Raw genomic sequence first — 144,179 nt, forward strand, 5'->3', positions numbered from 1 at the left:
AAAAGTTGGGTCCTGTATTTGCTCTGTAGAGTGCTGGCTCCTCTCTGCCTCCTCCTTGGTTTCATTATACTGCATTAAATAAAACGAAAGCTACAAGGAATTCTCTCCTGGATGTTATTTTCCAGGTTAGCCTGTGTATACATTATGTGTAAATACAGACTCTTTCAATAAACCCCTTTCATGTCTGGCCCAAATTCAGCCACGGTGCAACTGGATGCAACTCTACCTGCTTACCATCTGGTCTGAATTTGGCCCTTTTTCTTTTTAAGTGTAGCTACTATGATGTGTGTATCTCGAACAATACAACCATGGTACTTTGCATTTACAACGCTCTTTGCATCTTCCAGACACTGCCCAAACAATAGCCAGTTAATGTTCCACTAGTTGTTGGGGCTCCCAGTGTTATTCTGCCAGGTTCTGCAGTCTACCTAGGCAGCAGCTTGGTGATTTTTAAATCAACATGGGGATTTTTTCATGAAGTACCCAATGGCCTGCAAAATCTGCATGTATTGAGCTTAGATTCTCTGTTGAGAATTTTATTTGATGCATTGTATCTTAAATTTAAAGTCAAAACATTCTTAAAAGCCAATAGAGCCTGTTCCTGATACTTTGGAAAGTCATTAAATCAACCCAGCATTATTTAACTTGCTGTGGAACTGTACAGATCATTCTGTCACTAATTTATATATTAGCCCATATTATACTTTACAAAGGTGCATTCTCTCTCTACCTTGGGTGGGATTTTTAATGGACAAATACCATAAATGAAAGGGACAACCCCCCCCCCTTCAATGAACAGCTCAATATGCTACTCCGAAAAGTCTCCCTTTAGTTTGCCTGTGGTATTCTACATAAAACAGGCAGCTAGAGAGCAGAGTTGGCATAACCCCAGAATGAAAAGCTCTGTGCAGTGGTGGGGGCTGCAGTGGCAGTGGAAAAACAGTCTCATCAAGTTACAAATTCCAAATAGTCCAAGAAAATCAGGGAGACAAATATTCATAAAGTTTATACTCAAAGTGTTTTAAAAACTGTAGTATGAAGTCACCTACAGTTGCATTTCATTCTTCATCAAAGATCTTTTGTCAATGAGCAAATTTGTTTACACAGAGTCTATATTGTAATGAACGTTTCTCACATGGCAATAGGCCAATCTTCATTTTTATTAACCATATATTCTAAATTAATATGGATCTTTTCAGAAGTGATGTATTTAATAATGAAGACAGTTATCTACTGTTAACAATATGTACTACAGTCTGCAAGTCACAATCTGTGCACATTAAATGGAATATATTATTGCTTGTTAGCTTATTTAGACTCTCTTTATAAAAAGATTTTTATACAGAATACAGGGTTATGACAAAACTAGCCAAGTAGTTTTCATCTTGAAAATACTACATCAATTTAGTCAACAAAGGCTTGGATAGCAGCTAAGACTTTATGAACAGTAACAAATATTTCTAACAATTTAATGATCAGTTTACAGAACATTCTATAGGACTCTTTCCTGGTAATTATTTACATATGGAACATATGACTCAAAAGAATGAGTAAACTTCATACCAAGATCATAAAACATTTTTGAAAATGCTAAATTATGTCGGTTAAAAATCATACATCATTTTGTCTTTAAAGAAAAATATTTCTCCTGTTGTAAAATATTAATAACAGTGTGTAATAAACTAACTTAAAATGAATTTCATAAAAAGTTGTCTTGCTGTTCACACATTACCAAACATGCTTTGGTCGAGATTCTGCTAACTGCTTCAACGTTATAAATAGTTCCTTTATACGAACTTGTGACATTCTGACTCCAGAAAACCTACAATTTTTAAACAGTACCTTGATAAAGGATCCAGTAATTAAGAACATTAAATATATATAGTCACTCGAAGAATTCAGTGATTTTCCTTCAAAAATCCTTTGCCAAGAAGTTGGGATGCATAGGTTGGGCAGGCAGCCCAAAGTTTGCTTAGCCCTGATCCTGCAACTAGATCCACATAGACAAACCCTTATGCTTGGATCCGTGGAGGTGCTAGAAACTGGATCAATGGATTCAACTACATGATCAGCACCTTATTTTGTCTCTATATCATGCCAGCTGGGTCAGGGCAAGGAGAAAGCAATGCCAGGAGATTGGAAAAAAAATCACACTTTGGCCTGAAGAAGCCAGGACTGATCACATAGTCACAACTAGTGTGTTCACACTACAAACAAGGGAAATCTGTACAATGGGTCTCAGTTCCAATATTCTGCTCTCCTTGTTCATGAAATTCCCAACGGGAAAGGTCATTTTGCCCTTAGGGGATAGAACCATCATCACTTCCTTAAAGCAAAGGGATAGATAGCAAAGAAGGTAACATCCAGGGATTGATCCCCCATTCCTTTTGCAATTGAACCTCCCATGAACGTTAAGGGCAGCTTTAGGTAGGGAAGAAATGGAGAATTAGCCCTGGGCTGAGCACACAATAATCTGTTCCCATACCCACCCCTTATCTTTACTCATATCAAAAACATTATCAATTCCTTTGCTTAAAAACAAAACATAACTAACACCTAGATTTAAGACACAAAACAACTGTTTTGTTTTTCACAAGTGGACCGTTGTTCAGGTTTCAGATGCTAGCCGCTCTAGTCAACCGCTACTTTAACAAACTCAAAGTGACCAGGGCAAAAGTTAGAGCTACCGTATCACATTATCTTAGAGACACACTGTCAGGTCAAATCTAACCAAAAAGTTTGGTTTTGCAAAAATCAACTTTTCCAAGCGTAAGACCCTGTTGAACTCTCCATCACTTGGAGTCCTTAAATCAAGACAGGATAGCTAGTTACAAGATTTTCTCTATAACTACATGTTATTGAGCTCAATGCAGGAAGGACTGAGTGAAACTGTCCCACTTAAGGCATGCAGGAGGTTTTGCTAGAAAGCTAGAGATGATCATAATAGTTCCCCCTGGCCTTAAGCTCTTTGATTGTGAACTATTAGAAGGGTTTCTGTGATTTGTTTTGTTTTAATCCTAGTGAAAAACATTTTTATTTGCTGTAAATACAATCCTTGAGTGTTTGAAACTCAGACACTGTAGCATTCCCCTTGTGCATGAGAAACAATGAACCTGACTAGTCTATTATCACTATCCAAACTGTGAGAAATGCAGAAGATAAGCAAAACAGCATAAAATAGATGGTTAACACGGCTTTCAATTGTAATAATTTCTGGTGTTAATAAAATAACACAGAAGAGAAAATATATATTTTTAAAAATAGGGGTTTTAACCTGACAGTGACCTTTTAATGTGGTTAAACACACACAAACAAGACAGTCTATAGAGTTGAATAGTCCTATATTTAACTAAACTAATCACATTTGAGCTTGCAGAGTTTTTGGAGGAGGTGGGATCCCAAAATCTGGAATTTGCTATTCACGGAGGAATTGAGCTTTCCAACTGCTAGTCCCAAAAGGAGATTTCTTGAGATGCTTTTTGGCATATTTATTCCTCCCACTCCCAATTAAAAAAATTTGGGGAAAACGTTGCATGCCTCTTACAGGACACAGGTAAAATGTTACTAACTAGTTATACAGGTAGATAGTATCCAAACAAAATACCCATATAAAATTTTCAAAGCAACTGAAGATAAAACCCCTGTCATTCAGTTATCAGGTTTGGAATGTATTTATATTTTCCCATAGTCTTTTTAAAGACATAGTTATTAAAAGATCCAGTGCTACAAACCACTAAATCTACCTAATCTAATCTAGTTCATACACATATTGTACAATATTGCCTAGTACTTACTACATACCAAGAGGAAAAGGTGTTGACTTGAATTACGGTAAATGTGCTTTTTTTTAAAAAAGCATGCAACAAACTTTCTTTAGCTAATATATAGAAATTGCCTAATACAGTTAGAAAAAATAATTAGACTGAGGCTAGAGACATATTTGTCAAAGGAAATTAAGAAATGTTGGAGCTTTTGTCACTTTAAGACTCTTAAAATTCTCAAGTTTATGTACTCTCCCTCCCCCAAACATTACATCAATTTTTATAAAGCATATTGTTGGGTCCATTATTTTTGCTACTATTCTATAATTATTTCAGAATCATTTTAAATCCCTCAGATAAGATATAACCATAAGCAGCTACATTCTCCATCTTATACAACTTCATGCTTTATCTTACTTATTTGTGGTCTGCATGGAGAAACTGTCAGTGTGTTGCAGTGACAAGTCAGGAATCCGTTGGCTCCTAAACATTACAGGGGACCTCAGGTTCTTAAATCACAGAACAAAATACTCCCTTGCACCTAAAATAGCAAACCACTTTGAGACAGCGGTCAAGTCTTCATTAAAAATTATGAGAAAAACCCCTAGTAGAAAAAGCTTAACTGCCACAAACTCTTTGAGATACTCCAGACTCCTAAAAATGCTCCACAGTTTTGGGGAATGGGTGTCTCCAAGCATAAGATTTTGAATCACCTGAATGATCTAATATATCTAGAGAAATACTCCACTAATCGAGCACATGTGACTGTTTGAGAAAGCTGCTCTCTGCTTAGCAGCTGATAGAATGTACAGTACTTCTCTTTACTGCATTAACCTACAGGATTTGCTCTACAATTAACATCTGATGCGCCTTTTTGCTGTTCTTAATCAACAAAATATACACGCTGTGACTACTATGTCTGTTAAATTTCCCCAACTGTTCTCCTGTGCCTGTACTTTGGGGAAGGCATCCTTCTCTTGTGGTTCACTTGACAATGCCTGTGTGTTAATGGGATTGTCTTAAGCAACACAAGTTTTTTTTTTTTTTTTTTTTTTTTTTTAAAAGAGAGGAGAGGCATGTGCTCATTAGCACCCCTTCTTGGGTGGCAAACTGAGGTTTCTCTTTGCTACACCCTCCTTCCCTGTAGTAGAATAAAATGGTATTATTTCAGGTCAGTTCACAGCATGGCGTGTTAGCAGAGGAAGGTGGCACTTCACAAGATATGTACCCAGAAAGAAGGAACAGAATGCAGAAGCTAGAAACCACCATGATGGAGGAATGAGCAGCAAAAACTAAGGGAGTTTGTAAATCGTGAAACGTCGTATCTGACAATGTGCTAGTAAATCACATCTCAAACTGCAAGTCTGATGTTTGACTCACATTTCCAGTGACCAGAATTGTAGCTAATTAGTTAGCTCGCCTCCTCCATTAGAACTGTCCGGTCTAACCAAAGCGTACTCCACTTGTATTCCCATCGAACATGCTTCAGCAGCAGTGTTAGCCAGTACTGTATTAAAGACACTTGCTGGTAATTTGGCACAGTTTAAAACCATGGCAACAATCGTTTTATAGCTAACACGATTCTTTGATGTGGAATTTTTTCTAAAGACACAGTTGTAGTTCCTTTTTTTTATAATTTGTAAGGAGACAGATCTTATAAAAAACAAAAATCCCGTGAAATGGTCCATTCCTGCTCTTTTCAGATCAGATGTTTGCTTTCCAAACTTTCAGGCATTGTCAAAAAAAATTCTGTATTTTATGAATTTCTAAAACAAACAAAGTTAAGAAAAATATCTTCCCTGCTCAAAAAAAAAAAAAAAAAAAAATGCTGCAATTTTTTAGGGTTAATACTGATCTGAAACAAGGGTGCATGAATGACAGCCAGAGAAGTGAAACAAGAGGTGTATGTATAATTTCACAACTAGGACTCATGCCCCATGGCACCTGCTACTTGGATGGAGAGGGCATACGGCCCTCCCCCTTGTCTTCTGTCTAAGGTCACTCTTCCAGCTCCTCAAGAACTGATTGAACATGCAATGCACTTGAGGTCAGAGTTCCAGCAAACAAAACCTTGACAGCATATTTAAAAAACAGAAGCAGTTGCCCCCTTCCTGGCTCATTAAGACCTGTCACAGCAGGGTCCCACTGTGCTCTCCAAGGAAAGCTGCGAAGACTGGCGCAGAAGCGGACCTGTAGTGGGATCTACCATCGAGGAGGTAGGGAAAAGCTTGTACCAGCCAATTGCTAAAGTTGACAAATCCAGTTCTTCCAAGAGAACCCTGGCAACTCCCATGAAGTGTTTGCGCTCCATGCGTCCATAGATCCCCCAGACTATCACCTTGGAAATGAGAGGGGGAGGGGGTCACAGTTAGTTCTCAAGTAAAGAGCAGCAGAAGAGTCAAACTTTCGTTTTTGAAAAAAATAAAGATTCACACTGAGCCAGATCCAAAGCTCATTCGAGTAAATGCAAAGACTCCCCTGGACTTTTATGGGCTATGGATCAGACATCCAGTTTTTACATCATGGAAAATACAGTCCTAAATCTCCACACCCCATTCAAAATAATAAGTATCAGAGGGGTAGCCGTGTTAGTCTGAATCTGTAAAAAGCAACAGATGCAAGAAGTGAGGTTCTTACCCACGAAAGCTTATGCTCCCAATACTTCTGTTAGTCTTAAAGGTGCCACAGGACCCTCAAATAATAAGAGACTTTAGAAAAAGTGTTGTTGGACTTGTGCTACAAAATCCCTGACTGCTTCTATTAGGCCCCAAGCTTATTTTCTGATATGGTTTTGCAAAGCTTAATATTATTAAAAAAAAAATCCCAGAAAAAAAAAAAAGTGTGCGCACACAAGTTTGTGTGCATTTTGTCTTGGGTTTAAATATTCTGCAGAGTTTGCAACAAACCCTGCAACACTGGACAGGGATATTAAGTCTCTCTGTGCCTCATTTTCCCATCTGTAAAATGAGGATACCAGAACTTCCTTTCTCCAACCCTTGTCTGGTTAGCCCCTGATCCTGCCAGCTGATCTGCACAATCCCTGTTAACAAGAATCTCAGCGAAAAATAATTTTTTAAAAATCTTGAATTCATTCTCAGAGCTGAATCTTTCAGCCAGAGCTCAATTAACTCCCCTTAGTAACAGTGAGACGGGACAGGAGGTCTGCAAATCAAGCGTGGATCTAGAGGAACAATCTGGCCTCATATATTCAATTTTTCTTTTAGCTTTGCATTAGCCTGAAGCTTGACATACGAATGAGACCAGATGCTCATTTCTCCTTCAAACTGTTTGAGTCATTTAAGCCTTTTTTAGGAGTGGAAGAATCAGGGGGGAAGTCTAGTATTTTAGACATGTTTGGATCTGCTAAAATAAGGGCTAGATTCTGATACACTTACTCACATTGAGCAGTACCAGGACTACTCCGATAGGACTCAGTGGAATGACTCCTGGAGTAAGATACTATACAATGCAAGGAAGGGTGACAGATAAAGTAATAAGTGACCGGTTTAAAAGTACAAATATTCTAGGCACTTAGTAAGCTCCCTGAGAAGTCTCTCCTGTGCAAGCATCCTGGACGTGAATCGGATGTTCATGCAAGTTTCATCACATTGTAATTCAGGGGGCAGTATACTTGTTTATATCAATATTTAAGTATTTTAAGTTCTCTTTTGTGCAAGCATTACAATGGAAATTGAATAGACAATGTCACAGAAGAGGCCTGCTGAGAGAGAGGGCAGAAATGGGTCCACTGAACTGGAAAACCATGGTTAGACACTAGCTGTCAGAGGACTAAGTAGCAGCACCAAGAGCAAGCTCCATATTTGCTTTTGCATCCAGGTCTTGTGAAACTTAACATATGGTGATGACACATGGTTACTCACCCGGAGAACAGGCCAGAAGCTACAGATTAGCAAGCTAGCTCTGCAATACAAGATGCATGCTTGGAGTTACATGGAGAGAAAGGGGAATAGACAGGGGAAGAAAGTCTCCAAGACTACAAGGGAGATCTAATGAAAAAGGGCTGACAAAGACACAGGCAGCGGTGAAAGCAGAATCACACTTATGACGCAATGGATGGTACAACAGGTGCAGTAAGGGCCATCAGCAGTGAAACAAGCAAGCTTGTGCACAATCAAAATGGTCCCATTTGGTTCAAGACCGAGGTGATCAGAGACCTCAGAATGAGGCCTCGGTTCTGCAGAGGAGAGGATGAGCATGATGATGATGATGACGACGACTGAAGATGAATTGTGCCATCTGGCTAATCCCTAGCAGCTTCCAGCTTCCTCCCATAGTCTCAGTATTAGCAGAATATTGCAGCTTTCTCAGGGCAGAGCTGCTGCCTCACCTGTAAGGTATCAGTAATGGGGAGGGGGGAAGATACATGCCAAATTATTATTCAGAGAGCTAGAATTCAGGGGAGCTAGACACTGAAATTAGTGGCTTGGCTGGGGTATAAATTAGCATAGAATTCAGCCCCTATTTTTATTCTCTTTGAATAAGCTACAATGAGACATTAAGTGGCCTTTTTTTTTTAAGTTACATAATTCAAGTGGAGTGGATTGGGAATAGTGGAACCACTGAGTTATGTCCAAGGATCCCACCCTGCTAGCTCTGCGTATGTCATTCCCTGAGTACTGCTCTCCTGCTAAGAGCCAGCTATCTGGGTTATTCCCCAACTAACAGTGCTGAAAGTGAAACATCTCAGAGGGCATCATTCTGTTGCCTTTGTTTAGTTACGTTTTGCTTGCAAATAGTTTTCACTGCCCCAGTCAGCACTGATAGTTGTAGCTGGGCTTGTAGCTGTAGCTAAGGTTACTAAATGACATGTGCCATGGGGTGTCCTGCACAGCCGTCGATCATCAAAAATTACTGACTGGCAAGGTGACAGCTAAGGCCAACATCCATCTTGTCAGACACATGGGGTGTGTGGAGTTTAAATCAGCATATAGAATGTTGGATACTTCCTGAATGTTTTCCATAGAAGCAGCTGGTTCTCTATGGTTATGAATCTCTTATGTGCGTGGGTTGGTTTTTTTTTTTTTTTTTTAAAACACTAAAAATTTTAAAAGGAGGTTGAGGACATGCAGCCTACGATAATCAGGATCCTGCACTGCGTTGGGTTATGCTGGACTCATCACTTCTCATGGCGACAGTGACATGGACACCCTCCCACTGTCCTGGAGAATGTGCCCTTTCTTCTCAGACGAGGACTTAGCCCCTGTGATTCAGGGTAAGTTGTTTCAGCTCACTCCACTTGGGGGTGAATGTGAAAGCCGCACAGCGGCTGTACCTTGTAGAGCATGCAACAATGCATCTCCGAAGAACAAAACCTGATGGTAGCATATCCCACAGGTTTGCCTTGTACTCCACTGGCTTCCCCTCCTTTCTGGATGGAGTTAAAATTCCTTATAATTTACAAAAAACTCCTCCTGGGCTTGGATCTGGCTACCTGAATGACTGTCTGTTTATACCCCAGCCATGCTGATGGCTCAGGGCTGCTGCATGCCAGAGGAGCAATGTGGATGGGGTGCAATTCCGGTGCCCTGGCGGCAGTGTGTTCTCGGCAGCAGGATCCCCGCTGTGGACCTCCTTACTAGAGGAAAACAGGCTGAGCCAGACCCAGTCATATTCCTAGCAAACTGCAAAAACGTGGGGCTTGCTAACACATTTCCCCAGAAACGACACATTGTACCCATGGGAGTTCGATGGCTGGGATGATGCGAAATAAGAGCAAGAAAATGAGAGAACAAGGGAGAAAGAGAGATAAGGAGTGGAGAGAGAATAGGAAGCAGGGAAATCTAGCACTGTGGGGAGGCAGAGAGAGACCACCTCCCTTGGATACAGGTAGTGCTAAATAAATTTGCTTGGCACTTAGATACCAGGGTGATAAATACAATGGACAGGCAGACAAAATGAGAGGTCCAGAAGAAACCTGACCTAGAATGAGCCAGTTAAAAAGCAGATAGCTGCATATGCAATCTAATTGGCTGCAACAGGAGTTCAGAGGAAGCTCCTACTGACTGATAGGGAGCTAATCAGGATGAATGAATATGCATGAATGTTGTGATTGGTAACCAATGTTTAGGACCCTACCAAAATTCACAACTGTGAAAAACGCATCACGGACTGTGAAATCTGGTCTTTTGTGTACTTTTACTCTATACTATAGAGATTTCACAGGGGAGACCAGCGTTTCTCAAATTAGGGTCCTGCCCCAAAAGAGGGTGTGGGTGGGGTGTCACAAAGTTATCGTAGGGGGTCACCCTTACTTCTACGCTGTCTTCAGAGTTGAGAGACTGGAGAGCAGCAGCTGCTGGCCAGGTGCCCAGCTCTGAAGGCATCGCCCCGCCAGCAGCAGCACAGAAGTAAGGGTGGCAATACCACGATTCCATGCCACCCTTACTTCTGTGCAACTGCCTTCAGAGTTGGGTCAGTTACAACACCGATTTCAGATTTAAATATCTAAAATAATGAAATTTACGATTTTTAAAATCCTACAACTGTGAAATTTACGATTTTTAAAATCCTACAACTGTGAAATTGACAAAAATGGACTGTGAATTTGGTAGGGCCCTACCAATGTTCCACATTTCAGTGGAGATAAACAGTAGAAACTTGAAAACTAATTACTCCAATGTTGCCAGCCAATCAACAGCCAGGATTTTATGTGTGTAATACATTTGGATGTGAATTAACAATACAAACTTTTTCTACCCCCTAAAACTACGGAGAAAAGGTTGGAAGTGTCCATAACGGGGCAGTAAATGTCTCACAGTCAAAGAACAAAGGCAGATGCAGACAAGACATTTGAGCAGGAGCTGGATCTAGAAGATTACTCTTAGTCTAGATAACAAAAACAAGCTGCATTCCATGATTCTTTAGCTATCGCAGGTACTTTGTACCTGGTAATGGAGAAAAATGGGCATTTTATCAGTACAGCCACATGCCAATGGTAACCCAAAAGGGTTTTAAATCAGAACCCATTTGAATAGGAGGACAACATTTTTCCTCTATGTTTGTCAAATCCAGATTGAGTGCATTTGGTACAATAAGTAATGGGACATATTTATGAATCAATAATTGTTAATTAGTCTGATTTCTTAACAAACTCTGTATATTTCGGTGGAGGCTGAGTGCAGAGAGGGGAAGACGTCTCATTTCTTCTCAGAGGTGCTCTTACCTGTAATACTTTGCCTTGTGGGCTCTCCGCAAACAGTAACACCTGGTTGTACAGGGGGTCTAATGATTTTCGAGCCACTTTTGTCTTCTTTTTTGCAATGCACACTCCATTTTCTAGTAGATATGCCTTGATGTAAGCCGCTGAAAGAAAAATGTAGGGTCAAAGCTAGAATCATAATGGTTCATGTTAGAAATGGCAGGATAAAACTTCTCAAATATTATTACGAAAGAGGTGTTTTCAGCTAAGGACTTTCTATCCAACTGTATTTTCAAGCAAGCACATACAGTATGTGCTCCCAGCTGGGCCAGGAGGCTGAGTCAATATTCTACCTGTCCTCAAGTGCTCCAGGAGGAAGGGATGTAGTGGGCTCTGAGTCACTTCAAACAGGCTGAAACACACTACCTGGAAGGGTTTTGGAGCCGGGTTTGGGGGTCAGTCCTCGTGCCTGAATGATATCCACTTCTAGCTGTCCATTCCGCTCCTGTAAACCAATTTCCACGTCTCCTACATAACAAACCGGAAATGATTGAAGAGAATCAGAGAGCAAGAAGGCTTTTACATAACAAGTCTGATTGTTAACAAACGGTTTCAAAAAATCCTCATGTCATGCACTGGTGACAACTGCAAAAAAATGTTGGTCCAAAGTGCCTGTTTCCCTCCTGCATTACTCCAGCACCATGTTAGAGGGGGGTAACTCCGAGGCAATTCAAGCCCACATTTCCAAAAGTGATCTCTTATTGTCTCCTAACCCCGGCTGTGGAGACTCAGGCTAGTGCCATCTAGTCTCTAATCTCCCCAGAATTAGAGGCCACTTTGGAAAATGCAGTTGGGATGCACCACAAGAAAATCCTTAGAGTGTTTGTATGCTTCAGCGCATCGGAGAAATGTGAAGCTGCCCAAGATGCATTTAGAGAATGCCCATTTTGGCTTGACTTTGCCTTTCGTATTTGAAGTATGTCAGAGGGACAGGTAATGCTGCAGATTACATAGCATTAACTAGAACAGGATGACACAAATCAAGAAAATCTAACAGCCAAGCACGTTATATCGAACTGAGAACAGGGTTTGGGGCATAGGAAGAGAGGTGCTGGGCAGGTTAGTGGGTGGCTCGTGGGAGTGGTACATACAATACTCATTTAAAACTGATCTCTGCCTTTCTGTTCCTTACCCATGGAGGTGGTGGCCAAGGTCTGACGACCAACAAATTGTGCAGGACCCATGCTCCCCAGGAAGTCACTAAACTGCCCAGCAGATGCCAGATGGACTCCACTGAAATTCAAGCTGCAAAATAAATTGATTTTGGCAAATCATTATTTCAGTACTTGAAAGCAACCTGCTGATTTAATTTATGCCCGAAATGAACAGCTATCTTACGCAGACCTCTTCCTTTCAGAACTCGTTGATTTCCATGCAGTCTGGTTACCCATGATGCATTTAAAGTCCCCTTCTCCCCATCTAATAGTGCTGGAGTAGTTAGCTGTGATTACAATATTTCTTTATCTAGAAATTAATCACCTAGGATAAAAAAAAATCAACTCTCCTGTCCCTGGTTCAGGTGCTTCCCATCACCCCTTCCCTGCAGGATTAAAGCTGAACAATGTCTGGGGTGGCCTGTAATTAAGTGCCTGGTAGTTGGTTCCTCCTTCCCCCTTTTTAAAAAAAAACAACAAGGACAATAGTGCTTTGGGGTGGGAGGGGTTTCAAAGTGATTGAGCTCAGGCGAGGGATGCCAAACAGAGCCCCCCCCCCCGCCCCAATCCCAGAATATGCATCTTTCCTGACCCACAGGGACCCCATGTAAGGGTGGTACATTTTGCATTCTGAATCAAATGCTTTTGCAGCCTGGCAGCATCCAGCATGTTCCCCAGATAGTTTTCATTCAGCAAAAAGTCTGAAATTATCATGAAGACTAATCCTGCTGCATCCCATGATGAATATCCAGGACTTACAGACTGTACCTTCAAACCATGGTGGAGGAATACAGTACTGCAGCAAAAAAAATATGGAGCTGTGAGGGATGCAGGCTTGTGATATGAACCCATTTGCAAGGCATCTATGGCCTTGTCTGCTTTGGGGTTTTAGCCACTGGTATAGCTACATGGGTGCAAACCTACAGTGTAGATGTGGGGCACACAAGTGTAAGCTGCACCAGTGCAAGTCACAGTTTACACTGGTGCGCTGCATTTACATTAGGGGTTTGTGCCAGTGCAGCTACACAACTGCCTAAAAAGCCCTTGTGGACAAGGCTTGAATTGTCCCCCACGGGTTCCTACTCTGTTCATACATATGACTGGCCCTGCTTTTGACCCATCTTCCCCATGGAAGCTGCTACACATGAATCCTAAGTGTAATTATCAGTCCTCTGTAGTCACGTCCCCACAGGGGGAGACACGCCTGCTTAGTGACACACTTCACAGCTTCTTAAAATTGGGTCCTTAAAACAAATCTGTAATAAGGGTCAAATGTTCACTAACGCTCAGTCTCCAATCAGTACAAATCAAATTTTGCAAAACGGTAGCTAACTGACACTAACACAGGGGTTGGCGAGGGGCTCTGGTTGGCCGTGGGGCGGGGGGAGAGACATTAGACCCAAGTATATACTATTTAGTCAGCTGCAACTACTCTTATTAGCTATCCAACAGCCCAGCATCAGCCCACTGCGCATAATTACTTCCCCGTACGAGTAGCAAACCTGCCCAAAGAAATCAGAGAGCTGGCAGGATAGCCCAGCCTGACCCCCACACAAGTAGCTGAAAGAGCATCGCACACTTACACATTAAGGGCCAGATTTTCAAAAACGTCTCAGCAAGCTGGGTGCTGGGTTCTGTGGAAAATCTGGCTAGAAGCGTCATAGTGGGAGCTGCTGGGTGCTGAAAATCCAGCCCTGAGCACTTTCAAAATTCAGCCCAGTGCAAAACGCCCACAGATCTGCATTAAGTGGAGCGCAAGCTTGGGGGAAACCCTCTGCACAGGGGTCAATTTCCCCCCAAGTCTCCTTGAATTAAGAGTTTTCACCCTGTGTCTCTGGGTTGTGCAATAGTTCCAGGTGGTATTTCCAGACAAGCCTCACATGGCATGAGCTATAATCAGCACTAATTGCAGACAATGCTGATGCTTTTGCTTTATTTTGGATTCAGCTGTTGAAGTCTGCATCACTGATTCTTCAACTGAGAGAGGCACCTCCCCACTGAAGCATGCTATCCTCTGGGGGAAGGTGTAACTCCTGGCTGCAGTCTGCTTCCAATCAATGCTATAGTCCCACTTCTCTTCCTGGCTTTCTTCTCCCCGCTCTGCTGGAGAATGGAGTCTGTCTGCTCTGCTCAGAGGCAGCACTTTCCCAAGTTAGTGCTGCTGGGAGCAGAGGAACAGGACAGATATACTGAATGTGAGATGGAGCCCTGGAGAAGGGACCTTTGAGTCCAGTCCTGCACAGAGACAGTGCTTACTACTGGGAGTAGTGAGTGGCTGGCGGGGGTGGGAGGGCCAAAACTGAGCAAGTAGCATTGTGACCCAGTGCACGTGGGTCACAGCACCACTCAGGTCATGATGGAGGTGCCGTGAGCCAAAGCTATGGGGCTCTGTGACCCCCATGCACCAGGTCACAATGCCACTCAGTCACGTTTGGCCCTGTCATCCCGTCATGACAGAGGGCTGCAGGGCCAAACCTCAAAGGACAGTAGGGTGGCCAGTGCGGTTTCTCCTTGCCACTACCGGAGAACCAGCTCCTGTGCTAGCTCTCCCCACCAAGGGCCTGTCTGGCCTAACCCCACTTCCAGCAGCCAGTATCCCCTCTGCTCTGCCCCCAGAGCTTGCATAGTGACAGCTTCAAGCCCTGCTACAAGTGCAGGGAGCTGCAGGGAGTGCCCGCACGGGGGAGCTGGCCAGGAAAAGGGCAGCAGGGTGCCACAGGGAGGCAGACATGAGAGGGTTTTGTCTAGGGCTGAGGCTCCGTGGGCGATTCCATTTTGTTTCCTTGCACTGAGCTAGAGTTTTGTTGAAGAAACTTAGCGCCAGAATCCCTTGAGGCACAATACATCGGGCGCCCCATGCAAAAAAATTGCTGAGGGTGCCCCTGTGAGCAGCCCTGTGATTGTAAAACCTGCAGTGCAGAGATCTCCCCTCTCCGGATGAGACACGTGGGTTGGGGGGCGGGATCAGTGTCTCAGCCTGTCTTGCTTTAGCTACGTTCCCACCACGGGTGTTCCTCCAGGATCACCCAGCAACTGTGTCCTGCATGCTGCCATCTCTCCCGCAGCTGGAATCCACACAGTCACTGCCTGTTCCCGCTGTGGTCTTCCCTGGCCACTGTCCCCTCCCACTCCATGCAATCTGGGACTGCTTCAGGTCCATGCAGCCCTAGCCTATGCCTATGTGGATGGTGCTGCACCTGGGTATCAGCCACCCCCTCTTGCCTTGTCAAAAGGCAACTGCCACTGGAGGTGGGGAATGGGGAACGTAGTAACTACATGGGTGCACATGAGACCCCAGCATGCTCGAGCTGCCGGTGGTACATCCCACGGAAGCCAGCGTGGCTACCCACAGTAGTGAGGCACCATGCTTGGGGTACGTCTTCACTACCTGCCAGATTGGCGGGTAGTAATCGATCTATCGGGGATCAATTTATCGCATCTCGTCTAGACGTGATAAATCGATCCCCGAACGCGCTCCCCATCGACTCCGGAACTCCACCAGAGCGAGAGGCGGAAGCGGAGTCGACAGAGGAGCTGTGGCCATTGATCCTGCGCCGTGAGGACGCGAGGTAAATCGATCTAAGATATGTCGACTTCAGCTACGCTATTCTCGTAGCTGAAGTTGAGCATCGTAGATCGATTCCCCCCGCCCCCCCAGTGTAGACCAGCCCTTGGTGTTCACACTCAAGCTAGTTGGTGAGAACTTCGTAAGATCACTTCTGTCCCCATGGGCGTTGGCAATAATCCTGGGACAAAACAATAGTTCCTGCCTAGAAAAGTACTATGCAGCCTCAAGCAAAGCCACAGCTTCTGCCTGGGGACAGGACAGGAGGGGAGAGGAAAATAAAGCTGTCTAGAAAGTTAGCAAGTCTGAGAAGAAAGATCTGCAGCAAGGACTGAGCTAGATCCGCTAAAATAAGGACCTTCTAAGTCAGCTTGATGTGTTGTATGTGCTCCAGTGCTTATACAGCAGCTTGGGACGCTGCACTGGCATCTGGAAGGAAAGCACTGGGCTCTTCTGGCAGAAAGGTAGGTGGAGTAAGTGAGAACAAATGGTTTCCTTTGCCATAGTTCAGATCAAATGACAGCTCTTGGGAAGACATGCAACAGATGCCAAACTTAGCAAGGGATGCACAGTCCCGCTGCTCTCAGGGGAGAAGCATCACTTGGAGCTGTCAAACTCAGGCTTGTGAAGCACCTATGGACACAGTTTAGCAGAAGACCTACCCCTGGCAGGGGGTTGGCCGCCGCCTGGGTGATCTATTCTAGGTTCCAAACTCAGGGACTGTGGCAGACTTTGAGATGTATCCGTTTCCTGGGTCAGTACAAGTTTCTCTTTGGAACTTGCAGTGTGGCTCTGAAACCTGCAGGACTGAACCAAAGCACTTCTGAAAGCTCCCTCATTTCCTCCTCCTGAAACGGACAGCAGCCCCAGAACAGCTCAAGTGTGACTATTCACTCATGGCTCTGCTCTTTCAAACTCTGGCTGGCTGTTCCTGAGAGTTCTCCCCCTGCTGTTTGCTGTTTCACAGTACACAGGGCACTCAGCAGCTGACTTTCCTGCCAGTCCTTTGAAGAAAATCATCTGTTTCTCTCCAACTGCCCTTGATTCAGCAATAATCTTTCCAATTGAATTCTCAGGTTGGGAGCATTGGCAGAGAGACACCGTTTACAAGTAGGCCAGCCTCACACACAAAAGAGGCAGCTCCAGCTTGGGTTCCAGCCAGCAGATGGTTTTCAAACACACTGGAGTGAATCTGAAAGGGCTTTATTATCCCATCACTGAGTATGCCTCAGCTCTGGCCTCATTTCCTTTCCTCTCAAATCAAGCACAGCGGATATGGAGAAGAGTCATTTTCCTTCCGAAACCCTCTACCTACGGTTACAATCTCTCCTTCCCTCAGTCTGTGACATATAAGCAGAATGGGGTTTGTTGAATTAATCCTAACTTTTTCTTTTTTTGGCGTGTCAACTTCAGCATATTTTCCATACAGTTTAGAAAATGAACTCATGGGGTTCTTTTGTTTCCATTCAATATTCAAATTCAGATGCTATTTGACAAAAGCCCCTCCACCTTAGATAGAGGAAAAGGCCACAAATCGGCTCTGACCACATAATGTGCTGATTTTTCTTCTTCAACCCCAACAAAAAGCTGCTAAAAATAGCTGCCAGAAATAAGGAGGTAGCGTTTCTCATTGGACTTGCAAAGTGACTGCTATAACTAGTGAAGCCATGGGACCAGCCATGGGACCAGGCAGAGCAGGGTTGTTGCTGCAGTACTAGCTCATGCTGCAAAATAACACATGCAAAGATTGTCAGGTGACATTTGTCAGCATTTTCACACGACTGGCAGAGAGTCTGTACTCTGTACCCTTTAGACAGGCAAGTGCAGGAGCTGAAGCCATGGCTGGCCTGAACATGGCTGCATCCCAGCTAGCTGAATAGAAAAGGGAATCCATTTCTCTTCCACGGTCCTCTGCTCCCATTTACACTGACTAGAACCCTTTTGTCATGGTGGCATTTTAATGAAATTAGGGCGGATGGATTTTTCACATGGAACTTGACTCCTTCACTGACCTACAGGTATGTACAGCACCAGGGAGAGCAGCGGTGCCTGCTGGGCACATGGAGGACCTATTCAGTATGATCAGGGGAGATCAAAGGGCAGCCCTGCTCAGTTTGACCCATGGCTGCAGTAATCTTCAATAGAGAGGTGTAGACCAGAGAGACAAGCAGAACAAACCATGGCCATGCATATGAAGAGACCATGGCTGTTGAGTACTGATCCTGGAACATTCAACACCACGAGCACAAGCCCCTACCACTTGGGCTAATGGAGTAGACCAGTGGTTTTCAACCTTTTTTCATTTGTGGACGCCTAAAATATTAGAATGGAAGTGTGGACCCCTTTGGAAATCTTAGGCATAGTCTGCGGACCACAGGTTGAAAACCACTGGCATAGACGGTATCAGAGGGGTAGCCATGTTAGTCTGTAGCCACAAAAACAATGGAGGAGTCCGGTGGCACCGTTAAGACTAACAGATTTATTTGGGCATAAGCTTTTGTGGGTAAAAAAAACCCACTTGTCATTTTTTTGGAGTAGACAGCTAAGCAGGATTTATTGTTAAGTTGCAAACGGCAGGCTATTACAGTTGCTGCTACTACCCACTAGAGGGAAACAAGATCACAGACACAGGCTTAGTTTTCTAATGCAATGCACCATGTTAATCCAAACAGCCATGCAGCGTTAGTACTCTGGCAGACAGATTTGCAAAGATGTTAGCTATGCAATGTACTGGCAAAATGTGTATTTAATTACCCTTGTTGGGTTTGCAAATGGAGTAATTACATGTGCAAGTGATGTACTTCTGGAGGTACATTTGTAAGAACGTAGATGTGCAAAATTACATGATTTGTGCACACAATCCTAATAATTGTGAGAGCAAATGAAGCCTGTATTCGCATAGTTAGTTATACACCTTATGACTTTAGAAATCTGCCTGGTGCTCTCTGCAGGCTGCATGCCTATCCTGAAGATTGGCGCATCTGAAATCTGTCCTACTTAGTGCAGTGGAAGTATGGCTTAAAAGGCCCCAGGCCAATTGTTGATGCAGCGCCGGTGGCCCACCACCTGCCCCTGTGTTCACTTGATGTTGTGCACAGCCCAGCAAATGCCATTGCTAGTTTTATGCCCTTCACTGCCAAAAGAGACAATTCCTTCTTTGTTGGACCATCTCCCTTTAAATATATTCAAATTCCCGAGCTGCTTTTTCAAAGCCTGTTTGGCAACAGAGAGTGGTTTGAACAGTTAGGTGGACAATGCCAATGTCAATAATGAATGGTTCGAAGAAAATCCAGAGCACCAGAGCTTATTGCCTCTGTCCCGCGTACAGCCACGCTCTTCCTCTCCTCAGCCCAGTGCATGAAGTGTGCAGAGCTCCTCCCAGCACAGCCAGCTTTGGAAAGACACATCATTAATTTCTTTTCGTGTCCCTGTGGAGTTTGTGACCTCTTTTCACATCTATTTTTAAATCACTTCTGGGATCTTGTGCACCAGGTGCTGTCATTAAGTTATAAAAAAGCTGGCACTTGCACTCTTACAGTTCACATACCCTGGGCTCTTTCTTTCCAACTTCCACCCCATTTGGTGAGTCCTGACTCCGAGTATCAGTGTCCATTGGAATATACCATTCTCCTCTCTAACTCTCTCTTTTTAGGAGCTTGCTTTGCCTTTGGTGCAACTCCGAACAACCTGGCAGGTGCTCTAAATCAGTGGTTCTCAACCAGGGATACGTGTACCCCTGGGGGTGCGCAGAGGTCTTCCAGGGGATACATCAGCTCATCTCGATATTTACCTAGTTTTACGACAGGCTACATAAAAAGCACTAGTGAAGTCAGCACAAACTAAAATTTCATACAATGTCTTATTTATACTGCTCTATATAGTGTACACTGTAATGTAAGTATCATATTTATATTCCAATTGATTTATTTTCTAAGCATATGGTAAAAATGAGAAAGTCAGCAATTTTTCAGCAATCGTGTGCTGTGACGCTTTTGTATTTTTATGTCTGATTTTGTAAGCAAGTAGTTTTTGAGTGAGGAGAAACTTGGGGTACGCAAGACAAATCAGACTCCTGAAAGGGGAAAGGTTGAGAGAAACTGCTCTAAATTATGCCAGCTTGCAATGACCTAGTAATGGCAGGCACTCACCACTGGAGGACCCTGTTGCAGCCTGGTGCAGAACTTGAGTTGTGTCTCTGTCTCAGTTTCCTCTTATGGACTATCAATGACTTCAACGAGGTTTATAGATAGTGAACCGTGCCCCTTCAGGGTCTTGCTTATTTAATCAACAGCCAAACATGGTATGCAAACAAACCTTCAATCCAGCATCCTAGCTGGTATTCTTAGTCAGCCAGCCCCCAACTGAGTCCTCCTTTCTACTCCCTCCAGGATTTCACATGTAAGATCCTCGCAACCCAGGACCCTCTTCTGGAGTCAGGAAGGGTTCCTTCCCTGGACTCTGCAGCTGTGCAGCTCTTCCCTGGAGCAGTGCTTAGTTCCCGAACAACCTGACCCTCATGCCTTTGTCGGTAAAGTCCTTTTGCTGGGGCTGAGCCTCCCGCAAGGGTTTTGCCCCTCGTAGCTCTCTTGGGACCAGGGGCATGTTTCCTAGATCCCCTTTTCTAGTGAGCTCTCGAAACAGCTCCCCTGAGAAGTCCCTCTCCTCCAGAGCTTTCTCTGCATTCTGGGGCCTCCTGACTGAGCCCTCCTGAGTCTTTTATTAGGCTCAGCTGCTCCTTGTCTAATTAAGTGCCTCCCGGCCACTCAGGCAATTAACGATCCACAGGTGGGTCTGGGCTGGCTCATTCTCCTTAGCTGAGCCTGTCACAGGTAGGGCGGGTGTCTGACCCCTTCAGTGGGCCCTGTGTTACCCTGTGACACGGCCCTACATCGGCAGTTATGCCAGCACAAAAGAGCTGCAGCAAGTCTCCTCCTGCCCTCTGTAGGGCCCTGGTGTAGGGCCATTGTGCCTGAGAGCCCCAGTAGCGTAGCTAGCGAGGCGCAGGGGAAGCAGCCGCTTCCCCTCAGCAAATTTGCCAAAAGCAGCGCCTTTCCAAAGGCAGCCGGAAGAGCAAGGGAGGGGGCAGGCTGACTGCCCACAGCGCGGCCAGCAGCCATGGGGGTGGCAGGCGCGCAGCCGGAGGAGCGGGGGGCAGGGGCGCGACATGCGGCACGCAGCCGCCACAGCTGGAGGAGCGAGGGGGGGGTGCAGGCTGGCCGGCCGCAGCACGGCCAGCAGCCATGGGGGGGCGGCAGGCACACAGCCGGAGGAGCGGCGGGGAGGGGCGCAGCTTAACATAACCATCAAACTGCCAAGTTGACCTGGGGGGAAATTCTGTTCTGACCCCAGATCTTGGGATTATATGGACTCTGAGCATGTGCACAAGCCTCACCAGCCAGGCATCTGTACTAGCTACTGATGAGACCCTTGCACTGTTCTGCTGCCCACACCACAAAGCCAACGGTTGCTCCAGCCTGGAGCGCACCATGCGGCTGGCTGCCGTGGCCGGAGGAGGGGGGCGGGGGGCGCAGGCTGACTGCCAGCAGCTGCGGGGCGACAGTGGGCACGTCCGGAGGAGTGGGGAGGAGGCGCAGCATGGCGGCCGGAGGAGCCATGGGGGGGAGGCGCAGAGCGGCCGGAGGAGGAGCCAAGGGGGGCGTGGCCAAAGGAGGAGTGAAGGGGGGGGCGCCTTTTTTATGTTTGCTCCCCCTCCTCTTAGGAGCTGGCTATGCCACTGGAGAGCCCCCCAATGATGGGGGTATTCTGTAACAGCTTGCAGCCCCACGCCAGTGGGTCCGTGCCAGGCTCCACCCACTGGTGTAAAAGGGGCGGTATCATGCTGCACAATCAGGGCTTCCACCCTCCAGCACACGAGGTCTGTCCCAACTCTTTCAACCATGTAAATGAAATGACTCCGTGAGCTCTGCAGAATCAGAATATCTGGCCTGAATTTAAACCCAACAGAGAGGAAGTAATTCCCCATTACCTTACACCTGGGTCACACTGGTGGCACTGGGTTAACTTCAGTGAAGTTACACAGCCACAGCATAGTCAGACAAAGGCGATTTTCTTTTCACTTCCTTCTATAATTTTCATGGATTCATTAACACACTACAAGCAACAGGCTACTTGTGATCAACTCAAACTTGTCAACTGTCTGGAATGGGCCACTCTCATTACCACTTCAAAAGTTATTTTTCTTCCCTTGGTATCCTGCTGTTAATTGAATTGTCTCGTTAGACTGACCTCACACTTGGTAAGGCAACTCCCATCCTTTCATGTATTTATACCTGCTCCTGTATTTTCCACTCCATGCATCTGATGAAGTGGGTTCTAGCCCATGAAAGCTGATGCCCAAATAAATTTGTTAGTCTCTAAGGTGCCACAAGGACTCCTCATTGTTTAAACATGAAAACATTACTCAGAGATACTACAGTCAGCGCTTTCCACTAGGGGGTTAGGATTCCAATATTTCTCACGGCCTAAAAGGGAATGTCTCATAAACCAGACATTTTGAAAGGCTCCTCCATTGTTTTGTAGGCAGTATGAAATATAAAATAGAGAACTCCTTCTGAAATGGCATGTGTTCAGAGACAGGATGCTGCAAGGATCAGAAATTATTATTTCCTAAAGAAACATTCCCGCCCCCCACACACTGTGTAAATTGTCAGTAATAAGTGAGTTGCCTGAATGTGACCACATTGCAGCAGATAACTCAACTCTAAAAAGTTAAGACTTTCTTTCATAGCTTCAATTATGACACAGGTCAGCCCTCTGTTTCTGTCTTCATACACTAGAAGAAGCATGTCTAGCTGTCTTTCTCAGGGAAAGGAGATAAGTTTCCTATAAGACTGAGAATGCTGCTACTTCATCACTTCATTGGAAGTGTGGAAGATTTCAGAGGGTCCACCCAGCCTCCCAGTTTCCATGAAACAGAAATGTTCTGTGTAATAATTGGGCATCCCAGCTGTTCATAGGCATAGTTTGATTTCTATATTTGAGGGGGCAGCTCCAGTCAGGCCAATGGGGCTATGTGTTGGGGAGGCAAATTCCACGCCTGCCCAAGGCTTGCAGGTTTTTTGGAGGGGGCAACACCCCGCCTGCTCCCACCAAACTACGCCCATGGTTCTGTGTAATAATCTAGCTCATTTTTAAGGCATCCCAGCATTCAGATTTTATAATCTCTATCTAATTTAGTGGCCAGCTGAATATTTGTCAGCTCAGCAGGATGCAGAATTTCTTTGTTTAGGTTGTAGTATTTAACCCAAACTCTCTCATTTTAAATGTTGACAGTACACAGTGGACATTATTAGTCAATTGCCTGCCTGACTTGCTACAAGAGAATAGTACCTTGGAACATGTCCAATTAGGCAGCATGAATCCGGTTTCTTCCCTGGGAACCTTCACTTCATCTATCTGTCTTAAGGTTTTCTATAAAACCCATCACCATACTGTCTTGACGTAATGACACAGCTCTGTTTAGGCATCTCTATTTAGCTATGCAACATTCTTTGCTATCTGAGCCCTACGCCAGCTCTTCCACAAGCTCTGCTCACACATATCTAGCTCTGGTCCATAGCCCCCTCCCCATCAACTACCCTAGTACTTTCTGCAGCAAAGCTTTCTAGCAGCATGGTGTACCAGCTAGTTTTCTGTAACAGTGTTCTCCATTGGTACTGCAAGTTCCTTCTGTTCTATTATTTTTGGCCATGTTAACAATATTATCAAAAGTTCTTCAGTGAAATCTGCACAAGAGACCTCTCCCACCCCTACCTTATTAGGCAAGCTCCTAGTATCCCACCACAACGTATCCTCAAACATACTGGATTCAAATCTACTCTTGACTACATTACAAAATTACATCTATTAAGCAACTGAAATTTTCCAGTTCCTTGAGTGGTTGCTTGGGATGGGTTTCCCTGTAATTATACATCTGGATATATAGCTTTCAGAGATATGTTCTCTCAATGCCACATTTGTCAAAACTTTAAAGAGAAGACATGGCAAATGACAAGGTGTCCTTGCTGGACAGGCTTGCTAATTTCCTCACATATTAAACAATCACTCTTCTGCACCTTCACTAGTCACCACCTGCTGAGCTCTTCTGAGCAGAGCAAATCACCTTTGCTTCCTGCAACCTAATCATCCCAGCAGTAGTTAGCAAAAACAAGAAGGCCTACAAGCACCACACATTATAGCCTCTGGCCAGCGGCAATCTTCTGTTCGAGGGCTGTGTGTCCTCACACAGCATTTAAAAAATAAATGGCTGGCAGGAAGTTATGTAACAGTCCCTGCAGGGGCGCTGGAACCATTTGTATTGTAAACCCTGTCTATAATGGAATCCACTTCAAGGTAGGGAGTGATGCAGCACCCCCTCCCCCTCGAGTTCCAGCACCTATGAGTCCCTGTTTCCCTCCTGAATGTCGTGTAACATCATTTGGTTCACAGGGAGCAAAACCCCGGTATAACAGAGCTTGAGCAGAGAATAAGGCATGGTGGGACCAGGCTCAAATCTGAATTTCTTTGCTCCTTGTTAAACTATCAGATGTTTATTTGTAAGTTCCACACACAAGCCAAATTCTGATCCATTTGCTCATGGCACTGTATTCTGGGCGCGTACTGAAACAGATAACTCTCCTCCTTTCAGACATTTTCAAATACCTATTTTTGAAAATTTCTCTTGAAAATTATTTCAAAAGTACTTATTGGTAACAGCACAACTACCGTGCTGCAAAAAGATTAAATACGTGAGTTTTTTCGTATAACAAAGATTAAAGAGCGCCATTATAAAGGCTCTGGTAAGCACCTCTTTTTTAGACCCAACAGTGCTTTAAGGTAACCATATTCTTATATAACACAACTTTAAATGAAATCATCTGGATTTCACACACAATGATAGTCACCTTAATCCCCACTATAAACTAGGTCATTTAGAATGTTACACAAAGGAAAATTCTACCATTGTAATTCTATTGGATCTGAAATGAGAGGAGTACAACTCTTGCTAGCCACATGCCCAATTAATTAAATATATGTGAAACGAGCCATCAATCTATTTGTTAAAAGCATGTATAACTCCAAATTACTGGGAGCAGAGATTCTGTTCCCTCCTTCAGGAAAAAGAAAACTCCAGAGCTTCACCTGCAGACTGAAAGGTACTGAGGATTAATGGGCTGTCGTTAAGAGATCTTCCAGGTACTCCTCTACTCGTGGAGGATTATAGAAAATACACTCCGAGTTTCCAAAGCAAGCACTTTTGGAGAATGGGCCTAGAACCTCCTGGAAAGAATTTGCATACTGATGTATGGCTTGAAATATTGGCGCAATCTTATCTTGTTAAAGATCGGTTTGTTAAAGGCCTTAAGCTAAGACGGTCTCTGTCCTCATTATGTCTGTAGCAGTAAGAAACCAAGCACTAAAAAGAAAACCCTGCCAGAGCTAATGTGGTCACATGAATCTCCTTTTCTCCTGCTGTAATTGTGTTCTGCGGGCTGCGAGAGAGGCAAAAATGGATTTGGTTTAAATTTCTGGTTCTCAAAACTCCTCCCCAAATGCTTCCCTTCTTTGTTAAGAACAAGAACGCTAAAAATAATCCAAAATCCCAACATGTTTCTAGCACATAAGCCCTATGGGCTCTTCGTGCTCTGAAACCTGTTTGCTAGTCACTTGTGCTTCTGACAGATAATTCCAGATACCTGAGGGGATTCTAAAGGAGTTCAATTAACTGAGCTGAGAAAAAAAAGCACACAACAAACATTTATCGCCCTTTCCAGAGAAGTATGGGGAGGGCTATCCCATGCCTGGCAGAGCCCTCTAGAATATTCTGACTTCTTATTTGAGAAAAAATGGTTATAACAGGAATTTTATAGCAGCTTTAACAAATACGTGGGGGTTGCAAGAGAGGATTTATTTTCCTATACCAAGCTTATAGTTTTTTTAATTAATGGAGATATCCTATCTCCTAGAACTGGAAGGGACCTTGAAAGGTCATTGAATCCAACCCCCTGCCTTCACTAGCAGGACCAAGTACTGATTTTGCCCTAGATCCTTAAGTGGCCCCCTCAAGGATTGAACTCACAACCCTGGGTTTAGCAGGCCAATGCTCAAACCACTGAGCTATCCCTCCCCCCATTAAAAAGAACAGGAGTACTTGTGGCACCTTAGAGACTAACAAATTTATTAGAGCATAAGCTTTCGTGGACTACAGCCCACTTCTTCAGATGCATATCCCTCCCCCCATTGTGTGTTATTTACCTTTGCAAGTGCAGCACACCACAGCACAATGGCATTTACCGAGGTGCAATATTTTCGTTGGAAGAGGCTTCTATTTTTCTACCAATGCCTGGCCATGGCTGCGTGGCTATGCAGTAATACTGCACCGATGTCCCAAAGGACTGTACAGCCTTTTTGAGAGGCCAAACTGCATCAATGTAAAGGAAAGAATCCTGCCCTGCAGGGAAAGCAGATTCTCAGACTGCATTGCCAAGGGACAGGGCTTAATCTCTAATCCTCCGAGTCTGGAGTGAAGGTAGAACTCAGAGTGGCAGGACTGTGGGAGTATGGCAGGATATTTCCCTGGAGGGAGGTCCTCCCAGAGGAGATAAGCTACACCACAGCTTTGGAGTAACAGGATTTCTGCCTCAGAGACAGCTCCTAATTATCATTTCTGCCCTGGATGCAGGGCTGTGTAATGTTTCCACTGTTATCCTTGTTGATATATCAAAGGAAAGTTTGGTTTTCCCTTAAAATAGTTACTTTTCTCATCACACAGTTTTAATTAACATTTATTTTAGAGAGCCTTTGGTCTACACGGGCACATAGATAGTTCAGTGATGGGTTCATTAGGAATGCCAGGAATGAATGGACAGATAGGACGGACAGACAAGCCACAGTTGGTAGTTAATACTTGATCCCAAGTCAGACTTCAGTAGCACATATAATCAGAACATAAACTGCGTTTAGTTACACGCTGTGAACTTTTGAAGTCAGTTACTGCTCTTGCAGCCACGTGCACAGAATCTGCTGTAACAAGGCCCCCTTCTTACTGCAGAAGAGTTTTCCCAAAAAGATTCCCTCGGAAGGCCCCTGGATAAAAAGTGATCATCTCCACACATTGCCTCAACCATGCAAAAACAAAATCAGAATTTCAAGCAACTCGGATCCCCAAAATTTTGGCCTGTGTTTTCTATGCTTCAAGATTTGTACTGTCACAAAGCTGCAAGACCCAAATCCAGCATATCATGGTATCGCTGTTCTGCAGGCCCGGAAAGCTTTCTAAATAGATCACCCGAAGACGATAACTCAGAAGTTTTAAACTTTTGGTGTCTAAGAGTATAACATGTATTTAATTATTTACTAGAGATTATCTTGCTAGATATTTCCTCCACCCCCCCCCCATGAGTTTGTGGGAGAAGATAGACAACAGAAATGTAACACATTTACCATAACCACCCCAGAGAGTTTTCTTTTAAAGGCAAGTCTGTAATGAGTGATGGGTATCCTCTTCAGTTCAGACTCATGAGCACGCTAAAAGAAGCGTATAAGCAGCAAAACTACTTGCAAACCTTTCAGGGAAAGAACTGCTCTGTTCTGACTCTTAGAGTAACTGAATTCCCTGCCAATGCACCTACAGCATGTATAAGTCAGACAAATGTATCATCGATCATGCAAAAAGAAATAGGTTTAGGGGGAATGGAGCATTCCAGAAGTGATTATCCAACTGGCTCCTGCTGACTTACTTTCCTTCAGATCCATAGCTGTTCATACTGTCTTCAATGGATTCATGGCTGGCTTGACGGACCGTCCGGCTTGGCATTTCGACAGCCAGACCAGTTTCTGTGCTCCGCTGGATAGCACCTTTGAGTCTCCGCCCATCCCCGTCTAAAAACAAGAGAGAGACAGCACAGGCAGTTAGCTATTGATCTGAACACGTATGGTAACACTGCAGAACAACAATCAAAAGGGAAGGCCTTTCAGGGAATTACTCCTGGAATCCAGAAACCACCCTGCACTTCCTTCTTTTCATATTTTGTGGCACTCAAGCCTGTAGCTCTCACCTTTGTTCGTAATGGGCCTGATGTTCAAACAAGCTTGATACCCAGTTGGGCATTCAAAATGCAAATGTAATTGCTAGCCTACTTTGAGCATGCAAATCAGAGAATGGAATGTGTGCATGCGCACACGCAGATGTACACACACACAGCCAAACGGTGTGTGGACTTGCCCAATTAGTATGCACACTGTACAATTATGAGCAGAGATTAGGTACTAAATTGTGGATCTAATGTGTTTGAAAATCTGTCCCACTGTTTCAAGTTGTGAGGAATGCTGAGGAATCAGAGTGCCAGGACAGTAACAGAAGGATCAGAGGGGAGAGAAGGGGCTGTACAGGACTAGGAACACTCTGAATGAAAGAGCAATTGAGGCACAAGCAATAAGGGACCATAAAGGCATCTCCAAAATGGTTTCCCAATGCAGGCCACTCAGAGGGGCTTTAAACAGCAGAAAAGCCCACAGCAAGGGCTACTACGTTCACACATGCCCTCAGCTCGAGTCGGGTGGGAATCCGAATTTGGTGTCACAGATTAGCTTTTCCTCTTGGGGTTAATCTTCAAAGACTCTGAAATTAACAGCTGCTATTTGCATCCTTCTCTTTAGCAGTCTGCGTTTCTCAGAATGAATTATGTTATATAAGGACTATATAATGAATACCATTAACATTAATTGCTTTTGCTGCTGTTAGGTAGCTAACAAGTTTCAGCCTACATACAATGCTTATCCTGAAATATCGATGTCTGCTGCAAGTTCTCTGAATGAGTTGTAATGTGGGAATCTTTTTAAAGGTGCCCACCCATAAACCTGTATAAGAATGTTCTGGATGTTAACACTCAGGTGGTAGATGTGACCCACCGGACCGCTTTGGTATTCCTATTGAATATTGAACGATGGCAGAGTCCAATGTCCTCTACCTGCTCTGGACCCCATTTTCCTAGGTGCAACCAAAATGCTTGCAAGTATTCAAAACAGTCAACTTACCCTGAGAGAACTGAACATTGTTAAGTGGCATCACTTCCAGAAGCACCCCAACTTTATGAAGAGTGTTTCTGTATGTGAAATGAACCAGTTCAAGACAACATCAGCCCTGGAAGTACCAGTTTTAGGGTACTGAGAGTTCTCAAAACATGGAAGAGGATGGGGCCCTCACAGCCACTTCAGAAGTTCTGAGAGCTCAGTCTGTACACATGGAAAGTATTGTGTTATTCTTTCCTATGTGTATAGCAAGCTGCTTGGCCTGGGAATGGTTTTCTCCAGTTCTCTGTGTGAATGGGCATTTCCCAGAAATTGCTGGCCTATTAGCAGGGCCCCGCCCTACGCTTCGTTTGAAATTAACACTGGTAGGTGAACAATAGGGCAGAGCATCTTCCATTAACTTAGCTAAAAAGCATCAGACAGTTTGCATGTTTTGGTTAACATTAAATACAGTTTGTATTGTTTGTGTGCCCAGAGCAATGGGAGAGGCACATCATATGAATCAGAAAGTCAAACAAACAAACAAACACAAACATAAAAACCACTTCTATCCAAGTCAAAAGCGTTAAACAAAACAAATGTTCAGACTTCAGTGAAGGAAAAGCCCAATGAGATGGCCTAATCTAGTCCCAGCTACTGCAGGACTATTCCCAATGGTGTATTTTCTAGTGTTTTGTCCAGCCTTGTTCTAAATGTCCACAGCCTAGAACTCCCCTCCTTCACTGTAATGTTATCTGTCCCGATAGTCTAATTTCCTCCTTAATGTCATTTTGTTCCCCCTAGTTATACCCTTTCTACCATCCTCAACAATTCCCCTCCCCATCCTTGTTATGCACACACCCTCACAATACTCAGATCCTTCCTCTGTTGTTTAGTTGCATATTCGGTTCTTTCCTCTTAAAATCAACCTGAGTCAATAATAATAAACCAGCACTGAAAAATGTTTAAGTGCCTAACCATGAAACATCTGCGCTCAAGATCATTTGATTTTTCCACGGTAACTGGAGATGGCCATGGAATGAAATTCTCAAATTACCATATACCTGCGGTTAACAACAAACTAATAGAGGCTTGTGGTGTGGGCAGGCATTTAGCATCCCAAGGCACCTGCCTGGCACAGTGCACTGCCTTGTCTGACAGATTTTTCAGGCCCAACACAAAGGTTTGCCATACAGCAAGAGAGAGCAAAATACAGGGAATGCAGGACACACTCCAGCACTGTATTGGAGATTGTCTCTCACGTCCAGCTGGCGCTGGATATGTTCTGCTGCAGCAGAACACACAGCTGAACATCTGCTGGCGTCCTGAGGTGCCTGCTGCATCTCCTTGGCTGTCCAGTTAAATGTGTGATTCAGGAGCAGGGGAAGAGATGAGGAGAACAAAGGCAGTTTGCAGAGGACTGTGAGTGTCTGCAGTTCCTGAATCCAGGCCCGCGGACCATTGCTGCATCCACACCACCACCACCACCTGGGAGCCCTGAGGCCTTATGCTCCACTAAAGGTACCGCCCACAGGGACTTAACTAGAGGAGCTTCAGTGTCCCTGATTGGGCCAGGTGCATTATTTAAACCAGAAAGACACAAGAAGTTGTCTGTGCAGCAAGGTGGATGCTGGCTTGCTGCTGCTACAGACCCTGCCATCTGCTACCTGACTCCCTACTGCGTCCCCGGTTCCTGACTTCGACCCTGACCCTGCTCCCGATTCCTGCCCTTAGACTTGTTCCAGTCCCTGAGCCCTGTTGCCTTGGCTTCCAACTGCTCCGACCCCAAGCTACGGCTCTTTGGCTTCTGACTCCGCACTGACCCTTGGCTTCGGCTCCCGTTTCCTGTCTGACCCCAGCTCCAACTTTTGGCTCTGACACCTGGCTCTTCACTTCAGATATGCCCATTGCATCTGGCTCCTGAATAAAACGCTGACCACCGAACCAGACCACCCACATCCTGGTCACCGATACCCCTCTTCCACAGACCAGACAATTTGCACAACCCCTCCCACCATCCCCGGGTCCAAGCAGGAGTAGGAATGGATCAATTGGACCGATCTCTGTCCCATGGGGTGCTGGAATCTCAACAGTGAGTTACTAGGATGACCAGATGTCCCTATTTTATAGGGACAGTCCCGGTATTTGGGGCTTTTTCTTATATAGGCACCTATTACCCCCCACCCCATCCCGATTTTTCACATTTGCTATCTGGTCACCCTACGGGTTACCCACCTCCAGGCAGATCACCAGGAACTGTGGGCCCAAGTGGCACAGCTGGCAGCCAAGAACCTGTCGCTACAGACAGGAGCGGACAAGCTCCTTGCTCAGAATGCTGTGCCTCAGGTGCGGCATTCAGCATCACACCCTGAACTGTGCTGACTTCTGTTCCTGCTTTGCCTGTGAGCGTACTTCTCCCTGGGCCTCATCATCAGTCTGTTGTCACGGGAAACGTTAGCCAGGGCGTGCAATGGAGTGCAACAGCCCGATACTAACTGACTGGGATGCCTTCCTACAGGTGTTCTCCATGATATTTGATACCTGCTCAAGAGAACTTGCCCTGTGAAAAAACAACAGAAATGTAGGGCTGGAAGGGACCTCAAGAGGTCATCTAATCCAGCCCTCTGTGCCGAGGAAGGATTAACCATGCATTCCATCCTTTACCAACCCTGATCAGTGTTTATCTAACCCATTTTGAAAAATCGCCAAGGCTGGGGCTTCTACAACCTCCTCAGGTAAATTGTTCTAGTGCTTAACTACCCATATAAGTTAGAAAGTTTCTCCTAATATCCAACCGAAATCTCCCTTGCTACATACTAAGCCAATTATTTTTTGTCCTCCCTTGGTGTACAGGAGGAACAACTGATCACGGTCCTCTTTATAAGAAGTATCACAGAAGCATCATGGAGAAACAGCACATTCTGCGTGAGAAGGTGGAAGAGAAATAATAATAATAATAAAAAATATTTAGCACTTATGTTTCATCTTTACATGTTCAAAGCTCTTCTCAGTCACCCAGCAGCGACCCCCACTGACCAATAAAGGAACAGCACGGATGGGGTCTGAAAGGACTCTCAGCCAGTCCTCCCTGAGCCCAAGTACTGTATCCGAAAGGTAGGAGTGATAAAAGCTCCTTGGGAAGACCTGTAAAATGAAGAGTGTAATGGTACCACTTGGATGGGGATGTTGCCTGGCAAAATAATTTGTCTTAATTTATTTGTATATGCTCTCTGGAATGAGTACAGTGAGCTTTGATCTTTCCTGCCATGTCTGTGGAAGATTTACTCTCTGCACCTTTTCCAATTAAGCAATAAAGTTGTCAGTGCAACATGGTGCAAAAAACAGATTCTGGGTTGGAAAGATGAACTGTGTTGCCTGGGCACAGCATTCCTCCTCATCAGCTGGTAAATATCTTGTGCACAGAGCACTGTATCTGCCAGACAGTCCAGCAGTGGACTAGAGGGAGTGAAAGTGGCCGCCTGGATAAAGCAGCGCACAGATCATCGGACACTTCTAAGCATTCTCTCTCTTCAATGTATTTGCAGCAGTCAACTCCAATAAAAGCTAGCTCTTCTCAAGAATGGTGTAACAAGATTGGCAGTGCTGACTACCTTTAGGAATTGCTTTTGTCTCAATATTGGTAAGAAAAATGGTGGCGCTTCTCTCACTTTCTCCTCCATCTCCCCTGCCACCTAGGGTTATCATATTTAACAAATAAAAAAAAAAAAAAGAGAGGACCCTCCTGGCCCTGCCCATTTCCCACCCCAGCCCCGCCCCAACCCCGCCCCTCCTCCCTCCCACTCCCAGCCACGCGAAAAGAGCTGCCCGAGTGCTACCGGCTTCACGGTTTGCCGGGCAGCCCCCAGACCCTGCACCCCCGGGCGGTGCTTCCCCAGCACAGCTGGAGCCCGGGAGGGGAAGCACCCAGCCGGGGGCGCAGGGTCTGGAGGCTGCCCGGCAAACCGTGAAGCCAGTAGCGCTTGGGCTTCGGGCAGCCCCTTTGCCTCCGGACCCTGTGCCCCCGGCCGGGCACTTCCCCTCCCGGGCTCCGGCGGCGCAGGGTCCGGAGGCATGGGGGCTGCCCAAAGCCCGTAGTGCTCGGCTCTTAAACAGAGTCGAAGAGTCAGGGGAGGAGCAGAGCCGCTGCGGCCGGAGGCTCTGCTCCTCCCCTGACTCTTCGGCTCTGTTTAAAAGCCGAGCTGCCCGAGCGCTACCGGCTTCGGGCAGCCCCCATGCCTCCGGACCCTGCGCCGCCGGAGCCCGGGAGGGGAAGTGTTCGGCCGGAGGCTGGGGTCCGGAGGCAAGGGGGCTGCCTGAAGCCCATAGCGCTCGGGCAGCTCGGCTCTTAAACAGAGCCGAAGAGTCAGGGGAGGAGCACAGCAGCCGTGGGAGGGGAAGTGTCCGGCCGGCATTTTCCCAGACATGTTCGGCTTTTTGGCAATTCCCCCGGATGGGGGTTTGATTGCCGAAAAGCCGGACATGTCCGGGAAAAACCGGACATATGGTAACCCTACTGCCACCCCCCACTGGCCCAGCAAGCAGGCCCTGTCTTGCCTGGCTCACATTATCTTGTGTCAGTGCAAAGCTCCTGTCTCGATGCAACTGACAGGTTTCTCTGTGCACAGAGGACACAAAGTCCTAAAAATCCACTGAGAATTGTACAGCAACTCATGCAAGGACAGAATTATGCTATTATTGCTATTGGGCACAATTACACTCCAAGAGATGATGGCTTCTCCATTTATTCAGCTGATCTTCCTGAGACTTTCAGTCTTCCTGTTTTCTTTTTATCCCCGTCACCTCTTCTCTTCTTACTTCTCCTCCCCTCCCACAGTTACCATCCTTCTCTCTTCCCGTTTCTCACTTTAAAAATTATCCCCTATATTCATCACTCAATTTCTCTCATGCTTGGTCCATTTGGCTTGAACTCTCCTGGCACAGGAGGAAACTAACGCAGTGTGGGTAGACGTGTCTGAGTGGTGCCGTCCATGCCTTTTAAATTAATTGACATTGATTCAAGGTTGGGAGTAGAAATCGACTGAATTTAAAACTGAATAGCTTTGCTTCTAAGTTAATCTATTGCTTCAAAGCAGTGTGTGTGTAAATATGCACAGTTTACGCACAGGCAGAACCAAACCACTACCCCACTGCACAATCGAGCCCCCTGTGGAACACATTAATTAGCCTTTTATCTCTCGAGATCAGTGTTCACATTTTGGCTTTGGTTGCAAGTGAAAATCAGCTTTAGCCTTGCTCCTAAGTCCCATTTGTTCCCACTGCAAAATTACTTGACAAACAAACGTTTTACATACTCTGACTAAGGCTAGGTCTATACTACCCGCCTGAATCGGCGGGTAGAAATCGACCTCTCGGGGATCGATTTATCGCGTCCCGTTGGGACGCGACAATCGATCCCCGAATCGGCGCTCTAACTCCACCAGCGGAGGTAGTAGTAAGCGCCACTGACAGAAAGCCGCAGAAGTCGATTTTGCCGCCGTCCTCACAACGGGGTAAGTCGGCTGCGATACGTCGAATTCAGCTACGCTATTCACGTAGCTGAATTTGCGTATCTTAAATCGACATCCCTCTGTAGTGTAGATGTACCCTCAGTGAGGTCCGAGGCTTGGAGAGGGTGCTCCAGATCGAGACTGAGGTGCACCAGCACAGCTGAATCAAACAGCTTGTCTCCACTTACTGGGGGATCGACGCATGGCGATCGATCCACCGGGGGTCGATTTAGCAGGTCTTCACCTGCTAAATCAAGTGCCAATCACTGTCCCAGCAACTCTGGTACTCCACCGTAATGAGAAGCGTAAAGATAAGTTGATGGGAGAGTTTCTCCCATCAACCCAGTGCAGTGTAGACACGGCAATCAGTTGACCTAAGGTACGTCGACTCCAGCTACGTTATTCACGTAGTTGGAGTTGTGTAACTTCGGTCTACTTAGCCCCATAGTGTAGACCTGCCCTATGACAGGAGAAGGTGTTGCAGGTCAGCACTCAGGGACATCAAGAGAACAAGACTGGGCTGGCAGGTCAAGACTAAGGTGCATTGGCAGAACTGCAGGCAGGAGTTTGCACAGAACCTGCCTGCACTATTCATAACTCAAACAAGGCGCAGTAAATCTCCCTTTATTGCCACAGGCACTAAAGTCATTCAAATTTTTTTTTTTAAAGAAACAAAAATATTGATGAATTTTTGCTCACTTCTGCATTTAGCTGGTTTGCTTTGAGTTAGTAAGAGTCAGGGATTTGGGGCAGCCTTGTGGGTGAAAATAGGCAAGGAGGGAGCATTCTTCAGCCAGTGAACATCTCACAAAGGAACCAAATCCTGGGGCAGACAGCGGGTAGAAGTGAAGGCTCCTTGGGCACTACCGTTGGCCTTTAGTGACTAGACTGACAAGTGCACAATGGAGCAGATACTGCGAATCTCAGCTCAGAAGCGAACAAGTGATTAAGCTGAACTGCCGGCCACCTCTCGCTACTCTGCCAAATAAAAGTCTTATTTTCAAAGGCTTCACTGAGAAGAGAACTTGAATGCCAGCTTCTCCGTTTATAAACGCTGTTGTTTAAATGGTTTTATTTTCTGCTTATTCAGATGCTGAGCTGAATCCCCAGCAGACTATTTGCCAGGAGGCATTTCATTATGAATCCATTCTAAGATTAACAAAACAATCCCTTTGTTCAAATCCAAGAGCGGGGGGGGGGGGGGGGGGGAAGGGGGAAATCTCTACAGAGTGGCATGAATAGCCAACACTTGTGACAGCCTGCCATCCACACGGAATGCACAAGTCAATTTGTCTGTACGAGGCATACCAAACAGTCCTTTTTAGAGAATTTGGAATATTTATTTGTGTTTGCAGCAAGTAATGTTCTGTTCGGAAGTGAATGCTGCTACTTAACAAAAATATTGTTGTTTCTGATTGCAGTTAAACTAGCTGGCTCCCCCGCCCCCATCTCCCCACAATTGGGAGAGCCGACACTAATGACAAGCATTTCACATATCTACATCCTAATGGACTGTGAGTTACATCACCTGAAGAGAGGGGGCATTTTGCACTGTGCCCAGAAGCAAGTGGGACAAGATTGATTATCATCTCCGCGTACTTAATCCCCTGGAAGCAACAGAAAATGGCAGGGGATATACAGGAGCACTACTCATCAGCTAGTTCACTTCAGTGTCCTGATTTCAGCCTCAAACCCCCATCTAAGGACACACTTTCTTTTAAACTTTAAATGAAATCTTGGCATAGGACAGAAGAAATATTTTGAGTCATTCTTTAAATCTCCTTAAATTAAATGTATCGGCACTGCAGAGAACAGTCTGTATAATATTTCTTGTGGGGGCTAAAACTAATTAAAGAAGCAATTTTCAAATTGCAAACCTTAAATTGGCCATAAATCACTCTGTTAGACCATAGCTATGTTTGCAGTTATCAGTAAGTGTTGAAGGAGGGATTCCACCCCATGTTCTACTCATTACAAGCTACCTACAGGAACTGCAAGCAGCCTGTGGGGAAATTCCCCGGCAGTCTCTACATTGGCCCCCTGCAGAAGACAGACTGAAGCTGGATTGGAGTACAGAGGGCTACAGCCATTCAAGCCATCCGCAGAGCTAGGGAGGCTACCTACCCTAACTTAGAGTAGTCCTCCTGCAGGGCTGTCCTGGCTTCCCCAACAGCCTGAAACAGGGATGGCTTAAGTCATCTCTGCCCCCTCCTAGAGATGCAGCTCAGGAAGAGACCCAAACTCTCTAATTTCACAGAGCTCAGAACATTCCCCCCCCCCCTAAAAAAATAAAACAAAACAAAAAATTGTGCAGATAACTTTTTTAAGTCACTGGTGGAAGGTGCCAGCTGGCTGAGGGCCCTGGAGACTGAAGTTCTTTTGTTATCTACTGAACGTGAGCAGCATAAAGAGCAATGTCCTCATTCTGGCTCACAGAAGCAGGGCTGCTGCTGCTCATTGTGCAGGCAGGCAAGTCACTGGGGGTTTGTAAAACAACCTCTCTATTTTAGTCTCACTGAAGCTAAACCAAACTCAACCCTCTTTCCCCCCTTCCTCCCCTATAGGCAGTGGGAAGTGGGACACTGTTCTATCAATCTCTTCTACTGAACCTGCCTTAGAGCCCCACCTCTACTCTGCTGAGCTACCCACTCTAAAATGGGAGCAGCTGGCCTTTTATAACTTCACTCCAGAAGCAGGTATGTTCTGGGAGAAGCAATAGCTCTAGCTCTTCCTCAGACACTATATAAGTAGGAAGACCACAAGCACCAGCTTTTAGGGGAAATGCCTAGGTATGCGGTGTTCCAAACACGGGTCCTTTTTCCCCACTAGCATTATTAGCGCAGGAGGAATTTTCCTCTCTGAGGAGATGTGAGCTGCAGTTTGTTATTAAATCAAGCTGTAACCACACTATACAGGCCTCTACCCTATCACCCTTCTTAATGCATCTTGCCTTCCTAGCTTTGAAGGAACTACTTTAGGGGGATGAGAGGAGTGGATTCTCTGTAGCCATGTAATACTTGATCTTATTGCTGAAAATGTTAATGAGGGTGCCAGTTGTAGGTATCATCTGCGATAAGGAAAACCATCTGCTGCAAACTAGGCTAAGACAAACTCACTTCAAACACTCCACTAATGAATCATTGGAGAATAATTTCTGAGTAGGGTTGGATTTGAACCAGTGATCTAAAGGGGAAATACTGTAGTACAGGGGTCGGCAACCTTTCAGAAGTGGTGTGCCGAGTCTTCATTTATTCACTCTAATTTAAGGTTTCGCGTGCCAGTAATACATTTTAACATTTTTAGAAGGTCTCTTTCTATAAGTCTATAATATATAACTAAACTATTGTTGTATGTAAAGTAAATAAGGTTATTAAAATGTTTAGGAAACTTCATTTAAAATTAAATTAAAATGCAGAGCCCCCCGGACTGGTGGCCAGGACCCAGGCAGTGCGAGTGCCACTGAAAATCAGCTTGTGTGCCGCCTTTGGCACTTGTGCCATAGGTTGCCTACCCCTGCTGTAGTATAACAGTGAAACAAATATGAGCAGGTGGGAAATCAAACACCCATTTTACTACAGAGGGTGTTAAAGACACTCCTCTTTCTGGTTTGTGAAGGAGAGGATGACCACTGAACATGAAACCAAAAAAACACTTAGGATTATTTAAGACACTTTCTATTCCTTAGATGGTCAACACCAATGGAGTTGGGATTTCTGAGCAATGGAGCCTACCAACAGGCTATTCCTACTGGACTGCAAATTAGGCTTGGAATCAATAAACCATCTAGCTGTTTTTTTTTCTTTCTATTATAAAACCTGAAAAAGGAACTTGACCATTTTTGAGGCTTTTTGAGTAAATAACTCCTGTGACATCATAAGCCTTTTTAAAAAGCTACTTGGAAAATTTTCCAGTAACCTTTCTAGATGGAAAATGCCTTTTCAACCAAATTGATCTTTTTGTGTGTGTGTGCAAAAAACTTCATTGGGATTGGAATTTTTCCATTTTTCAGTGAAAATTTTCAAAATGAAAACTTTAGAAATTTTACAAAAATTCATTTTGGCAGGAAAAGCCACTCTCTGACTCTTACTTTCTTTCACAGGAAAAAGGTAGGGAAAGTTTAAAGAAGTGGGTGTCCCCCAAAATGAATTTTTTTTTCATAAGTTTTCAAAAGGCTTTTTAAAAAACCCTCGTTTGAGAGTTTTCATCACAAAATTTAAAAAACTGACAAATTCTTGAAAAAAATGACAAATTTTATTTCTAAATATTTAACGGAAATTATTTATTAACCAGATTTATGCTCGCCAGAATTCTTTCCAACTTTCCATGTAACTTGTTTGTGACAGCACCAAACAGCTTAGTATGGAGGCTGGTGCTGATTTTTTTTAAATGGAACAAAATAATTGATTTTTGTCTCAAAGCTGACACCCCTTGTAGAGAAGAGTCTTGATTCAATAAAATGACCATGTAGAGAAGGAACAGCACTGCTATAATTACAGTGCTGAACAGTATAGAGAGGTACAAATGTGTGTGTTTTCTTTTTAAATTAGTTCAGTGATCCCTTTGGGACAGAGGGGAAAAATTAAATGCTTCACAGCTGCCACAGAAGCCCTGCAAGGCCAGTAGCTTCTTCAGTTTAAGTGATGGTCCAAATGTCTTAATTCATATAAAACAGTAAATTGCACCTTTCCAGAACCTTGGGTGTTGTTGCCACATAATAAAATGAACAAGCCAAGTAATGCACAAAACTGCACAGAGCAGCCTCTTCACAAACTACACCTCAGCCACAGATCCCAAACCTTAGTGCACAAGCCCAACTCTCAGCACAGCCTTCTCCAAAGCCTGAGGAACAAAGTAGGATTTGCAGTGTGCCCTAAAGGCCAGCAGATTTGGCCGATTTTGTATTGTGTGTGTGAGCACACATGCACCTGGAGGAGTGGAATTAATTCAGGGCCGCTCAGAGAGAACACACTGCAGGCAGCCCCCTCTCTTTTAAAATAAGGGGCTGCGGCGCTTCTGTTGATCTCAGCTGCAGCAAGGTGGTACGGGGAGAGATGCATCTCTCATACAGTCAGGCCTCAGGCCATTTGAACAACACCTTAACTCTGCTCTGAAACTGACAGCCAGCCAATGCAAGATCATGGCGTACCTGACCCTTGGGGAATGCACAGCAGCAGTCTAATTGCGAGGTGACAATGGATCGGTTCACAGTAGCATGACCTGCATCTGAATGAAATTGTCATAATCTCTTGGCCAGAAATAAGCAGAGACAAAAAACTGTCCTGGTCAACATGGTTTTAGGATTAGCTAACACATACATCTTGGAAAAGAGACGACTAAGGGGGGGGGGGGAGATGATAGAGAGCAAATCACTTCCTGTCTCTGTGGTGGTTTCCTCTCTCACCCTTTGTCTGTCTTGTCTCTTTTCATAGTAAGCTCCTATAGCACAATGGGGCGCTGATCTTATTCAGAGCCTATACAAAAAATAATTACCCCCAAATTTATAAGCCATTGTGTTGTAATACTTATTTCCCATAACGAGGGGGAAATGCCTAACCTGACACTAATACATGAAGATGTATGGATTCATACCTGCAGCCATATTGCCCAATCCAACAATCTGAAAGTTCTTAGTTTGTGAAGTCCCTGGAATCATGAAATAAACTGAAATGCAGACAGGCAGCTACTTTACATTCCAGCTCCTTCCTTGGGCTCTCTTGTTGTCACTCCAAGACCCCTCCAGTCCCCCATTTCAGGATAAGGACTTTCTGGACCCAGGATCACCAATGCTAAGAGGTAAAAGCGATCCATGTCATTGGGTTAAATGTCCTCTTCCCTGCCAAACATGACACATTATAAACGTTTGCTCCGGAGCCCTACCTAATTACAGGAGAGTTGAAGAACCAGAGCGCTCTATCCTACTTCCCCCATCTATCTTACACTATTTTTAACTGTGAGGATGTTGTCTCAGCCTAGGATCTGAAATATGAATGAACCAGAGCTGCAGTAAACCTCCAGAGACAGAAGAGAAGAAAGAAAAGGTGTGACAATTCCAGAGAGTTAGGTGATTATAAAGTGTCATTCTAAACAAGTGTCACTCACACCAACTATACCTTTCTCCAGAAGAAAGAGGCAATAGTGTCCAAAACAGACAAATGACAGAAATTGCTTTTTGTTTTTTAAGTGGATTTTGAGATCATGTAGTTTATGAAAGAGAGAACAGAGGAAATAAAAGATACTGAACATGTAACTGCCTCACTTGAGTTCCTAGGGAGAGCTGGGGATGCTTAGCTACAAATAAGGCAAAGCTAGGTTTGGGGAAAAGCAATTAATTTGTCCAAACTTGTAACATCACCATCTTCGCTTCCTTCCCTTAGGCCAAGTGAGGCGCAGGACCCGCTCTTAAAAGGAACGTGCTTACCGTTTGTCAAGTTCATCTCGTCTATATGTAGCGCCACTGCCTTTTGATAATTTGTTATCAATACAATTAAAAGATACAAAGCCAAGTTTTCTGTACCACACATGAAGCTCTGTGAATTTCAGTAGGGTTGCAAACATGAAATGGAATGCAAAAAATCAGGCTTTTAATTTCCTTTAGCATGATTTATGTTCAGCTTGAATCTATGACCGTTTAAATATATCTTCCTTAAGGAAATGAATCATCAAGTACATAGGAAGTCATCCCAAATTAGACATATTGTTTTATAACTTGTGTCCATTTCAGACTGGTTATTTGATCTACTGTAGGTGTAACTGAATCACAAAAGTAAAGTCACATTTAACTTCCGACATTAAACTTCAGATCACACCATATTGTTAAATTTTACTATAGAACCTGTCAGTTTAGTATCTACGGCAAACAAGAACCTGGGCATATGTTTCAATTAACTCTGTGTATCACTAAGAAGAGGACATGCAGAAACTTCCTAGATAGAGAGTTACATTTACTTGCAAATGAAAAATCCACACTGATCTACAGTTGCATGTGCCAGAGCTACAGGTCACCTGAAGCGCTGTATAAGCTTGAAAGCTTGTCTCTTTCACCAACAGAAGTTGGTCCAATGAAAGATATCACCACACCCACCTTGCCTCTCTTGTACAACAAAGAGCGGAGTCCCTTTTTTAAACATTACAAAGAACGGCACTCAGACATCCACTTCTAACCTTTCCACACTGCAAAATCAGCGTGTGAGGAGGATTGTTGTGTTTCGCAAAAGCTTGGAGAACAGTCCAATGTATTTTTCACAGGCCGTTTGTGTTATTGACACAGTGGGACCCAGGCTCACTAATGCTCTTCTTATTTGCAAACAAGAGCCCTGCTCCTGCAAATGGATCCATGTATTCTTAAGGGCCCATCCTTGAAAGACTTTGCAGAATCAAGGGTTAATTTAAAAGCCCCACTCTGCCTGGGGAGAGTTAAGGCAAAGCATCCTGTGAAGCAAGTACAGAGCCAAAAAGATAATCTAGGGCCAGCATAATAATTTGGAAGGTTGCAAGCAACAGCAGAATCCCAGACTGCCTGGGGAGAAGGTTGGTCTCCAACTCAGGCTGTGCTAGAAGCAGAGACAAAACAACCCTTGAGTTGTAGGTTGCATGAGACCATGTGATCCAATGCAACCACTTTGAGATCAGCTCTGTCAGGACACCCACGTCACAAGTGGGAAACAGACATATATCAAATCTACTGTTTTGCACTTGGGAAGAGTCTATGGAAGTCCATCAGTGCACATGAATCAGTAGGGAGCATGAACAGTACCCAAATTGTTCAGAGGCTCAGTTACTTCTTGCATGTTCCACCAACACCCTGGCAAAAAATAACGTAGAACCAAATTTTCAGGGGACCCTAAATCCGAGGTCTAAACTTTCACATCCACAGATCTGGCAAACTGATAACATGTTGGCTACATCTGGGATTAGCATGCCAAAACAAACAAACAAACAAAAAAAACGCTCAGATATGAAAATCTTCCCCAGTGAGTTAAAGTGGTTTTGGAAATTTGGCCCAGAGTTCAAGCAGAGTACAGTGTTGTCAATAGAAGAATCATTTAAAACTTGGCCAGGGTAGGAAAAGAGACACAATTTCTTCATCCTCAGTGAAGAATATAGGAGGATGCAGGAACCCATCCAAAATATCATGCTTGTTTAAAGATTACTGAGTATTAGGGAAAAAATCCAACAATCCAACAGTAGAATATACTTGAGGAACAACAGCAAGATCTAGTTTTAATAGAAGGCTCTCTATTTGTTGTTACCAAACAACCAAATAGATGGAGAAATCTGTGTCAATCAGATTGGAGGGAAGAGGGCAGGCCATGGTGTTCAATACTGTATCAAATGGAATTTGTGCTAGCCACTCTCATCACAGAAGAGTTCTGTGCCAGCCAATCAAATTGCTGACCATTATTCATGGATACAGTATGACTGCACCTAGCCATGACTACCCCACGCCTCTGGTACATGTGAGACCCCAAGGTAATTTAAAATCCTATGGCTGAGGCTGCATAGTTTTGTTCAAAATATTTCTAAGTTTATTTTACAGGAGAAGTGGAGATGAAATGAACCTTACTGGGTTCTGTACCTCTTTGCCAAGGGGGAGTAAGAGAGGACAGAACACAGGGAAAAAAAAAAAAAAACTATGTACTAAGTTTTGACAGAGCCAGTGTAAAAATAATTTTGCAGACTACCATAAGTAGTTCAGCCAGATCAAACATTTATTAGAGGAGCATGTATCTGCATTTAGTGTTGAGAAGGAAAAATCATTATACCATAACGAACAGGAAAATATTTGATGTGAACTGATTTATAAAGTGTACAAGAAAGGTACAAGACATGGTGTTTAAACAAGGTCAGTCTACAAAAAGAACAGGGGGAGTAGAGGCTGTATTACAGACCTTGTAAATTATTCTGAGGTTGCTCATAAGATGCATGTATCTACACAGCTGGTCTGTTTTCTACCTGTAGTTATCATAATTAGTCAAGGAACTGGCAGAAATTAAAATGCTGTGGAATTTCTTCTGAGACAAGGTGCTGACAGTGGTAAAGGAAATAAATATCGGATACAGTGCAACAAATTTTCACATTTTATTCTGTGACACATACTGTGTTTGTGTTAATATTTTATGTGCATCTAGTTACACTGCAGCAGGCATTAGTGCTAAAATGAAGCTGTGCCATTGAGACTCCAGACTCATATTTGCATCAAATACAGAAATAGATGCAATGAGATACAAAAGAATTACACACACACACACAATTTTAAAGCTGAACTTCAGATAAACGCCTTAGATCTCAAATCAGTAACAAAACTCTGTGCATGCTTAAAAAAAAAAAATCACAAAGAACATTTAAAATTGAAACAAATTCATTTCCTCCTTCATTTGCCTGGCAAGTCTTGAGTTCAGGATTCTGTGTTTCCCTGGCAACAGAGGATGACACCAAAGATCTTGTAGTAGTAGGCAGTACAAGAAAATGCTTTATTTTTTTGCCGTGTCCTTCTTTGTTGCCAAAGAAACACAGACACCTGAACTCAGGACCTGGCAGGTGAGTGAAGGAGGAAAGGACATTCCATTATTTCCATTTTAAAATGTCTTTGGAGATATGGAGCCTGTACAGAGAGAGTTAAGTGGAAAAAAATTAAGATTTCCATCCCAAGCAAAAATCTCTGAAGTTCCCCTCTAAATATAAATCATGGGACTGAAGAGTTGGTAAGAAACTCCAGCTTGTAAATTCTGTCAATATTCACTTTGGAAAGCATTTGAAATGAAAATTGCAAATTTAATAACATCACTTTGGAGAGGAATTTTGCCATCCCTGACTATATACAAGGGCGATTTGTTCTTGACTATATATTGTAATATTTAAAAAAAAATCCAAAACCAACCAATAAACCAGCCTAATGTCTTATATGAGGCTTTGGCTTAGCCACAGCTCTAAGGCAACACACAGGCAAGGGCTTTGTCACCATACCAATACCAACACCCATACCAATGAGAGAGCCAATGAGCATTTTTGTTTTATACTGATGCAGGGAGGTACCATGAATCAGGCTCTGGGTGGGTGGAAGTAAAGCTTTTGATTAAAAAAAAAAAAAAAAAAAAAAAAATAGGTCACCCTTCCTATTTCAGCTTTCCATGCTGTTGTTGTCCTGCGATAATCATATCAGGCCACAAAAGTCGAGAATACAAAGAACCCAATACAAGTTGTTGAGTTCAAAGTCTAGGGGTCCAATCGGAAAAGCTTCAGGTTCCCTATGATATTACATTCAAAAGCATGGGCAGGTGTTAAAAGCCTGTTCCCAAAACATCTTGCAGAGTGAATATATCTTAGGTCCACCTCTATTGATTTCATTCCTGCAGTGTGCCCTGTCTGCAACCTCACAAAAGTGGATTGTATTTTCCAAGATCAGAGGCTCTTTCACCTTCTGACCATTTATTTCAGGTAATATTCCTCTTGGTTGGGTGACAATATTCTCAACAGGTATTCCATCCTGAGTTTCCGATCTTCCAGTTCTGGTCAGGTCATCAGCTACTTCATTCCTGTTCACATCTAGGGGTGATGGAATCCACTCAGAAGGCAAATTACATGTCTGCTTTTTAGCTATATTCCGTGGGAGGCATTTTAAATAGTAACAGCGAGAGGCCCATAACACTGCAAACTGGAGGCAGGGAAATGGAATGACAACAGAGCGTCAGGCTGACGTCCAGTTCATGTTACCAATCTCAGTTACATGTGGCAATTGAGACTCTCTTCTGGAGTCTCCCCATGACACGGCTCTCTGAAGAGGTCTCCAATCCTGCTACTTTCTTTGTTACAGCACAAGAAAGTGTGACAACGTTAGCCTCAAGTCTCAAACAGCAGCACTACTCTCCCATTCATGTCAGCAGACAATTCTACATTTCCTTCCTTTGTATGCGTAACTCACTGGTCAGTATGTGTAAGGAGTCGAGTGCAGGCCTCAGCTACAGAACCCTGGTCTTTAGCTAGAGTTGTAGAGGATCATGCATTTAGCTCCAGAGGTCCCTGATATGCCAGTCAAAACAGTGACCCTCAACTCGTTCCGACTGAATCTTAAGGACCTTCTTTTTTCTGCCTTCTTCAGTTAACTCGCCCGGTTGCCTTTACATTTCTTTTGGCTACTGTTTTTATTTTAGTTTCATTCTGTAACTATTTAACTCCAAAATACTTCAGGAATCTGTTTGCATGGACCACACTGTGCACCATAAAGTTGTATTGTAAAAAATCACCTGTCTCCCAAGAGCACTATTCCCACCCTCAATGGAGAATCCCAGATGTGCTGCACAGGGATGTCAACCGTTGTTCAGAGTAGCCAGTACCACTTAGTTTCCCCCATTTCTGACTTCACCACTCATCTGTAGAGGCTGGGCTGTCGAGGGACATGGAGAAGATCTAGAATCAAAGCTAAATACGGTGTATTTTGTCAGCCACTTCCATGGCGAAAATTCAGTTATATTCACTGGAGCCTGTATCAGTCGCTTGATGAACTCAGGATGGGTAACAAGGCAAGGAAGCCCTAAATAAAGTTGCCATGAAAAGCAGTCACCGCCATTGTGAACCATCCTCAATTAGATGGCTATAGATTGGTTTCTTTGAGCACTTTTATACGGAACAAAAGGTTTCCCTCCCCAAACCAATTCTCAGACTGAAACTTTCTGACCTTTCCTGGGAGCTGGCCTCTTCTCAGTTTCTCCTTTCAAATACTGACACACACACCCCAACACATACATTTAACTTGCTACAGGCACATGCTGGGGATTAGCCATACTTCTATCAGAGTCAAGGTGAACCACACCCCTAAAGCCCTGTGTATCAGGTTGAAATTTGAATCTCAGTCAGGGACCTTGAAGAAGCTCAGCTGGAGTTCTCTGCCTAAGAAAGAGGCGGGTAAGCTGCCTTGTCTTGTCTGCCAAAATGGCCCACTAATCTTATTGTCATCCACTGCCAGCGTATTTTCTGTGCAGTGGTTTAATACCTGTACCTACACCTTATAGAGCACTTTTCTTCAGTAAATCTCAAAGCACTTTACAAAGGAAGTCAGTATCATTATCCTCATTTTACAAGTGGAAAAACGGAGGCACAGGGGGATTAAAGCAACTTGCCCAAGGTCACACAGCAGACCAGTTGCAGAGCCAGGAATAGAACCCACTTCTTCTGAGTCCCCACTGTCTTGCTCTGCCCTGCCCACTAGGCCACATTGCCTCACTCCAGGCAATGATTAAACAAAATCCCAAATCTCCATCTTGCATACTACAAAGTAAAAAACAATAATAATAATAAAGTCACTGGGCCACATCCTTAGCTGCTGTGAACTGGCATAGTTCCACTGACATCAATGGCAAGATTTTCACTACTGATGCTGGTTGAATTCCTGCTAGGTCCTACAAGGGAAAACACCCTGATAAATGTGCACAAGAAATTAGTTAATAGCATCAATATTGGAGGGGCTACCTGGGTATATTCTGTATGACCTAATTATATACACAAAGGACATTAAAAGAATGTTAAGGTTGCAAAGTCAATGCTCTTCTTTCTCCTCCGCCTTTGCCTCCTCCTCCCACTTCCATGAGATAGAGGTACTAGAGCATCTCAACTAAACCATTTTAAGAATTTTTTAAACCATGACAAAAATATATTTTCCCTAACCTCATTCTTGGAAACAGTTCCATCATTTTAGATGAAACTCCAAAAAAATTCAGCCTGAGGCAGAGACGTGGTATGGGAAATTTCATCCCAAATGGTTGAAGTTTTTCAAAATTATAAGCAACTGAAAACAGGGTCTTGAGAAATATCAGGTAACCTTAACCTATAATAAATATTGTGTCATCAAGACATGGCCAGTCATCGCCTTAATCATTCACATGTATGATGTGCCCCTTTCTCCTATCTTTTGCTTTTTTAGAATGTAAACTCTTTGGGAGTGGGACCATGTCTTCCTTTATGTTTTGCCAGCATATATAATGTGTGCTACTTATAGCTTTGCCCAATGCCTGCAAGGAGCCCTGCAGAGTAATTTTCAGCTTCACCCGAAGTTTGTAAAAGTATTGCATTGATATCTAGGTATCAATCATATTACCAGGTGGCAAAAACAGCCTCCAGATTATTAATAGTCACTGACATGCCATATTGCCCTGTTCACTACGTTTATGCAAATAATGATAACATCAGAAACTGCCTACCACAGACACGGCAACAAGGCTTAGCTTAATAAATCAATGAAAACACGGACACTAAATAATTTGCAATAAAAGGCGGACAATACAAGGCTACTGAGAAATCTTAACCAAAGCCCTCTCTAATGTTATGCACTAAAGGCTAAATTCTGCCCTCCATTTTGCGTGTGCCCACTGAAATCAATTACTGCTGTGTACTCATAACCGAATGCTGAATTTGGCCTTAAGTTGGTGAACATAAGATTTACAATATCATCCTTCTAAATTCATTATAATTTATTAATATTTTCAGGCTGGGATTTAGCTCCTGAAGTCTGGAATGTGCACTCTTGACTGACCAAAAACCTCCTGACTAGCTGCGATAAGACTTTGTCCCTGTTTATTGAATCTATGCTGTTAGACCTTAAAACCATCATGTGATTCCTTACGCAGCCCATGAAATTGTGACACAGGACCTGGGACTGAGATGCAGCATAATTTCTTCTGCACTTGAGCAATTTAATTCGTATTTAACAACTTGAAAACTGATTAACAGTGAGAGTTTCTGTCCTTCTCTGCAAGTTCTGGCCATGTGCAATTTTCTCTGAGCTCACTTCCAAGGCCACCATATTTGACCAATATGCTATATAGCCTTTGGTAACAGTGTGTGTCAGTGTAATAGGCCTTTCCAAATGCATGCAGATGACTCATTTATGTAATATTTCCACAAAAACACATTTTCCTAACACAGCTTCTGTCACCCGGCTTGTTAGTGACCATAAAATCAAGTCAGTGCCAGCTCTGTCAGGGGGGTGGGGGGCAATTGCCTCACTCAGAGAAATGGCAAACTAAAATTAAAGCAAAACTCATTGACCTTCCTCTCCATTTACCGCTGTTACGTTAGCCGCAGAGCTCTTTCAATGAAAGGTCCCAGCAGGGCAGCTGGCCTGGTGCTCCAGACTGTTCAGCATATGTTCCTGCAGGCAGAAATGCCAACCCTTTGCTTTCACTGAATAGCTCTAAGCCACAAAAGGGGATGAAGAGACACTTTCAAAAGTGCCTTAATTAATTAGTACCTGTGCAGCTTAAGGAACAGGACTCAGCACGAAATGTCCCAAAGGCCTGACCTTTGGGTTGGACGAGCTATTTGCTCCAATGACGCGGAAAGAAAAATCCATTTTACTGAATTCTCAAATGTACCAAAATATCAAAGATTACTGGGCGCCATCTGAAATTTTGCCCAAGGCCACCACTACCTGCAGGAATCCTAATTGTTAGGACCATCTCCAGATATGTATGTGCCTCAGGGCTTGATCCTGCGCCCACTAAAGTCAACGGTAATGCTCCCATTGACTTCAATGGGTGCAGGATCAGACACAAAGTAATTAGGGGGACCTTATTATTGTAATCCTTCTCCTACCTTTCCCTTTCTCCCAATTTTGTCTTTTATGTATTTAGAATGTCCTTCAAGGCACCTCCAGGTGTCTTCACCTGGTTCTGTTACATTCCTAACACGCTTTGGGGTATTTAATAATAGTAACAACCCAAAGATCTCATGGTTGGTTACGCAAAGACACTGGTGGATGAAGAGACACTCTAATAATGAAAGGAATCTCCGTTGCTCTTTTCACGGTAACAAAAAGTCTGAGTCTCTCATTAGACAGACACCCACCCGGTTGCAGATTAGTTCAATCATTTGTTCTTCTTTCTTTTTAAAGGAATGTTTATCATCTCTGTCAGCATTTTATTAAGTAGGCAGCTGAGAGCCATATTCCTGTCTTAGTTACTTCAACTGATTTGTGTAATTAGTGCTGGGAGAATAAAATGGCAACTTATCTGTTGAAGTTTGCCTTTTCCTCTTCATGAATTGTCCAGGAACAGTTTGATTTAAAATAAAATAAAATATTTGTTTCAAAGAATTCTCTGGTCAAGAACGCTTCGTTTGTACACAAGCAAGTCAGCGTGCCTATTCAATATGGAACATTCAAGCACAGATAGGTAGCTTTGAGAAGGCATAGGTTATTGGTTTTTGCTCCCACAAGAATGATCCTTAGACTGTTCGGGCCATGATTGCAGTCTCTCCGATTTGCTTTTTGTGAAAAAAGTGTGGCAACTAACTGTGATGCTCCCAATGTGACGTGTGAGGCATGGGGACCTTGGCATGAGCTGGCACCTGGCCTGTCAGCATCACACAAACCTGGGGGAATTCTACATTAGATTTCGTCTTTACAGATAAAGGCCTGGCCCACACTAGGAATTAGCACAGTATAATTATGTCACTCGGGGTGAGAAAAATCCACATTCCTGAGTGATGCAGTTAAACAGACCTACCCTCAGTGTAGACACCGCTAGGTCAATGGGAGAATTCTCCCATTGATCTAGCTACCACCTTTTGGGAAGGTGGATTACCTACGCTGATGGGAGAACCCTTCCCAGGTAGCGTCTTCACCGAAGTGCTAAAGTTATGCAGCTGCAGCAATACAACTACATCGCTGTAGTGTTTTAAGGGTAGAGAAGTCCAAAGAGGAACTGATCACTGAACTAAAAATTAATGGGAGCTTAGACACAAGTGATCATGACTTGATCACATTTATTATAATGTGCAAACACAAAGTCCAACCAGTAAGATATATATACTTGGTACTTTCAAAGGGCCAGTGTCACAAAGCTGAAAACTACTCTGAACCCCAAATCAAGTGGGAAGAAGAATTTAATCAGAAAAATGTGAATGATAATTGGGAATTGTTTAAGAACATTTTACCAGATGCTCAAGAAGCCACAACCCCACATTTAAGGAAGAAGCTCTTATTGGTTAAAAAAACTGACCTGGTTTAGAGGGGAGGTGAAGGCAGCTACAAAAAATAATTTTATATATAATTTCTCTTTCTTCCATTTGTTTTGGAATGGAAGAAAGAGAAAGTTGACAGTAATGAATATAAATCAGAAGCTGGGAATTGTAGAATACTGATAACTTGCATCTACGAGTTTTCAAAGTCCTAGCTGAGAAGCTCACAGGACTGCTAATGTTGATTTTCATTACGTTTCAGCACACCAGGGAAGTTCCAGAAGACTGGAAGAAAGATAATTTTGTGCCATATTTAAACAAAATAAGCAGATGATCTAGGTAATTATTGGCCCATCAGTCTGACATCAATCCTGGGCAAGATAATGGAGCAGCTGATACAGGAGTTAATTAATAAAGAATTAAAGGAGGGTAATATAATTAATGCCAATCAGCACTGGATTTTGGAAAATAGATCCTGTCAAACTAACTTGATTTTTTAATGTGATTTCAAGTTTGGTTGATAAAGATAATGGTGTTGAAGTAATATACTTAGACTTCCGTAAGCATTTGACTTGGTACCACACAATATTTTGACTGAAACACTAGAAAAATATAAAATTAACATAGCACCCATTAAACGGATTAAAAGCTGGCTAAGTGACAGGTCTCAAAATATAATTGTAAACGGGGATTGTCATCAAGCAGATGCATTTCTAGTGGGGTCCCCACAGGGATCTGTTCTTGCCCCTACACTTAGGGTTACCATATTTTGTGCCTCCAAATGGAGGACACTCCACGGCCCCCGCCCCCAGCCCCACCCACGCCCCGCCCCAACTCCGCCCCCTCTCCAAAATCTCCGCCCCCTCCCCTGCTTCCCGCGAACATTTAATTCGCGGGAAGCCTGAAGCAGGTAAGGGGGAGTGTGGGGGGAGGAGGCACGGCCCAGGCTGGCCCCCGGCGGCTCCAGCCTGGGTCGGCTCGGGCCCCGGCCGACCACCCCCGGCCCGTCCAGCACTACTGGCCCTCGGCGGCCCAGCGCACCCCCCAGCTATCCCGGACCGGCTCCCAGCTCCGCGACCCCGCGCACCCCCCCCGCTACCCCGGACCAGCCCGCGGCCCAGCGCACCCCCCAGCGCACCCCCCCCGCTACCCCGACCGGCTCCCGGCCCCGCGCACACCCCCGCTACCCCGGACCGGCCCGCGGCCCCCCCCCGCTACCCCGGACCGGCTCCCGGCCCCGCGCACCCCCCGCTACCCCGGACCGGCCCGCGGCCCCCCCCCCCGCTACCCCGGCCCGGCCCGCGGCCCCGCGGCCCCGCACACCCCCCGCTACCCCGGCCCCGCGGCCCGGCGCACCCCCCGCTACCCCGGCCCCGCGGCCCGGCGCACCCCCCGCTACCCCGGCCTGCGGCCCCGCGGCCCGGCGCACCCCCCCCGCTACCCCGGACCAGCCCGCGGCCCGGCGCACCCCCCCCGCTACCCCGGCCCGCGGCCCCGCGCACCCCCCGCTACCCCGGCTCGGCCCGCGGCCCCGCGCACCCCCCGCTACCCCGGACCGGCTCCCGGACCGGCACCGCGCCCCCGGCTCCCCGCCCGGCCCGGCACCATGCCCCCGGCCCCGCGACCCCGGCCCCGGCCAAAGAGGCCCCGGCCGAGCCAGCCCTCCCTCCCGATTTTCCCGGACATGTCCGGCTTTTGGGGATTTCCCCCCGGACGGGGATTTGAACCCCCAAAAGCCGGACATGTCCGGGAAAATCCGGACGTATGGTAACCTTACCTACACTATATAAAATTTTATCAATGATTTGGAAGAAAACAAACAAAGTTGTCACTCAAAGTTTGCAGATGACAAAAATTGGGGGAGCGGTAAATAATGAAGAAGATAGGTCACTGATGTAGAGCAAACTATTGCTTGGTAAACTGGGTGCAAGCAAACAATATGCATTTTAATACAGCTAAGTGTAAATGTATACATCTAGGAACAAAGAACGGAGACCATACCTGCAGGATGGGGGATTCTATCCTGGAAAGCAGTGACTCTGAAAGAGATTTTGGGGTCATGGTGGGTAATGAGCTGAACATGAGCTCCCAGTGCAACATTGTGTCCAAAAGAGCTATGCAAGCCTTGGGTGCATAAACAGGGTAATCTCAAGTAGGAGTAGAGAGGTTATTTTACCTCTGTATTTGGCACTGGTGTGACCACTGCTATAATAGTGTGTCCAGTTGTGCTGCCCACCATTCAAGAAGGAGGTTGAAAACTGGAAAGGGTTCAGAGAAGAACTATGAGACTGATTAAAGGATTAGACAACACGCCTTATAGTGAGACTCAAGGAGCTTAATCTATGTATCTTACCAAAGAAAATGTAAAGGGGTGAGTTCATTAGTTTAAGTGTCTACAAGGGGAACAAACATTTAATAATGGGCTCTTTGATCTAGCAGAGAAAGACATAACACGATCCAATGGCTGGAAGTTGAAGCTAGGCAAATTCAGACCAGAAGAAAAGGTGTACATTTTTAATAGTGAGAGAAATGAACCATTGACCGATGTTTGAGGTGGATTCTCCATCCCTGACAATTTCTATACCAAGTCTGGATGTTTTCTAAAAGATCTCCTCTAGAAATGTGTGATGGGGTGTTCATCCCACACCAGCCCTGAAGGGGGTAAGGTGGCTCAAGAGGGGCCAATTAACCTTCACAGTTGCACATGATGGGAGGCCCAGGGAATTATAAATTCACCTTTACCCCAATATAACACGACCAGATATAACACGAATTCGGATACAACACGGTAAAGCAGTGCTCCCGGGGGGTGGGGCTGCGCACTCCGGTGGATCAAAGCAAGTTCGATATAACACGGTTTCACCTATAACACGATAAGATTTTTTGGCTCCCGAGGACAGCGTTATATCAGGGTAGAGGTGTATTAATTACAGATAAAGGCCAGCTGGGGGAGAAGCTGGGAAAGGAATATAAAGAGGATGTTTGTAGTAGCAAGGGGCTGCAGGGAGAGAGTCTGCAGTCATTCTGTGGGAGCAGAGAGATGAGGAGGCAGAGGATGAAACCCTGAGGAAGAGAATAAAGCCTGGAATAAGGGCCAATCCCAGACGAGCAGTAGGGAAAGAAAACCTGCTAAGACAGGGTAAGAAGAAGCCCAGGGAAACAGCAAGCAGGGAAACTGTGTCAACCTTAGCTGCTGGTTACAGTGTCCCTGGGCTGGAACCCAGTGTAGGAGGGAGGGCCTGGGTTCCCATATCAGCCAATAGGGGGACTACTGGAGGTGCCACCCGGACAGCTGATCTAGCAAGACTTTGACACCCTAGAAAGTGAGGGACCAGAGAGTGACCTAGCTGCTGGGCTGAGTCTTGGAGAGACCATCGGCAGGGGGCGCCATACAGGAAGAATGCTGCGACACCACACGCAGCCTGGAGGAGGCGCTCCTGTTGTGAATGAACCCCATTACAAAATTATTTGGGGATGTTCTGTAGCTTGTGATACAGAAGGGGGGTCAGACTCGATGATCTAACGGCCCCTTCTGGCCTCGGAATCTATGAATATCCTCCAATATTTGCTGAGAACACCCCATTTCCCCAAATACTCATGCCAGGAATCTCATTCACTAAAATAATAGCAGAAAATGATCACAAAAGGGGCCCAAAGGCAGCTGAAGCAAATCTATTTGCAATGCACATTAACAAAGTATTTTGCAGTACTCGCCCAGCTCTGGCTATAGTCACCCTGCTGAGAACATTTGTAGGACATAATCTGTGCTGATGTTTGGAGGCTTGGTCCTTGCCCTATTTTTGGGAAGAAGTAACATTTTGTTTCTGCTCTGGCTGCTCATGTCAACCAGGGTAAATTACATTTGAGTTGGAAATCACTGCTAAATCTTGCTCCTCTATAATCCATGAACTACTTTTGCCATCTCTGTTCATCATTCCAGTATCCCCAAACTATGGTTGTGCCCATCCTCTTTGGAACATCCAACTTCCAAGCATGAATTGAATCCTATGCTAATTACAGATGGCGTATAATACTTGCCTTGTCAATATGTTTGTTCGCCTTTCTTCTAAATTTGACATTGCAACAGAGAAGCAAATCCTCTCAACCCATACATACACCCCTTAGGTGTGCAGCTGCTTAATAAACACAAAGTGTGACATTTCCCTCACCGCAGCAAGACATAAAAGAGATGCAAATCCTAATTGTGAATTGAGACAGAAAGCATGATACAGTAAGTCCTTTTCACCAGCCTGCCCCGATAAACCCAGTAGCACATACTGTATATACATGTTGCATATAAGGTTTGTGATGAGCTAATCAATCAACGTCACTAAACAGAGAGAAATCAGTGCTTGGCAAACATAGTGGGTTAATTTAAAGCATTTGGCACGTGCAGCTGACAGCTCCTTTCTGGAGGTCATTCCATATGTGGTGAACACATGGCTATAGCTGTTAAGGGAGTGCTGAGAGGTCTCTTCAGCTAACAAAATATAATTCCATATTTTTGCAATAACCTAGAGATGTTCTACTTTTTCCGGATTGGAAAACAGACTAGAATGGCATACATTCTGTGCAGGAAAGTCATGGAAAATCAGATACACTACCCCGCACATCCACTGCTCACACCTACACCAAGCTTTTTTGGCCTACATTTCCCTCCATTGCTAACCCTGCTTCAGTTTCCCTGCCAGTGGGAACACTAGCGCAGGTGTTTCTCAACCTTTTTGATACCAGTGACCAGTTTGCTGCTTTCCTCAACTGTGTCAGGGAGATTTCTGGGACCGGACATTGAAAAACACCGCACTAGGGTATGCAGATGGCACCATAACATCTAATTTTGCCTTAGGCAGTTCAGTACAACAAGTGCCATAAAACTTAAAGCTCTTATTTTATTTTTAAAAGCTACTGTTGGCACCTTGGTTGCCCACCTCTGCTGGAGCTGAATCAGTAGTAGGAACAATGGGAAATGTGGGACAAAAGAGCCTAGCATAAACAAGGCTTATGGACTAGATAAGATAATGCTTGTAAAGGCACAATCCTGTGGGAGACGCATGTGGGAAGGGGATCTGGGAGGGGATGTAGACTGTGGTAGCTCAGGAGCTCCAGAGAGACTTCTGGCTAAATCAGCCCGAATTCCTCCTGGGACTCGAGGGAGAACACACTGCAGCAGATGCTGTGCCATGCACAGTACATCATTCACCCTGACCAGCTCTGCTGGCTGGTGCGTGCATGGGGAGTGGAGGAAGGATTGGGTGACTAGCCCTGCTTTCTACCCTCTCCTTCTTAGGGGAAGCAGGTGCCGTCAGCAGCTAGTAGCACAATGAAAATGCTACCTGACCTCACTGTGGGGAAAGCTTCTTACATCCACTCTTCTCCCCCCACCCCACCCCCCGTTTCCCACCTCACTGTTCTACTGTGGATAAATAATTAAATAGTCATTGGGGCAGAGAGCATCAGTGACTCTGTAGTCTGGGGGTTAGGGCAACATCCCTTGGCTGGGAGGTGCAAGATCCTGGATCTAATCCCCCTGCTCCAGTTGCTCTTTTATTATTTAATCCACAGTGGAACAGCTCCAGCAGGAGAGAGTGAGGAAGTCCCAGACCAGACTATCCCATAGCTCAGGGGTTATAGCACTCTGCCCAGAAAACACTGTTCAAATCCTTCTCCCCCGCCTTCTGGCGGAGAGGGGAATTAAACCTAGGTCTCCGACATACCAGAAGAATTTGCTAACCACTGGGCTAAATGTTATAAGGTAGGTACTGCCGCCACCACCTCCTCTTGCATTTTGAATGGCACCCAATCCAGTAGGTAGTCTCTGAGCACACCTACCAGATCAGGCCCCACACACAGTTAGGCAGCCGAATTACCCTGTGGCTTATGTAGGAGATAGGTATCCAGATGCCTAGATGGATGCATGCCCAGAAGCAGAAACATAAGTACTTAGTTTCAGTATCCGCAAAAAGAACAGGAGTACTTGTGGCACCTTAGAGACTAACAACTTTATTTGAGCATAAGCTTTCGTGGGCTACAGCCCACTTCATCGGATGCATAGAATGGAACATATAGCGAGGAGATATATATACACATACAGAGAACATGAAAAGGTGGGAACTTTTACTCTGATAACGTAGATGCCAAGAAAGTTTAGGTGCCTACTGGGTTCGGTGGGAATTCTGTGGATCACAGTGGAGCCAAAATTGGGACTTAGACACAAACCCCAGACTTAAGTGCTTTAGTCTCAGGTTAGGCATCTAAGTACCTTTGTGGATCTGGTCCTTACTGCCTGGAGTTAGGAAAGAATTTGCTTTCTGTAACCTGATATTCCTGCTCCTTGGTCACATAACACTTCTGCTTCCCAACTGGGTGAATCCCAGAAAGAACTTTCAAGACAGCTACATGAACTCTTCTGATGCAAACACTCAGGTGATTACAAATTTGCAGCAGTATTTTTGTAACCCCTTTTTGTCTTTCTCCAAATATTTCTGCAAAAAAATCCCCTCACAAATGTTTACATGTAGCATGTAAAAAGGGGTCACAAATAGAGAGCAAGGAAGTCTGAAGGTTTTGTTTTTATGAAGTAGACAATACCTTTTGGCAGTATTTATCCAGCTCTAGAAATGAGTGGGAGGATAATAATACCTGGCAATTTCATATAGTGCTTTACAAACATTATTTAATTAAGCATCACAATCTCCTTATGAAGATGAAAAGTGTTATATCTCCTCATTGCACATAGAGGGGAAAGGTAAGACATAGTGGCAAAGATTAGTTTAAAACCCAGGAGGTCCAGCCTTCTTGTCCCATGCTGGCTACTAAGAGATGCTGTGTGGTTAAAACCATGCCTGTTTACATTTGCAATCTGTGCTTAACACAAGTCTTGGTTTTACTTCACTGTGTTATAGCATGAAGATAGCCTTCCAACTCAACTCATTAATAAATCAAAATGACAATAAAACAGTTGGCAGGAGATAAATTATTGAACTAAAAGCAATTTACCAGTCAGACACAAAACTAAACTACATAAGCCAGGAGCTACTGAACATGGAGTCTGATTTGCCTGGGGATGGTTTTTCTTGATGCATTGTAAATTGTCAGTCTAGCAACACTAGAAAGAGGAGGGAACACACTTCTGATCTCTTCATTAAAGCAAGACAAGTAATGACATTAGTTCTCTCTCTCAGACAGTGTCCCTTTAATGACATTAGGTACTTTGACAAGGCTATGTCTCTTCTCCACTCCACTGACACCAAGTAGTGCAATTATTATTGAAACATTAAATGCGGTGGGCCAGATCCTCAGCTGATGTACAGTGTCACCGACGTCGGTGGAGCTACACTAATTTACACCAGCAGAGGATCCTAGCCCATTGTGTGTTTTCACTGTATACTGTGAGTTCACATCAGTCCTACTTCAGCTCCTGTAACTAGGGTGATCAGACAGCAAATGTGAAAAATCGGGACAGGGAGTGTGTGTGTGGGGGTAATAGGAGCCTATATATGAAAAAAGACCCAAAAATTGGGACTGTGCCTATAAAATCGGGACATCTGGTCACCCTACCTGTAACTAACCATGTAATGCACCTTGATCATTATTCACTCTCAGGTGTTGTGCTGCCTAAAGGTTAGCACTTCTCCTTTAGATTCTGTATATTGTCATCCCATCTTATCATAGCACACCGCACTCCTAACCATCTGTACAAAATGAACCCAGCCAGCTTGTCTTCACTTTACTACAGAGCCCAGCTGTCCAAATCAGCGGTTAAAGTTCTTGCACTGGAATATGGAAGCAAGTTGCACACAGATAAGACAATGCACTGAAAGTCTGCTTTGCAAGGTGGATATTATGTGGGGAGAGAATATTCATGATTCAAGGAGTCTAAATAGATAGCCCTGGGGGATCTTTTCAGGTCCCAACGGCTGATTAACTACTGAGACTGTAGCCTGCTGGATAAATGACGGTTACCTATTTACTGATCTATGACTACTGTTTGAACCTGGTTTATATGGCTAGCCCTGGATAAGAGTCAGCCCTATATTTCCTATATACTGTGTACTCCTTAGATCTCTTCTTTTCCCTTCAAGGCCTGTAATTCCATTTACTCCAGAGGGAACTCTGTACATGCACTGAGGGGAGAACAGAACCTTTCACTCCAATTGCCAAGAGCTAAACAGTACATTTTTATTTTAATTAAAACATTTTCCCACTGAAGGCATTATAAATATGTATCAGTTGCATTAAATAAAATCTTCTTTGGACATTTATGCTTAACACACACCCTACTGTATTTATCAAACGTCCCTCTATATTATAAAGCACTGAGTAATATGAATCCATTTCTTGTACAGAGTCATTCATTCTGCAGTGTCAGAAAGTGTTTCATGGCTGATACATTTTGTATGGAAGGTTTTATCTTTGAAGCTTAATAGATCCCTAATATGCAGCCTCTAATAATGACTTTACTGACAAGATGAAAGCTGCTGCAGACATTTTGAAGATAGCTAATTATTTACTGCACTGTTCCAACTAAGTTACAGTTCACCCCCCAGATCTTAGACTGTCTCCAACCCACAAAAGCCAGGAGATTCAGAAGGATTAGACACTGAGGTGCTGGAGTGGGCCCTCAGCAACCACTTGTTAAAATTCCATTATCTATCTTTCAGGAAGGTTTCTGGTGGCTTCCCTGACTCAAATGGCATTCAGCTATTCTCTGGATATTTATTTCAGTTTATGAAGCACCTATCTATACTGCTAGGCACTCTACAATAATTCAAACACAACAATCAATAAAACCTAATCCCAAAATAAAAAAGGTACAAATCAATAAATGTAATCAAATTACTTGCCTACCCAGAACTATGGTGAATCCTCCTAGACCAACCCTGCTATGGAGGAATTTTTGCTGAAGCAAGCTCATAAAAGACTTTTGATGAATATGCTTTCTTACCCCTTTGAACCAGGTGTCAAGTGTGTTAAAAGAAAATGTCCCAAAGGAAGATATACCCAGAATTTCCAAAATGGCTTTTGACCTACCCTCACAATTTCTAGTTACACAAGATGAATGCTTGGCTATATGGATAATATATTTGGCATATTTTCAGAGACAAAGTCTAGATGCTACTAGGAAATGCACTTGGGACCAGATTTTTTTTTTTAATAAAGGTTTTTAGGTGCCTAAAGGTGCATCTAGGCACCTAACTCCTATTGGTTTTAATGGGAGTTAAGCACCTAGTGGGATTTTCAAAAGTGCCTAGGTGTATATCTGCATTTTTAGGTGCTTAAATACCTTTTAAAATCTGGCCCTTAGTCTCAGTTTGTTGCCCAGTGATGCGCTCTCTCTCTCCTTGGTTGAATCAAGAAAGACTTCTGGTATAAAGGGACACAGACAAATTGTAGTCTAATCAGTTTCAAGGAATGACACTGAAGCAGTTTAAGGTCCTACACATGTCCTCTCCCTGCTCAATGCCCTCCACCCCACCCCACCCATAGCCAATTTCTGTCGTTTTATAGTCACATTTGCCTATTTTTAAAATGTTCTCTCTCTCTCTAATATGGCAAGAAAGACCTGACAAATAAAGGGAAATGGCTGACTATACCCAGAATACAGGAAAACTGATCACATGCAAAGTGCTGTCCAAGCAGAGAAGCTAAACAAAATGTTATTTCATTATTTTCTCTAATCTCTGTTACAGCACAGCTAAAACTCTGACTTGGGCCAGGCATTACGTGCTATTAAAACATCACCATAGTCTTAATACTGGTATGGTTAGTCCTACTGAAATTCAAATCTAAGAGATGTACAGAGTACACCTCAATCATGTATGTCCAACCAGTATAATTATAAACCAGGGAATTTCTAGCCACTAATAGAAATAGTTCTACAGCAAATGAACTCTTCATTGCATGTTAACTACTATGGTCTAAGCAGAATTTGATGATTTTTTTTGTATAATTTCAACAGATATATCTATGTTCATTTTAAAACATTTATTCCTATTTTTATTGATTTAAAATTTCTAGTGTGCAAAATTATGGATTTAAAGCATTTTTCTCAATTTTTATATATTTAAATTTTCACAGCTGCGCGAAATTATAGGAAGGAGAGAATCAGAATTATTTAATGACAATAGACATTTATTTCAAAGAGTTAAAGCTTTATAGCCATTAAGACACAAATCATCAACATCACATATCACAATATACAAACTAACTATCCTTAAATCAAACTCCACTTTCCCAAGCAGCAATATTCTTACTTCGCCTATCTGTAAAAGTTAACTTATTATCAATGGAAATAGAGTGTGTGTGTGTGTGTGTGTGTGTGTGTGTGTGTGTGTGTGTGTGTGTGTGTAGTGAAATTGATGTTTATCGACATTCACCGATAATCTAATCCTGCCAAGCCAACATATATAGCATTGCCAAGGAAAAGCAGTCACCAATGAAGAGCCACTATTTGACAACAGCTATCTATCTCAGAGTGATATATGATATTATTTGATTTACTGAGGGTAGAAAATAACTGATATCACAAGCATGTCAGAAGGGTACCTGTTGTTAAGAGTTGAGCTTTTAATTGTGACCACAATAGTTAAAGATGGAAAATGCAATTTAGGACACGGATTCAACCAGATCAGAGACTCAGTTGCTGCTATGCCAGATTGTGGCCAGAAATCCAGAAGGAAACAAATGTTATACAGGTATCAGCACATGCATATCTGCAGGTCCATTTCTGGAGTATTTTACACAGAATATTTTCTCTTGCATTGGGCAGCCATTACAGAGTCACAATATTTAGTCAATCCTTTCATTTCCACAGTTATTAATCATGCACCATTTAATCACTGGTTTGTCATTTACTTTCCTACTCTCTTTCAAATCCTTCTACTTATTTTCATAGTTTTTCCAAGCCAATTTTATATGCCTTGCTAATTACACTTCTTCACTGCCACACACTGTGTAGCACACACACATTGAGCCAGAAGGTGACTTGATCATTTGCTTTGTTACATGCCCAATGAATCACCTGCTATTAAAACACTCAAAATGCATATGACATTACTGTAAGAAAAAGTAATATTTAATTAGCTAGAAAGCCTGTTAGCAACACATTGGAGAGGTGGTTGCATCCCACAGGGAGAATATGTTTCTACAGATCTTAGCACCAAGGATGAGGAGGGAAAAGGTTTGCCCAGGGTTTATTCCTCTGCAACTAGCACAGAATTTTTTACCCATTTTTGACAGGTCAATTCTAAAAGGGGTGGTCATTTGTCCTAACCTGCAATATCAATGCATGCTGGATCAGCACCTCCTGCTAGCTACAGAAGGATCACAGCCGCTAAAGTATGTGTATGAGCCCAGCACGAGAGATCCTGGTCAGCAACAGCAGCAAAGTCGTACAAAGGTGATGAGCACTGTAGATGGATGAGATTGAAGCAGACAGCACCTTAAAATTTAAACACTCACAAATGAATTATTCATGGTGAAAGGAAGACAAGAGGAGGGGCAAAGATATGAGAATGAGGATGAAGAGAGAATAGGAAAAAGGAGGAAGTGAGGGAAATAGATGATTGACTGCCTCCCGTGGTCAGCAATGGGCTAGCTCTTGGAAGTAAAAGCTGCAATCAAAAAATCACGTGCTTCCAGTGACCTTTCTAGAGGTAAAACTGCAGTCCCTTGCAGGGTACCGACTACGCAGTTGTACGGGGACTGCATCACTCTGAAGCTTGTTTTCTTTTTTTTGTTAGCGAGTCTCTAGTTGTTGTGGTTGCAAAGAGCCTCAAACATGAGTGTAACTGATGCAAAAGTAGGACTGTAGAGAGCCTGGAGCAGTAGCTCTGAGGGGTGCGACCAATCCCATTCATCTCAGCAAGGCGAGAGACCCAGGGTGTTTACATTTAAATATCAACATTGCTAATTATTTCGTTCATCGTGTAAGGAAAGGAAAGGAAGGGGCACTGCTCTGCACAACTTACTATGAGCGACCTCTCACTTCAGTGGTATTTGGAAGATGCCACCACTCCCTCCCCCCCCCAATCATGAAGGAACTCAGCATCCTGGACACAGTCAAGCCCCACCCAGGGGGAATGAAGCTCAAAGAGCCCACTGGAGCTCGGAAAGCACACATGGTCATATTTTGACAACAGCATCTCAAGTGGGCAGAGCTTGGAAGAGAATCACCATTCCCTCTCCCCCCCGCTCCAGTTCAACACACACTGATTCCAAATTGTCCAATAAACACCGATGGCATTAAGGCCTGATTCACTAATTTTGCAAATGGTTTCTGATTGCTCCTGGACATACCTACACTGAACCCCTGGGCTACTTGCTTTCATGTGAGTGAAAATCTGCTGTAAAAATAAAATCTGGCTGCGCAAGAAGTTCCTTTTCTGGCATATTTTGCATTTGTGTACACCTAATACTTTCGGGCTTTCAGATAATTGATGTTTGTTTGTAGCTGTTAATAAAACTTGCTGCTAAATGTGGTTACAATTATGGAGCTATTAATATGCTGTGACATCAGTCAAGTCAGTTTCCGAGTGAATCACAGTTACAAGCTTGTAGGTGTTCCATAGCTAGTTGTCAGGCTGAAATAGAACTGTGTTAAATATAATCCAACTCTGTCCTACTTTTTTCTTTTTTGGCAACACTAATGGGCTGAACACCTGCAGGACTGAGGTGATAGGCACTCAGAAATCAAAACAAAAAATATTTATGACCACTTGGATCAATAAGATTTAAAATGTTTGCTCTTGGCTGTGATTTTCCTTATATTTGAAGACTAGGAAAGTTAAAGAAAGTGGGTCAATAAATTCGTTATGAAATTGAGTCATGTAAGATGTACTTGTGTAGAGATTTCAATCTTTTTTTCTTGGCACCTATTTCGCAGCAAAAGGTGCATTCTCACAACCTCACGTGAAAGACTGTGATAACCTTCCTCTGCATAACTGGTTAGTTCTATAGCTGACAAGCTCAATTTCCTTACATCGTTTTACAGAATACCAAAGACCAAATCCTGCTCAGACTGTATGTGGCTACAGCTGCATGGACTACATTTGGGTTAAATGAGCTGCAAGTCAGGGTGTGCTCCTGACCAGAGCTGAGCAAACAGAAGGGAAAATCATTTATGGATATTTTGGCAAATTAGATGCTGAATTTCAGTTCTTCACAATTTCACCTCTTTTGTAATCACTTTTCCCAAATATTAATTTGCACTAACTCCTGTTGGTACGAATGGTCATGGAAAAACTCATCTCAAGCCTGTAGTGGGCACCTGTTTAGGGAATAGACAATTTTACACATTTTAGGGAATTAAAATTGTGAGCGGAAGTAACAGGCTTCCTGCTTTTCTCTGTCAATCTGTCCTAAAAATCTGCTGTCTCTTTGCAGCAGACAGTGAACAGACTGAACACAAAGAAAGCCAAATTCACCATCTAAAATGTCCTATGAATAGTTTGCCTGGTGTTATTCCCAACAGAATTATTCCCAGGTCTGTCTGGACTGACCCCATTGAATTCAGTGCTCCATGAGGTGTAAGTCAGGCAGACTTTAGCCAGCTGCTTGAGAGCCCAAGGAACACACCATACTAAAAGCTGCATAATGCTTTGCTGCCTTTTGGTTGGTTTGAGCGGGGGAAGAAACAAAAGCCGTTGGACCAGGAGTGTTGCAGATGGAGGGTATTTGGGTCACAAAGGTGGCCTTTGCCTGTTATTAGGCAGCAGATGAGAATTCAGTGGAAACAGGATTAAAAAACAAGCCTCTAAGAAGCCAACTTGGTGTCCCGAAAGTCTGCAAAGCAAAGAATGGAGGGTCTGCAACAGTGCAGAAGTGAGCCCAGAAGAACAGGTCTGATCAGAAGCTCAACTGAACTATCCTTTCCCTCTTTTTCAAGCTGTGCTTTCTTCAACCTTCTATTTAATTCTTTGCATCATTCCCTCTTTCAAGTAAAATACTTGAGACTAGACGTTAAAACTGTGTGAGCATAATTCTTCCCACACAAGGCCACAGCTGTGTAGTGGGGCCATCGTGTAAATGAGAATCAGACCCTGGATGTGAAATTGCACATGCAAAGAGATGTGCTCTCACACACTTAGGTAAATGGATATGCAAAATAATCTGCATGAGCTGTTGTGGTAATTTTGTATGCAAATATGGATGGCCAGTGAGATGAATAACTGCTAATTGCACATGCAAATTAAGTGCACATCTGTGCATGCACAGATTTGGGAAATCTATCCTTTTTTTTAAATTCCTGCTCACATAGAGTTAGGGTGACCAGATGTCCCGATTTTATAGGGACAGTCCCTATTTTTGGGTCTTTTTCTTATATAGGCTCCTATTACCCCCGACCCCCTGTCCCGATTTTTCACACTTGCTGTCTGGTCGCCCTTTATGGAGTACACACAGTCCACCCCTTTGAGATGAGATCTACCCTACTGTACTTAGAGTGCCAGTCATCATGGTATCAGGACTGCAAACAGAAGTGGCAGGTGTCATTGTGCGAATGGCTATAGACTGTAACAAGAGGGGCCACACAAGAAACATCTTGCTTATCTAGGTTATACACTTAACAAGCGACTGTGCAGCATTCAGGATTGTAGCTTGCCAGTACAATCAGCAATACAGAGAACTGTCTTCCAAGAGTCAGGAGTAAAAACCCAATAAATGTGTATCTTCTGCATAAATGAAAACAAAACTGAGACTGTAATAATGGAAAATAAGACCTGGAGGAAATGCATAAATACAGAGGGAGGATGCAAAGAATCCTAGAGGGACATTTTTGTACGCAAAAGTAGCAACTGGGTTGAATTATTTATAGTCAAGATAAAACACTGATTAAGAAATGAATGAAACCGGGAGAGCTGTGTGCAAAATTCTACCCCAAGACCTCAGGCTCCTGTCCAAAAAAAAGCCTGATGATCAGTGTCAGATGCAGCTGACAGATCTCACATAGTAATAGCAGTAGAGATCAGACTCTGTGAGGCTGCATATGGAAATCAGTGGCTAACCCTCTACAAAGCATTCTCAGGACTAAAAGGATTATATCTGAAACATGACTTGAATGTTTCCATACACTGAATGATCTTGGAGCTGCACCTCAAATAAGTGAGAGCTAGGGATCCAAATGGCCAAGCCACCCAGGTACACAGCAAATGTCCTTCCTAGCGGCCTGACCACAGACAGGGTCATTTTAAAGTACAGGATAAAAGAGAAACAGCAGCTGTTCTTAATACAAAGCAGTAATCACTGTGTCTATAACAGGAATGCCTGCCTTAGTAAAGTTACCTGTAAATCCAGAGGGGGCTTCTCCTTTGAACTCAGTCTCAACTACCATCAACATTACTAAAAAATACCATAGGATTACCACATACATGTTTAAGGTCCCACATGGAGAAAGAAAGTATAGCCATGGTAGCTTGTGCTGATATCACAGCATAAGAACAGGTACCATGGGATTTTTACTGTTACCATGGAAATGTCCTCATACTGTGTAGTGTTTTGACACTGTCTGTTTTATTACAAGCTGCAACCACGTGGCCATCTGTAGAGCTCACAAAGTGGCTGGCTGTTAAGGGTTCACCACAGTTATCACTGCAGCCGACAGTCAATTCAAACTGTCTGGATGTTGGAATTCGACCAATCTGGCAGCAATCTGTTCTAAAGTGCATAAGGAAGCTTTTTAACAGAAACAGTCCCATAAATCTCACAATGATACAGTATCCATTATCTGCAAGACTGAACATCAGATTATCTACTTTCTGCATTATTTTTCCTGGTTTTCAGAGCAGCATTTGAAACACACTTCCTCAATTTATTTGAATTACTGTATCTAACGCAAAGCCTGCTACTTCAAACGGATAGTCCCATTGGCTTTGATAAGATTCTTCACATGAGAAAGGGCTACAGGATCACAGAACCACAGAAATGTAGGACTAGAAGGAACCTTTTATACAAGTCATTAATAAAAATATTGACTAGTACTGGAGCCAGGACTGACACCTGTGGGACCCCACTAGATACATCCTCTTAGTTTGACAGAGAACTACTCATTGAGTACGGTCTTTCAGCCAGTTGTGCACCCACCTTATAGTAATTTAATCTAGACCACATATCCCTAGTTTGCTTATGAGAATGTCATATGGGACTGTGTCAAAAGCCTTACTAAATATTGAGATATATCATGTCTACTGCTTCCCCCCCACCATCCAGTAGGTCTGTAACCCTGTCAGAGAAGGAAATTGGGTTGGTTTGGCATGATTTGATCTTTAGAAATCCATGCTGTCTATTCCTTATAACCCAATTATCCTCCAGGTTCTTACAAATGGATTGTTTACCAGTATCTTTCCAGGTATCAAAATCAGGCTGACTGGTTTACAATTCCCTGGGTCCTCTTTTTGCCTTCATTTCGAAGATGGGTATTATTTACCCTTCTCTAGTTCTCTGGGACCTCGTCCATCCTCCATGAGTTCTCAAAGATCATCATGAGTAGTCCAGAGACTACTTCAGCTAGTTCCTCAAGTTACCTTAGAATGAATTTTATTAGGTCCTACCAACTCGAATACATCTAAGTTATCTAAATATTCTTTAACATGTTCTATCCCTGTTCTGACCTGTTTCTTCCCCCTTGTTTAAGATTTAATTGTGTTGAGTATCTGATCACCATTAACCTTTTTAGTGAAAACTAAAGCAAAATAGAGTGTCCTGTGGCACCTTTAGTCTTAAAGGTGCCACAGGTAGGGTGACCAGATCACCCAAGTCAAATATCAGGACGCGGGGGGGAGGGGGGTGACGTGGGGGGGGGGGGGGCGGCGTGGCCAAAAAAAAAAAAAAAAAAACAAAACACACCTTCCTCCGCAAGCGCTAGAGGGAGGCCCGGGAGACTCAGGGGAAGCGAGACTCAGGGGAAGCGCGGGGCCGCAGTGAGTAAGAGTCCGGCCTGGTCCCGAGTACGCAGGACTCAGTTGGGTGGTAGGGAGAGGAGGGGGGCGGCCCGCGGGACCAGGCGGTGGGGCTGTTCTCACCCCCAGGCAGCAGGACTCGGGAGCAGCCGCTGCTGCAGCTCCCACTGCCGCGGGGGGAGGAAGCGGCCATGGCGCTCGACGGCTGCGGCTCTGGCGCCCCCGAGCCCCCCGGGCCTGCTACAGGGACCCAGCAGCGCGTACGCTGCGCCCAGCCCCTGGCCAGCGTCTGGGCTGCTGCCCAGCTGGTGCTATCGCGCGGCGGCCCCGGGGTGGAGGCATCGGCCGCTCAGCCCCGTTCGTTCCCCTGCGGGACGGGGGGGCTGGGGCCTGCTGCCCCCACTCTGGGGCCGCCGCGCGATAGCACCAGCTGGGCAGCAGCCCAGACGCTGGCCAGGGGCTGGGCGCAGCGTACGCGCTGCTGGGTCCCCACAGCAGGCCCCGGCTCGGGAGGTGAGAACAGCCCCACCGCCTGGTCCCGCGGGCCGCCCCCCTCCTCTCCCTGTAGCAGGCCCGGGGGGCTCGGGGGCGCCAGAGCCGCAGCCGTCGAGCGCCATGGCCGCTTCCTCCCCCCGCGGCAGTGGGAGCTGCAGCAGCGGCTGCTCCCGAGTCCTGCTGCCTGGGCGTGAGAACAGCCGCGGGCCGCCTCCCTCCTCTCCCTACCGCCCGACTGAGTCCTGCCTGCTGGGGACCAGGCCGGACTCTTACTCACCCCGGCCCCGCGCTCCCTCTGAGTCTCCCGGGCCTCCCTCCAGCGCTTGCGGAGGGGGGAGGAATGGTGAGCCTGGGGAAGGGGCGGGGATTCGGGGAGGGAGCCAATCGGGGGAGGAGGGGTCGGGGTCGGGGCGGGGGGGGGGGGGGGGAGAGCACTTCCGGCCTCCAGGCTCTGGAGCATTTCCTTGTTTGTCCAGTGTCCCGACCGCACGTCGGTCGGGACGTGGGACAAACAAGGAAATATCGGGACAGTCCCGATAAAATCGGGACGTCTGGTCACCCTAGCCACAGGACACTCTGTTGCTTTTTACAGATCCAGACTATCACGGCTACCCCTCTGATACTTAAAGCAAAATAGGCATTAAAAACCTCAGCCTTCTTAAGGTCATCAGTTATTAGCTCTCCTTCCTGGGTAAGTAGAGGACCTACACTTTCCTTCATCTTTCTCTTGCTCCTAATGTATTTAAAGAACCTCTTCCTATTGCCTTTTATGTCCCTTCCTTGGTGTAACTCATTTTGTGTCTTAACCTTTCAGATTTTGTCCCTACTAGCTCATGGTATTCAACATTTAAAATAAACATAGCAAAATTCCTATTGTCTGAAAACAAGGTTATGTTTTCACTGATGAAAAAGGTGTTTTCTCACAGTGAGGAAGAAAACTTGAATCAGCTGTCTTCTTGTGAAATTCTAGGAGAGACTATGCACTCTAGAGTTTTTACCTCAATGTAACGAGTCAGGGTAAGCCGCAGGTGGGGGTATATAGGGTTGAGCTTGACTAGCTATCTGTGCCTTTTCTCCAGTAGGATTTTACAGAGAGAATGCTAATGCAAGCTCACTCTCATCTTAAAAACACAGCCCAAACCACCAATAACTCCAAAATACATGCAAGACTGGAGGCCTATCGTATTTTACATCAGTTAACAGAGGGTTTCAACCAATGGGACTGTAGCATATAAATGACAGAGACATAAGCAATTGGCTGAGCTACTCTACTTTGTCTATAATAATCCTACTATTCAGCAATATACTACTCAGCCAGAAATCAATCTCATCTTAAAAAAAGCAAAAAGTCTTTCTCCTTTCTTATTTCCCTAACAATCCTATCAAAACACAAATGTGCAAAAAAGAGTCCATATGAGAATCTGGTTCAAGATTTTAATATTGTGTGTATCAACACAGAGAAGGAACCCTGAATACGGGGCCCAGGCCAGGATGGAGCATATGCCCACAAATAAAGGGTTAATAGGGAACCTGAAAGCCAGTAAATCCATTCTGTGGCACCTGAAGTGGAGACAGCTAATTAAGGATTAGAACCAGCTAGGGATAAGCAGACCAAGTGGTTTCAATAACTAGAGGAAGGACTGCAAGGCCAAAAGGGGAGAACAGAGAGGCGAGCCGCAGACAGGAGTGTATACCTTGGGACTGGCCTTGAACGGAGAGGGCAGATACAGCAGAGGTGAAGGTGTTCCAGGCAGCTCTCAGTGAGGCTAGCTGCCCTGACAAAGCTCCTCTGCAACAGGCTGGAGGGGAAAGCTGCAAGGAAAGATGAAATTCCAGGGAGAGAGGACTGGAGAACACACCTCCATGACAGACTCCTGCCAACAGGCAAAGGGAGGAAGCAGCCCAGTGAACCAGAATTTGGAACATAAGAAAGACCCTGGCTGCTTATCAAAAGTACCCTGGACTGGATCCCAGAGGAAAAGGGTGGGCTTGCGTTCTTCTACATCCCTTCACAGGAGGGGTGAGGTAAGTCTCAGAAGTAAAGGGAAAAGGACTACTGCCGAAGCCCCGATACATGGCCAAGACCTAGCGTTTTCATTTGAACTTTTTGGTCACCCTACATGCAGTGAGGCTCACAAGGCTGAGTCGTAAAAAGGAACCAAACACAGAGTGGCCTAGTAACTGCCAACGGGGCGACAAGAGATGAAAAAGGCTGCTATACCACAATTAGCCATAAGGAAGACAGAAAATCCATGCCCACACTGGTCCAGGAGCTGTACATAGACACAGTTGATTATGTCTGTTTTTACACTGTTGTGGCGAGCACAGTGGACAAGGTCTACCAGTCTATTGAAATTATAACTGCAGATATGACACTATGGCAAGGATGCATAACACAGGCCCTAAATTGACTAAGCACCCTTTCGGCAGGTTCTTTGGGAAGTGTCCACCCTAATACTGCTTTCTACATACACTTCTGTTATTGACACACCAACTGCAGTTTAGTTCCAGTTCATAGTATGTAGGTGGTTTTCAAGCATGCTGCAGGTAAGCAGTGGGTGATGATGGTATGCAATGAATTCCCTGCCAGGGAATTCTCTTCCTTTGGCTGCTGAAACCATCCATGAAGTAAAGCAGAATTCATGAGGCCCTGATGACAAGGAACATTAGAAGAGGGTTTGTATTGTATATGTTTATAGAATCATGGAAGTGCCTGTTTGCAACGGCCTTCGAAAGGTCATTGATTCCAGCCCACTGCTCCAAAGCAGGATTAAGTATATCTAGCCCATCCCTGACATGTGTTTTGTCTAAAAATTCCCCAATGAAGGGGATTCCATAATCTCCCTGGGTAACTTGTTCCTCTGCTTTACTATCCTTGTAGTTAGGAACAAACTTTTAATCTGAAACTTATGTCTCCCTTGCTGCAAACTACTCCAATTACTACATGTGCTAACCTCATTGACATGGAAGAATACTTGATCACAGTCTTTAGAACAACCTTTTACATATTTGAAGACTGTTACATCCCCCTCAGACGTCTCTTCTCTAGACTAAACATGCCAAATTTTTCAACCTTTCCTCATAGATCATGTTTTCTAAACCCCTTCTTATTTTTGTTGCTCCTCTTTAGAGTCTCTTCAGTTTCTTCACATCTTTCTTAAAGTGTGTGGACCAAAACTGGACACAATACTCCAGGTGAGACTTCACTAGTGCCGGGTAGAGCACAATTATCTCCCATTTCTTACATATGACACTCCTTTTAATGCATCCCAGAATGACATTTGCCTTTTTCACAACAGCATCACACTGTTGACTCATTTTCTATGTGATCCCCTATAATCCCCAGATCCCTTTCTGCAGTAAAGCTGACTATTTAGTTCTTCCCCATTTTGTATTTGTGCATTTGATTTTTCCTTTCTAAGTGTAGTGCTTTGCACTTATCTTCACTGAATTCCATCTTGTTGATTTCAGACCAATTCTGTAATTTATCAATATCTTAAATTCTAATCCTGGCCACTAAAGTGCTTATAAAACCATCCATCTTGGTGTTAGCTGCACATTTTATAAAAGCATACTCTCTACTCCATCATCCGAGTCATTAATGAAAATATTTAATAGTACCAGACCAAGATAGACCCCTGTGGGACCGTACTTGACATGTCCTGCCAGTTTGACAGTGAACAATTGATAACTACTCTACACAGTCTCTGCATTACCCCACACTTAAAGGCAGCATAAGCCTTTGTGTTTAAAGTAGTATTTCTCCATATATTAAGGCAACATAGATATGAACATACATTCCTGTAGGTCAATTACATTTTCAATTACAGGGGGGAAAATGTAAAATCTTTCTTAACCGGTTATAACTGGTGCTGATCACTCAGAGCATTTTACAGACAACTGACATTCTGCAAAGCCAGCTGAGTTCTTTCGGTGTTGGGGTAAAATGGCATAACAGTAGTGGGGCTGAGACGAAATGGGGTACTGGCTGCCATTGTGATTTGACTGCTTCGAGTGTGGCTGGATTCTGTTTGAGGGTTGGGGCTACTGAGTTTTGTATTATTTGTATGTGTTACGCAATAACAGAGCTCCCCAGGTCTTTATATGGGTGCTTTTTATCATTTTACAAATCCAAATAAATAAAATGTGCTGCCCAGTTACTATGCCAGCTAGATGCTCAAAATGTGTGAGCCTAGTTTGTGTATTCAATTACGTACCAAATTAGCCATCAATTGCTGCTCTATTCTCCCTTGTCTTTGTATCTGTTCACAGATTATACACTTTAGATTTCACCCCTTCATTCAGAAGGCAAAACAGAACCTTGTATGAATATCACTTTGGTAAATGTACATTCAAAGTCTTCTAAATAGTTATAGTACGGTATATTATAAACATTAGATGGATGGACCAATCAAAGATCAACACATTACTGTGCTTTAGGAATCACATCCTGGTAGTCCACATTACTGCTCCATGTAGATAAACTCTTAGGCCTGGGCTATACTAGCGGGCGGGGGGGGGCGCGGGGAAGGGAGGGTTCGAACTAAGATACGCAACTTCAGCTACGCTATTCACGTAGCTGAAGTATCTTAGTTCGACTTACCTGGCCGTCCTCACGGCGGCAAGTCGACTGCCGCAGCTCCCCCGTCAACTCCGCTTACTCCTCCTGCTGAGGTGGAGTACGGGCGTCAATCAGCGGATCGATTTATTGTGTCCAGACGAGACGCGATAAATCGATCCCTGAAACATCAAACACTACCCGCCGGATTGGCGGGTAGTATAGACGTACCCTTAGATACAAGTAACCATTTTTGGTGTTTTTCCAGTGTTTATTTGATAAACATCGGTTGGGGGGGAGGGGTTTGTATCAGGGTGTTTTATCGGATAAATCCAAGAGTCAGAAGCTGGATAAATAGTTCTGAGGAGAAGACATTCTTATTTAAGTGTGCTAATGGCATTTCGAAGTGCCCTGTGTGGTGCTGCAAGACATATCTGCAGAAGACAGGGGATGGTTTGATGGGATAACGTGATTTTAGTCAATAGGTCAATAACGTGCCATCGCTGGTAATTAGTAACAATGGTCAATGATGAGATATTAAAAGTTACTACAGAGAACTTTTTACGGAGGGTCTGTCTGGAGAATCTTGCCCGCGTGCTCGGGGTTCAGGTGATCGCCATATTTGGGGTCGGGAAGGAATTTTCCTCCAGGGTAGATTGGCAGAGGCCCTGGAGGTTTTTCGCCTTCCTCCACAGCATGGGGTAAGGGGTCGCTTGCTGGGCAGGGGGTCGCTTGCTGGAGGATTCTCTGCGACTTGAAGTCTTTAAATCATGATTTGGGGACTTCAACAGCTGAGTCAAGGGAGAGAATTATTCCAGGAGTGGGTGGGTCAGCTTTTGTGGCCTGCATCATGCGGGAGGTCAGACTAGATGATCATAATGGTCCCTTCTGACCTTAAAGTCTATGAGTCTATAAGACAAGATTGCAGTGATCAGAGCCCTGTGTAAACCTGTCAAATGCCATGTCAAACTGCAGTGCTGAAACGTGTTAGCAACTCAGTTTTCTAAATTAAAACATGCACATTTCTAACCTAGCCCACAGCACTCAGAAATATGGGCAGGATAACTCAGAATCTCAAAAAAATAATTGTACAAATAAATTATTCCGCAAAACACCTGGCCCAATTAAGTTTAATTCCTCTCTACACAAAGCAGATGCATACATTCTGTCAAATAGCGATGTTGAAGTAAAATAGTTACAGCATTTCACAACTCGTCCTCATGTAGAAACCTGGCAGAGTAAAGGATTCACAGAGAACTGTGCTTTTGACTTAATAAATGTTGCACTAACATTAATTTTACATGAATTAGAAGTGGCAGGGAAACAGCTGCTCTTAGTTAGAAAGGTTTTCAGGGACAGGATCTCCTACTTAGAGTAAATGGACAGCAAAACGATCCACACAAAGAGACATTGTGGAGGGAAGGGTTTCTCTTCCCCAAGCTTTGGGGTTCAAAAGATAGTGTATAATCAGCATTCTTCATCTTCTGTACTGGTCTCTTTAACGCTCAGTAGCACTCTTCAAGCAGGTGTAATAGGTCCAGATGGACTCTAATGTAGCTACGCTGCTATAAAGGAAATCCACATGAGATTTTCAAAAAAAGTTTGGCAAAAAGTTGGGGCACTGAGGATTCCCCGATATCCTCAAATACAGATTTTTCAGGTTGTTGGCACTTTTGAAAAGTTGAAAACATTGGTTTGGGTTAGAGAAAAAAAAATTTGCTAAATTTCTGGCAATGGAAAAATTGAAGAAAAAATTGTTTTGGGTCAAATGAAATGTTAAGATTTTGAGCATTTTTTAGACATTGAAATGTTTACAAATAAAATTAAAGGAAATTTCAAAACAAAGTCATTTCAAACTGAAAACCAAACATTTTGTTTTGAAAATGTTGAAATGAAATGTTTAGATTTTTCAGAATTTGTTTGGGTTTTTTAGAAAAAAAAATCCTAACAATTTGGCAAAAATCTACTTTCTGAATCTGCATTTTTTGACGAAAAAAAGTTTTTGTTCTAAAAATTTCATTCAGAGCTGGCTAGGCCTATAGAGGGGAGTATGCTGTAGGCATGGTCCATGCACACTGGGGAGCTGCAGAAGGAATTCAGTTTACTTGAGTCAGAATTCCTCGTGTCTGGGGCAGTGCACCTCTGGATTATCACCAGTGCCTCATAGGCATAACTGAGCCCCTCGTTAACAATAGGCTTTGCATGTTACTGTACTACAATCAAGAGACAATTACTTCAGTCTGACATATATTAAGAACACATTTTGGATTTAAAAATTACCATTCCGGTCATGCAGCGCACAGATGTTCTTTCACTACTTCTTACATACTATTACCATAAACACGGGGCACTTGCATAATAGAGCACTGACCAATTACCCTGTAAAAGGAAGCTTACAGGGTCCTCCAAAGCTTTCTAAGGCAATTTAAGAGAAGCCAAACCAGCCCATATGAACTCAAAAATGAACTTCACATTATGGAATTCACTTATATTAACAAACAATTAGTATCTTCTATAAAATTGCTTGTATTCAATTGCAGCACAGCACTGGAATTGAAAATATCTATGAGAACTTTAGAACACACAGTGGCTCTCTTTATTTCATAATTTTATACATATTTTAATGATTAACAATACAGAGAAATTCAGCCGACCCAATCCAGACAAAGACGTTACAGACTTCCCCACAAGCCCACAGCAATCACCTTACTCTAGTCCAATATGTCTTAACTCTGTTTTTACAGCTCCATTAAATTAACATTTCATTTAGCTTCTCTTCAAAGCACATGCTGGTAATAGAATAATGGCTGTCACTCTGTGACATTGTGTACAAGCAGCAGCACCATAGTTGCTTGGACTTGGTTGTCTCAAGAAACAGATAACTCTACTGCTTCCTGAGCTGGCATCTGTGTAAATGAGGGCAGGATTTACCAACATTTTGGGAGCCAGTGACATTTTAACAGCGGCAACCATTTTGTCTCTTGGTCAAAGTTAATTTGGGTACTTTATTCTACCCTCGGCAAGGTTTATTTTTAACTCATGTACACTTACATTAGTTCACCATTTGGCAAGCCAGGCTCTTGCAACAGATTGCTACATGGATACAAAGATACATAATGTTTGATTTCAGCCAATCCCAGGAAAAATGTACTGTCATGTTGTAGTACAATTAAGATTTCTATCTTGATACTACTAAGTGTATGCTCTGGATTAAGGCTCACATTTTCAAAGATGAGCACATAAAAATGCACCCACGCTTATGCACTTAATTGGCATGTACCGTGACCATGATTGTGTTTGCGGTCAAGGTAAATGCAAAGTAAGGCCCCAATCCTTCAAATTACTGCTTGTGTATGTTTTAGACGGCTGTTACCACGATGAATTCCACTAGCTTCAAAGACATTCCAAGCAGGTGTAAAATTGTGATAGAGATGAGCAAACGTACTCATTTATATCCATGCACAAATGTGAAAATTCAAGCTTCACTATAATTTATTCTATTTAGCTTTTTTGGTCTATTGCTTTATAATTGTACAATGAACAGAGCTAGGACAGACACCTCAATTATAATGATGATACAGGACCATTAATAATGAAGACCCCTGGTTTAAAGTTCTTGTCCCCACTGACATGGATGGAAATTTTGACTGAATGAGGACTGCTACACTTGACCAATATAAAGCACAGGAAAGTTACATTTATTAGGTTTAAAAGAGTTGGTAACCCATAGCTCTTATGCTATTTACTCTAGACCCAGGGTAGGCAACCTAGGGCACGTGTGCCAAAGGGAACACGTGAGCTGATTTTCAGTGGCACTCACACTGCCCGGGTCCTGGCCACCGGTCCGGGGGGCTCTGCATTTTAATTTAATTTTAAATGACGCTTCTTAACCATTTTAAAAACTTTACTTTACATACAATAGTTTAGTTATATATTATAGACTTATAGAAAAAAAGACCTTCTAAAAACATTAAAATGTATTACCGGCACGTGAAACCTTAAATTAGAGAGAATAAATGAAGACTTGGCACACCACTTCTGAAAAGTTGCCAACCCCTGCTCTAGACAGTAATTTCTCCAGGTTACAGCACTGCTATATCTTAATGGTGAGAAGACCCTGTTGCTCATTTAGGGTATCCTTCTCTGGATCAGTCTGGCTACTCCTCAGCTATTGATACCATTTAGTAATGCAAATTTCAGCACCACTTCCTACCTCACACCTTTTCAGACCCATGAAACCTGTAACAGGTCCTGCATGCAGAAGGGCATATTTGCAGGTCAGTCAATCTCCCTGGCATAGGATGTAGTTCAGGGACCATTCAGTTGAGAGATCAGTTTCCTTACTAGAAGTTCTGCACGTCTGTCTGCATCTTGTGGACCTTGACCCCTCTGCCCCTGCATAGATTAGTATGGACTGAGGCTTTTTCTGTACCCATTTCACCACTGAGAAGTCAGCAGAGGCTTTGAAACATCAGAAGAGTGCAGCCTAGGAATTATTGGCATATTGGCAGACAAGAGATGTGAAAGCAAATCAGCTGATGCCAAGACCATGGACAGCAAAGAAAAATGAGGCCCAAGTCAGGAGGGGAGATCTTCTGCAATTAAAAGCATTTTTTAAAGGTTATTACCTACCAAGTTCAAAATCTAGCCCCTTTTCCAGCCCAGTGTTAACTCTAGCCAATCAGTTGAGGCTAGCAATGCAGGTGCCCTTAGGTTCAGTAATGCCATTTATGTTTCCACTTCACGCTGTGTTGAAAGCCAGGCCAGCTCTAGCAAAATTTCCTTCCCAATTCTTTTAATCTGATCCAAGTGAGAAAACTTGATGGTGATTTCGGGTCAAGGGCCTTCTCTCCTTTGGAATACAGTATGTCAAGTTCCCTTTAAACTTTGCCATTTATTAACTTTTCTTCCTCATTAAGAAGGCTCCCTTTTAGTATAGCAGAGAGTCTCATCTTCATTCAAAATGGATGATACATTTATCAAAACTGGATTGTTGGCTCTGTCAGCATTCCCCCCTTCTTCATATCCTGGGGTCAATCTCTTCTTTTCTGTTGCCATCTTCTACAGATGATATTTTGCCAAATGCAGTATCCATTACCCTGTGCTGTGTGTCAGATTTTTTTTTTTTAAATTAGAATTCAGAATGCAATCAGATCTGGTCAGAATCTTGTGAATTTCAGAAGCTTGCTTAAATCTAAATGTTAGTCTCATATTTGTCACAATGTGATTATTTAGGATTTCTCTATTTTATTTCCACAAAATATGTCTGGTCCTACAAAAATTGTTATTTATGCCTATTTGTATTTTTTGTGAAAGAGGCAGCAATCCAAAATGTCACTTTTTTTCCCTTTCTGAAACCACCAGTAGAAATAGCTGCAGTGCTCATAAAAATATGAATAAAAATTCATATTTCCAAAATAAGGGACAATATTGCAAATACTTATTACCAAGCATAATGCCTCCTACCCTGAGTAGTTACATTAAGATTAATGGGGCTAACTCAGGATAGTAAGCAGTGCTTCAGTAATAAGTGCTTGAAGGATGAGGCCATAACTGTAGATTTCATGAATTCAAAGACATCTTTTTATAGGCTGGAATACAAACATTCATGAGTGATTGTTCAGGAATGAGATCAAGTAAATAAAATTCTGACTACAACCATATATCTTTAAGTGAATGCTTCTTCCTATTCCAGCATCTAAAGTATCAGTCTTCTCAGACCCAACAGAGTCAGCCCTTCAGTGAGGAAATATCTGTTCAAGTCAACGTGTCAGGTTCTTGGGCTCCAAAGTGTCTCACCACAAATAATTTCTGAAGCAACAATACAGACTTCTCAAAGCTCCTGTTACTGCCTTGCATGGTCCTCCAGTTGTCACAATCAAATTGAATATGAAGAGCAAATAAATAATTTGTTGATATCTCACACCTTCTTCTATGCAGGATTTTAAACATATTAAAATATATTCAGTTGGAGGATGCTAAAACCTCCTTCCCATCCTCCAGACTTGCTTGCATGCTGATAGAAGTTAATAACTTCTGACTTTTATATATTTATTTTTACTTTGATTCCTCTAAAAACAATCAATCATTTTGTATGTGTGACCTCTCACTTGCACATGTACCCATCTATTCTTGTAGGGAGCTGCATTTCTTGGGATGAATTTACAAGACAGGTATTTGAGAGATGCAGCCAAGATGGTAGGTATTAAAACACCCATGTGCCTCTTAAGTAACAATCTCTACATTTGTTACACATAAAAGGGATTAAAAATATATTACCAGAAAGTGATCTTGTGCATACAGTGCAAATCATTACACATTTTTATAATAAATTGATAAGTATGAAGAGCATGCTTATATCCTACTCTCTCTATGTAATCTAATTTTAATACATCCTTTTCCCACTCAGCTTTGTGCCTTCTATCATGCTGTCCCCTATGCCTGGAATGCTCTCAATGCTCTTTCTTTCTTGTTCAATCCTACCTCTTGAATTCTCTCGCCTTCATGTTTCTCCCTATTAATTACCCTTTCTCCTGAAGCATTCTGTCTTGTCTGGTTTACACTACAGAGCAGGGACTATATTTGCAAATCTGGATAAATCACCACCTAAATTCTAAAAGAGCTGTTTAAATATTACCAGTTTAGTGTATTTAGTCTGAAGAGTTCATTGTTCACTTTGAAAAGCATTTGGAGCTTGGACACAATGTACAGCAGAAGATGCCTTTTCTGTTTAAAGTACCGTCATCCACCATCCTCTCTGGAAGGCAGCTGAGCATAAGAGAAGGATTAAGACTTGCACCGTTCATTTGTGAAGACATTTGACTTCAATGTAAACCAGAAGAGAGTGAGTACATTTTCTTATGCAAAAAATCTCTTTTTAATCCCCTCCCCCTAATGCAGGTTCCTAACCCCATGTCTCACTATACGCAAAATGTGCTGGGGCACTGGGCAGCCATTGGCAGGTGGCTTAGGGAAGGCAATGAGTGGATGGGTCTCTGTCACACCCCAACCCCTCAGCTGAGCCAGGCAGGGCTAGAGCCAACACATCACAATCTCACATTCCCCTGCTAAAAACCAGCAAATCTTCTAGCCTTTCCACCCCCATGGCCGAAAGAGTCACAGCCACCAGCTGCACTCACTCCTCTTTAGCGTCAGTGCTTCTACAGCACAGCTCCAGGGTTGGTGGGAGACTCTCTCTCTCTATATATACACACACACCCCCCTAGAACTCTCATTCACTCTTCCCCACCACCACACACACACTCCTGAGCTACCTCACTATTTCTGCCAGGTCTATCGGGCCCTCCCCCATTAATTCATTCACTGACTACCTCACCCACCCACCCTCATTCATGTGTTAGCCGCCTCCCCCTCTCGCCATTCACAGCCCCTCTGGACTCGGAGGCACAGCCCCTCTCTCTTCCCTGCCCTCCGCTGATGCCCCTCAGGTACCTCTGCCCCCATGCAGAATCTCCGGTACCTCCCCCCCAGGCATGGTCCCCATCCCTCGGGCCAGGCTCTCCCCCCTGTGCACCCTCCTGATCCTCCTCGTGCATTACACCCCCGCCTGCCCCACTGACACCCTTCCACCGCCCCAGGTTCCCCGCCCCACGGCCGGGCCCCTTACCCGCGTCCTCCTCGTCGAAGCTGTTCATGCAGGGGAAGTAGATGGCCAGGGCCTCGAAGGAGGCGGACAGGCTGAGGCGGCTCTGCGAGCGCTCCATGAAGAGTCCGGGGCCGGGGGCGCTGCCGGGGGCCTCGGCCGCCGCCTGCGGCTTGGGCAGTTTCGACGCCCCATTCTTCACTCGGAGCACGGCCCGCGGCGTCTTGGCTACTGCGGGGGCCTCGGGGAGGCGAGACTGGGGCTGCGGCGGCGGGCAGGTGGGAGGCGGAGGGGCTCAGCCCCGCCCGCGGGAGGCTGCTGGACTCCCCGCGGGAGCTGGACGCTGCTCGCTGCTCCGGGGACGGGCGGAGAGCGATGGGCAGGCACCTGCCGCGGGGCCCCTGGGCGCGATGCAAGCACCAAGGCGGCTGCCCTGGTCGGTGCCCCCGGGCGCGATGCAAGCACCGAGGCGGCTGCCCTGGTCGGTGCCCCCGGGCGCGATGCAAGCACCGAGGCGGCTGGCGCTGGCGGAGCGCAGGCAGCGGTTAGCCCGAGGAGGAGGCAGCGATGGAGGCTGCGGCGGCGGCTGTCCCTGGGAGAGGCGCTGGAAGAAGACACTGGCAGCAGCTGTCTAGCGTCTGCTCGCCGCCTTCCTGTGGCTCCCCCTTCCCCAGCGGGCGCGGCTGGCCGGATGTGTCCCTGGCGGGCTGCGCTCCCCTCGCCTGCTCCCGACGCCCCAACACTTCATTCAGCGGCGCGCCGGGGCGGGGGCTGCCATGAAGTCATCCTGGGAAGGCAGCAGCTCCAATCACCGCCGGCGGGGCGGGGCGGGGCGGGGGAGCTGACTGCGCGAAAGGGGGCCGGGCTGGCTGCGCCCGAGCACGGCTCCTTCCAGCGCACCTGCCGCTGGAGTGGTCCCCTGGGCAGCGCCCGGGCCCTGCCACTGCGTCCTGCCAGGCGGAGCCGATGGGCAAAGCCAGCCCCTGCTCCAGTCCACGCGGTGCCAGCGCAGCCCCGCCGTGCACCGGCTGCCGTGGAGCAGGGAGCGCTGGGGACTGCTGGAGTTCCTCGAGGGCCTGCGCTGGGGGCTAAAGTCACTAGACACGGGAAGGGGGAGCGCTTGGGGACCAATCCAGGGGGAGCGGTGGGGCAGCTGTTCCCCCATGCACTGCAGGGGAAGGGGAGCGGGAGAGCTCGCTTTGGTTTCAGCAGAGGATGGGGGGGGGCTGAGCCCGCCCTTCCTCTTAACCCCGGGGCATAGATGCTGGAACTCGGGGTGCTACCGCACCCCCTAGCTTGAAGTGGTTTCCATCTATACGGGGTTTACCGTTTGGGTCAACAGCTCTCAGCACCCCCACTATCCAAATTGTGTTGCTGATGGGTCTGGATGATTCTCCTCTATAACTGTGTGCCTGTCTCCCCCCACCGCTGTCCCTATTTCTCCGTCCCTCCCCGCTGGTCACAGCTCAAGCCTGAGGTTTGTGCTGTTTCAGGACTTCCTGAGGCCAGGGTTGGATTTAAGGATTTCAGCAGGCAAACACAGTGGGGGCTTCTATCATGAAACCCAGGTGGACTGTCCCACAGAGGTCAGAGCGGGTAGCTGGAAATCAGAGAGGGGGTAAAGCGGCAGAGGCTGAGAAGAAGGCGTAATGGGAGCAGGCGGTGAGTTTGGGGAGGTAACAGTGCAGGATTTGCTTTCCCTTGTTGGCCAGAACGTAGTGGGTGAGTATGAATCGCCCTACACAATATTCTGGATATTAGCCTCTCTCTAATCAACAGAACAGCATTAACTCACCCCCCTCCTACAGTCTCTTTCACTCCTTCCCTTTCCTCCATGTTTTTTCTTTCAGTCTCACCCTCCTTCCCTTTCCCTGGGGTGGGCTGTCTCCCTTATTTCCCTTTCCAGTTTCTCCCCTTCTTCCTTCTCTCACTTTCCCACTCTGCTGTACTCCTGATGCCCTCTTCACACCCAGTACCAGCCATGCTCTCTCACTTATAATTAAGGCTAAGATTTTTGTCATGGTTACTTTTAATAAAAGTCACGGGCAATAAACAAAAATTCACGGAAGCCGTGACCTGTCTGTGACTTTTGCTGCTGTGGCTCCATGGTTTCTCCTGCCACTGTGATGGCTGGGAGCTGTGGAGTTCCCCCTCTGCCCACGGCAGCTGGGAGCGGCAGGGTGACCATATTTCCCAAAGAGAAAACAGGACACCCCCCCCCAGCCACTCACCTGAGCCCCCCCTCTCCCCCTGCGCGAGGCTGTTGTCACTGGAACCCTGAGGAGGGCTCCCTCAAGAGTCTGTCACCTGTTGCTGGAACCTTGCAGGGGGGCCACCTGTCGCTGGAACCCTGCCAAGGCCCCGCTGGCCATAGGCGCTGACTTCCTGATTTCCTGGGGGGTGCTTGACCCCTGACCCTCCCCTCCCCTCAAAACCCCTTTCCCCAAGGCCCTGTCCTACCCTGCTTCTTTCTGCCCCCATTCCACCCCCTCCCCTGAGGGCGCCCCATAGACAACGGGTGCCTCCCCATACTGGGGGGGGCACGAGCTAAAGGGGAGGTCCCATGACCGGGCACATGTCGCCATCATCGTCATCCCCCAGGAAACCCTGCCCCCCGCGCCCAGCCTGGGGCCACTTCATTCTCCCTGAGTCACATTACCTGCGGGGAGGAGGGAGCACTCTATCCTCCCTCTGCACCTGCCCCCCCCAGCACATTCCTGGCAGGAGGGAGCTTGGGTGGGGAGTGGGAGGAAGCTGCTTCTAATGCCAACCCCTCCCAGTCGCTGCCCTGCAGCCCAGCAGCTGCTTGAGAAAACCTGGCTGGGGAGGCAACTTCGGCTCCCTGCCCAGGCTCAGCTGCTGGGGACCGTGGCTGAGCAAGCCAGAAACGTGCCATGGGGAGAGGGCTCTGGCTCGCTTGCCGCTGGATCCTGGGGTGAGTTTGTTCTTACTCCCCCCCCCCCTCCAGCAGCCAGGGAAGAAGGGGTAAGTGGGAACTTGCAAGGAGGGAGGGTGGGAAGGAGAGAGGAGGGGGTGGTACAGAGCAGGGCTGCCTGGGCAAACAGCACATCGGTTTACAGGAGCACCCCAATCTTTGTTTACATTAGAGGTTTGGTCCTAATAAGCATGGTATTGTCGATTATCCTTTATCTCTGCCCCTCCCTCGCCCTCTATCTTTCCCTCTCTTGGAAGATCCCATTGCACATAGCATCATAGGACTGGAAGGGACCTCGAGAGGTCATCTAGTTCAGTCCCCTGCACTCATGGCAGGACTAAGTATTATGTAGACCATATTATATTATCCCTGACAGGTGTTTGTCTAACTGGCTCTTAAAAATCTCCAATGATGGAGATTCCACAGCCTGCCTAGGCAATTTATTCCAGTGCTTAACCACGTTTTTCCTAATGTCCAACCTAAACTGCCTTTCCTGCAATTTAAGCCTGTTGTTTCTTGTCCTATGCTTAGAGGTTAAGGAGAACAATTTTTCTCCGTCCTCTTTGTAGCAACCTTTTATGTATTTGAAAATTGTTACATCCTCTCTCAGTCTTCTCTTCTCCACATTAAACAAACCCAATTTTTTCAATCTTCCCTCATAGGTCTTGTTTTCTAGACCTTTCATCATTTTTGTTGCTCTTCTCTGGACTTTCTCCAGTTTGTCCACATCTTTCCTGAAATGTGGCACCTAGAACTGGACACAATACTCCAGTTGAGGCCTAATCAGCATGGAATAGAGCAGAAGAATTACTTTTCATGTCTTCCTTACAACACTCCTGCTAATACATCCCAGAATGATGTTCGCTTTTTTTGTTTGTTTTGCTCAACACTGTTAACTCATATTTAGAGTCCACTATGACTCCCAGTTCCCTTTCCGCAGTACTTCTTCCTAGGTAGCCATTTCCCATTTTGTATGTGTGCAACTGATTGTTCCTTCCTAAGTGGAGTACATCTGGCAGCCTCTCTTTTAGGTATGAGTCTACTGCTTATTTTAGATGTGGGCTCTCAGAGCTGGAAAAGAGATTGAGTTTTTCCCAACACTATATTTTATAGTTAAGAGATTATCCCTTCCAGCCCTATAGAATTTATAAATTGGTGAAACCAATTGTGTTGTAGGTACTCTAAAAGTAATTCTCAGGAAAGAAATTCTCTCGAGTTCTTGAACCACACTGTAGGAGTCTAATAAAGAATTATATCCTGCTATAAATTCTGTAATATGGGTCTAAAACTTCCTAGTCCTCTATAGGACTTTTCCAAAAAGAGTAGGCCTTGGCTACACTTGCACATTATACCGCAATAAAGCCTCTCAGAGCACTCTACCTTACTCCCCGTCCACATTGGCAAGACACATAGAGCGCTCTGACTCCCTGGCTGGAGCGCTCCTGGTACTCCACCTCCCCGAGAGGATTAACAGCTGTTGCGTATTGGGTCAGACGCTTCAGTGCCTGTGTAAATGAGAAGTAACATTACAACGTTCTAATTGACCTCTGGAAACGTCCCATAATCCCCTTGACTGAAGTAGCCTCTCTTGTTTTTGTTGTGAACTTGGGACACGGAAGTGCCCTTTCAAAGCTCTGTTTCGGAGTGCTGGCTGCTCCGAGAAAAAAAACAAACAGCTAATATTTGCTTTGAGTAAGTGAGAGAGGCGGGGGAGGGAAGGGGGTCTGAACTTACAAGACAGCATGCTGACACACTCTCAGCACCCCAAAAACCCACTCTCTCTCCCCCCATACTCCCTGTCACACTCCACCCCACCCCCATTTGAAAAGCACGTTGGAACCACTTGAATGCTGGGATAGCTGCCCATAATGCACCACTCCCAATGCAGCTGCAAGTGCTGCAAATGTGGCCACGCCGGTGTGCTTTCAGCTCTCAATGTGGACAGACTGGAGGGCTTTCCCTAGTGCGCTCTCCGAAGGCTGCTTTAACTTAAAGCACTCTACAGCTGCAAGTGTAGCCAAGCCCTGAGATAGAGCCCTTTATGTGCATCAGATCTGTGAAGTATTACCGGTTTTCACTAGCTGTCCAGTAAATTTTTATAGATGTCTTAAACAGAGCTCCTGTCTGTATTACACCTTTATAAGACACTATATCCACTAAAGTGTTATGGGAAGTTATGATGCTAATATTTTTCCAGTTATTTAGTTTACAGTGGCTGGAATTGTCTAGATACTCGTTATATGCGGTGTGGATAATCATTTTACAGGACTTGCTCTATCCACTTTATAGTCTTAGGAGAACATTTGGAACCCATGTTTCATAGTAAGTGTCAGTGAAAGGCAGATGTTTCATATCTCAGAATGCAGGGAAACCCTTCCGAAAAATAGCCACCATGCCTACAGTACTGAATGCTCTTGATCAAGTAATTTAGTAAAACTACAAATGGTTAAGTGTGCCTTCCCACAGCAGCTACAGCATTTGTTTCTGCACTGTACATCTTATTGGATGCATATTCCTTAAGTACAGTAGCAGAGGCTGCAAGGTAAGAACTAAAAATTTTATTAAAGTTAATGTTAAAATTATATAATACACAGGTTGAGAAACGAGTGTCTGTACATCTGGGTATAGGGCTTAGATTATCCACAAATACAAAGTTTGTTTTTAAAGTCATAAGAAACATATAGTGCATAATTAGCAATAACCCAAATTTAGGTGAATGCATTTAAGAATACAATTTAGATATTAGCATCCAAGTATTTGAGTACACAACTCATAAAAAGTTCATACAGAGAGTTGGTTGTGGAAAGCAAATATAGCAATGGGTGAAGATTGTCCCTCAGTAATTGAGAATTTAGGGTAGGTTGTCCATTTAGAAAATACAATCCATGAGGGAAGTATTTCAGTTACTTTCCCCACTGTACTTCTTATCGGCACTCCAGCTCATCCCTCCTGGTATTGCCGATGTCCAGTGACATGTTCTTTGTAGATGTCCCTCGAGCATCTGATGGCGTCCAACACCATGAGTTGCCGCATCAGCCGAGTGTAGCGTTGACTGATTCCACATTCCCACAACACTTGCTCGTTACTGGGGTCCCATGTGCCCAAGGCTCTGACGATCAGTGCATGTGTCTGAACCTGGGTAACCCTTAGCTCTCAAGGTTTCAGCTAGAGGAGTATATTTCTCCAGCTTTTGAGTTCGGGCATCGCAGAAGGCCGGGGTCCTGTTCTTGAAGGGCACTGTGACGTCCACCATGAAGGTCTTCTTCCCATCCTCGTTGGCGATGGCGATGTCTGGTTGCAGTTGGCTGTTGGTTCCAGCCGGGGATGGCAGTGTTCACTTTCCCCATGGGTGGCAGGATGGCTCTGGCCAGGCAACTCAAAAAGCTGTTGTCGACCAAAGAGAACATTGAGACCCCTTTGCTCTCAGTACAGTGTTTCTAACATCAAGACAAAGAATGCCATTCATACCTCCTGCACACAGCAACAGACCAATTCACATCTCCTTCCCTTCCACAAACTTACATGTTTGTCAAGAATTATCTCCAGTTAGTCATCAAAAGGGTGCTCTCAGCCTTCTTGAAGGAGTCTGCACCAAACTAACCCTGGATAGCACTTAGTTCCCTGCATTAAAATACACCTACTGCCCTGCCACCATTCATCACCAGAAATGTGGTTTTTTGCCCCATATGCCTAAGTCTTTTCAGGCACTGAAATGACTGTTTGAAGGTCCTGTGGTTCCAGGCAGAATGCATACACAATCAAATGATTTCCCCTAATCATTGATAGGAAGGTAAAAATAGACTTGAAAGAGGGTCTTTTCCCTTAGCTCTTGTTCACAAGCAAGCAGATGACTCCCTTAGTCTGGAACAATGCAGCGGAACCATAGCAGTGCTCCTACTGAAATAGGGGGACCCTCCAGCCAACAATTAAAGAAGATATGAGGGCTCTGCATCCTGCTCTAACTTCTAGCTCAAGCCAGTTTTGTGGTGGTGGAATTTTTGATATGGGCAATCACCAAAACCAATTTAACCATAAATTCTTTTATTAAATCCAAAGGCCAAATGGTATTTATACAATTGCTCTAAACATGCAGAAAAAGGCTAATAAGCAATTTAGTACATCCAAATATAAGAACAGCCATACTGGGTCATGCCAATGGTCCATCTAGCCCAGTATCCTGTCTTCTGATGGTGGCCAATGCCAGATGTTTCAGAGAGAATGAACAGAACAGGTAATCATCAAGTGATCCATCCAGTTGCCCATTCCCAGCTTCTGGCAAACAGAGGCTAGGGACACAATTCCTGCCCATCTTGACTGATAGCATTGATGGACCTATCCTCCATGAGTAACAAAATATTTATAAAAGCAGCAAAGAGTCCTATGGCACCTTATAGACTAACAGACGTATAGGAGCATGAGCTTTCGTGGATGAATACCCACTTCTTCGGATGCAAATATTTATAAGCATTTGATCAAGATACTTACAAATGGGCTAAACCCTCGGGAGTGCTTAGACCATATTGGTCGGCTCCAACGTCGGCAGGCAGGCATTAGCAACGAACTCTTTAAAAAACAAGTGATGTCATTGCCAATTACTGACTTCAGCTAAAAACCAATTTGAGACAGTTCACCCTTATTTCCAGTCTTAATTTGGATAATATGTACAGCCTCCTTTTTCCTCAAGGTCTTTCCTTTTTTGTCTCTCCCCCCACCCCACCCTTACCAGCAGAACAATGGGAAGGTTTGGGCTTGTTTCTTTTAAGATAGTCTTCTTAATGCAGCTCTGTATTTATTAATTACTTTCAAAATGACATTCTTCCCCCACTACAAGTAATATTACTTATCATTCTCATGGCTTTTTTACTTGCTGATTGGGGCCTTCTTTACAACACATATACATATCCTTAACTGAACTTAAGCTAACTTTCATTCTTTAATTTTATTTTCATCCAACGTATGGCATCTGCTTTAAAAGACTTGGATTGGAATTTGGGGTGCTACATAAACAGTGGAGCGAGTTTTAGACCATTTCCCAAAGGCTACTTTCCTGAGTTTATCTTCTGGCAAACCCGCTCCAGAATTACTGGCTCTAGATCAAAAGTACCAGCTGTCCCTCGGAGCTAAACATTGCTCACTCAGGAAGCTCAAAAGCAGCGTAGGCATAATTGCATCATTTACTCCCATTTACGTGAAAGCCCATAATATGGAGAAATCCTTTCTGGTTGACTATAGCCTCAGATGGAAAAGGAGATGGAGGCACATCCTTTGCTGTTAACTTGGTCCACTAGTACTAGACAGTCTTCCCTGGTGGCACAAAGAAAAACCTCACCAGCATATTCATTCCATCCACTCTCCGCGGTAACCAACTGCCATCACAATTAAACTGCACACGTGTCTTTGCGACTGCAAATGCAGTTCAGAGCCTAGGGTGTTCTTGGGAAAAAAAATACATGCTGATAAGTCCTCTACTACAACTAAATGCAGCAGAATTAGTGCCTGCAGCATTTCCTCCTCTGAAATGCTCGAGACAAACTACAAAACTTCAGAGGGCACATTTCTGCTCTAGACACCATTAGATCTCTGGGGCTGGGATGTAACCTCTCTGTGGCTGATGCTTGTAGATGCTGTATTTATTTACAGATGCAATAAGCAACATAAATATTACTGTGTGTTATATTGATACCTCTGACTGTCTAAAACTGCCAACAAAATTAAGGGCCTTATCCTGCCTCCATTGAAGTTCCACTAAGGATAATTGGCTTGCAGTGGCCTGCAGAACCTTTATTACTGGTGATGCACAAGAAGGAAAGAGGCTGGCTTGATTGTCAGATCCCAGGCTGAGTTTGCAGGGTTGGCAGCTAGAAGAGAGACTTTTTTACTTGAAAAACTGAAAATAAGTTAAGCTGGAGTCACTGCATGACAATAAAACATGGAACCCCATGATGACACTTTCACAGACACTTTTCACAGCAGAACTGCAATTTAAATTCCATTTTCAAAGACAGACAGTACAACAGAAAGAGCAGAATGAACTTATTGGGCAGAGTGATGAAGCCAGGTGCTGAGTTCTGGATGGAAGAAAAACTATGAGGAACATGTTACCATATTTTTAACAAGGCATTGCAACAGTACCAAGCAAGACCTTAGAAGCAGCAATAGTGAGAAATTCCAGTACACTGAAGCTGTTAGACAGTTCCTGTCTACAGTCTTGGCAACAGATTCAATGCGATGAGCTAGAGACATCTATGAGACAAAAACTACTTCCAGGTTCCAAGGCACAGAAGCTGCCTAAAAATGATGGGAGCTGATTTCTATTTATTTAACGCTTACATCTAACATGTTAGAATAAGGAATGAGTTTATCCCCAGGCCCATGGTTTGGTCATCTAGAGTGCTGTAAACCCTCTGAGGTTTCCTTTTTACTACTATCTAATCTAGAGACAGTGTTACCTACTGGATAGTGAACCAGACTGGCATTCAGAAGATCTAGCTTCTATTTCCAGCTCTCCCACTGACTTGCTGGGGAACCTTGATTTTCCCATTCTCTGCCTCAGTTTTCCCATCTGTAAAATAGGGATAATGCTACTTCCCTCCTTTGTAAAGTGCTTTGAGATCTATCAGTGACCTGCTCTGTGACAGCTTGGTATTATTATTTCCCAAAACATAGCAGCCAAATAATCTTCCTCTCATGCTGCTCCAGACATGTTCCCTTCCTATACTTGTCTATTCCCTTCACAGGCTTCCTTTCCCTTTTCAGATCAAATTCAAGTCCCTTGTCCTCATATTAAGGCTCTGCACAGCTTCTCAGCCCAAAGTCCCATCTTGGGCTCTTTACCCTGCCTGCTCTTATCTCCTTACTGCTCCCCCTTTCCCATTGTCAACTTCATGCCCCCTATGCTTGGAATAGCAGCTTTTCTGCCTGTGCACCATGCAGTCTCCATTGACACTTTTCTCCTTTAGCTCCACTTCTTCTTTCCTTTCAGCCTTCCATTGACCAAACCAGCTGTCTGCTCTCCCACTCCTGCCTTATCTTTAGAATTGTTTATATGCTATCTGCCCATGTTTGAAGGTTTGCTCCTCAGGGTAGGGCCCTGCCTAAGCTGTGCTTTGTGGAGCATGACCTCCACCAGCAGCATGCTGCTGTGATGGTTACATGGAATCCTGTTCAGCATTAGACAAGTCAGATGGGTCCAGCTCAAAATAAATAAATTCTTAAAATTTTTTTTAAAAAGTCCACCTAATGTGAGGCAAAGTTGCATCAGTGACATGTGAAAAGGACAGATAGATCAGAAAGGTAATGCCCTGATCCAGATGCCTTGAGGAGATCTAGGCTATGGGCTATGTGTGCAAGGAAAAAAGATTCACAATGGAACCAAACGTTTCTAATAGATTCAAATGTTTCCTTCTCCATCAGCCTGGATAGATAAAAAGGACAGTACTGCAACATATGGAGTCTGAGGATAGGCAAGGAAGAAGAGTCGTGTGGTCGGTTGTATGACTAGTTGTAGATTATCTGCTCTCTCTCAACTGTGCCCAGTTTAACACTGAGATTTAGCACATCCAAGTCACTAAGAACCTCAACTAAGGCTGCTTTAGTGAAATTGGCTAATCTATTGATTCCTCGACAAAAGCAGTCTCTGACTAGCTGAATATGGTAAGCACTGGCTGGATTTTTCCTGCTGGCTTCTTCTCTTCCCAGTAATTATGTAGCTTGTATTTTTACCTTGAGTCTTAGATCTCTGGAACAGCCTAGGAGATGATCTTTGTATGCAAGGGTGAGAGGATTTGCTGCTTTCCTCTCCCCTAGAGGTCTGTGTACTGCTGTTTGTAAATAAACCATCATTGTTTGTGTTTGTTGTTCTTCTTCCTTGTCCTCCCACCACTTGCTCAAAAAAGAATCCACATGTTAATTAAGTTGGGGAGCTCAAACGCAGTTGTTAGGCAACTCCTCCCAGTAAGGTAGTAAAGATATGCCACAATGAATCCGCCCAGAGTAAATATAGCAACATCAATGACAAATAGCTTCCAGGGCTCTACAGTCTGGTCATACTGCTTCCCCCTCCACTAGGAAAGGCTGACATAAGGCCATCATCACTGCATACTCAAAACCAGTGCCATTCAAGCCACACAAAGCTCTCCAGGACCACAGATGCAGCTGTGGCTGATTCTACACGTCTCTCATGAGGTTGCATCAATACCCGAGATGATACTGCGATGCAGTGACACAAAGATCAAAGAGTGACACCTCTAGCTAAAAAAGTAACTTTCCCTGTATTAATGTTGTTTAATGAACTTTATTATATAGCCGCAGACATTTGCATTTATTCATTATTTGTATTACAATAGTACCTAGAAGCCCAACCAAGATTGAAGTCCCGGTGTGCTAGGCTCTGTACAGACCTCTTGTGACCTGCCCCAAAGAGCTGGCAGTACAAATAGACAAGACAAAGAGCAGAAGAAAGGAAGTTATTATCCCCATTATACAAATGGAGAGCTTGCGGCACAGAGCGTTTAAATGACTTGCCCAAGGGTCACAAATTTTGTGGGTGACAGAGCAAGGAACTGAATGCAGATGTGCTGAGAGCCTTACCGCCGAGAGACCAACCCTCCCCTTTTCCATGATTCTTTATCAATATCAGCGCTTACAATCTACGTGAAATTGCACTATCCATAGGAAATTGTACATCGTTATGAAAGCAGCCAGAATGGCCTTCACCTGACCTTTGTTAGAGTAGTATTCAGTTTATTAATGTCCCAGCCAGATGTGCGCACTGCTCCCTAGCCTTGCTGCTGTGTCTCAAACAGCCTTGCTAACTAGGCCATCAGAATTCTATGCTATGTGGTACCCTCTTGTTCCAAATACACACACCCCCTTGAAGCAATGGCTGCAGCTTTCACGATTTGCTAGTCTTCTGTCCTATCTTAATAGCCAGTTGTGACTTGGGTTCACACATCTCTCTCTTTCTTTAGCTGTCAAGAACAAGGCCACAAAGGTGCTAAGCTACTAGCTAAAGAGAGCCGAAGCTGAGTGTGTCAGTAATGAGACACTGGCCTGCGAGCCTCAGGTTGCTTGTTTTTTCCTCACTGTTTCCTTTTCTTCTCACATTTGTCTAGTCAATCTTTTCCCAAAGGGTAAGAGCACATTAAGCTCCACTCCAGCTGCCTCGCAGTTCACTCTATTATCCCAGTTGGCAACTATAAATATGGGCAAGATCCTCTATTTCAGGGGCTCCCAGCCTTTGAGAGTGACTGTGCCATTTCACCAAACTATGGCTGTGCCCACCACTTCCTGTTCCACTGTGCACTGTTCATCCTGATCTGTGATTTAATCAGGAGAGATGGGTGAATAGACATTATTTAAATCAGGATTAAATTCCTTCCCTCAGATCCCACGTGATCTACTGAAACATGGACTAGATCCCAGCCTGTTTGGGATCCAGGTAATTTTATTTTGGTGACTTTTCCCCATTGAAATGTACCAGCTCAGCACCCAGCATGGGGGAGGGGGAAAATGCCTTCAGATAGAAAATGCTGTTACTACCAAGAGCAGGTGTTTCCACATCCACTTCACTGAAATATCACAGGAACAACATGTCCCCACAGCCTGTGATATTCTGCAGCACTGCAGGCTGGGAAATCAGGGTGGAACCAGACAGAGAGAGGGGAAGAGAAGCTGGAGGAAGATGGGGCAGAGGGTAGGTATGGATGGGACAGGATGCCAGAGAGGAAAAATAAGGCTGGAAGAATGCTGAGCTGGCTGAGTCACTAAGGGAACGTGGTATTAACTGGAGAAAAGGGCTTGGAAGAAAGGAGGGGAATTGGGCAGGATTAGGGACAAGAGAGCTGGAGAAATGGGGGTGAGGGGGAGAACCTCAGATTTGGAACAAGCAGACACAAAGGTGCAGTGCATAGACCTGAATGGTCCACATGGCTCTACCCAGCTCCAAATGTTACATCCATACAGAGAAAGAGAAATCTGGAAGTCAGAGCCATAAATGATCATGTGAGAGTTTAAGTAACAGATTTTGCACCCACAAATAAAGTTCATGGTTGCAAATCAGGCAGTTAAACATCTATCCTGCTTGTGGGTGAAAAATTATAGGTTGTTTTTGGAAGTTTGACCCATAAAGTCTTAGTTTAAAAAAACTGCAGACGTTTTGCGCAATATATTGGGTGTGGGGGTGAGCAGCGTGTGGTTGAATGTGAGCATAGGATTATGCAGACAAACTGCTTCCTTCATTCATACCCACTCATGCCACAGGCATTGTCACAGATGGAGGCGATGGTGGAAGTGACAGGTGGAATTTAATGCATTTGAATTTTAATCAGTCATTTTGGCAAAACACAATAACGCTTCAGCTGGTGGGTAATTCAGACTCAGTTCCACAACTACAGACTCATCCACTACAGATGTAATTTCCCCACCTCTTACCTTCTATATAGAAATATGAGTGATAGCTGGCAAAGCAATGATGGTTTGAGAATTAGCTTGCCTCATTATTACACTGCCACATTACTAAGTGATTCTGTGGCATTCTGCCCAGGTCATGCCTAGAAATACTTAAATTTAATCTTATCCTGGACTTTACAAGAAAAGATAGTGAGTGAACCTGATTCTCTGAGGGTTTTAAAATAGGGTTACCATATGTCCAGTTTTTTCTGGACATGTCCGGCTTTTCGGCACTCAAACCCCCGTCCGGGAGGAATTGCCAAAAAGCCGAACATGTCCAGGAAAATGCCGGCCCGGCACTTCCTCTCCCGGGGCAGCTCTGCTCCTCCCCTGACTCTTTGGCTCTGTTTAAGAGCCGAGCGCTATGGGCTTCAGGCAGCCCCCTTGCCTCCGGACCCCAGCGGCCGGCCGGGCACTTCCCCTCCCGGGCTCCGGCGGCGCAGGGTCCGGAGGCATGGGGGCTGCCCGAAGCTGGTAGCGCTGGGGCAGCTCGGCTCTTAAACAGAGCCGAAGAGTCAGGGGAGGAGCAGAGCCTCTGGCCGCGGCGGCTCTGCTCCTCCCCTGACTCTTTGGCTCTGTTTAAGAGCCGAGCGCTACAGGCTTTGGGCAGCCCCCATACCTCCGGACCCTGCGCCGCCGGAGCCCGGGAGGGGAAGTGCCCGGCTGGGGGCGCAGGGTTCGGAGGCATGGGGGCTGCCCGAAGCCCAAGCGCTACCGGCTTCACGGTTTGCCGGGCAGCCTCCAGACCCTGTGCCCCCGGCTGGGCGCTTCCCCTCCCGGGCTCCAGCTGCGCTGGGGAAGCGCCGGCCGGGGGCGCAGGGTCTGGGGGCTGCTCGGCAAACCGTGAAGCCGGTAGCGCTCGGGCAGCCCTTTTCGCATGGCTGGGAGTGGGAGGGAGGAGGGGGCGGAGTTAGGGCGGGGTTGGGGTGGGAAATGGGCGGGGCCAGGATCCCGTGGAGGGTCCTCTTTTTTTTATTTGTTAAGTATGGTAACCCTATTTAAAATATTGTTTTACCATTAAAAGTCAGTGCCAAGAATATCAAATCAAATATTCTATGGGGATGGGCTCTTATGATGTCAGCTGTGTTGGCCCTAAAGAATTCAGAAGGTAGGTCTTTTTGAACATTCCAACAGCCTCTCTTTCTTGAGTTTCAAAATTTGGATCCATATTTTGAACTTCCATAATTCAGGTGTTTTGTACAACTGACTCAATTTGGGCTGAGAGTGGGGTTTCAATGCCTGACGGTCAGCACTGAAAGCATTAGCTCTGACCTCTTGCATCAAAAGGAGTAAATCCACACACCTGGAGACCCATTAACCTCTGTGTATCAGCTACTGAAGTAGCCTGTGTCACACATTGACCAGAGGGTTAATTTGGATCTGGCCTTTTGGTTTGGGCTCACTTTTTAAATTATTTTGTATGCACAAAATTCTGCTCTCAGCTGCACATCATCTCAGTTTCTGATCCCTTGGATGTGTAGAGCTCCAGGAGTTTGAGGAGTTACAGCAGGATGTACATTTCTTCCAGGCTGAGGTTCATTCACTGAGCAAGTTCTCATCCTGGGAGGCTTTTTTAAAACGTGGCTGCTGAGTTCACAATAAGAGCAGGACAGAAATAACCATACATATCAATTTATGTAGATGGGTTTTGGTGCTTCTAAAAGTTGTGGAAAATTGATTTGCTCTGGGTTGGGATGGTCCTCAGCAGGTTTACACAATAACAGGTGATTCACCATGGCACCTAGAGCAGAATCTCTGCCTGGAAGAAGTCATCACTGCAAATGGGAATAGTAAGTGCAGAACAAGCTGCCTTCCCCTTCGTGTATTTGTACTGAGGCTGGACCCTACAGAACAGCTCAGAGGAAATGATTAGCTATTACTACTAATTCTATGGGGAAGGCACTCAGATACTGTGGTGATGGGCAGTAGGATAAAACCCTCAGATAGAATAATAATGGCAGAAATGTTGCCATCATCTCACAACAGGCCAGCAGAAGTTTGGTAACGTTTGTCTCGAGGCATCTTATAGGATGCCTCATCTCCCCCCCTACCCCATAGGTCCAGTTCTGACCAATGCATCCTTCCAACTGAAGAGAGCTTGTCAGCACCCTCTCCCTGACCATGAGTTGGCAAGAAGAGATGTGTCACTCTTAACCAAAGTGCTCCCTGCTGATCAGGATCCATAGGACCCAGTTCTGAATTCCCTCAGAGAGGAAGGAAAAGAGACACTAGGGAAAACCCATATGGGGAAGTGGGGATGCAAATCTGGTTCAAAGAACTCTGCTGTATTGAAACTCTGACACTCCAGAGCAGAGAAGGGTCTTGAACTAATGCAAAATGAAGATGAGGGGTCAAGGGTTATATCCTGAGGAAAAGATAACCCAGCTTCATTTAAGGTAAGTTAGGCTAGACTGGGCTGGGGCGAACGAGATTCTGCTAGCAGCGATAAGATGAAGGCTCCGGTGAATGGAGCCACTAGCTTATGGGAATTCTTTGAACGTGCCAATAAAGTAGTGAACAAAGGAGAACCAGCTGATGTAATATACTTGGACTTCCAAAAGCCACACAAGAGGCTTCTAAAGAAGTCATGCGGTGAGAGGCAAAGTATTGTCATAACCAAAAACTGGCTCGGAGACAGAAAACAGAATGGGAATGAGATGGTTAATTTTCATCACAACAAAAGGTTGCCTCACGGTTCCGTACTAGGCCCCGAATTGCTTTTGACCTTTGATGTTCTGGAAAAAAGGGGTTAATAAACTTGATCCTGTGTCCCTCACGCACAGTTCATAGGTGCTGCCGTGTGAGGCACCACCCTGCACTTAGCCACCTGCTGTGAGAAGGGTCCTTACAGCCAGCATCCCTCTGTGAACAGGTGCCACAGAAGTGAAGCTGTCTCTTTCAGACACAGACAGAAAGTACATGATCTACAGAAATGCACCAGCTGCAGTATGTGGGCACTGGAATGTTACAGCTGTTTTCTGCATTACATGGCAACTCCAGACTCTCTTGGAGCCAATGGGAGGCTTTCCCTTAACTTCACAGGATCTGATCTAAAGCCCTGTGTGGGAGCCAGGCACTTAGGGGCAGGTGTAACCCATTATTTTAAGGCTTCACACAAAGGTGGATTTACTGTGTGCCTCACACATTACCATAGCCAATAATAAAGCTGAGACCCATGTGGTTCTCTATGCGGCAGCTTTACATGCAGGTGAACCAAAGGTAAACCCCTCAGCGCAGTTATGCTGGGAGTCTTCCCCCCCCCCCCCCCCCCCCGCTGAGCTGCAGGAGCCATGCTGAGCTGGTCTTGGTGGGGGATTGTCTCTGTTGTAGGAGCATCAGTGATCTGTATGCTACGTATAACCTGTATGCTCAAAGGTCTGTTACACTTCCCCACCCCCCTCCTCTCCCTCTTTGAATACCTGTGAAGTGGCTTTCCCCCTCCCTCCTGGAATGCTGGTGGGATGAATGGGCTGGTTGAACAGCTGAAAGATCAAAAGAGTTACCATGTAGACAAGGTGTCTGGGACTCTAATTAGGCAGCACTCACACACCCAATGCATGGACACTGCCTGTGGTAGAGTGTGACCAACCAGGCCCGGCCAAGTCATCTCTAGTCGCAGGCCATGAGGAGCAGGTCCTTAAAAGGGGAAGGGGCCTTCATGGGAGGTACAAGCTTGTGAGTGCACTCCTGAGCATATGGCCTGGGTTGCATTCCATCATGCCTCGGGAAGACTTACCTTCATTATCCCACAGCGCAGCAATGGATGGTATGCTTACCTTGAAGGATCCTGACATCTCCAGTGCTGTGCGTGTCCTGGGAGCGTGAGTATGTGAGTGTGAGTGTGACCCCCCACTTTCTTTTGAGCTTAGCTATAAGTATAATAAACGTGCTGCTTTCTGCCAAACTCTGGTGGGTCATTATTCCTCCCTAAGCTTACTAGCTGGCCCAATTTCGGGTAACAGTCTCCCCTTGACTGAGCTCATCTCAGCTGGAGCAGGTTGAGAGCAGAGGTTCAGCCACTATGGTCCATTTCCATTACCAGGTGGTTTCATTGCAGATCCCTGATTGATTCTGCTGCTTGGTTTTCCTTTCTGTGGCTTGGTTCTAGAGGCCAGGGCTAGCTCAGATTTACAGGACTAACTGCAGAGTAGATGCTTCTACCTGAAGTACTTGCCAAGCATTCCTGTGTCAATGCTCTCCTGAGGCTTTGGCCCTTTAACTAGGCCGCTTTAAATAAAAGCCAGTTAAAGTTACTGACTGGTTGTTATAAAAGCCTCAGGCTTTCAAAGGACACACTAAATATTTATTTGTAAACAGACCTGTTTGGGTAATTTAATGCCAGCTTCCTGCATGGAGCCTTGGTTTTCCTAAAAATACCTCTACTCATGGAAACCAGCAATACCACTACTCATGGAAGCACAGTATCCCAGAAGCTGCAGGGCTGAAAACACCACCTCCTGCACATCAGACTTGCAGCGTTTGCTCCCAGCAACCTGACAAGGAAGTAGCACAACAGTGAATGGGTCTGAGGCTGTTGCCTATCCAGCTTTAGAGGGGGGTCCGTAAGCTCAGAGCAGAGAATGATCATGCATGATGCGGGAGCTGGGCCTGAATGGTTCATGCTGGGTGCGAGGCCCACACTCAGTTAGCTTCTGACCATGACCGATCAAAGCCTGTGCTTCTGGAGTCAGCCAACAGGTAGAGGCTGGCCACTTAAACACCCCATAATGCTCAGTATGCAGGGCTGGCGCTTCCACTAGGCGACCCTAGGCGGTTGCCTAGGGCGGCAGGATTTGGGGGGCGGCATTTTGCCGTCCTCGGCGGAAATTCGGCGGCGGGGGTCCTTCCGCTCCGGGTCTTCGGCGGAAATTCGGCGGCGGGTCCTTCACTCGCTCTGGGACCCGCCGCCGCAGTGCCCCGAAGATGCGGAGCGGAAGGACCCCCACCGCCAAATGCTCAGAGGAGGAGCGCTGCCACCTAGGGCGGCAAAAATCCTGGCGCCGCTCCTGTCACTATGCCCTGATATGGAGTGCCCACCATCAGCCACTTCCCCCACAGCCATTCTACAGGGCTAACAGAAGTCTGCTTGAAGCCCCACAAGTTTTATTGTGTAAATGCCCATAGAACCTAGGGCTGCCCCTATTTCCCATCCCTGGCTATGGCACACAGAATAGGTGGAAGTTTGATTTTTGGAAGGAATTGGTGGTGTTACTTAGCATTAAGGGGACTTCTCCAATGCACTGAGGTTTCTTCCACTTGGGGCATAGCAAGTGAACTGCAGGATTAGAACAGCAGAGGCTGTTATTATGCTGAACTCCATTGTTTTTCTGGATATTCCTCCTAGCTGGAAGGTGCCTTTTGCAATAATTTGCCTACTACTGAGAAATCTTCCTCAGGCTGTTTTGTTTCTGCTAGTGCCTGACCATTTGTTCCAGGCTAGTGCGTGTCGCAGTCAAGTACAGCAGAGACCAAAACAACTCAGCTCCTTCTCATACTTGTGTTCAGGATATGGCAGTCGCTCTGTGCAATGAATATCGAGGAGAACCTGCCTCTGTCCTCCTCACAGAGGAGAAAAACAGTTCTAATAAAGGACTAAGCAACTTCAAGCTGTCTGCTCTCAAACCATGAGTCATGCTAGTTTCTCTTTAGGGGGCACATCTCTTATGTTGGAGGTTAATATTTCTGTTCGGTGCAATCGTGGGCTGGCTCTTTAATGTAGTTTCAGTTGTTGACTAACATTCTTTGCTCTGAAATTCTGACATTTTGCACCCTCTCCCCAGTAAGCGTGTCTGAAAACAGCTGTAGAGAGAGAAGAGAATCCATTCACTCCTGAAGGACAGGCGGGAGTGTTTCTGTGCGGCTCCCTCTAGGAATAATCCAAGATTCTGCTGTACAATGATGGAGGATTTCACCACACTTCACTCACAGGACAGCCTGCAACTATAGCTGTTTGTTGCCATTCCCCCACAATATTCACGCAGTGTTAGGGTGACCAGACACCAAGTGTGAAAAATCAGGACAGGGGTGGGGTGGGTAATAGGAGCCTATATAAGAAAAAGACCCAAAAATCGGGACTGTCCCTATAAAATCGGGACATCTGGTCACCCTACGCAGTGTTCTGTTGAAATGGGGTTTGAATTGCAAAGTTTGTGGGAGATGGATCTAGGGTTTTGATCCTGGCCCATCTCTAATCTTCTGCTTTCACAGTCAGAGAGCAACAAAGATGGGTTCCAGATGAACAGGAGAGCCCCAAGACACACAGAGCAGTGTACCTGAAGCAACAGACCAAAATCTGGTTACCAGCCTCTAACCCTTGTGTTACTTCCACACTTGGTGGATTAGTTCCTATCTGTATACATGAATGGTTTGAACACTAGAACCATAGGGTTAGAAGGGACCGAAAGGATCGTTAACCCCCTGCCAAGATGCAGGAATTGTTATGTCAAAACCACCCAAGACAGATGGCTATCTGCCCCAGGGCCTGACTCTTACCTCAGAGCCTGGGTGAACAAATAGGGTCTTTATCGGTTCTTAGGCAGTGACCTACTCTGAGGCTCAACTTGCAGTTACCATGCTCAGAGCTGACTTCAGCTCTCTTATGAGGAACCAGCTGGTCGAGGTTCCTTCCCTGCCCCAGGTGCCTCTGGTTGGTTCATTTAGCAAGCCTGCTCTAGGACTCAAGTTGCCTGCCGGCACCTCCCTCACTCTCTTGGCTCTTTCATGGGCATATGCCCCAGAGCAGTGGAAAGGACTGGCTTTTAGCCATGTCACTCTCTAGTCTAGTGGCTATAGTCTATAAAATGGATGACAGAGCTGCTGTAGGTAGCAATGTAAAGGAGTTCTCCTTTAGTGCAAATAATGGAGGCCTACATTGTTTGGTGCTGAAGGCAAGAGTTCTAGTCTGTGTGTGATTTATACAGTAACTGTGTGTCTGATGCCTGCGAGGAAGGTTAGTCTTGTGATTAAGGCATTGGACAGGAACTCGGGGATATGGATTCAGTTCCAGGCTCAGCCAGAGATAATCTGTCTGATCCTATTGGGATCCAGGAAGTGGATGGGTGGAGCCCGCCCACTGCTAAAGGACCTCCCCACCGCCTAAGGGGAGGATCCACAGGACCTGGAAGCCAAGCGATTCCAGGGAAAAACTAATGAAATAACAGAGACAGGAGTGAGGTCACAGGACTAAACGAAGGGAACCTGATGGGGACACTGAGCAGAGAACCCCGGATAGTGCCCACTGCTCCTCAAAGGCTTCAAGGGAGCCAGTGGACACCACCCAGAGGAATTCTGCCTGGATACATGAACGGACAGGGGATCGGAAATAGGCCCCACAGTCACAGGAGACCCCGTCAGCCAACCTCCTCTCCCTGGTTTTATAGATGGCCATTTTAGCCAGGGCTAGGAGGTGGTTGACTAGGAGGTCCCGTGACTTTGTGGGGCTACGGATGGGGAGTGCATAGATAAGGAGATGAGGGGAAAAGTGCAACCAAAAACATAACAGGATGTCTAAGAGGAGCCGGAATAGGGGCTGCAACCTGGCGCACTCCAAGTAAACGTGTGCCAGGGTCTCCCTCATGCCACAGAATGGCCAGGTGTCCGGGACAGGGGTGAACCGCGCCAAGTACATGCCCGTGCTCACGGCCCCTTGAAGGAGCCGCCAACTGATATCCCCGTCAGGCCTCGGGATCAGGCTAGAGTATAGGCTGGCACACTGGGGCTCCTCACCCTCTAGAGGTGGCAGGAAGTCCCGCCACTTTGTGTCGGGGCGGGACGCAAGGGTGAGGAAGCGAAGGGTGTGGAGTATGAGCATGTATAGATGTGTCCTTGGCGCGGTCTGGAAACAAATCGGCTGCAAGTCGTGCAGCTGGCTCACTGTGAAGGGGCAGGGGCCCGATGACAAGGTCCGGAGGGCCTGGGGTGGAGAGTGGGGTGGGGTGTGCCCTCTCGCAGGACCCGGTCGAGGTAGGCCCGAGCAGCGGGCAGCAAAGCGGCCCTCACCTCCTGAAATACACACTGGGGTGTACGAAGCCTGGAGAGCCTCATGTGCCAAGCGAGCATCAGGGGATCCAGCCAGTCTCCCCAGTCATAGTCCAGGAGGTCTCCGACTCTGGTGACTTCTGCCAGGACCAATCTCTGGCACACCGCGGGGGACTCCGTTACCTGCACACAGAGCTGGGGGTTGTGTAGCAGGGGCTCTGCGAGGAGATCATCCCCCACGGTGGTCGCCACAGACTGTCTGATGTTGGGTAAGTCTCTGTGCCCCAGTAACCTAGCTATAAAAATAGGGATAATATAATACTTCCTTTGGCTAGTTAGACTAAGATCTTCAAGGTGGGGATGGCTTCTTCCTCCATCTTTGTACAGCACCTGGCACAATGGAGCCCTGATTTTGGTTACAGCTTCTAGGCACTGCTATAAGACAAATAATAATAGTCTGCAGATGTTATTTTTGTTACATCAGAATGGAGGTGACATGAGAATCTACATGCACATACTGGCTTCCTACTGATGCAAACAGAAGTGCAGACAGAGCAAAATCAAAGAAAAGTGGAGGCAAGAATCCAGGTTTTGTGCTCTTGGGAGCTGCAAAATAGGCTAAGATGCTAAAAATAACCTGCTACTAGTTCCAGACACTCCAGCTCTTTACAGAGACAAGGAAAACTCAAGCTGACTTTTAACACAGGGTGCTTGTTCCTTCTGGGTAGTGTCATCATGACCTTCCACAGCATTCCCAGACCAGACCAGCCGAATGACAAGGGAGTTCAGTCTTCTTTTGTTCTTTTTGTTCCAGTTCTTGAGGAGATCAGGGCAATTATTGCAAAAGTTTGTCAGTGAATATTCTTTTGACTTTTTAAATGGATAGGACTCACTCCTGCAGCCTGTTTATCTTTGCTCTCTGTCAGGATCCTAGGGAATGAGTTTAGTGGCAGGAAAGTTCATGGCAACAGCAACATTTAAGCAAATATTGGAGAACAGTCACACAAAAAATTGTGAATTCACAATTGCCTTTACCTCAGAAACCTTTTTCTAAAGGGTGTAATACAGGAGGGCCAGGGAGCAGTGGGAAGTGGTAGAAGGGAAGTATATAAACCCTAGGTTAATTAAGACGTGGTTCCCTGTAGACTAGGGAGGGTTGCTACAGGTTAATTGGAGCACCCATAATCAATTAAGGCCCTGTTAGAAACCTAATAAAACCCCCTGCTTCAGGCAGTCAGGGGGAAGGAGAGAGGACTGGAGCTTGGATGTGTGCTGTGAGACTTTGGGGGAACAGAAAACCGGAGTAAGGGAGACCTTGCTCCAGCAGGGGAGGGACATTCCCTTCCCCAGGGTTTAAGGACTGAAGGTACCTGTGACAGGGTCAGTAGCTCACCACTGCGGCGCCTCCTCCTGGTCATCTCGGGGAATTAGTTTTAGCCAGTAGAGCGCCCTCTTTGGGTGGCGTCCCGCCTGTTGTCTCGCCTTCGTTGGGTGCGCGGGTTTGCGCTGCTCTCCACGTATGGCGTCCTCTTCCGGAGCACTGCCCTCCGACAGTGTTCCCTGGTCCATTCACACCCCCTTCCGGGGGGGTGGTTAAACAACAGCCCCACACCCTCGAGTCCGATACTCACAGTCCAGGACCTGGTGTGGTTCTGACCGGCCGCTCCCTGTGGACCGTGGCTGTGCGTGGGGCAGCACAGCAAACAAAGGGGGAAAAAGGGGGGGGCGAACTCAGGCCCGCCCACTACTCTGAGTCCCGGTCCAGAGGCCCTCGGGCAACAGTCTCACTGTCTTCCTTCTCCTTCCTCCTCTGACTATCCCTCTGGACCACTTCCCCAACAGCCCTTCGCTACGCTAGGCGGCCTCCTCCTCACAGGCCTGCCGCCTAGCAGGCTATGGAGTGGGGCCTTCTCCCACTCTCTCAGGCTGGCCTGTGCTGGCCTCCCAGCTCTGGAGACAGACCTTCCCCTCTGAAGGCCTGGGACAGACTGACTGCTCCTACTCTGGGCAGACTTTTATATGGCTAAGCCGGGCCCTGATTGGCTGGCTCCAATCTGCCTTCTGATTGCCTCCCAGTAAGCCCTCTCCTGATTGGCCACGCGTCTACGCAGACGCCTAGGCCTGCCGCAGCCCAGTCTCTCTGGGTGTGGGGTAATCGCCCCACCACACACCCTCCCCCTTAAGAACCCTCCCGGGGGTATCCTAACCGGCCTAATGGCCCAGAGCTCGGAAAGCAGCCTTTGTCCCACAGTGGCTCGGCTTACCGGCTCAAAGTCTAGGAACTTAGCCCTTGTCACTGGGCTCTATGGCCTACTGGCCCCAAAGTCCCGGAAATTAGTCTTTGCCAACGGGCAACCCGGCTTATCCACCGTCTCAGTGGGGGGGTGCCACCGAAACACGCTGAGGCTTACCGGGTCCGACGTACCAGTCCGTCGCTTCCCTTAAACTGCCTCCTATCCGTTCCGCTGCTGGAGCGTCCCATGGGTCTCCTGATTCTCCACGGGTCTCGTGGTCCACCGCCTCGGCTGGTCCCTCCCACAGTGAGGCTCCCTCTCGACCTGGAGAAGTCGCAGTCCTCGGCGGTTCCAGGAGTGTGGGCTGGTCCTCCACCAGGGCTTCCCGCAAGAGTTCTTCTCCCACGGCCGCCTGCCTAGGCTGGGGTATGCTCCCTCCTCTCGCACTCTCTGTGCATTTGGGACACACCCCGTACGAACGTGATGGATCCTCTGCCGTCAGGGCTAACTGTCTAGGGCCTCGGCAGTTGGATTGGGGCTTGGCTACCCCCTCACAGACCACCCCCTGCGCTAAGGATCCCCCTCCTTGATCCGTTTCTTCGCCCTCCTCCCCTAGCCTGGAGAAGAAATCGGCGTTAGTATGGGCCTTACCTGGTCGGTGGAGCACCTGGAAGTCGTAAGGCTGGAGGGCGAGGTACCACCGCATAATTCTAGCGTTCGTGTCTTTCATGCTGTGGATCCATCGCAAAGGGGCGTGATCTGTGATTAACTTAAAACTATTCCCTAGCAGGTAGTAACGTAGGGCGTCGATAGCCCACCGTACCGCCAGGGCCTCTTTCTCTATCGTTGAGAAATGTCTTTCCCGGGGGAACAGCTTCCGACTTAGGGTATGTCTACACCCAGCCGCTAATTCGGCGGCTGGCAATCGAAGTTCTGGGTTCAACTTATCGCGTCTTGTCTGGACGCGATAAGTCGAACCAGGAAGTGCTTGCCGTCGACTGCGGTACTCCAGTTAGACGAGAGGAGTACCGCGGAGTTGACGGGGGAGCCTGCCTGCCGTGTGTGGACCGAGGTAAGTTCGAACTAAGGTACTTCGAACTTCAGCTACGTTATTCACGTAGCTGAAGTTGCGTACCTTAGTTCGATTTGGGTGTTTAGTGTAGACCAAGCCTTAGATACAGTACGGGATGTTCCTCCCCGTCTACTTCCTGGGAGAGTACTGCGCCCAGGCCGACTTCCGAAGCGTCTGTCTGTAGTATAAACTCTTTCACGAAGTCGGGGTGTCGTAGTACTGGTTCTTGAGTGAGCCGTTCCTTGAGTGTGTTAAAGGCTCGCTTGCATTGTGTAGTCCACTGTACCTGTCGGGGTTGGGAGTTCTTCGTTAGGTCTGACAAGGGGGCGGCTATAGACGCGAAGTCTGGCACAAAGCGATGATAGTACCCAGCTAGTCCTAAAAACTGACGTACTTGTTTCTTCGTCGTGGGGGTGGGTACGTCCCTGAGGGCTTGTACTTTGCTAATCAGGGGTGCTAGTTTCCCCCCTCCTACCGTGTATCCCAGGTAGGTCACTTCTTCTTGGCCTAAGTGACATTTCGCCGGGCTAGCTGTTAGGCCGGCTGCCCTGAGGGCTTGTAACACTGCTGCCAGGTGTTGTAAATGGCTCTCCCAGTCGAGGCTGTAAACCACGATATCATCTATGTACGCCGCTGCGTATTGGTCGTGGGGTTGTTCATCAGGTGTTGAAACGTGGCTGCTGCTCCGTGTAACCCGAACGGCATGGTTACGAACTGGAAGAGGCCGAAAGGCGTAGGGAAGGCCGTCTTCGCCCGGGAGCTTGGCGTCAGTGGGATCTGCCAATATCCTTTAGTCAAATCTAAGGTTGACAGATACTTGGCTCCCCCGAGGCGCTCTAACAGTTCATCCACTCTCGGCATTGGATAGGCATCAAAACGGGAGATAACGTTGACCTTCCTGAAATCGATGCAAAACCGAGTCGTCCCGTCTGGTTTCGGAACTAGGACGATAGGGCTTCGCCACTCGTTCGTCGACTCCTCTACCACTCCCATCTCTAACATCGTCTCTACCTCCCGTCGCACTGTATCCCACATTTTCTTGGGCAACGGCCGGTGGTTATCCGTCACCCTCTTCCCGGGGTCGGTGGCGATATGATGACTCATTAAAGTCGTCTGTCCGGAAACTTCTCTACCACCCGTTGTAGTTGCCCCCTTTGTCTGGGGCTGAGGCCTGACCCCAACGTGACCGGTCCGGGGTCGGGAAGGTCTCCTGCTAGGGGTCCAAGTTCCGAATCTGGGGTGGACGGGCCAATGAACATGGCTTCCCGGGTTTTCCAGGCCTTTAGAAGGTTAATGTGATAAATGCGCGTCTCTTTACGTCGACCAGGTAGTCTGACCTCGTAATCGACCGGCCCCACTCGTCGGATCACTTCATAGGGACCCTGCCATTTGGCTAGGAGCTTCGACTAGGCAGAGGGCAGTAAAAGCAGCACCCGATCGCCTGGGGTGAACTTCCTCCCTCTAGTCCCTCGATTATAGAGGCGCTCCTGGCATGCCTGGGCCCCTTCCAGGTTTTCACGGGCGAAGGCCCCTAACGTTTGGAGTCGCTCCCGGAGTTGTAGCACGTATTGTGTGGTCCTGAGGACCCGTGTTTCCTGTGTTTCCCACTCCTCCTTCAGGAGATCCAGTATTCCCCTGGGCTGCCTGCCATATAAGAGCTCGAAAGGCGAGAATCCCGTCGAGGCCTGTGGTACCTCTCTTATTGCAAACAGCAGGGCCGGCAATAAGGTGTCCCAATGTGAGGGGTCCTCCTCCACAAATTTCCGCAACATGGCTTTTAGCGTACCATTGAAACGCTCTACCAAGCCATCGGTCTGCGGGGGGTAAACGGATGTCCGGAGGGTCCGGATATGGAGGAGGCGACATAGCTCGGCTATTAACTTGGAGGGCACATTGGTGCCCTGGTCCGTCAATATTTCCCCCGGTATCCCAACCCGGGCAAAAATCTTTACCAATTCGCCCGCAATGGTCGGTGCCGTCGCTGTCTTTAGGGGAATGGCTTCGGGATAGTGTGTTGTGTAGTCCACGACTACTAGTATAAAGCGGTTCCCTGTCTTACTTCGGTCAAGGGGGCCGACGAGGTCCATCCCGATCCGTTCAAAGGGTACCCCCATGACTGGCATGGGTACCAGGGGTGCAGGGGCTACCCCTTTCGGTCCGGCTTGCTGGCATTCTGGGCACGAGGCGCAAAAGTCTGCCACTTCCCGGTGGATGCCTGGCCAGAAAAACCGGCGGGCCACCCTCTGTAGGGTCTTCTCATGTCCCAGGTGTCCGGACCAAGCGTTTGCATGGGCTAAGTGGAGGAGGCCGGCTCGCAGTCTCCGGGGTACCAACAGCTGGCAGAACGTCTCCCGTGTCTGGGGTTCCTGCGCTATTCGGTACAGGCGGTCCTGCCATCAGGTCCGGCTTTAGGAAGTGCGGGGCCCAATTCAAACATTTTTGGCGGGGCCCCGGCAGCGAAGACTAAAAAATAAAAAAACGTGTTTAAAAAAAAAAAAAAGCCTTTCATTTCTTAGCAACTGGTTCCCTATAAAAAGTTCTGATTTAAGGGATGTGCCACAGTATGTATTTTTTGTACCAATAGGGTTACCATACGTCTGTATTTTCCCGGAATTTTTAAAAATTCCTCCTGGACAGTGATTTAAGAACCAAAAAGCCTGACATGTCCGGGCAAATACGGATGTATGTTAACCCTACCTAAAGTTCTTTTTAAAAAAGAAGATGGGCCTGAACTAGAAATGAGCTCTGTTTCACATGTGTGGGTCCCCGCCCCTCCCTGGGGGTGTGCTAGAGTGATCAGATGTCCTGATTTTATAGGGACAGTCCCAATTTTGGGGACTTTTTCTTATATAAGATCCTATTACCCCCCACCCCCGTCCCGATTTTTCACACTTGCTGTCTGGTCACCCTAGGGTGTGCACATGTGTGGGTCCCAGCTGCTCCCTGCCCCCTCATTGAAGTAGGTGTGCAGGGTTACTGCCCTGGGAACTGCAGGGCACCAGTGGACATGGGGCTGGCTGGAGGCAGGGCAGGGGCTGGCTGGAGACAGGGGTGTGTGGGGTGGGCTGGCTGGCTTCAGGCAGGGCCACAGGGGGGTGCGGCATGGGTTGGCAGGGCTGGAGACAGAGGAGTGTGGGACTGGCTGGCTTCAGGCAGGGTGGTGCGGCAGGGGTTGGCTGGAGACAGGGCAGGGGGTGCAGAGCTGGTGCGGGCAGGGGTGTGTGTGGGGCTGGCTGGCTTCGGGCAGGGCCGTAGGGGGGTGCGGCAGGGGTTGGCTGTGGGAGGGGGTGCAGGGCTGGCTGCAGGCAGCGGCAGGGCAGGGGGGGCAGGGCTGGTGCGGGCAGGGCAGGGGGTGTGGCAGGGGCTGGCTGCGGGCAGGGTAGGGGGTGCGGCAGGGGCTGGCTGTGGGAGGGGGTGCAGGGCTGGCTGCAGGCAGCGGCAGGGCTGGTGCGGGCAGGGCAGGGGGTGTGGCAGGAGCTGGCTGCGGGCAGGGCAGGGGGTGCGGCAGGGGCTGGCTGCAGGCAGGGGGTGCGGGGCTGGCAGGAGACGGGCTGGCTGCAGGCAGGGAGTGCGGGGCTAGCTGCAGGCAGGGCAGGGAGTGTGGGGCTGGCTGCAGGCAGGGGCTGGTGTAGGCAGGGCAGGGGGTGCGGGGCTGGCTGGAGACGGGCTGGTTGCGGGCAGCGGGTGCGGGGCTGGCTGCAGGCAGGGAGTGCGGGGCTGGCTGTGAGCAGGGCAGGGGTGCAGCAGGGGCTGGCTGCGAGCAGGGCAGGGGTGCAACAGGGCTGGCTGCGGGTAGGGGATGCAGCAGGAGCTGGCTGCGAGCAGGGGGTGCGGGTACAGCCCACCCTGTACAGTAAGTGCCCCCTTCTCCTCCTCCTCCTCCCTCCCTCACCGGGGTAACAGCAGCAGCCCGGGGCTCGGGGGCTATTTAAAGGGCCTGGGGCTCCCCAGCTTCCACCGCCCCGGCCCTTTAAAAGCAGAGGGAGCCTTGGGGAAGCAGCGGGGCTCCGGTGGCTATTTAAAGGATGGGGGCAGCAGAGGCAGCTGGAGCCCCGGCCCTTTAAATAGCCCCCAGAGCCCCCCACTATCCCAGGGCTCTGGGGGCTATTTAAACGGCCCGGGGCTCCCCTGCTTCTACCGCCCCAGCCCTTTAAATAGCTGCGGGAGCCCTGGAGAAGCGGTGGGGCTCCTGCGGCTATTTAAAGGGCCAGGGCGGTAGAAGCAACGGGAGCCCCGGTCTTTTTAAATAGCCCCCAGAGCCGCGCAGCCCTACCCCAGGGCTCCAGCAGTGGGGCTCTGGTGGCCATTTAAAGAGTCTGGGGCTCCAGCCCCTGCTGGGAGCCCCAGGCCCTTCAAATTGCCCACTGGGCAACCCTGGTACAGCTCACCAGCTCTTGCCAGTATGCTGTACCAGGGCTTGGGCGCGGGGCCCTCTTAGGGGTGGGGCCCGATTCAGAGGAATTGGTTGAATTGGCCTAAAGCCGGCCCTGGGTAGGGGTATGGCCACAGAGCCGCAGGGAGGGGAACCCTGAGGTGTGGGGGCTGGGTGGGTACTGGGAGTTCCTCCTGAAGGGACGGGGGTTGGCCAAGGTCACTCAGCCCCGGGGTGTGGGAGGGGGACTGGCTGAGGGCACTCAGAGCCCCAGGAAGTTGGGGGGGCCTGAGGGGAGGGACTGGCCAGGGGCACTCAGAGCTCGGGGGAGGGGCTGTCCGGGGGGGCACTCACAGCCCCAGGAGATGGGTGGGGGAGGGGCACACAGGATTTCAGGAATTTCCTGGCAGTGAAGAGCTGCTCGCGGCAGGGAGGAGCCAGCCGTGACAATCCCCACTTGGGATCCCTGGCTGGGCTAGTGGCTATGGGGGCCCGTGGCCAAGCTGCAGCGGAAGGTGACCTGAAGGAAATGCCTCGGCCTCGGCCTCCGGCTAGGAAGGGCCTGGGCCAGACAATGACCCACCGCGCAGTGTCCCAGCTCCCTGCCCCACACCTGCGGGGCACGGCCCCTCCTCTGTAGGGAGGTTGGCATGTACCTTAGTGCTGCTTCCTCCATCCCCAAAGGCCTCTCCCAGCCAGTCTCTGGCAACCCCTGCCGTTCAATATGCACATTACCCTGCTGTGACATACTGGGGGGGGACCCGTCGGGGATGGGGGGGGCTGTCACACAGCTGGGCAATTTAACCCGGCTGGGCCGGGGTGACTGTCTCCCTGGAGCTGGGGTCTCAGCCCAGGTGTCTCTCTGCCCTTCCCCCAAGTCGCCCCCGGGCAAGGTGGGAGCACCCCACGTTGCGTTCCAGCCCCACATTCACACCCACAAGTGCTGGTGGGTTCCAATCCCAGCTGAACACGCCCACCCGGCCCTAGTGGGGCCCAGTGCTGCCCCACAGACCCTCTGGCTCTCCGAGCCCGCTCTTACCCATCACCGCAGCACGTCTGGCTCAGGCTGAACGCTGCTCCTCTGTGCAGAGAGGCTGGCACTTCTCGCTCCTGCCGTACGAGGGGCAGGTGCTGCTACCGACTGCTCCCCCTAACCCCCGCCCTGCTGCGCTCTGGGGATGCTGCCCTGCTGTGGAGCTCTCAGGTGTCTTGAACTGGAATTTGTTTGGAGAGAAACTGCTAAGGAGCCTTATCAGCCCCGAGCAGAGAGTACCTGGAAGCCTGCCTGGGTCGGGCGGGTCTGGTACAACCTCCCCCCAGATAAGGCTCTTCCCTGGACCTGCCACCCATTGGAATCTGGAACGATTCCCTCCGAGGTAACACCCGGGGCAGCCAGGGCAGGGCAGGGCATGGCCTGCTCCCCTGGAGCGTTAGGGCTTTCAGGATTCAGAGGTGTCCGCGGAGCAGGTTGTGATTGTACGTTAAAGCAGCGAAGAAAGTTGGGGGGGCAGAGGAATTGGGTGCTGTGGCCCCCCCATGCCTGGGGCCTATTTGAAAGGCAGCTGTCACACTGTCCCCTTTATTGGGAGTGCCCACTACACCCATCTCATGTAGTCCTCGGCACGAGAAGGGGGAGCACGTTCCCAGCTGAACGGCGTTCGTCCAGGACTCACTGACCCCTATTCCAGGATGGGGGAGTGACCTGAGAGAGAGGTCACCATGTAGCCTGCAATCATCAGTGGCTTCTGGATTCCTCTGGGAAAGGGTTAACCAGGGGCTTAGTTTAGTCCACACTTGGCTTTCTCGGCAGTGCTGGACTCTGGTGGCAGGGAGGGGTCCAGCTCGCACCCTTTCACCTGGCAGGGAAAGTGACCTAAAGGTTAGGATGTTCTCACAGGCTATCGTAGTTACTGGGACCTTGGCAGGGAGGATTGGTGGCTTGTGGGGCATCGGATACCTCCCCTCCTCCTAGAGCTGTGCAGTAACCAGAACATTACCCCTGCGAGGAGAGGGTTTCGGGGACCCTGGGATCTTGGGAGCCAGGGCTTCTCTCGGCAGCCTGGAAGCCCAGGCCCCCCATCAGCCTGTCAAGCAGGTGGGCAGGCGGGCGAGCTGGCAGGGAGCCAAGCAGCTTTCCGTGTGAAACCTGCCTGCTTTCTGTCTGAAGGTTTGTCCACATCGACGTGTTCCCACGAAACGTTTCGATTTTGACAAGCTGGCAATTTCTGATGGAAAAACAGTTCCACTGGCAAATTCTGACGAGCGCCTCTCCTGACCGCACAGCTCCCTGCATCTTTGCTGAGCGTGGAATCTGAATGGACTTGACATGTGTGGGGCAGGGAGCTGGGATAGCGGGGGACTCGGGGGCTATTTAAAGGGCCGGGGCTCCAGCTGCCTCTGCTGCACCCCGTCCCCGCACCAGCCCTGCACCCCCTGTTCCCAGCCAGCCCCTGCTGCACCCCCTGCCCTGTCTCCAGGGAACCCCTGCTGCACCCCCCTGCGGCCCTGCCCAAAGCCAGCCAGCCCCACACACCCCTGTCTCCAGCCAGCCCCGCACCCCTTGCCCTGCCTGCAGCCAGACCCTACCTCCAGTGAGCCCCTGCCCTGCCTCCAGCCAGCCCCATGTCCACTGATGCCCTGCAGTTCCCAGGGCAGTAACCCTGCACACCTGCTTCAATGAGGGGGGCAGGGAGCAGCTGGGACCCACACATGTGCACACCACTAGGGTGACCAGACAGCAAGTGTGAAAAATCGGGACAGGGGGTGGGGGATAAATAGGATCCTATAAGAAAAAGACCCAAAAATCGGGACTGTCCCTATAAAATCAGGACATCTGGTCACCCTAGAACACCCTCAGGGAGTGGCGGGGACCCACACACGTGAAACGGAGCTCATTAATAACCGATCAACAGCATATATGATGCAATGTACATAATATATAATTTTATTATTTATATAGTTATGGAAAGTAAATAATACATGGAAGAAATGAAAGGCTTTTTTTTCCATTATTTTTTTTGTTAGTCATCCCTGCTGGGGCCCCGCCAAAAATGTTCGAATTGGGCCCCGCCCTTCCTAAAGCCGGCCCTGCTGGAGAGAACAGGAGGATTCAGTCAGCAGGGGCTGCCGATCCGTCCCATTCACCAGGGCTGCCATTCTGCGGCTTCAGCATTAGTGGCTGGGGTGACTTGGGGAAAAGTCTCAACCTCCCCACATCCCACTTCACTGCTGCCAGAATCCCTCCTGTCCCCCCCCGCTACAGTCCCCTCCCTACCCAACCTGGGTGGGGCTGGAGGAGAGGGGTCTGAGAACTTGAGCTGTGGATTGGAGGTGGAACAGCTGTCAGGGGCACTGAGGGGGAGGTGGCAGGAGCTCCCCGTACAAGGAGGGGGGTTGCCACTGGAGGTCACTAGGAAGGACAACAAGACTCCATCCTGGGGGTCAGGAGGGGGAATCCATCCCTCAGAGGTGGGCAGGGGCTGGGTGGAAATGCTGCTGGTTCCAGGGGCCGTTAATCCCCCCTGATTCCTCGGAGGCATCTGAGTCTCAGACAGGTTCTCGTTCCCTTGCAGCATGAGGACGTCACGGCCAATGTGATGCGCCAGCTCCGTATCATGCGGCACTTGCGCCAGGTGCCCGAGGCGCTGCAGGGCCTGTCCCTCTGAGGCCACCAGCAACTCCTGCTCCCTGCTGCAGGTACTGCTCTGGCTCTCTGTAAATGGGGAGCTAGTGGAAGGAGAAATGGAGCCCCCTGGCACTCACAGAAAGCTGATTACAGAATGAGCCCGAACTGAGAGGCACCATATCCGCCCCCCTAAAGAGCCAGACTTCAGTGGTGATACAGCCCAGCTGGGGTAGCAACAGGATTGAGAACGAGGTAGGAAGTTCAGAGCAGCAAGGAAAGCCTGGAGGGGAACTTGAGAAGAGAGGTTGGAAAAGTGCAGCAAAGAGAAAGGTGCAGACCTAGCTGTTGGGTCCAGGGCCCTGAGCTGCTGTCAATGTCAGGGTGGGACTGGGTTCCCCTACCGGCCCCAGAGGAGGTGGCGTACACGAACCTGGAGAGGGTTCCCAAGCCCAGCAAGGGGGCTACAGGCTGAGCAAGTGCCCCAGCGATGGCAGAAGGACTTCTGTCTGTGGAAAGACTTCTTTGGACTTTTAGTGTGAGGCAAGCTGGGCCCCAGAAGGGTGGACTAAAGGTGGTGACCTGGCCGGAGTTACCAGGCAGAGAAACTGCCGTGGTGCTGGAGCGACCATGGATGGGGGACGCTAGCCCAGCGAAAGGGCTGTGATGCCATGCCTGGCCGCCGGGGGCCACCTAACGATGAGTAGATTCATTTATGATTGGCATAGTTGGCAGGATTGAGTTCCCCCTGTGATCCGTGAGGGAAGTCTTGGTTGCTGAAGGAATCATAGAATATCAGGGTTGGAAGGGACCTCCGGAGGTCATCTAGTCCAACCCCCTGCTCAAAGCAGGACCAATCCCCAGACAGATTTTTGCCCTGATCCCTAAATGGCCCCCTCAAGGATTGAGCTTACAACCCCGGGTTTAGCTGGCCAATGCTCAAACCACTGAGCTATCCCTCCCCCAAGCAGGTGTATCAAGGGACCAAGCTGGTCGCTGGATTTCCCACTTCAGTTCCAGAGACTGGCTAAGCAGCCAAAGCAGATCTAGGGGTTTCTCCAGCAGCTCCTAGAAGACCAACAGACGCAGAAGGAAGTGCAGGTGGAGCTACAGACGCAGCAGCAGCAATACCTGTGAGAGATCCTGCAAAGGGAAATCAACCCAGGGTCTGCTATGCCCATGGACAAAAAGAGCAGAGAAGGAGAGCATGCCTGGGCTGTGCTGAGAAGGTTAGCCCAGGGAGAAGGGCATGAGAAAGTGTACAAGCGTGGCCTAATGTCAAGATGGGAGCAAGAGTCTTTTGGAACGACATCCACATGCAGGAGAGCCAGCTGGCTACCAGAAAATCTCTCTTCTGCAGTGATGTGGGGTTAAGGGACATGGCGGAAAAGACATGGCGGCTGTGACTAAACTTAGAGCAGGGTGGGAAACCGAGACACAGTTGGGACCTGTCTACACTACAGGTCTGTCGTGCATTTGTAAGCTGCTGACCCCCACATGTTGTTCAGAGCCTATGGACAACACAGCTCCTAAAGTGTGTTTGTTCTGTGCTTATCCGGTATGTACCAGCAGGGCTGGACAGCCTTTCTCACTGTGCTGTGGGGAGCAGGTCCTGGGTACTAAGGGTCTGAAGAAGCTCTCAAGGACTAATTTTTTAAAATAATTGTTATCAATGAATTGGGAGAAAACATACAATCAGTGCGGATAAGATTGGGGGGTGACAAAATACAGGCAGAGTGGTAATTCCTGATGGCGAGAGGGCAGTGATATACAGCGATCTGGCTCATTCGGCCAGCTGGACCCATTCAAAGAAAACAAGTTTGAGCAGAGCCCAATGCAAGGTCCTATACGTAGCCACAAGGCACGCCGGCCACACCTCCAGAATGGGGATGTGTATCCAGGAAAGCAGTGACTCTGAAAAGGATTTAGGGGCCATAGTGGAGAAGCCACTCAACATGAGCTCCCAGTGTGATGCTGTGGTGAACAGGGCTAAAGCCATCATTAGACGAAGGAGCAGAGCCGTGAGTAGGATAGGGAGGTGACACAGCAGCAGTGAGACTGCTATTGGAATACTGCCTCCAGTGTTGGTGTCCTCCTTTGAAAAAGATGGTCCTAGAAATTGGAGCTGGGGCAGCAAAGAGCCACCAAATGTTCTGAGGGCTGGAGAAAAATGCCTTCTAGTGAGCTATTGAAAGAGCTCAACCTGTTTAGCTTATCAAAAGAAGATTGAAAGGTGACTTCACTGAAGTGTTGAAATGCCTTAATGGAGAGAAAATATTGGGTATTAAAGGGCTCTTTAATCGAGCAGAGAAAGGCAGAACAAGACCCAATGGCTGGAAGGTGAAAAGAGACAAATTCCTATGACAAATAAGGCACAAATATTCAACAGCGAGGATGATTGACCACAGGAAGAAGCTACCATGGAAAGTGGTGGATTCTCCATCTCTTGATGTCATTTAATAAAGACTAGATGCCTTTCCGGAATGTGTTTGCCCCAAAAGTAGCTATTGTGGTAGACAGGAGGCCTGTGATATGCAGGGGGTCAGATTAGATGCTCTAACGATCTCTGCTGCCCATAAAGTCTACTCATTTCTGAGAAACCGAGTGTAGCATTGGGAGCAGCCTCTGCTTATTAAACAATCAGTTTGTCAGCACCTGCAGGACAATTTGGTTCTTAGGACTAGTGAGCATGGACTTGTCAAGAACAAATCATTCCAGACCAATCCTAGCTCCTTCTTTGGCAGGGTTAGGGGCCTAGTGGAGGTGGGTAAACAGTAGATGTGATCTATCTTGGTGTTAATAAGGCTTTTGACACAGTCCCATAGGACATTCTCACAAGCAAACAGATGCTGCTTAGCACTGTCAGAGCAGCTTTTGCTGGGGGATTCTCCCAGCACTTTCCAATAGTGGGAAAGTATGAAATCCCCATTTGACTGCTGGGGACAGAGCCTAGAGGGGGCAGCAACTTACCCCAAGTCCCACAGGTCAATAGGAAACCAGCAATGGAACCCAGGAGTCCTGACTCCCAGTTCCCTGCTCCAATCACTCCAGTGGAGTACACTCCCTCTCAAAGCAGGGGGACCGGACATGGGTGCCTGGTTGTAATTGCCAGCTGTGGGAGGGAGTGTGCAGCAGTGGTTAGTGAAGGGGCCTGGAAATAAGGACTGCTGGGTCTATTGGAGAGTGTCACTAGGAGCAGTGCATAAGATGAGGTGTCCTATCATGTTTACTCAGATCAGATTAGGACATAATAGAATGGCTGAAATAGTTTATTTTATTTGTATTGTATTATTTTGCAATTGTTAAGAGCAGCAACTACTTAGCTCAGACTGAAGCAGCTTATCTAATTTTTGAGATCTAAGTGTCTCCTCTTTCAGTGCGATGAGACAATTTAACACATTGTGACAAAGAATTTTCATTGCCACTTGTTATGATTTCAAGAAACAAACTGGTTTAGTTTGAATAGGATTTTCGGTCAGAAACGGTTTCAATGAAATTTCCCCACCATCTCGATTCCTGGGCTCTATCTCTGCCTTTCGGGGGGCGGGGGGGTTGCTGTCTGTTAGAACAGGAGTCTGATTTGGATAGGGATAGAGACCTCTTTAATGTTTTTAATGAAGTAAATACTAATGGCAATTGTGTGATCATGGGAGACTTTAACAGATATAGACTGGAGGACAAGTGCTATTAATATAATAGGGCTCAGATTTTCCTAGATGTGATAGCTGATGGATTCCTTCACCAAGTAGTTGCTGAACCAACAAGAGGGGATGCCATTTTAGATTTGGTTTTGGTGAGTAGTGAGGATCTCTTAGAAGAAATGGTTGTAGGGGACAGCCTTGGTTTGAGCGATCATGAGCTAATTCAGTTTAAACTAAATGGAAGGGTAAACAAAAATAGATTTGTGACTAGGGTTTTTTTTTTCAAAAGAGCTAACTTTAAAAAATTAAGGAAATTAGTTAGGGAAGTGGATTGGATTGAAGGACTTGTGGAACAGATGGATCAGTCTGAACAGATTCCAAACCTCTCGGAGGCTCTTACCTTCTAAACAGGGACGTCTGTTTTCTAGTAAAATCAGGAAAAAGAAAGGAGAAAACTCAAAAGAGGTTCCTCCTGGCGCTCACGTACGTGACCCCTAATACTCTCTCAGTCCTCAAAGAGAGACCTCGAGAAGGAGACTTGCTGAAGCAAAGCTACAGGGGACTCAGAGGTTTCCCTGGCCCTGAGCCCCTGTCCTGCCTGGCTGATGTCAGCATCTCTCTGTGAGGTCACCACCTCCCCAGCACCTTTGACCAATAGGCTGAGGTCCTGCAAAAGGCCTTTGTGATGTCACTGTCACACCCACCCCTCCCCTGCAGTGCTAATGTCCTGCCACAGGGCAGACACTTTGGAGGTTTGAGCTACTCTCTGTGGATCACCCTGCTCAATGAGTGTTCATTCTAGGAAGCAAGCCGGCTAGACAGTAAAACAGCAGAGGCTGCTCCCAATGCTACAGTCGGTTTCTCAGAAATGAGTAGACTTTGTGGGCAGAAGAGACAGTTAGAGCATCTAATCTGACCCCCTGCATATCACAGGCCTTTCTGCACCATATCGGGCAGGCAGAGCTCTGCCTGGGCGCAGGGGGAATGGGATGGGGGTAGATCAAGGAAAGGGGGGAGGGGAATGGGTGTGAGGGAAAGAGCTCCTGTCCCAGATGAAGGAATTTGGGGGCAGAGGAAAGGACCCTGCTCCACAGAGAGGGGAGAGGGTTTCTGTGAGTGCCAGGGGGCTCCATTTCCCCTTCCACTAGCTCCCCATTTACAGAGAGCCAGAGCAGTACCTGCAGCAGAGAGCGGGAGTTGCTGGTGGCCTCAGAGGGACAGGCCCTGCAGCCCCTCGGGCACCTGGCGCAAGTGCCGCATGACACGGAGCTGGCGAATCACATTGGCCGTGACGTCCTCCTGCTGCAAGGGAACAAGAACCTGTCTGAGACTCAGATGCCTCCGAGGAATCAGGGGGGATTAACGGCCCCTGGAACCAGCAGCATTTCCACCCAGCCCCTGCCCACCTCTGAGGGATGGATTCCCCCTCCTGACCCCCCAGGATGGAATCTTGTTGTCCTTCCTAGTGACCTCCAGTGGCAACCCCCCTCCTTGTACGGGGAGCTCCTGCCACGTCCCCCTCAGTGCCCCTGACAGCTGTTCCACCTCCAATCCACAGCTCAAGTTCTCAGACCCCTCTCCTCCACCCCCACCCAGGTTGGGTAGGGAGGGGACTGTAGCGGGGGGGGGGACAGGAGGGATTCTGGCAGCAGTGAAGTGGGATGTGGGGAGGTTGAGACCTTTCCCCAAGTCACCCCAGCCACTAATGCTGAAGCCGCAGGATGGCAGCCCTGGTGAATGGGACGGATCAGCAGCCCCTGCTGACTAGGGTTACCATACGTCCGGTTTTTCCCGGACATGTCCTGCTTTTCGGCAATCAAACCCCCGTCCGGGGGGAATTGCTGAAAAGCCAAACATGTCCGGGAAAATGCCGGCCGGGCACTTCCCCTCCCGTGGCTGCTCCGCTCCGCTCCGCTCCTCCCCTCTCAGACTTTAAGAGCCGAGCTGCCCGAGCCAGCGCTACTGGCTTCGGGCAGCCCCCCCCTGCCTCCGGACCCCGAGCCGCCGGCCAGGCACTTCCCTACCCGGGCTCCAGCTGAGCTGCTCCGCTCCTCCCCTCTCAGACTTTAAGAGCCGAGCTGCCCGAGCCAGTGCTACCGGCTTCGGGCAGCCCCCGCTGCCTCCGGACCCCGAGCCACGGGCCAGGCACTTCCCTTCCCGGTTCCAGCTGCTCTGCTCCGGCGGCTCGGGGGAAGCGCCGGCCGGGGGCGCAGGGTCTGGGGGCTGCCCGGCAAACCGTGAAGCCGGTAGCGCTGGGGCAGCCCTTTCCCCATGACTGGGAGTGGGAGGGAGGAGGGGGCGGAGTTAGGGCGGGGGAAAGGGTGGAGTTGGGGCGGGGCTAGGGGAGGGGAAATGGGCGGGGCCAGGGCCCGTGGAGGGTCCTCTTTTTTTATTTATTAGACATGGTAACCCTACTGCTGACTGAATCCTCCTGTTCTCTCCAGAATGGGTCCAGCCTTGCCAGCAGCAGGACAAGCGTCCCCTTCCCATGTGCCTCAGCCCTGCCTGGTCAGACGCCATCACCCGTCAGTCCTTGGCCTCCCAGGCTGCCAGTGATGGGAGCAACTCTGGGTGGTGGCTCGGGTGACACAGACACCAGACCACTAGGAATTGGGGGCGGCCCTGTGGGACAGGAGAGTCTCGCAGAGGGCACTTGGGGGACTCTCCTGCCCTTCCCAAGAGCAATAGCACCCTGTCCTAAGAACATAAGTCTGGGATGAGGCAAAGCTTGCCATTAATTAGCCTGGCTAAAGAGCTGGGTGGAGCTGCTCCGGGGACAAGCTGGCTCGCTCCTGCTCATGGAGGTGAATTCATCTCCCTTCCCAGGAGCACCTGCTCTCCCTTTCATTCCCCACCAGGCAACTTGTGCCATGCCAGCGAATGGCCACAGGATGGGAATGAGGCCTGGGCCCCGCCCCAATCTCCTGAGTCTAATGCAGCTGCTCACCTTGTCCCCCATCAGCTGCTGGGTTTCCCCCAGGAGGGAGTAGGTGACAGGGAGAGAGACACACACACATTTGTCCTTCTGGTTGCAGGGCTTGTGTCCTTCCAATCCCATTGGTGGCTGCACAGTGGGCAGAGTCCTCGCTGCGTGCCCGGCCCAACAGAATTGCAGGGCGTGGTGTGGAACACAGAAAGAGATAGAGAGACTCATCCTCCAGCCGGGGTCAGTCTGAGAGAAATTGGCTGGGGTCCCAGTCTCACTCTTCTAGCGGATGCCATTTCCCAGCTGGGTTCCTTACCCCTCTGGTGCAGCAGCAGCTGGTAGAGCCGGTAAACCCCCTCCCTGGCCTGCCGGCTGATGTCCTTGGCTGGGTCACTGACGGACAGAGCCAGCTGTGCCATGTGGTGACCCATCCTGGGGAATTCCGCTGAGTTCTAATGGACGGGAGAGAGAGAGGGGACTCCATCAGCATTTTCCTGTCAGCTCCCAGTCCCCCCCGGGCCAAGACTCTCCTTCCCCTCAGCCCCTCTGCAGGAGATGCTAGAGCCAGACCCTTAATTTCCTCTGCCCCCAAGGAAGCCTGGAGCACAGGGCTGTGGGCAGGGCCCTCCATGAGGACTTGCTTCCCCAGCTGCTCCAGGATGACAGGGAGGCATGAACCTGGAGCACAGTCCCCTTAAAAGCCCAGAGTCACCACTTAACTAGGACAAGAAGAACTTGACTCAAGCCAGGCTCACTCTCTGCTCTGACTCTGCCTCCCCAAGAGGAACATTCCTAACCCACAGCCCCTGCAGCAGCAGATCCTACAGCCCGTCGGAGCCAGATCACCTACGCCTGGAGTCAGGAAGCTGGGGTCAGAGGTCACTTATGTCAAACTCAGGGAGGGTGATGGTGAATCTGAGCAGGGCCGTGCTGCTCTTAACGGCCCTGGCTCTCTCTCGCGGCACATTGGACACGATCCAGTAGTTAATGTGCTGTGGGGAAAGGAGGCAGATCAGGATCAATGGGCACAGACACACACCCATCCCCAGGGGGCTGAGACATTGTGCGCAGGGTGGAATATCTGATTCATTGATTGCAGAGCTTTGGAAGGGGATTGTTGCCCGCAGGACGATTCTTGAATCCTGCAGGTCACAACTTGTCATTGTCTCTCTAGACTGGAACAATGTTCAGTGTCGGGGCTGGTCCCATCCTCCCTGCACTCCTGATTCCTGAACAATCCCCTCAGAAATCTCAGGGCCCGTCGGAGAGACGGGCTGATTCTCTGGGGCCCTCCTGTTTCTCTAGGAAGGAGCCTGTGACTCTTCTCTGAGGACCCTCTTCTGGATCTCCCAGGAGGGGTTCAGACTCTCACTCCCCAAGCCAGCCAGGGGCCCTGTGGTTAGTGCTCAACACAACCAAGCAGAGCTCTGGCTTGAAGTCCCAGCTCCTTCCTCTGTCCTTGAAGGAGGAAGGGCCTGACACTGCATTGCACTGACTGCCCTGACCAAGGATGCCCACTGGGGGCTCAGCTAGGAGGACAGACTGGAAAATGGATCTAAGAGTGAAGGTAAAATTGCCCCCACCCCTCTCATCGGGCTCACCTCCAAGATGTACTGGAGCCTGTCGGTGTCTGGGGACTCTGCCAGCAGGTTCCCCAGCATGGCGTCCAGGAGGTCTGGCAAGACCCTAGGCAGATCCTGAAAGCAAGGGAGAGCCATGGGTCAGAGTTAGGGAAACTGGGGCTACACCTGCCACAGGATAGGAAGTGGGGTCTCTGGGAAGCACTGGTGAGACCCCCAAACACATATCCTGGCCTCTCTCATTCACATCCCACTGCAGGCAATTAGCCAGGATTCATGGCAGGATGACAGCTGGCTCTTCAATCCATGACTTTAGCTGATCTACCTGCACTTGGGTGGTGTCCTTCTCCATGCCCAGGGTGAAGACGGCGTGCAGGGCAGCTCGGAGGAGGTGGGTCTCCAGCTCTGGCTCCAGGGCAGGTGTCATGGTGCTGGCAAGAGAGAGGAGCCGGCATTAGACTGTGCAGTGCGGGGATGGGACTGGCACCAACATGCAGGTGAAACTGCAGGGAAATAGGCACAGGCTGGCGAGAATGGAAACTGAGGCACCGAGCCAGGGAATGACAAGGCCTAGGTTTCTCAGACAGACAGTGGCAGGGCAGGAATAGCCCCCCCGCTCCTCCGATTCCTGCCCAATAGTGACCACTCTCCGAGTTTCTCCCGTCTCTTCTCCCCAGTCTTCAGCCCCAGCAATCCCTGCCCTCTGCTGCCCCTCCAGCACCAACAATCCCCCATCCATTGGCCTGGGGAGACCCCTGCCCCTCCCAGGTCTCTGTCTTTCCTCCAGCTGCTGGGCACCGTGTCTCGCTCACCACAATCCTCTCCGCCACAGCCGCCTTGCAGCAGTGCGGCTCCACTGTGTCCTGCCCTCTCTGCTGTGCAGCGAGACGCGGGGTGGATGGCGTGCAGGAACACAAGCTGCTGGGCCTCCTCCTGCACCCACCAGGAGTGGGGTTAGGGGAGAGAGAGCCAGTTAGCCAGGGACCTCCCTGCCCCCACACAGCAGCTGCAGGACTCAGGCCTGAATGGGGGATAGTGGGGACCCGCCCATTGTCCAAATCACCCACCACTCCACCACAAGCAGGGTCAGGAACTGGGACTGTGCCTGTGGGGGGAGGAGACCCGGCTGGTGTGTGACAGACACCCCCACCTCTGGGGTCCCAGATCATGGAGGAGAAAGGTCCCCATTAGGGCTGGTGGATCATCAGGGACAAGACCCTCTGCAGGGGGTCAGGTGCTGGGAAGGGGCAGGACAGTCTCGGTTCCAGCACAGCTGGGGTACGTTTGTACCTTTTCTCCGCCTTGGAGCTGCTCTCGGCTGTTATTGAGAGCAGCCTCCTCTGAGGCCACGTCCACCCATTCCTCCTCCTCGTCCCCTGAGTCCCTGGCGGTCCCTGCACCAGGGAGAGAAGGGGACAGGGTGACGCCTGCTGCCACTTGCGGGAAGGACAGGGGCACGATGGGGCAATGTGTCCCCTTCCCACCTCCGGGACCCAGGGCAGATCGGGCCCCACACTCCCCCCTCTCAGTGATGCCTTCAGCCCCCAACTCCTTCAGGAGCCCATAGCAAAGAGACCCCCCCACGCTGTCCTGGACTCCCTGGGAGGTGCCTCCCCCCAACTGGAGCACCAAGGACCAAAGTGGCAGCATCTAGTGTTAGTGGGGTTCATGTGGCTCAAGCCAGACCCCTGGGCTGGGGACCCGCCCCCATAGCACTGATCGAGGGCCTGGGCCCAGGGTGTTCACAGCCCCGCCCTCACCTCTCTCTGAGCCCAGCCTGACTCCTCACCTAGAACAAAGCAGCGGCGCCCATCGGCCTCGCTGCTGCCCGAGTCCCAGGCACTGCTGCTGTCCCATGGGGAGCGGGCCGAGCTGCTGGTGGTGGGACAGGGATCCTCCACCTCCTGCCCTGGGGAGGCTGGAAGGTCCTCAGTGACCGGGCAGGGCGATGCCTCCTGCTGGGAATCAGGGCTGGACTCCTGGGGCCACTGCTGCCCACACAACATGCCCCAGAGTCACCCTGCCCGGCTCCCCTCCTGCGCTGGGTCCTGCCTGCCCAGCCGCAGCCTGGCCCAGCTCCATTTCGACCTGGCCTCTCCCACCTCGGCGCCTGCGCTGGGAGCGGGTTTTCTCCGCCAGAAGACTGGGTACTCCCACCTCCTGGCCTGGCCGGGAGCTCCTTCCCCGCCAGTGGGGACGGAGGAGCCGCTGTGCTCCTGGGGAAGATGGCAGCTGCTTCCCTCAGGCTCTGGGGCCACCTGCAGAGCCTTCTTCCTGAACATCCTCAGGAGCCTGGCCATCCTGGAACCGAGCGGGGAGCGGGCGTGAGTCTGGGGTCAAGGCAGCCTCTGACTAACCAGCCTGTTTGGTCCCTCCCCATCCCTGCCCCAGCCAGAGCAGCTCCTCCTCCCACCATAGGGGTGCATGTAATGCAATCTACACGCACTGGCAGGAGTTCATTGCATGATCTGCTTCCTGCTGTTTGGTTCTGGGCTGTTGGAGTACGGGCTTGCAAGCATCTGTGCACACATATTATGCTAATTGCATCTAGACCACATCTCCCTAGTTTGTTTGTGAGAATGTCCTTATTAACACCAAGATGGATCACATCTACTGTTTACCCACCTCCACTAGGCCCGTAACCCTGCCAAAGAAGGAGCTAGGATTGGTTTGGAATGATTTGTTCTTGACAAGTCCATGCTCACTAGTCCTAAGAACCAAATTGTCCTGTAGGTGCTGACAAACTGATTGTTTAATAAGGAGTTCCAGTATCTTTCCAGGTATGTTAATGGATGGGAAGACGTTCTTTTTCAGGGATCTCTGACGAGAACTGGGGCACAGCACTTAGTTTGTTGAGGCCATAAAATGGAGACAGGCACCTCTTCTCTCCTCCCAGCACCCCAGATACCTAAAAAGGTGGGACTCACATCCCTCAATGGGCTTTAAAAAAGACAATGGTTACAATGTGGCCCCAACCATTTCTGGTTTCTGCAGACTAGATGTTTTAGCAAAGTTTAGAATTCCTTGGTGCTCAACACCGTGAAACTCCCCTTTCTCCTTCACAAAGGGCTTTAACGCCCCTTATCTCACCGAGGCTCTCGACTGCCCAAAGTTGGAGAATTGTCCCTGTTCCCATTGCAGAGCACCCCCCACGACACACACACAGAGTCTTCCTGGTGGTGGGAGGGGAACAGAGGAAAGGACAGAAGATGTAAGAGATAAAGAGAAAGGAGGGAGGGATGGAGGAAAAGGTAAAACAAAAAGGACAAACCCTAATGTCCCCAGTGATTCTAAGGGACAAAATCCCAGGTGGGGAATAAAATTCGACCACCTTAAGCTAGTGTTTTCCATGCCTAGAATTCAGCTGGCGCCAGATGCATAAGACTGAACAGGTTCCAAACCTCTCGGAGGCTCTTACCTTCTAAACAGGGATGTCTGTTTTCTAGTAAAATCAGGAAAAACAAAAGAGAAAACTCAAAAGAGGTTCCTCCTGGCGCTCATATACGTGAACCTAAATACTCTCTCAGTCCTCAAAGAGAGAGACCTCGAGAAGGAGACTTGCTGAAGCAAAGCTACAGGGGACTCTGAGGTTTCCCTGGCCCTGCGCCCCTGTCCTGCCTGGCTGATGTCAGCATCTCTCTGTGAGGTCACCACCTCCCCAGCACCTTTGACCAATAGGCTGAAATCCTGCAAAAGGCCTTTGTGATGTCACTGCCACACCCACCCCTCCCCTGCAGTGCTAATGTTCTGCCACAGGCCAGACACTTTGGAGGTTTGAGCTACTCCCTGTGGATCACCCCGCTCCATGAGTGTTCATTCTAGGAAGCAAGCCGGCTAGACAGTAAAACATCACAAGCTGCTCCCAATACTACACTCGGTTTCTCAGAAATGAGTAGACTTTATGGGCAGAAGAGACAGTTAGAGCATCTAATCTGATCCCCTGCATATCACAGGCCTCCTGTCTACCACAATAGCTACTGTTGGGGTAAACACATTCCAGAAAGGCATCTAGTCTTTATTAAATGACATCAAGAGACGGAGAATCCACCACTTTTCTTGGTAGCTTCTTCCTGAGGTCAATCATCCTCGCTGTTGAATATTTGTGCCTTATTTGTCATGGGAATTTGTCTCTTTTCACCTTCCAGCCATTCCCAAACCTCAGCCAGTATTTGTAGGTGACAAATCTCATGAATTGTCACAGATTGCGGTGTTACTAGAGGAGGTTTTGGAATTAACTGATAAGTCACTGGGACCAGATAGCATTCACCCAAGAGTTCTGAAAGAACTCAGATGTGAAATTGCGGAACTACTAATTATTGTTTGTAACTTGTCCTTTAAATCAGCTTCTGTATCCATGACTGGAAGATAGCTAATGTAACACCAATATTTAAAAAGGGCACTATTGGTGATCTCGGCAATTACGGACCAGTAAGTCTAATGTCAGTACCGGGCAAATTAGTTGAAACAATTGTAAAGAATAAAATTGTCAGACACATAGAAGAACATAAATTGTTGGGCAAAAGTCAACATAGTTTAGGTAAAGGGAAATCGTGTCTTACTAATCTATTAGAGTTCTTTGAAGGGGTCAACAAACATGTGGACAAGGGGGATCCAGTGGATATAGTGTACTTAGATTTCCAGAAAGCATTTGACAAGGTCCCTCACCAAAGGGTCTTATGTAAATTAAGTTGTCATGGGATAAGAGGGAAGATCCTTTCATGAATTGAGAACTGGTTAAAAGAAAGGGAACAAAGGGAAGGAATAAATGGTAAATTTTCAGAATGGAGAGGGGTAACTAGTGGTGTTCCCCAAGGGTCAGTCCTAGGACCAATGCTATTCAACTTATTCATAAATGATCTGGAGAAAGGGGTAAAAAGTGAGGTGGCAAAGTTTGCAGATGATACTAAAGTGCTCAAGATAGTTAAGACCAAAGCAGACTGTGAAGAACTTCAAAAAGCTCTCACAAAACTAAGTGATTGGGCAACAAAATGGCAAATGAAATTTAATGTGGACAACGTAAAGTAATGCACATTGGGAAAAATAACCCCAACTATACATACAATATGATGGGGGCTAATTTAGCTACAACGAATCAGGAAAAAGATCTTGGCGTCATCGTGGATAGTTCTCTGAAGACTTCCACGCAGTGTGCAGCGGCAGTCAAAAAAGCAAACAGGATGTTAGGAATCATTAAAAAGGGGATAGAGAATGAGACGGAGAATATCTTATTGCCCTTATATAAATCCATGGTACAGCCACATCTAGAATACTGTGTACAGATGTGGTCTCCTCATCTCAAAAAAGATATACTGGCATTAGAAAAGGTTCAGAGAAGGGCAATTAAAATGATTAGAGGTTTGGAAGGGGTCCCATATGAGGAGAGATTAAAGAGGCTAGGACTTTTCAGCTTGGAAAAGAGGAGACTATGGGGGGATATGATAGAGGTATATGAAATCATGAGTGATGTGGAGAAAGTGAATAAGGAAAAGTTATTTACTTGTTCCCATAATATAAGAACTCCACTAGTAACCTCCCTCCAGCCTGACAGTTCACCTTTCAGTATGACCCGTTGTAGTCTCCCCTTTAACCAGTTCCTTATCCACCTTTCAATTTTCATATTGATCCTCATCTTTTCCAATTTAGCTAATAATTCCCCATGTGGAACCGTATCAAATGCCTTACTGAAATCGAGGTAAATTAGATCCACTGCATTTCCTTTGTCTAAAAAATCTGTTACCTTCTCAAAGAAGGAGATCAGGTTGGTTTGGCACGATCTACCTTTTGTAAAGCCATGTTGTATTTTGTCCCAATTACCATTGACCTCAATGTCCTTAACTACTTTCTCCTTCAAAACATTTTCTGAGACCTTGCATACTACAGATGTCAAACTAACAGGCCTGTAGTTACCCGGATCACGTTTTTTCCCTTTCTTAAAGCTAGGAACTATGTTAGCAATTCTCCAGTCATACGGTACAACCCCTGAGTTTACAGATTCATTAAAAATTCTTGCTAATGGGTTTGCAATTTCATGTGCCGGTTCTTTTAATATTCTTGGATGAAGATTATCTGGGCCCCCCGATTTAGTCCCATTAAGCTGTTCGAGTTTGACTTCTAACTCAGATGTGGTAATATCTACCTCCATATCCTCATTCCCATTTGTCATCCTACCATTATCCCTAAGCTCCTCATTAGCCTCTGAAAGACTGAGGCAAAATATTTGTTTAGACATTGGGCCATGCCTAGATTATCCTTAACCTCCACTCCATCCTCAGTGTTTAGTGGTCCCACTTCTTCTTTCTTTATTTTCTTCTGATTTATATGGCTATAAAACCTTTTACTATTGGTTTGAATTCCCTTTGCAAGGTCCAACTCTACATGGCTTTCGGCCTTTCTCACTTTATCCCTACATGTTCTGACCTCAGTAAGGTAGCTTTCCTTGCTGATCACGCCCATTTTAAAATTTAAATTTAAATTAAAATTAATGGAGATATCCTATCTCCTAGAACTGGAAGGGACCTTTGAAAGGTCATCGAGTCCAGCCCCCTGCCTTCACTAGCAGGACCAAGTACTGATTTTGCCCCAGATCCCTAAGTGGCCCCCTCAAGGATTGAACTCACAACCACCCTGGGTTTAGCAGGCCAGTGCTCAAACCACTGAGCTATCCCTCCCCGCCCATCTTCCACTCCTTGTAGGCTTTCTGCTTTTTCTTAATCATCTCTCTGAAATGCTTGCTCATCCAACTTGGTCTACAACTCCTGCCTATGAATTTCCCCCCCTTTCTTGGGATGCAGGCTTCTGATAGTTTCTGCAACTTTGACTTGAAGTAATTCCAGGCCTTCTCCGCCTTTAGATCCACAAGTCCTTCAGTCCAATCCACTTCCCTATCTAATTTCCTTAATTTTTTAAAGTTAGCCCTTTTGAAATCAAAAACCCTAGTCACAGATCTATTTTTGTTTACCCTTCCATTTAGTTTAAACTGAATTAGCTCATGATCGCTCAAACCAAGGCTGTCCCCTACAACCATTTCTTCTAAGAGATCCTCACTACCCACACCAAATCTAAAATGGCATCCCCTCTTGTTGGTTCTTCAACTACTTGGTGAAGGAATCCATCAGCTATCACATCTAGGAAAATCTGAGCCCTATTATATTACTAGCACTTGTCCTCCAGTCTATATCTGGGAAGTTAAAGTCTCCCATGATCACACAATTGCCATTAGTATTTACTTCATTAAAAACATTAAAGAGGTCTCTATCCCTATCCAAATCAGACTCCTGTTTTCTAACAGACAGCAAACCCCCCAAAGACAGGGATAGAGCCCAGGAATCGAGATGGTGGGGAAATTTCATTGAAACCGTTTCTGTCCGAAAATCCCATTCAAACTAAACCAGTTTCTTTCTTGAAATCATATCAAGTGGCATGAAAATTCTTTGCAAAAATATTTTGTTGCAAAACAAAAGCATCTTCTGTGTCACAAAAAGAACAGGAGTACGTGTTTGTCTCGTCGCACACAAAGAGGAGACACTTAGATCTCAAAAATTAGATAAGATGTTTCAGTCTGAGCTAAGTAGTTGCTGCTCTTAACAATTGCAACATAATAAAATACAAATAAAATAGACTATTTCAGCCATTCTATTATGTCATAATCTGATCTGAGTAAACATGATAGGACACCTCATCTTATGCACTGCTCCTAGTGACGCTCTCCAATAGATCCCCATCCTCCACCTGTCGGGAGGTAGGTAGGAGCGGATTGTTATCCCTACTTGAAAGAGGGAGAAGCTAAGGCTGAGAAAGGAGAATTGACTTCTCTTAGGTCACACAGCCAGTCCGTGGCAGAGTTGGGAATAGGACCCAAGAGCCCTGATTTTCAAACTAACCATCGGATCTTGAATTTCAGACATTGAATGACCTGAATAAAGTGCTCTCAAGTGAGTTCCAGACCAGCAAGAGTTCATAGTAATTATTCAGCAAGTATTTTAGGAGAACTGGAATGGTAGAGAAAATAATGAACTGCAGAGAAGCAGCAAAATTTGTCGAACATATGACTGGTTATGACTATTTACTTGGTCTTAAAAGAAAACAACAGGGACCTGAGTCTCCTCCCTGTCAATAACGCCCTGCTCAGCCAATCAGGGTAGAGACCGAGGGGCGGGAGGATGAGGGTTCTCACCAGAGAGCCCAAAGGATGGCCCAGGTCACAGCTGGGGATCACTGTCTGAGCACTATTTCAGCCCCACATTTTTCGGTGGACCTCCCACAATGGGAGTTGTAGAGCAACCCCCACGACACACACACACCCCTCCTGGTGGTGGGAGGGGAACAGGGGAACAGACAAAAGAAGTAAGAGATGAAGAGAAAGGAGGGAGGGATGGAGGAAAAGGTAAAAGAAAAAGGACAAACCTTAATGTCCCCAGAGATTCTAAGGGACAAAATCCCAGGTGGGGAATAAAATTTGGCCACCTTAAGCTAGTGTTTTCCATGCCTAAAATTCAGATGGCGCTAGATGCATCAGACTGAACAGGTTCCAAACCTCTCAGAGGCTCTTACCTTCTAAACAGGGACGTCAGTTTTCTAGTGAAATCAGGAAAAAGAAAGGAGAAAACTCAAAAGAGGTTCCTCCTGGTGCTCACGTACGTGACCCAGAATACTCTCTCAGACCTCAAAGAGAGATCTCGAGAAGGAGACTTGCTGAAGCAAAGCCACAGGGGTCTCTGAGGTTTCCCTGGCCCTGCGCCCCTGTCCTGCCTGGCTGATGTCAGCATCCCTCTGTGAGGTCACCACCTCCCCTACACCCTTGGCCAATAGGGTGAAATCCTGCAAAAGGCCTTTGTGATGTCACTGCCACACCCTCCCCTCCCCTGCAGTGCTAATGTTCTGCCACAGGCCAGACACTTTGGAGGTTTGAGCTACTCCCTGTGGATCACCCCGCTCCATGAGTGTTCATTCCAGGAAGCAAGCCGGCTAGACAGTAAAACATCACAAGCTGCTCCCAATGCTACACTCGGTTTCTCAGAAATGAGTAGACTTTATGGGCAGAAGAGACAGTTAGAGCATCTAATCTGACCCCCTGCATATCACAGGCCTCCTGTCTACCACAATAGCTACTTTTGGGGCAAACACATTCCGGAAAGGCATCTAGTCTTTATTAATGACATCAAGAGATGGAGAATCCACCACTTTCCATGGTAGCTTCTTCCTGTGTTCAATCATCCTCGCTGTTGAATATTTGTGCCTTATTTGTCATAGGAATTTGTCTCTTTTCACCTTCCAGCCATTGGGTCTTGTTCTTCCTTTCTCTGCTCGATTAAAGATTTAATACCCAATATTTTCTCTCCATTAAGGCACTTCAACACTTCAGTGAAGTCACCTTTCAATCTTCTTTTGATAAGCTAAACAGGTTGAGCTCTTTCAATAGCTCACTAGAAGGCATTTTTCTCCAGCCCTCAGAACATTTGGTGGCTCTTTGCTGCCCAGCTCCAATTTCTAGGACCATCTTTTTCAAAGGAGGACACCAACACTGGAGGCAGTATTCCAATAGCAGTCTCACTGCTGCTGTGTCACCTCCCTATCCTACTCACGGCTCTGCTCCTACGTCTAATGATGGCTTTAGCCCTGTTCACCACAGCATCACACTGGGAGCTCATGTTGAGTGGCATTTCCACTCTGGCCCCTAAATCCATTTCAGAGTCACTGCTTTCCTGGATACACGTCCCCATTCTGGAGGTGTGGCCGGCATGCCTTGTTGCCATGCATAGGACCTTGCATTGGGCTCTGCTCAAACTTGTTTTCTTTGAATGGGTCCAGCTGGCTGAATGAGCCAGATCGCTCTGTATCACTGCCCTCTCCCCATCAGTAATTACCACTCTGCCTGTATTTTGTCACCCCCCAATCTTATCCGCAGTGATTGTATGTTTTCTCCCAATTCATTGATAACAATTATTTTAAAAAATTAGTCCTTGAGAGCTTCTTCAGACCCTTAGTACCCAGGACCTGCTCCCCACATCACAGTGAGAAATGCTGTCCAGCCCTGCTGGTACATAGGGGAAAAGCACAGAACAAACGTACCTTTAGGAGCTGTGTTGTCCATAGGCTCTGAACAACATGTGGGGGTCAGCAGATTACAAACGCACGACAGACCTGTAGTGTAGACAGGTCCCAACTGTGTCTCGGTTTCCCACCCTGTAAAATGGGGAGAACAAACAAAACCTTGATTAGCTCCATTTGATAGCTGGGGAAACCGAGGCACCCAGCAGTGCAGAGACTCGCTCATGGTCCCAAAGCCAGGAATAGAAAACAGCAGATCTGATAGCCAGGCCTGAGACCTAACCCTGGTTTTCCTGGCCTTGCTGCTCTAAGTTTAGTCACAGCCTCCATGTCTTTTCCCCCGTGTCCCTTAACCCCACGTCACTGCAGAAGAGAGATTTTCTGGTAGCCAGCTGGCTCTCCTGCATGTGGACGTCATTCCAAAAGACATGCTCTGGCTCAGTCCCATGCTATGGTTGGCTGAAGGAACCACTTGGTCACATTCTAGGCCCTGAGTTATACAGGAGGGGCGACTAGATGCACATAATGGTCCTTTCTGACCTGAACCTCTATCAATCGCTACATTTTCTGCTGCTAGGAAGAGAACTCTGGACCTATTTTCTCTCATGCACTTTCAGTCGGAATAATTTCAATCCAGGCCAAAGGATTTCCTCTTCCATTGTGTCTTCAGCACCTTTGCGAGCAACCAGTTACTGTTACCCACAGGTTACCAGTTTCAACCTGTCCCTGGTTGAGATGGCCAGGAAAGGAGTTGGAGCTCAACTGCACCTGGCCCAGGTGATGCAGCTCCCAAGGGTGAAGGGAATAAGTGTGGGGGTCACGTGACAAGACGCAGCCTGTGACTAGGACCCAGGCCTGCTGAGAGATAGAAGGGCAGCCTGTGCTCAGCCAGGAGAGAGACCCCAAGGAAAGCAGGCATGGGAGGGGCTTGGAGAGTCCTTTAAAGGTCAGGGACAAGCTGGGAAGGGGCCAGGCTGAGCACTAAGGACAAGGCCCTAGGAGGGAAAGACAGGGCAGTTTAGGAGATGGGGCAGATAGTCCAGTTGGTTTCGGCTCCCAGGACCAGACACCCAGAGGTGAAGGTGATTGTCGGGGCTTCTGTCCTTCTTCCCCAGTGTAGATTTGATAGTGGAGAAGACTGATGCCGTAAGGGGGAAGTGAGTTACCCCAAGGTCACCCAGTGAGTTTATATCACAAATGCATAGTCGGAAGGATCCAATAGAAACATGGATTTTCCAGTCTCTTCTTTCTAGGAGTCCCCAGGGCTAAGGTAAAACCTCCCCATTCTGCTCACCTCCAAGATGTGCTGGAGTTTGTCTGTGCTGGGGGGTGCTGTCAGCAGGATCGAGAGCTCGTCATCCATGTTCTCTGGGCAGGCCTTGCTCAGAGCCTGCCAGCGGAGGGAGACCAGGGGTCAGGAGCCTGCATTAGCACCGGTGTGCCATTGACCAGGAGCTGGCTGAGGTAAGCGCCGCCTGGCCGGAGCTCGCACCCAGAAACCCTGCCCCAGGTCGGAACCCCTCCCACACCCAAATTCCCTCCCAGACCTCACACCCGGCACCCCAACCCCCTGCTCCAGGTCGGAACCCCCTCCTGTACCCTAATCCCCCCCAGACCCCACACCCCCACCCGCACCCCAATCCCCTACCCCAGCCCTGAGCCCCCTCCCGCACCCAAACTCCCTCCTAGAGTCCGCACCCCAAACCTCTGCCCCAGCCCGGATCCCCCTCTGGCACCCCAAACCCCTAATCTCCAGCCCAATCCCAGAGCCCACATCCCCACCGGAGCCCTCACCCCTCCCTGCACTCCAACCCCCAGCCCCAGCCCAGTGAAAGTGAGTGAGGGTGTGAGAGCGAGCGACTGAGGGAGCTGGGCTGGGCTGGAGTGAGTGGGGGTGGGGCCTTGGGGAAGGGCATGAAAGGGGTTGGGTCAAGGGTGTTTGGTTTTGTGCAAGTAGAAAGTTGACAACCCTACTTAAGGACCTTTGAAAAGCAGCCTCCTTAGCACCGCTCCTGATACCAGGAGCCAAGGCGCCCCCGGACATGAGAACCACAATAGGCCAGAGCAAAATGCTGTGTTAGAAATCGGAGTTCAAGCTGCCAAGCGAACGATAGCTGACAAACAGGAGATGCAGGAATTAAGGTTGTGCCTTCAGCCAGCAACTGGTGTTCATCCGTTTGGGGGTATGGCCACAGAGCCGCAGGGAGGGGAACCCTGAAGTGTGGGGGCTGGGTGGGTACTGGGAGTTCCTCCTGAAGGGACGGGGGTTGGCCAAGGTCACTCAGCCCCGGGGTGTGGGAGGGGGACTGGCTGAGGGCACTCAGAGCCCCAGGAAGTTGGGGGGGCCTGAGGGGAGGGACTGGCGAGGGGCACTCAGAGCTCAGGGGAGGGGCTGTCCGGGGGGGCACTCACAGCTCCAGGAGATGGGTGGGGGAGGGGCACACAGGATTTCAGGAATTTCCTGGCGGTGAAGAGCTGCTGGCGGCAGGGAGGAGCCAGCCGTGACAATCCCCACTTGGGATCCCTGGCTGGGCTAGTGGCTATGGGGGCCCGTGGCCAAGCTGCAGCGGAAGGTGACCTGAAGGAAATGCCTCGGCCTCGGCCTCCGGCTAGGAAGGGCCTGGGCCAGACAATGACCCACCGCGCAGTGTCCCAGCTCCCTGCCCCACACCTGCGGGGCATGGCCCCTCCTCTGTAGGGAGGTTGGCATGTACCTTAGTGCTGCTTCCTCCATCCCCAAAGGCCTCTCCCAGCCAGTCTCTGGCAACCCCTGCCGTTCAATACGCACATTACCCTGCTGTGACATACCGGGGGGGGGGACCCCCTCGGAGATGGGGGGGCTGTCACACAGCTAGGCAATTTAACCCGGCTGGGCCGGGGTGACTGTCTCCCTGGAGCTGGAGTCTCAGCCCAGGTGTCTCTCTGCCCTTCCCCCAAGTCGCCCCCGGGCAAGGTGGGAGCGCCCCACGTTGCGTTCCAGCCCCACATTCACACCCACAAGTGCTGGTGGGTTCCAATCCCAGCTGAACACGCCCACCCGGCCCTAGTGGGGCCCAGCGCTGCCCCACAGACCCTCTGGCTCTCCGAGCCCGCTCTTACCCATCACCGCAGCACGTCTGGCTCAGGCTGAACGCTGCTCCTCTGTGCAGAGAGGCTGGCACTTCTCGCTCCTGCCGTACGAGGGGCAGGTGCTGCTACCGACTGCTCCCCCTAACCCCCGCCCTGCTGCGCTCTGGGGATGCTGCCCTGCTGTGGAGCTCTCAGGTGTCTTGAACTGGAATTTGTTTGGAGAGAAACTGCTAAGGAGCCTTATCAGCCCCGAGCAGAGAGTACCTGGGAGCCTGCCTGGGTCAGGCGGGTCTGGTACAACCTCCCCCCAGATAAGGCTCTTCCCTGGACCTGCCACCCATTGGAATCTGGAACGATTCCCTCCGAGGTAACACCCGGGGCAGCCAGGGCAGGGCAGGGCATGGCCTGCTCCCCTGGAGCGTTAGGGCTTTCAGGATTCAGAGGTGTCCGCGGAGCAGGTTGTGATTGTACGTTAAAGCAGCGAAGAAAGTTGGGGGGGCAGAGGAATTGGGTGCTGTGGCCCCCCCATGCCTGGGGCCTATTTGAAAGGCAGCTGTCACACTGTCCCCTTTATCGGGAGTGCCCACTACACCCATCTCATGTAGTCCTCGGCACGAGAAGGGGGAGCACGTTCCCAGCTGAACGGCGTTCGTCCAGGACTCACTGACCCCTATTCCAGGATGGGGGAGTGACCTGAGAGAGAGGTCACCATGTAGCCTGCAATCATCAGTGGCTTCTGGATTCCTCTGGGAAAGGGTTAACCAGGGGCTTAGTTTAGTCCACACTTGGCTTTCTCGGCAGTGCTGGACTCTGGTGGCAGGGAGGGGTCCAGCTGGCACCCTTTCACCTGGCAGGGAAAGTGACCTAAAGGTTAGGATGTTCTCACAGGCTATCGTAGTTACTGGGACCTTGGCAGGGAGGATTGGTGGCTTGTGGGGCATCGGATACCTCCCCTCCTCCTAGAGCTGTGCAGTAACCAGAACATTACCCCTGCGAGGAGAGGGTTTCGGGGACCCTGGGATCTTGGGAGCCAGGGCTTCTCTCGGCAGCCTGGAAGCCCAGGCCCCCCATCAGCCTGTCAAGCAGGTGAGCAGGCGGGCGAGCTGGCAGGGAGCCAAGCAGCTTTCCGTGTGAAACCTGCCTGCTTTCTGTCTGAAGGTTTGTCCACATCGACGTGTTCCCACGAAACGTTTGGATTTTGACAAGCTGGCAATTTCTGATGGAAAAACAGTTCCACTGGCAAATTCTGACCAGCGCCTCTCCTGACCGCACAGCTCCCTGCATCTTTGCCGAGCGTGGAATCCGAATGGACTTGACACGTGTGGGGCAGGGAGCTGGGACACTGTGCGGTGGGTCATTGTCTGGCCCAGGCCCTTCCTAGCAGTAGGCCGAGGCATTTCCTTCAGGTCACCTTCTGCTGCAGCTTGGCCACGGGCCCCCATAGCCACTAGCCCAGCCAGGGATCCCAAGTGGGGATTGTCACGGCTGGCTCCTCCCTGCCGCCAGCAGCTCTTCACTGCCAGGAAATATCTGAAATCCTGTGTGCCCCTCCCCCACCCACCTCCTGGGGCTGTGAGTGCCCCCCCCCCGGACGGCCCCGCCCCCGAGCTCTGATTGCCCCTGGCCAGTCCCTCCCCTCAGCCCCCCCCCCACTTCCTGGGGCTCTGAGTGCCCTCAGCCAGTCCCCCTCCCACACCCCGGGGCTGAGTGACCTTGGCCAACCCCCGTCCCTTCAGGAGGAACTCCCAGTACCCACCCAGCCCCCACACCTCAGGGTTCCCCTCCCTGCGGCTCTGTGGCCATACCCCCACCAGCGCCAGCTTTAGGCCAATTCAACCAATTCCCCTGAATCGGGCCCCGGGCCCAAGCCCCGGTACGGTGTACTGGCAAGAGCCGGTGCGCTGTACCAGGGTGGCCCGGCTTCCCCAGGGGACAATTTAAAGGACCTAGGGCTCCCAGCAGGGGCCGGAGCCCCAGGCCCTTTAAATTGCTACCAGACCCCCACTGCTGGAGCCCTGGGGTAGGGCTGCGGGGCTCTGGGGGCTATTTAAAAAGTCCGGGACTCCCGCTGCCTCTACCGCCCCGGCCCTTTAAATAGCTGCTGGAGCCCCGCTGCTTCCCCAGGGCTCCCGTGGCTATTTAAAGGGCCGGGGCGGTAGAAGCAGGGGAGCCCTGGGCCCTTTAAATAGCCCCCAGAGTCCTGGGATAGCGTGGGACTCGGGGGCTATTTAAAGGGCCGGGGCTCCAGCTGCCTCTGCTGCACCCCATCCCCGCACCAGCCCCGCACCCCTGCCCGCAGCCAGCCCCGTCTCCAGCCAGCCCTGCACCCTGTGTCCACAGCCAGCCCCTGCTGCACCCCTGCCCTACCTCCAGCCCCGCCCCCCCTATTCTGCCCGCACCAGCCCCGCCCCCCTGCCCTGCCTGCAGCCAGCCCTGCACCCCCTGCCCACAGTCAGCCTGTGCCGCACCCCCTGCCCTGTCTCCAGGCAACCCCTGCTGCACCCCCCTGCGGCCCTGCCCAAAGCCAACCAGCCCCACACACCCCTGTCTCAAGCCAGTCCCGCACCCCTTGCCCTGCCTGCAGCCAGACCCTACCTCCAGTGAGCCCCTGCCCTGCCTCCAGCCAGCCCCATGTCCACTCGTGCCCTGCAGTTCCCAGGGCATAACCCTGCACACCTGCTTCAATGAGGGGGGCAGGGAGCAGCTGGGACCCACACATGTGCACACCACTAGGGTGACCAGACAGCAAGTGTGAAAAATCGGGACGGGGGTGGGGGATAAATAGGATCCTATAAGAAAAAGACCCAAAAATCGGGACTGTCCCTATAAAATCAGGACATCTGGTCACCCTAGCACACCCTCAGGGAGTGGCGGGGACCCACACACGTGAAACGGAGCTCATTAATAACCGATCAACAGCATATATGATGCAATGTACATAATATATAATTTTATTATTTATATAGTTATGGAATGTAAATAATACATGGAAGAAATGAAAGGCTTTTTTTCCCATTATTTTTTTTGTTAGTCATCCCTGCCGGGGCCCCGCCAAAAATGTTCGAATTGGGCCCCACCCTTCCTAAAGCCAGCCCTGCTGGAGAGAACAGGAGGATTCAGTCAGCAGGGGCTGCCGATCCGTCCCATTCACCAGGGCTGCCATCCTGCGGCTTCAGCATTAGTGGCTGGGGTGACTTGGGGAAAGGTCTCAACCTCCCCACATCCCACTTCACTGCTGCCAGAATCCCTCCTGTCCCCCCCCGCTACAGTCCCCTCCCTACCCAACCTGGGTGGGGGTGGAGGAGAGGGGTCTGAGAACTTGAGCTGTGGATTGGAGGTGGAACAGCTGTCAGGGGCACTGAGGGGGACGTGGCAGGAGCTCCCCGTACAAGGAGGGGGGTTGCCACTGGAGGTCACTAGGAAGGACAACAAGATTCCATCCTGGGGGTCAGGAGGGGGAATCCATCCCTCAGAGGTGGGCAGGGGCTGGGTGGAAATGCTGCTGGTTCCAGGGGCCGTTAATCCCCCCTGATTCCTCGGAGGCATCTGAGTCTCAGACAGGTTCTTGTTCCCTTGCAGCAGGAGGACGTCACGGCCAATGTGATGCGCCAGCTCCGTGTCATGCGGCACTTGCGCCAGGTGCCCGAGGGGCTGCAGGGCCTGTCCCTCTGAGGCCACCAGCAACTCCCGCTCTCTGCTGCAGGTACTGCTCTGGCTCTCTGTAAATGGGGAGCTAGTGGAAGGGGAAATGGAGCCCCCTGGCACTCACAGAAACCCTCTCCCCTCTCTGTGGAGCAGGGTCCTTTCCTCTGCCCCCAAATTCCTTCATCTGGGACAGGAGCTCTTTCCCTCACACCCATTCCCCTCCCCCCTTTCCTTGATCTACCCCCATCCCATTCCCCCTGCGCCCAGGCAGAGCTCTGCCTGCCCCATATGGTGCAGAAAGGCCTGTGATATGCAGGGGGTCAGATTAGATGCTCTGTCTCTTCTGCCCACAAAGTCTACTCATTTCTGAGAAACCGACTGTAGCATTGGGAGCAGCCTCTGCTGTTTTACTGTCTAGCCGGCTTGCTTCCTAGAATGAACACTCATTGAGCGGGGTGATCCACAGAGAGTAGCTCAAACCTCCAAAGTGTCTGCCCTGTGGCAGGACATTAGCACTGCAGGGGAGGGGTGGGTGTGACCGTGACATCACAAAGGCCTTTTGCAGGACCTCAGCCTATTGCTCAAAGGTGCTGGGGAGGTGGTGACCTCACAGAGTGATGCTGACATCAGCCAGGCAGGACAGGGGCTCAGGGCCAGGGAAACCTCTGAGTCCCCTGTAGCTTTGCTTCAGCAAGTCTCCTTCTCGAGGTCTCTCTTTGAGGACTGAGAGAGTATTAGGGGTCACGTACGTGAGCGCCAGGAGGAACCTCTTTCGAGTTTTCTCCTTTCTTTTTCCTGATTTTACTAGAAAACAGACGTCCCTGTTTAGAAGGTAAGAGCCTCCGAGAGGTTTGGAATCTGTTCAGTCTGATCCATCTGTTCCACAAGTCCTTCAATCCAATCCACTTCCCTAACTAATTTCCTTAATTTTTTAAAGTTAGCCCTTTTGAAAAAAAAAAAAAAAACCCTAGTCAGATCTATTTTTGTTTACCCTTCCATTTAGTTTAAACTGAATTAGCTCATGATCGCTCAAACCAAGGCTGTCCCCTACAACCATTTCTTCTAAGAGATCCTCACTACTCACCAAAACCAAATCTAAAATGGCATCCCCTCTTGTTGGTTCAGCAAGTACTTGGTGAAGGAATCCATCAGCTATCACATCTAGGAAAATCTGAGCCCTATTATATTAATAGCACTTGTCCTCCAGTCTATATCTGTTAAAGTCTCCCATGATCACACAATTGCCATTAGTATTTACTGCATTAAAAACATTAAAGAGGTCTCTATCCCTATCCAAATCAAACTCCTGTTCTAACAGACAGCAACCCCCCCGCCCCCCGAAAGGCAGAGATAGAGCCCAGGAATCGAGATGGTGGGGAAATTTCATTGAAACCGTTTCTGACCGAAAATCCTATTCAAACTAAACCAGTTTGTTTCTTGAAATCATAACAAGTGGCAATGAAAATTCTTTGTCACAATGTGTTAAATTGTCTCGTCGCACTGAAAGAGGAGACACTTAGATCTCAAAAATTAGATAAGCTGCTTCAGTCTGAGCTAAGTAGTTGCTGCTCTTAACAATTGCAAAATAATACAATACAAATAAAAGAAACTATTTCAGCCATTCTATTATGTCCTAATCTGATCTGAGTAAACATGATAGGACACCTCATCTTATGCACTGCTCCTAGTGACACTCTCCAATAGACCCAGCAGTCCTTATTTCCAGGCCCCTTCACTAACCACTGCTGCACACTCCCTCCCACAGCTGGCAATTACAACCAGGCACTCATGTCCGGTCCCCCTGCTTTGAGAGGGAGTGTACTCCACTGGAGTGATTGGAGCAGGGAACTGGGAGTCAGGACTCCTGGGTTCCATTGCTGGTTTCCTATTGACCTGTGGGACTTGGGGTAAGTTGCTGCCCCCTCTAGGCTCTGTCCCCAGCAGTCAAATGGGGATTTCATATTTTCCCACTATTGGAAAGTGCTGGGAGAATCCCCCAGCAAAAGCTGCTCTGACAGTGCTAAGCAGCATCTGTTTGCTTGTGAGAATGTCCTATGGGACTGTGTCAAAAGCCTTATTAACACCAAGATAGATCACATCTACTGTTTACCCACCTCCACTAGGCCCCTAACCCTGCCAAAGAAGGAGCTAGGATTGGTCTGGAATGATTTGTTCTTGACAAGTCCATGCTCACTAGTCCTAAGAACCAAATTGTCCTGCAGGTGCTGACAAACTGATTGTTTAATAAGCAGAGGCTGCTCCCAATGCTACACTCGGTTTCTCAGAAATGAGTAGACTTTATGGGCAGCAGAGATCGTTAGAGCATCTAATCTGACCCCCTGCATATCACAGGCCTCCTGTCTACCACAATAGCTACTTTTGGGGCAAACACATTCCGGAAAGGCATCTAGTCTTTATTAAATGACATCAAGAGATGGAGAATCCACCACTTTCCATGGTAGCTTCTTCCTGTGGTCAATCATCCTCGCTGTTGAATATTTGTGCCTTATTTGTCATAGGAATTTGTCTCTTTTCACCTTCCAGCCATTGGGTCTTGTTCTGCCTTTCTCTGCTCGATTAAAGAGCCCTTTAATACCCAATATTTTCTCTCCATTAAGGCATTTCAACACTTCAGTGAAGTCACCTTTCAATCTTCTTTTGATAAGCTAAACAGGTTGAGCTCTTTCAATAGCTCACTAGAAGGCATTTTTCTCCAGCCCTCAGAACATTTGGTGGCTCTTTGCTGCCCCAGCTCCAATTTCTAGGACCATCTTTTTCAAAGGAGGACACCAACATTGGAGGCAGTATTCCAATAGCAGTCTCACTGCTGCTGTGTCACCTCCCTATCCTACTCACGGCTCTGCTCCTTCGTCTAATGATGGCTTTAGCCCTGTTCACCACAGCATCACACTGGGAGCTCATGTTGAGTGGCTTCTCCACTATGGCCCCTAAATCCTTTTCAGAGTCACTGCTTTCCTGGATACACATCCCCATTCTGGAGGTGTGGCCGGCGTGCCTTGTGGCTACGTATAGGACCTTGCATTGGGCTCTGCTCAAACTTGTTTTCTTTGAATGGGTCCAGCTGGCCGAATGAGCCAGATCGCTGTATATCACTGCCCTCTCGCCATCAGGAATTACCACTCTGCCTGTATTTTGTCACCCCCCAATCTTATCCGCACTGATTGTATGTTTTCTCCCAATTCATTGATAACAATTATTTTAAAAAATTAGTCCTTGAGAGCTTCTTCAGACCCTTAGTACCCAGGACCTGCTCCCCACAGCACAGTGAGAAAGGCTGTCCAGCCCTGCTGGTACATACCGGATAAGCACAGAACAAACACACTTTAGGAGCTGTGTTGTCCATAGGCTCTGAACAACATGTGGGGGTCAGCAGCTTACAAATGCACGACAGACCTGTAGTGTAGACAGGTCCCAACTGTGTCTCGGTTTCCCACCCTGCTCTAAGTTTAGTCACAGCCGCCATGTCTTTTCCGCCATGTCCCTTAACCCCACATCACTGCAGAAGAGAGATTTTCTGGTAGCCAGCTGGCTCTCCTGCATGTGGATGTCGTTCCAAAAGACTCTTGCTCCCATCTTGACATTAGGCCACGCTTGTACACTTTCTCATGCCCTTCTCCCTGGGCTAACCTTCTCAGCACAGCCCAGGCATGCTCTCCTTCTCTGCTCTTTTTGTCCATGGGCATAGCAGACCCTGGGTTGATTTCCCTTTGCAGGATCTCTCACAGGTATTGCTGCTGCTGCGTCTGTAGCTCCACCTGCACTTCCTTCTGCGTCTGTTGGTCTTCTAGGAGCTGCTGGAGAAACCCCTAGATCTGCTTTGGCTGCTTAGCCAGTCCCTGGAACTGAAGTGGGAAATCCAGCGACCAGCTTGGTCCCTTGATACACCTGCTTGGGGGAGGGATAGCTCAGTGGTTTGAGCATTGGCCAGCTAAACCCGGGGTTGTAAGCTCAATCCTTGAGGGGGCCATTTAGGGATCAGGGCAAAAATCTGTCTGGGGATTGGTCCTGCTTTGAGCAGGGGGTTGGACTAGATGACCTCCGGAGGTCCCTTCCAACCCTGATATTCTATGATTCCTTCAGCAACCAAGACTTCCCTCACGGATCACAGGGGGAACTCAATCCTGCCAACTATGCCAATCATAAATGAATCTACTCATCGTTAGGTGGCCCCCGGCGGCCAGGCATGGCATCACAGCCCTCTCGCTGGGCTAGCGTCCCCCATCCATGGTCGCTCCAGCACCACGGCAGTTTCTCTGCCTGGTAACTCCGGCCAGGTCACCACCTTTAGTCCACCCTTCTGGGGCCCAGCTTGCCTCACACTAAAAGTCCAAAGAGGTCTTTCCACAGACAGAAGTCCTTCTGCCATCGCTGGGGCACTTGCTCAGCCTGTAGCCCCCTTGCTGGGCTTGGGAACCCCCTCCAGGTGCGTGTACGCCACCTCCTCTGGGGCCGGTAGGGGAACCCAGTCCCACCCTGACATTGATAGCAGCTCAGGGCCCTGGACCCAACAGCTAGGTCTGCACCTTTCTCTTTGCTGCACTTTTCCAACCTCTCTTCTCAAGTTCCCCTCCAGGCTTTCCTTGCTGCTCTGAACTTCCTACCTCGTTCTCAATCCTGTTGCTACCCCAGCTGGGCTGTATCACCACTGAAGTCTGGCTCTTTAGGGGGGCGGATATGGTGCCTCTCAGTTCGGGCTCATTCTGTAATCAGCTTTCTGTGAGTGCCAGGGGGCTCCATTTCTCCTTCCACTAGCTCCCCATTTACAGAGAGCCAGAGCAGTACCTGCAGCAGGGAGCAGGAGTTGCTGGTGGCCTCAGAGGGACAGGCCCTGCAGCGCCTCGGGGACCTGGCGCAAGTGCCGCATGATACGGAGCTGGCGCATCACATTGGCCGTGACGTCCTCATGCTGCAAGGGAACGAGAACCTGTCTGAGACTCAGACGCCTCCGAGGAATCAGAGGGGATTAACGGCCCCTGGAACCAGCAGCATTTCCACCCAGCCCCTGCCCACCTCTGAGGGATGGATTCCCCCTCCTGACCCCCAGGATGGAGTCTTGTTGTCCTTCCTAGTGACCTCCAGTGGCAACCCCCCTCCTTGTACGGGGAGCTCCTGCCACCTTCCCCTCAGTGCCCCTGACAGCTGTTCCACCTCCAATCCACAGCTCAAGTTCTCAGACCCCTCTCCTCCAGCCCCACCCAGGTTGGGTAGGGAGGGGACTGTAGTGGCGGGGGGACAGGAGGGATTCTGGCAGCAGTGAAGTGGGATGTGGGGAGGTTGAGACTTTTCCCCAAGTCACCCCAGCCACTAATGCTGAAGCCGCAGGATGGCAGCCCTGGTGAATGGGACGGATCGGCAGCCCCTGCTGACTGAATCCTCCTGTTCTCTCCAGCAGGGCTGGCTTTAGGAAGGGCGGGGCCCAATTCGAACATTTTTGGCGGGGCCCCGGCAGGGATGACTAACAAAAAAAATAATGGAAAAAAAAGCCTTTCATTTCTTTCATGTATTATTTACATTCCATAACTATATAAATAATAAAATTATATATTATGTACATTGCATCATATATGCTGTTGATCGGTTATTAATGAGCTCCGTTTCACGTGTGTGGGTCCCCGCCCCTCCCTGAGGGTGTGCTAGGGTGACCAGATGTCCTGATTTTATAGGGACAGTCCCGATTTTTGGGTCTTTTTCTTATAGGATCCTATTTATCCCCCACCCCCGTCCCGATTTTTTACACTTGCTGTCTGGTCACCCTAGTGGTGTGCACATGTGTGGGTCCCAGCTGCTCCCTGCCCCCCTCATTGAAGCAGGTGTGCAGGGTTATGCCCTGGGAACTGCAGGGCACCAGTGGACATGGGGCTGGCTGGAGGCAGGGCAGGGGCTCACTGGAGGTAGGGTCTGGCTGCAGGCAGGGCAAGGGGTGCGGGACTGGCTTGAGACAGGGGTGTGTGGGGCTGGCTGGCTTTGGGCAGGGCCGCAGGGGGGTGCAGCAGGGGTTGCCTGGAGACAGGGCAGGGGGTGCGGCACAGGCTGACTGTGGGCAGGGGGCAGCAGGGGCTGGCTGCAGGCAGGGCAGGGGGGCAGCAGGGGCTGGCTGCAGGCAGGGCAGGGGGGCAGCAGGGGCTGGCTGCAGGCAGGGCAGGGGGGCAGCAGGGGCTGGCTGCAGGCAGGGCAGGGGGGCAGCAGGGGCTGGCTGGAGATGGGGCTGGCTGCGGGCAGGGGTGCGGGGCTGGTGCGGGGACAGGGTGCAGCAGAGGCAGCTGGAGCCCCGGCCCTTTAAATAGCCCCCCGAGTCCCCCTCTATCCCAGGGCTCTGGGGGCTATTTAAAGGGCCCAGGGCTCCCCTGCTTCTACCGCCCCGGCCCTTTAAATAGCCACGGGAGCCCTGGGGAAGCAGCGGGGCTCCAGCGGCTATTTAAAGGCCCGGGGCGGTAGAGGCAGCAGGAGTCCCGGACTTTTTAAAATAGCCCCCAGAGCCCTGCAGCCCTACCCCAGGGCTCCAGCAGTGGGGGTCTGGTAGCAATTTAAAGGGCCTGGGGCTCCGGCCCCTGCTGGGAGGCCTAGGTCCTTTAAATTGCCCCCTGGGGAAGCCAGGCCACCCTGGTACAGCGCACCGGCTCTTGCCAGTACACCGTACCGGGGCTTGGGCCCGGGGCCCGATTCAGGGGAATTGGTTGAATTGGCCTAAAGCCGGCCCTGCCTGCCGTACCTCGAAACGGGGGCCTGCGGAGTCCGTAGCGTCCCATCACCCTCAATAGCAGGGTTGGTGGCTTGTTCCCAGGCGCGGCTTAGGGTTGGGTCTTCTCGTTGCTCCCGTAAGAAGTCCCCGTCGCGCTCTAACTCTATCCGGGCGTCCTCCACTGAACAGGGCCTGTCTCC

General features: G+C 47.9%; 1 protein-coding gene and 1 long non-coding RNA gene across 4 annotated transcripts; both read right to left on the reverse strand.

Annotated features, from left to right (window-relative positions):
* Positions 1–5,585: 5,585 nt before the first annotated feature.
* RIMS4 (regulating synaptic membrane exocytosis 4) lies at positions 5,586–80,416 on the reverse strand. Of its 2 annotated transcripts, none has more exons than XM_054046403.1 (6): positions 79,735–80,416; positions 27,438–27,579; positions 12,113–12,225; positions 11,347–11,448; positions 10,945–11,084; positions 5,586–6,099 (listed from the first exon to the last, which is right to left on the reverse strand). In XM_054046403.1, the coding sequence occupies exons 1-6, from the start codon at positions 79,829–79,831 to the stop codon at positions 5,881–5,883; spliced, it is 813 nt and encodes a 270-aa protein (XP_053902378.1). In that variant the 5' UTR covers positions 79,832–80,416; the 3' UTR covers positions 5,586–5,880. The 2 variants fall into 2 exon arrangements, with proteins under 2 accessions (XP_053902378.1, XP_053902379.1); XM_054046404.1 differs by lacking the exon at positions 5,586–6,099 and adding an exon at positions 6,251–8,109.
* A 4,771-nt stretch (positions 80,417–85,187) lies between these two features.
* On the reverse strand, positions 85,188–104,333 carry LOC128845865 (uncharacterized). Of its 2 annotated transcripts, XR_008446747.1 has the most exons (5): positions 103,957–104,333; positions 103,483–103,755; positions 102,442–102,738; positions 87,131–87,208; positions 85,188–86,029 (listed from the first exon to the last, which is right to left on the reverse strand). It is a non-coding gene; the product is annotated as an uncharacterized LOC128845865 (long non-coding RNA). The 2 variants fall into 2 exon arrangements; XR_008446746.1 differs by having other exon boundaries at positions 85,188–87,208.
* Positions 104,334–144,179: the final 39,846 nt, after the last annotated feature.

This window comes from Malaclemys terrapin, chromosome 12, assembly GCF_027887155.1.
Source record: "Malaclemys terrapin pileata isolate rMalTer1 chromosome 12, rMalTer1.hap1, whole genome shotgun sequence".
NCBI classification, from domain to species: Eukaryota; Metazoa; Chordata; order Testudines; family Emydidae; genus Malaclemys; species Malaclemys terrapin.

Bases quoted from the DNA above. Each gene is read 5' to 3' on its own strand.
- RIMS4 (XM_054046403.1), bottom strand. From the start codon at position 79,831: ATGGAGCGCTCGCAGAGCCGCCTCAGCCTGTCCGCCTCCTTCGAGGCC. The intron at 11,085-11,346 runs GTAGTGTGTTTC...TTTTTCTTTCAG, and splicing joins CGGCTCCAAAACCCTTCCAG to CGGCTTACATCAAGGCATAT. The intron at 6,100-10,944 runs GTAAGAGCACCT...CTCATTTCCAAG, and splicing joins CACAAGGCAAAGTATTACAG to GTGATAGTCTGGGGGATCTA.